Source organism: Archocentrus centrarchus, chromosome 4 (genome assembly GCF_007364275.1).
Source record: "Archocentrus centrarchus isolate MPI-CPG fArcCen1 chromosome 4, fArcCen1, whole genome shotgun sequence".
Lineage (NCBI taxonomy): Eukaryota > Metazoa > Chordata > Actinopteri > Cichliformes > Cichlidae > Archocentrus > Archocentrus centrarchus.
Window position 1 is genome coordinate 13,829,957 of NC_044349.1, and position 121,896 is coordinate 13,951,852.

Below are 121,896 nucleotides of genomic sequence, written 5' to 3' on the forward strand. Positions count from 1 at the left end.
TCTTTCACAAACTTTGGGTTTACATTGTACCTACTCATTCAGTATCCTTTAGATGAAAGCATGAATGATTGAACTAACTGAAAAAAAGGCAATCTCTATTGCAACTACATGCAACTCAACTACATACAAACATGTTTGCGCTTTGATTGTTTTTACAGCTGATATCGCAGGCTTGCATTTGCCTTTATTACAGATGACAACATCTATGAAAACCCTTTGAAAAATGTGGCCAGCACAGCAATCCCTGACACAACATACCTTATCATTACAGGTATTTTCTTGAGCATAGAAGCTGTTTTTCTCCTGCATGTGGCTAGGTGGAATTACACAGGAGTTTCGTGGGTATGGTAGTATAATTACACATGGGCACAAGATGGTAAACAGCGCATCCACTTTTCAGGTCCATGGTCTCTTGAGGCTGGCAAATGAAATTCACGAGAAGTCACGGTGCCACTCATAGGAAAATTAACCCTTTTCCATATCCTGTGTTGGATAGTTGTGAATACCTAATGAGAACACCATGTGCAAGCATCCTGGTAATTGCCAAGAAATTATTTTTCCCAATCAGCCAGTTTCTCAATATGACATCCAATGCAAAACAACAGCTTGTGCAAGCTTGTGCATTATACCGGTCTGACTCACATGAAAGATCAACATACATTTGCTCAATATTCGTAATCTACAGAGAATTAATTGTGCACGACACAAGTGGCACACCAGATTGATGGAAGGAAAATCAGCATGTTACATGTGTTTAGGGGCTATGTTTACATTATAGACATTTAAATGCTGTTTTTGTGTTACATACCTCCAAATAAGTATGAATTTTATATATGCTATTACAGAACTGCTGAATAGTTTCCAGTTAGGTGCAAGTAAAATTCACCAGAGTTGAAACCCTGCAGCTTATTCTGAGAAAAAGTACTTTAAAAGCACCAGCTACTAAGAATCGAAAAGCTTCAGAGGTGTTTGATAAAGTGCAACACATTGAAAAAAATGTTACACACCCCCACCCCACCCACCCCACCCCACCCCACCAACCCAGACATGATCATGCACCAATAAAAACCACAATACAAATATTTCAGCCATTCTATGCTATGGTGTTAGAGAAATGTTGCGCAAGGAAACACGAGCTGTGAAACTTATGTTTCCACATATGGTGAAGGAAGTGACAACTGACGGAGCAGATGTAGTAAGGCACCCGACAGATATTCAATATTGATTCATTACATTCTTTCGGGGCAACTGAGGTGCAACTGAACGCCTGCAGTTGTCAGACGGATAATAACGTCGGCACAAGCAGGATTAAAGCACCTCACTGAGCTGGATCTGGTTTGACTGAAACAACTTGTCTGTGTTGTATTTACTGCAAGTGCAAAACAATCAAGTCACAGTGGGCTACAAGAGGAAAGACACCGTGCATTTACTGAAAGCAAAACTATCCAGCAATATTGCATTAAGTGGCATAAGCAAATTCATTTCAGAACAACGCGTTCCCACACGCTGTCTAGGTAGCATGTGTACGTTTTTTTTTTTTTTTTTTTTAAATAAGGCACACATCACAGTCACACACAATTTCTGGTGTTTGCTTCACGTTTGTGCCATGAGCATTACAGCTCCGGATACACCCCCCCCCCCCCCCCCTCCTCTTTTTTTTTTTTGGTCATACATGTAATGTCAAAGACAGAAGTGATTACAACAAAGCTCGTCTGTTGACTCTTCCTGTGCAGGGGGAAGAAGAAGTGGTCTCTTTGTTTCATGCCACTGATGATCAGTAACATGATTTCCTTCATGCTACATGGTGCAAATTACATTGCACCACTACATATGTTCTCTCCACTTCCCCAATTGAGGAGATGTGTTTGATGCTTCTAAAGACTTTCTATATGACGCCGAGATAAAACTCGTGTATTGAAACAAACACACTGTTGTCTAGATATACAGTCGACGTGTTATGTGTGCGTGTATACATCATGTCTGAAAGAGAAAAACTGACTAAAGGGTGCCTGAGTGTAGTCTAGTTTTTCTCAGTTATGGCTCAATTGTGGGATTAGGATTTTTTTTTTTTAATTTGTGAAACATATAACTTCAGTTACCCTATCTGTCAAAGCTTCAAATATTTGCTGTTGATTACCACATAAGCTCAAAAAAAGCATGTGTGGGAAAACCTTAAAAATCACAAGTAATAAATGAGCAATATGTTAACACTTAGCCTTATACATCTGCGCCCTGAAAACAAATAAGCTTCTCAATTTTTGCATGAGCGTCGCTTGTTTTTGTCTGCAAGACAAATGCTTTCTGTCTGTCTTCACTAGTTTCTGCCAGCAAAAGCAACATTTTCATGCTCCCATGCAACATTTCAGACACTATTATTGTAAGAACACCTTGATTTGTTTTTGAGGTCTGACTTGTCCAGAGTGTCAAGACGACTGGCTTTCAATACTGGCCGGCAGGGGGTGGGGGGACCTTCTGGTTTATATTAGAGTCATAAAACCAGGTACTTATTAACAACAGGATTCAGAGAGTTAAGAGTGCTTGAACAAGCCGATGCACTGCCACTACTCCTTTTTAACAGCAGCAAAGTGGCAAGAGGTTGACTCTGAGTGAGTGATAAGGTATTTAATACGTAGATCACAGCTTGCTGTGAAATTAGCAGTGAAGCAGTCTGAGTGGCAAAGGGTGATTTCCCTTAAAACCCCCTTCTGGGTTTTCTTTGTACTGTAGCACACGTGAGAATCAGCACTCATGGAGAAATGTCTTGACAATACCAAAATTTAACTACATGACTGATATTAGAAAAGTTGGACCACCAGAAACTCTTGAGTGTACAAGTTCCAGTGGCAAGAAAACAAACAGGTTTCACGCCCTGTCTATCTTCCTTTTTTGCCAGTCAAAATACTCACAAACTAATTTACACCAAACAAATGATTTTGTGGTGTTGCTCCCTTCTCTGGGAAACATTTCCATATCTAAACATGTCGGGGAAAGGGCTTAACTGAGGAGATCTGAGGAATTGACAATAGCAGACAATTTCCTCTAGGTTTACTGCCACCTTTATGAGAGCTTTCCAAAGCCACTTTTACCCTGGACAAAAGCCCCACCAACATGCACCAACATCTGGCTTTTGTAGTCAGTGGGAAGAGGCACAATGGGAATTCAATCCTGCGTAAGTAGTCAGGAGTATTTATTGTGCCCAGCTCCGATCGCCAGTGATGAAAATGTGACAGCTGGGTGGGTCTAACCATACCTCTAACCTGCCTAACTAGCATTTAAACCAGAAACATGTCTCTAGTACATTTGTTATAAGGTCTGTGGGCCACACACAGCAGACTAAACTACAACAGCCTGCCTCCAAGTCAGCAACTTATTTGGGATCCTTTATTTACGATAAATGGATACATGGAGGATAATCATCTGTTTTAGTGAACGTGAGGACCAAAGTTTAGGGAAATCCGGGAGTACATAAAGTGTTCCAGTAAATGGGTATGCAGTATAACACCCCAATAAAAACATAAGTTCCTGAAGTGGAAGTCCTCTTATTTAAAAAAAATAAATAAAAATTCTGGTATTTGTGCAGACATATCTCTTGGGCTCATTAACAACTAAGCCTGAGCAGCCACCACACCTGCTGGGATAGATGGCAGGAAATAATGAGTGGGTGAGAGGAGTGAGAGAATCACTAGCACAGAAACCTAAGCAGCTGGATGAATAGAGTATAAAAAAGAACACTAGGAGCTAATGGGTTAACCCTCTTTTTTTTTTTTAACCCACATTTGAGATGTGGAAGACTGTAAGGTCTGAGCAAACAGGACAGATTGATAAGAACGAGAGGTCTAATTCCAACAAGATAAAGAGACCCACACCAGCTCAACATACATGCACATACAGACTCTTGATGAATTAAAGGAAAACCCTGAACCCTTAACCCCTACACTGAGGGGGAACCAGTGGCTCTGCTATCCTGTGTTGGCTATTCTCCTAATAGTTTTAGCTTCACCTGTCCTCTTAGAGTGGGTGGGTGGTGGTGGTGATTTTGTGGGGGGGGGGGGGGGGGGGGGGGGGGTGTCACTGCAAATCCATACAAAGTTGTTTGAAGTGATCATCTTTATCTTGTGATGAAACATTTCTGTCCTGATGTGAGTGCTCTCTTCCAGGATGATAGAGCTCCTGTCTACGAGGTTTAGTATGAAATGGTGAGACTCGTATCCTGCATGTCCTGCACCTGTGGCACTCTCCACCACCTTTATCTTTAGGATAAGTTGTGTTCATCCCTCCAGCAGAGCCCAGATTCTTGGAGAGTCACTGCAAAGGCAAACTGAAGCTTGTCTAATGGCTCTTTAAGACTTCTTAGGTTGCGTTTTTTCTTTTTAATTTGACTCCCGTCTGAATATGTTCAGGAACGGCTGCATTCACAGTGTGCAAATGAAAACCTAGAAAAGATCACGATCCATCTTTGAAGCCTTTGTTCTAAAGATGGATAGTGATCTTCAACATGCGTGTTACAATGAGCAAAAAGAAAAAAAAAAAGTTCCTGAGAGAAAGACGAGCATTAAAACTCAAAGGGTTTTTCCTCAGTGGGTACTTTGATGTGCCAGCAAGATTGCAGCTATTTATCTTGCATTTCACATTTGGAATATAAGTGTTAATTCCTTTCATGTACTGAAACAACAAACCACCTTGTGCATGATGAAGCTGTGTGGTTTAACACTCTTTGCAAGCACTGAAACTAGATATTAAAATGAATGTCTGCCTGTTCTGCTTGACTAAAAATCTGACAATTTAATTTTTTTAAAAGTTGTAATCCACTTTTAGTCCCCCCCCCCCCTCCACTTACGGTTCGTTGACAGGGGTGGGTGATACTATAAAAGTCTTCTTTGGATTGGACTATTTCGGTTTAAGGTTCTGTAGGTGGTTCCTGGTATACTGTTCTTTCTTTATGTTGGATTTCAATAGAAACAAAAACTCAACTCAAATGGACCTGCAGACAGACCGAAATGGCATTTGGGTTAACAGAAATCTTGCAAGTTGCTGTATCATTCAGCACTGCTGTCACGCATCAGTAGTTTGTACCTTAGTGTTACGTTAGTAGAGAAACAGGCTTTGCACTGATGTTATCGGCCAACATTCCCGGGCATGCATACGTCTACCTGTGGTGCCTGAATATTTCTTATTGTCTGTCATTACTTTTAATTCAAGCGGTCAACTGAAACCAGACAACTGGGTTTATCAGTTTACTACACCAAAGGGCATTTTGTGACAAAGTATGCCCACTTTTTTCAACAAATAATGTAACACAACGCTGCTCATTGGATGCCCCAAAGAAGAAGAGAAAAAAAAAAACACAACCACACCCATATTCTACTTAAAACTCTTTAAGTATACAGGTTAATATCTGTGTATGCAAATTTCCATATGATCCTTTAAAAAAAAGAAAACATATTTTGACAGGCAAATTGCTTTGCTGATACAATATTACCTGTTTAAAAGAAAAATAGCCCTGCAGAAACTAACAAATTGGCAAGAATTATTTGCGTCAATTATATAAGCTTTGCACCCCTCCTGAGGCAAAACATTAACCGCAGGGGCTGTTAAACTGAAACTGAAATGATACCATGCCTTTAATTTTAATTTCAGGTAAACAAATATTTGAGTGAGAACACGCATATTACAAAAAAACAACAACAAAAAAAACAACTTAAATAGTGGCAAAAACCAAAATACTTTTTTACTTCTTGATTCGTGTCCACTGTGTGCATTAAAATAATCAACATGCTACATGCATATTAACACGGGACAGTAGTTAAAATGACAGATATTTACAGCTATTCATGACTGCTTCTAGATCTAAGGGAAAAAAGGGAATGGGCGGGGATAACAGCAAGAAGTCGGTTAGTGGTGCTGGTCTTGATTATGCCTCACACTCACATTCCTTGCAGTATTACCTCGTAAGGCAATAACACAGGCTCCATTGAACCCCACTCGAGCAACAACAAGATCATTGAGGAAGTGTCGCACAGGCCGGTCACGTATTTTCCACTGAACTCTACCAGCAAGTCTAAGAAATACAGCAGGCCAAATCTGATTAGTGCCAGCTATGCTATAAATTAAGTGGGCATGTAGCAGCCAATGATCTAGTGATCCACTTTTCACCAGTGAAATCTGTGGCCATCAAGCAACAGGATTAAGCTGTGCACGCAAGCGAGGCCAACAGTGTTTTCCATCCTAAAACCGCTGTATGATCTACAGTGTTTCTGGCCTCACTCTAAGGAAATGTAAAAACAGTCTCCGTGTGTCATCTGGAAACAAAGGAAAGTCACTTCTATTTGCTCACATGCCTGCTACACTCTGATACAATTTAAGTAGTATGTTATTAATAAGCAACTGTAAACAATACAAAGGTGTGAAAGGAGAACTCCTGAGGTGCAATCTTCAATACTCTCAAGACTTGCTTTCTTCTGGGAAAATGGAAGAAACCCTAAAACTATAAGACTGGATATGGATATTCGTAAGTCAGGTAAAAAACAACAACAAAAAAAGCATCTGCTTACCCAGGGTCAAAGGATAACCACAGAAACAACATGTCCCCGTGTGTGTGGAAAAGTTTGCATTTCTGCATATTAGACACATGTAACTTGTGGCCAGACAACCCACAGAAAACATATTTTCTCTGTTAGATGGAAGCCCTTCTTCTAACCATATGAAAAGCCATCAGCTGAACAGTCAAATGGGGGAAAAAAGTCTCTGCTGATTCAGCTGAAACATTGCTGCCCCCACCCCCCACCCTACCAGTAGATATTAACTTTGCCACGTTACAACCCTACTGAGAGCTTCGCATGGAGACTGTATTATTACAGGAGCAGACATAAATCTCATGTGATGACAGCTCTGGTGGGGAAGCACAGGCCATTCTTAAGGAGGTCATCACAGTCTGCGCTGCAGTGAAACAACAGATGACATCAGTATTGTTATTACGGTTAACTCTCTCGAGGCCCAACAGTTTCATTTATATCAGCTGGTGCCTGTTCTTTTTTTTCTTTGTGCAGCTAAACTACAAATTATATATATATATATATATATATATATATATATATATATATAATTAGCACATAATTAGCACTTGTAATTAAGCCACCATTGCTGCTATTACTAAACTACTTTAGTACCTCTACGACAAAACTGAGAAATTCAGTGCAGTACTTACTAGAAAGCTCACTCCCAAGTCAAACTCCTGTGTTAAAACTTACTTTGCCAGGAAAAACAGAGGCTCAGGAGACAGGCTGCATGTTGCAGCTCGCAGATTTCAGTGCACTACTATTGTGACTGCAGACTGATAATATGATGGTAGTTTGTCTAGCGTGGGAGAGGTGGAGTAGGGGGTTTGCATTTTTCATTGAATGGCATGAAAACTGGATTAACCTGTTGGTTTATATGGTGACTACGTGGTCACGTCACTGCATTGTGATCTTTTACAATCCGGCCTTTTGTCTGTACATGGTTGATGGATGAGTGGAAATTTAAGATAAAGACTTCTATGCGTACCGAATACAGAAAGAAAAACAAGTGATGGGGGTCAGTTCTGTGTTAGATGTGGATTAAATATCTATCCCAAATAAATACTGGCAGCTTTATCTGCAGGGAAAGGATATGGGTCTCATTAAATTAGGTTTGATTACTTGTGTGGGTTTTTAGCGCCAGCTGACACAAATGTAAAGCTGAAATGCTCCAGGTTTGACGCACATGTCAGCATGTTGCAGCTGCGGGCTGGTATCCAGGCAGACAAGCGTGAGCCTAGGTCACACCAGCTGGTGAGGAACACACTGCATTCACAAAACTTACAACTGTTTAAGCAGGCAAGTTCAGGATCTGCAGGGCATCCCAGAACCTTAGCCCCTTCCTTTTGCCTGCGTCACAGGGATTCCCTCATGACTTCAGTCCAAGGAATGAAGTAACTTGTACAGGATTTTTTTTGTTGTTGTTGTTTCTTCCCCTGCATTTTTTGGCTAGAGTTGAAGCCCCACGTGTTGAACACCGCCTTGAGAAAAGCAGCTTTTGGCACAAGAACAGCTGAAAGGCAGCCAAGCCACGCTGTCTCCCACTACTTTAATGGCAGGAAGGCTTGTGGTGTGCAGACAGTACTCACATTCACAGTAATACAATCTCTGCTGATACAGAAACATTCAAGTAGTCATGCAATCCTCAAGCCAAAGCCTATACCACTTAAAGCAAAAAAAAAGAAAAAGCCCTTAACACAATAAAAGTTTATAGTTTGATAAGAAAACAAGCAGACCTGTCCATCCTGTCTGAGCATGTCTTCCTGTCATTAAACTCACAGACACTAACCAGTTTAGTGGCCAACTGCCAGTGTCTGCCACGCACTCAGCCGTGATGCTCAGAGGCAAACTGAACAACCTATTTGCATGTGACACTTACTGCTTCTAAATGATCTTCAGATACACTTGCGCTAAGATCAGGCAACACTAATGACAGGAAGTTGTGTGGATTTTTTGCTTGTAAATGACATGACCCCACCTCCTGCTGATGTGTGCATTTGGCAAACTGAAAAACAGTGAGGTGTGAACCTACCAGCACCACCAAGCTCTCAGACAAAAAAAGGAAAACAAACAAACAAACAACAAAAAAAAAAAAGCAGAACTCTGTCTCTACATGAAACATGCATGACTAATATATAAGGTGTTGCGTGAACCCAAGATGGTTTCAAAACAGATAATCCCGAACACCAGATTAGAGAAGAGGGCAGAAGGGACTAGTTTACACGGCAGGAGAAGGAAGGTGCAGCAAACATACTCTGGAACCAAGAACAAATGATAGCAGCAACAGAAAGCAGGCATATCAGTAGAAGCCAAAAGCAATGAGAAGACAGACGTGGCCATCGGCTAAGCCGCAATACATGTGTCAGCAGCACTGATATTGAGATGATAATGGGTTCCATCATCTGTGATATAAAGGGAGCTTCTAGCTAGACTGAAAAAAAAAAGTCTGGAAATCAATGAGTGAGAATCACATTAAGTTTTGCAACAAGTATCTCAATCAGTGACGCATGTTTTGATTATATTTCCCATTAATTTAGCTTTGAACTGTCAGACTGCCCGAAACAGGCCAAATCAGTCATTACTGATTATCTCAAAAGCCTGCATCATCTACGCACGCCTGTAACGCAGTGGTCCAGAGGTGGTTTCCTCGGCTGAATTACTCTAGAAACCAAGCCAACAATATGTGAAGTCACATGGCCACTTTAAACATTGATATATCTCTATTTGAACATGCAATGACTGACTTTTCTATGAGCAAAGGAAACAAGAAGCCTTTTTAAGACCTGAGCTTGATTGCCAATCATTTCATTTCTAATCCAGGAAGAGCCAAACCCCCCGCTGCAGCAGTGTTTCTCTACACCGCAAAGCCCGGGTGCTGGTCAGAGGATACCATATGGAGACTGGGCCAAACAGATTAGTGCTGCAGTTTTTCTAAGGTGATCGAAGAGCGGTGGGCGCGGCCCTGGAAATCTCTGTTAAGGTGAAGTTGAAGCCAAGTTCTACAACTCAGCGCCTCACACTTTCCTTGTGGTTGTCAGCATCAACTTAAGATGTAAATACCTTGCGTTCACCTTTTCACGTTTCAAAATTTCCCATCCTTGTCAATTTGTGAGCACGCCAAGAACTTTTGCAAGTCGATGACCACACAAAGAACATTTCATAACTGTTCCTGCAACCTCAAACCACACAACAGACCACTTTGTTGTATTTGTGCAACACAGATTCTTGAATCTGAATCTAAAGCTTTGATTAATGACACAAAGAAATTTGCTTTTTTACAAACAAGTTTTGATCCTGATGGGAGGGAAAAGCCTCTAAACCACATTTAGATAAGACAGTGAAAGCAGACGTGACTTTTTTCATGATGTAAACGTTTAAGGTCATCCAGACAAATGTACTCTCCACAGCACTTCCTTTGACTGTACTCCACTGTCCCCCTTAACTTGGGGAGAAACTTTTAACACTAACCACAAACCAAAAGTTAGTCAGGTCTGGTTGTGGCTGCGAGGTTTCTCATGAGACAAAGCCGACCATTGTGAGAAAAAATACCGTTTAAGGGCCTCTTGAGCTCCTTTTTGGATGAAACTTTACTGTCCCCCCTTTTCCTGTCTGCTGTGACATCATCCAAAAACAGACTGCAGGGCTCACTGCAGTGGAGTTTCCCACCACCCTGCTGTAGTACTCAAAGCGGCTCATTGTGTCCATACCACTCCCCTGATGTGACTTTTCTCGTGAATTCTTTGATTGAGCTTGATCTCAGTCACTTAAAAAGATGGTGAAAGTTTCTTATCTATCCTGCTTCAGCACTGCACTTACACAGAAGCGCCAACAGTTTAAGGGATTTTTACCTGTGAGAAACTGAAACAGCCCTCGAACTTTGGTAACAATCTTATTCAGATGATCTTGTGTGGGGTTATTTTCACATCTTTAAATATATCAACTTTTTTGCTGTTTTTTCTTTTGTTTTGTTTTTTGACCAGCCTTTGGACAAGTAGTCTGTACTTCCAAGAAGGATTTGGGTTTAGGAAACAATTTCAGGTTTAACACTGGATTTAGGCAGTGCAGTTAAGGCGTTTTACTTCTTTCGTGGGTAAACATCTTAGTTTGTGTTTGACTGACAAACGTGTATGAGAATTACCTTTGAAAGTAGTGTCACCACTGACCGAGTTGGATTTCCCTGAGGAACAGAAGTGAGAAATGCTTCTCTTACGTTTTGTGCAGGCTGCAAGCAATTTCACAGCAATTGCATTATTCTAAAGGCCTTTATATAGACATAATCCTTAGAGAGCTAGCACTAAAGCCTCGTAGACTACATGTTGATATGATCTGCAAAGTCTACTTACTTTTTGATAGCTTTTTACTTGCTCATTTATTTGCTCCTTATGCTACCAAGACTGTATAATTGTGATTACAGGTACAGTCAATGATACTGAAAGGCAGTCACACAGTCGCCATTCCTCTCTTTGCTGCAGAAACTGCTGCTTTTGCTCTGTATTCTTAAATTCCTTTAAATAATATTGGTTTCATTTCCGTCGTTAGAGGAAAAAGGCTCCGAAAGGCCTGTCCATGTTTCCTATTGGTCATCTGGGGCCGACTCCGCCTCTTTTAATGTGAAAGGACAGAGGGCTAGATTAGGAAACCTGGGCTTACGCTCACTGTCGCGTGACTGTGTTTTAAAGCCTTATGGAGCTGCAGAAATTAAACGTGTTTTGCAGCATCAACGACCTTTAAAAACCTGCTTCAAAGTAGTCAATAAAGACTGGTCCCCAGTGCCCGCACCCCCTCAACGCAGAACATGGCAGCCAAATCTCCGGCGAGGGCCTCAGCTGTACTCCCAGTCACATGCGCCGGTTTTTATATCTAACTTAAAGGGCAATGGGATGTACTTATGTTACACAATCATACAGTGGATCTGTCATGGCGGTGTAAAATAGCTGGTTTCTTGCTCCATAGGACGCGGCGCTAAACGCTGTTAAAGACTTATATAAAGCTTTAATTTGCAACTTTGGGCACCCAGTATTTAGCAGCAATAAAAGTGCTGCGTCTGTAGCGACATCAGCTTGCGTACTGTGACTGATCCTGCTGCATTGCTCACTTATGGCTGTACATTTGGGAGTGTGTCTGGGTGACAGCGTAGAATCAACGGTAACGGTCTGAACTCGACTGTTAGCCCTTACTACGGTGACACGGTTACTAGGTAACATTAAAGACGAAGCGTGCTCGTTATTAAAATGACCACTTTTAATATTTTTACTCCTCATAATCTGTAAAAAAAAAAAAAAAATGGTTGGGGGTGGGGGCCAAATAAAAAAACAAAAAACTTAATTTACGCAAAATAGTGCCCTTCCACTCAGCGTAGGTTAATATGTAATCGTTGAGTGGCTCACGGTGGTTGGGTCCATCCGCTACCTTTGCAACAGGCAATTAATCAGACATTTGATAGCATATCGATTAAAAAAAAAGACGAGTGAAAAACAAGGAGGAAGCCACACACAAATGGAAAGAAATTAAAGAACAGAGCGGAAATAAATAAAGCAAACGGGAAAATAAGGAGAGGGGTTCAAAAAATAAATATATAAATAAATAAACTTACCACATCGGCTTCCGTTCGGTTTTCACACTCTTCAGAACCGGAAGAAACATTCCTGTTTTCTCCGTCTCTGAATCCTGGCTGCTCCCTCTCCGATTAGACGCAGAGAAAAAAGCCTCTAAACGAGGTCGAAGAGAGGTGATTCGCGTGGATATCGACTACTAGAGATGAAGTGGCTTCATGTGACTGCATGATACCCACTCGTTCGGCTCTCGCATGTAATCGTGTTTTCAGAATTTGCGTGGCGCTAGACAGACACGGAGACCGAGAGAGAGAGAGAGAGAGAGGGAGAGAGAGAGAGAGAGAGAGAGAGAGGCGTGGAGAGACTCTCCGACCTGCACGGTCACATCATTGGTTGACAAACAGCAATCAGATGCAAATTCCTAACCTCTGAATCAGCAGGGGCCAGCCCCCCACCCCCATTCCCCTACCCGGACGCCCCAACCCCCGCAGCAGGGTAAGTGCAAGGGAGCGGTGTGTGAACTATAAAGTGGGAGTGGGGCAGAAAGCTGGGGATTGCAGATGTTGCAAACTTAAGGCACACTTTGCATTTGGCCTCCCTGCGGTATTTAACCGGTGCACAGTAGCGGGTGAATTAAAGTAAATAATATAAGTAGCAAAGTCAACAAACGCCAGGCACAGAAAGAGAAGGGGAAAAGTGTGATTTAATATGCTGTGTTTTATAGGCTTATTTTAGGTGCTTTAAACAAAATAATATGTAATGTAGTGTAGAAACAGACCGACTAAGTGATGTGTTAATGAAAATCTGCGACTATTTTGATAACTGATCAATCTTTTGCTGTGAGAAAACCTTTCACATTTTAGGCTGTTTTGCCAGATAAATCAATCAATCTGATCACCTGTAATAGTCACTTTTCACCGTTTTCTGGTGTACTGCAGCCAGAAAACAGGAAAGCATTAGTCATTAGAGTCAATAAGAAATTCTTATTTTAGCATCTTCAGGGCTCTAAAATGTTATTAGGCTAGATAAATATTTATTAATGCAATTCATTCAATTTTATTTATATAGTGCCAAATCACAGCAACATTCACCTCAAGGTGCTTTATATTGTAAGGTAAAGACCGTACAGTAATAGAGAGAAAACCCCAACAATCATATGACCCCCTATGAGCAAGCACTTGGTGACAGAGGGAAGGAAAAACTCCCTTTAACAGAAAAAACCTCCAGCAGAACCAGGCTCAGGGAGGGGCAGCCATCTGCTGTGAGCAGTTGGGGATGAGGGGAGAGAGAACAAAAGGCATACTGTAGAAGAGGCTAGAGATGAATAATAACTAATGATTAAATGCAGAGTGGTGTATAACAGAGAGTGAAACTGAGGGAGGGTTCAGGGTCACCTGATCCAGCCCTAACTATAAGCTTGATCATAAAGGAAGGTTTTAAGCCTAATCTTAAAATAGAGAGGGGGGGGGGGGGGATCTGTCTTCTGAATCCAAACTGGGAGCTGGTTCCACAGAAGAGGGACCTGAAGCTGAAGGCTCTGCCTCCCATTCTACTTTTAAATACCCTAGCAACTGCAAGTAAGCCAGCAGTCTGAGAGCGAAGTGCTCTATTGGGGTGATACGGTACTATGAGGTGTATGGGGCCTGATTATTGAAGACCTTGTATGTGAGAAGAAGAATTTAAATTTGATTCTGGATTTGACAGGGAATCAATGAAGAGGAGCCAATATGGGAGAAAATGACTGAATTAAATTATTAATAAAATGCTAATTAAAAAAAAACAGGCATGCACAGTAGGGATAGTCAGGATAAAAAACAGAGAAAAAGAATGTAAATCTTTCCCCAAACACATTTATAACATTTGCAATAATCGTGTTTTAAATATGTGTATCCAAATAATATTTTTGTATATAATTGTGTGCTAACCTCATCTTTGTTTTCTGATGCCTAACAGAAAGCTTTTACGTGGCTATCGCTTCATTTAAGGTTAATCAAGCTGAACTCGACTCCATCATAATCATCAATGGTTTCATCTCATTTCATGCCACAACATTCATACTGAAAATATGAAGGTGGCAAAGTGGTTCAACTTTTACTTTCACAACACGTATAGCCCTGTCATCTGAATTAATAAGTTAGACCAAGATAAAAAGCAGTTATTAACACTGAACAGGAGATTGTGCAATATTATACAGCTGCTGTTTCTTTATAATTAGAAACCTGGCCCTCTTTATCTTTAGCTGTGCTAAACTCATTTTAAATGGGCAGATGTTTTAATGCCTTGCATCCACGTGCCATCTGTATATCAGAAAAAATGTATCCATTCAAACCTCAAAACCCTGATGTTCAGTGTCACATATCAACGTCCAGTGAGTGGAAACACAGGGACAGCCACTAATGTTACAGTTGAGAATGGAAAACCGACAAACCACAAAACAAACAATGAACTAATACCTTCACACAGATTAAAACTTGTACAAACTGCATAGTTTGACTAGAAAGAAAGAAACTGATCCCTTTAGCCACAGGTAAATAATCTGCGGGTCATTTGCACCCTTTATCTCTGGCAGTTTCCAAAAGCCCCAGGCCACGTCTTTGCTTTTTTTTTAAAAACAAACAAACAAACAAACAAACAAAACAAGGGTAAATTCATGTGAGATTCAGACAGGTAAGTGCTGACTGGCTGATAGCTGGTTGCACCTGTTAACTGAAATATACAGCCTGAGATATTTAAAACAGAAAAGTGATCCCGTGTCTGCCTCATCAGGTGAAACTGGATCCAGGAAAGCAGTGTGCTCATTGCCCCGGTCCCACTGAGAGATGTAATTAAAATCAAATGGGGCCCCTGTGGTGATGACAACTCTAATTTCACACTTGATACCAAAATAATTAAAGAGCCTGATGCGTTTCAGCGCAAATGAATAACAAGGTGCAGCCAGGGTGTGGTCGACCCAAGGAGGGAGAGCGTTCGCAGCCAGAATGATACAACTGGCAAAACAGAAAAAGTCCCATTGCTTTTAGAAATAATTAAGCAGCCAGACGTAAGCTTAATGCTGTTATGAACACATGATTCTCACCTTTATATTCTTGCATAAACAGAAAATAAGTATTCCTGTTTTCATGTAAATACCTGTAAAGGCCTGTGTGTTACTCAGTGGTTGACTTGCAAATATGAGCAGCAGTTTGGGTTGTGTATTTAAAGGATGTAGCTGGGGGGGGGGGGGGGGGGGGGGCGGGTTCTTATCTCTGACCCGCGCTCAGCAAGAAATTGTGTTTCAGTGTCTTTACAGAAGAGATCTTTACATACATTAGGACTTATGATTTGTCCTCTATGTAGTGTTTTAGTTTGAAGATTTCTTTCTAAAATGTTTTTCAGTCTTCTAAAGTAGAAAGTGGAAACTCATCCAACTTGCTGAATGTATTTACACTTGTTTGCCTCCAGTAGCATGTCTCTGTGACTTCTGTGAGGAACAAAATAAAGCACGATCATGCCAAAAGTCATTAAAAAAAAAAAGCAAATCATAAAGGCAAAGGGCCAGCGCAATAAATGAATTCTCATTAACTGCGGGTTGTCTGTACGGGTTAAATTGGAGTCCTGAGGATCACGTTTGTATTATAGCGCCATCTAGTGTAAATCGAATGCAGCTTTTTAGAAACTCAAGCATTTTCCCAAAAAGTCACACTGAAAAGGAACACAATCATTCTCCCCAGATCAACAGATGTATTAGTTTTTTGTTTTTTTAATTATTATTTTCTCTGGTGATTAGCACGTGTTGTTGGCTTTCTAAAGACCAAACTCAGTGCTGTTGCTGCACTTAGTATTAGAATCCAGCTTTACTATTAAACCATTTAGTCATAAAGGGTAAATGATCACAGAATACACTAATGAAGTTTAAAATTCTCCCTCATTAGCTGAAGCTGAAGACTAAACAACACAAAATCATATGCAGTCTGTATAAATTCAAGTTATGAACATCTGACAAGGAAGCAGGCATACTGTAATAGTCTACAATCAAGAGATGCTTTATGGATGTAAATACAGAGGCTTTACAACGAGGTGCAAACCACTGTTGCCCTCAACAACAGTAAGGCCAGAATAGACTTTGTCAGAAAACATCTAAAGAACCTGCACAGTTTTGGAAAAAATCTTTGGACAGATGAAACCAGGGTGATATGTATGTGAACAACGGGAAAAGAAAAGTATGGAGAAGCAGAGAAACAGGCTCATGATCTGAAGCAAACCACGGCGGAGGCAATGTTATGAGTGTGAATTGTGAAGTGTGCAATGCTGCAGAACTGATCAGAGCTTCACAAATGGATCCAAAGCAAACTGCAAAAAGCAAAGAGTTTCTCAAGGTAAAGAAATGGATATACTTCAGTGGCCAAGTCATCTGAGCCAAACGTAATAGAGCAGTTATTAAATACAAAACTGAATGCAGACAGACCCACAAACAAGCAGCAATACCTGTGCCTGTACTGCAGCCACCTAGCAGAGCATCTGAAGGGAGTAAACAGCATTAGATGATGTGGGTTCATGACTTCAATCTTTAACTACAAAGGATTTTCAAACATTAAAAATTTTTAAAAAGTTACATTTAAAATTATTAGTTTGTCCAGTTCATTTTGAGCCTCTGAAAATGGGAGACCGTATATAAAAATGGCTGAAATTCCTTAAGTTAATGCAAAATTGCCTTGAATTAAAGCTGAAAATCTTATGGACCCAGCTGTAGTTCAATATGCTGTGCAATAATGAGGTCAGGTGTATAACATGCATGTTCACTGTACATGTTAATGCTCTGCACCAATCACATTAATAATCCTGGAATACAGAATATGCAGTATAATAGTCTGAAAGCCTGAGATTTTGAACTTTCACTTTAATAAAAGCTGTCATTAAGATACGAATAAGATCCATCATTTTTGTGACCGACTCGACTTGATAATTAGAGATGATATAGAGCCATTAAATTAATAACTGAATTCTTCACTGTATTACAAATGTGGATGAGCATTATAAATTCTATATATTTAAAGCATCATCACAGACAGTTTTCGACATTCTGGTTATCTAAAAGTCGACAACAAAATGAGAAAAATGGAAAAAGAAAACTTTAATCCTTTTAATAATTGCAGTGATACTTATAATACACACACATATATACACAAAGATGTTTCAGTTTAGTGTATAAAGCTCTCAGACTGTTTAGGCATTTTAAATCCAAACGTTGGCACAAGTCAATTAAGTGTAATATTTACAGCACAATTACATGTACAAGTACAGGAAAGTTTGGCAGGGCCCGAGGGTGAACATAATCCAAACAGGTTCATCTCAAGAGAGAACACAGTACACAGAAATGAGCACTACATGACATTCAGAGTGAAAGCCTGAGAAAGTTGGATTTCCACACGCACACTTTGGTTGTTGACAAAATGCACCAACAGGTCAAGTTTTGTTACACTGCCGACAGCATTATAAAAAAAGAAACCGGAAACAAGGTCTTTCCTTTTCCTTTAAAGAACCTGGATACACGTTTCTAAAATCCAGTCAAGTACAAAGTGGAAAATTGTACAGAGAAAACATAGAAACTGTGTTCATAAGGCAGAAGTACTTTTCCAGGGATGTAAATACTGAGATGTAACATACCTGAGAGTCAAGGCTCAGCAGGTTTTATCCCCCATCTAATGTATATAAGTATACATTTAAACTGTGCTAGCAGTTAAAAGGTGTATGTTAATGTAAACCAAGACAGCACTCTGCACGTTGATACACCAAAACACACAATAATCAGTTCATCATCTTAAATATCGGGCCATTACTGAAATAGCACTGGCAGCTTGTCTACAGCGGTGTGAAAAAGTGAAGTGAAAAGCAGCTGCCGTGTGTCAGTGTCTGCACTGGATCTGCTGTGCATTCAGAATCTTTCAGACAAAACGCTGAATCTAATGCCCACGTGTTACGCACACGTACTGGAAGCAGAACTCGGTGTTACAGGCGACAGTGGATAAAGCTGCTACTCAGCTGACAGAAAAGGTACCTTTGATTCAACTGTAAGAGTTTCTCAAATCCAGTGTAGACAGGACATCATCTCAAAGCTAACAGAAAAACAGCCCCAAAAGCTAATTTTCTTCTAGATAATAGAGAACATAGTAAGAGGATAACAAGTAGCAATGAATGAGAGAAATGCTTTATCATGACTGATGTGTCTGTGCATAAAGAGATATTAATATAAATGCTTCATACAGGTTACTCTTTCAGACAATGATGCATTTCATTTAAGAATTGCCTTAAAACCTTTACACACTCATTTGTTATCAGCACTGCAGATTCCTTACAGAAGCGCAAATCTGAGTGCTTACACAGCATGCTTTCCACTACGTTGAAGTGTTACTGCTGTAATTTACTGTGATTGCTTTGTTAAGTGTTAAGCCAGCTGTTTGTAAACTTCAGCAGCTGTTACTCTATCAGTTATTATAAGATATTCCTATAATGTCTCATTATTATATAAACTGGAACGCAAATTTTGTTATATGTTACATATAATGACAATAAAGTCTTCTTGAATCTTCTTCTTATTTGTTGCAGGTGTAGAAGATGTTTCATGTTTCCTAAGCTTGTGGTTAAAGCTCATGAATAAGTTCTGATACAACACTATCACAATCACTGTCTCTGGAGCTTGAAAAAAAAAAGGGTGACTGCACTGCTTTTTGTTTAAAAAAAAAAAAAAGTCCAGTCGCCCTTTTTTTCAAGCTCCAGAGACTACTGTGACCTGGATGACTGAGAACCTACACAGACATCAAATCACCCCATTACCTTTTGAATTCAAGCGTAATCTCTATCATGTTGGTATATTTATGTGTAGACCTAAATCTATCATTTCATTCCTAATGCTGATTCCAAATAGTGCTGGAAAACTGCTCTGTGATTCTGCACTATTATACAGCAGAAAGCACTGCTGGCTGGATGAAAAACTGTTTCCTGTTTTTGCCTGAGGATGGTGTGACAGGGGAGGTCAAGTTACCAACATCAAACAGGTATCAGTTTGTAAGCCTCAGATCGGAGTCGACCCTTTTGTGTTTGGACTCTGCTGTGCTGAGCTGCACACGCACTACATATTACATAACATACGGTTTAAAATTCAACTTTAAGTATGAACTAACCTTTTTTTTTACACGCTCCTGTGATCAGTTCTGATTTGTTTATGATCTAATTAATGGAAAATTGACCAAGTAGAGAAAAGAGAAGCAGACATCTGAGCTTGGTGGATATTACAAACAACGCGTGAAGACTGCACATCATATCTACATTTCAGAGAGCTCCTGCGTGCATCAGGAAGAAACAGAGAAAAGGGCGTGGTCCTGTCCTCAACTCATCTGCTCCAGGTAGGCAGAGAGCAGGAGCCTCGGAGGCAGGAACTCTTCTTGTTTGTTCACCACTTCAGTCTGACGTAAGCCGTTGTAGTCTCTGCCTGGAGGTTCAACAACCAAGAAACAGACTTTGATGACTGTGATGTGACAAACAAACTAAACTGGCTTTGTAGGTGCAAGCAGGATGGGTAAATAGGATTATGTAAGAGAGCAGCATATATAATTAATAAAGCTCCGCATGTTCTGTGCTTAAGTCTATACATTTTTAATGATAAGAACAGATGGTGCATGCCATTATGTTTTTTGTAAAAATAAATTCAGTTTTTTTCCTTCTTGGTTTTTTACTTGTGAAGAAGCTGTTCAAAACCCACCGACTGGATGTTTACTTTACATCTCTGGGCAAATTATATATGAAAGAATACATTTCTGCACACAAAGACACTAAATTTAAACTAGACATACTAGTTTAAATATTTGTAACTGTAACACTCCCAACAACCAGGAAATGCACAGTTTATATCCCCGTCTGTTCAGACATATGAATGTAGTGAAGACTGAAGGAATTTAACAGCTTGACACTAAAGACTTAGTATGACCAAATCTGAACACTAGTCTCCTCCTCTGTTTTTGATTTTTGGTGTTTAGTACCAATGTCAGAAACATGTTATCGGCTTTGAATCTACATGAAGGCTTGTGCCACACACGTTCCCTTGTGGTGTTCAAGACAGCAAATTCACAAACAGGAGGGCTGGACGGACCTACCACTTGAAAATCCAATGAATCTGGCCAGCTGTTACGAGGTCAGAAGCATAAAATGAGCATCTGACACCAAGACAGGATTCCTCAACATATTATAGGTAGAAAGCGCTGTGCATCGGACATATTAGTTCACAGTCACAGTAGTGAAAACAGTGGTTGGAGACCATGACACACACAAAATTACTGTGCATTGAACTTTGGGATATAATAGTCTTTAAATGGCTGCTTTGACTACAGAGACCACTCACAGTGGGCTGCCATCTTCCAAGTGTCTTTGGTGCATCAAGATGATGAGAAAACAGCAATATGATGGAGTCAGTCTGGTATCAGTCTGTGACTGAATAGGGTCAAGTGGATTGCATGAAACCTGTTTGCGATAATACGGCGATTAACTGGGACAAATCATAAAGCTGTTGTCATCTACATGCACAGAAATTTACATTAACTACTTATATTCAGAGTCCAGCCAGAGCCGTAGATCTGAAACTGAAATTCAGAACTTCCTGCAGGACGGTGATTTAACTGCAACATGACAGACGCTCTGCAATCTTACTTTTACATGGTAATATAACCAGTTAGCAACCTGTTGAGTCGAGTCCCCTATTGCAAAGAGACACAGTGCAGACAAGTTAAGCTTATTGGCACAGACTGATCCAGACTGCTAACACGTTGCAATTAATCTGTTTGCATTTATAAATTAGATGGCAATTGTTTGGAGACACGTTGTGGACCACCAGTCGACTTGTGCAACTGCCTTGTTATTCAAAGTGGTCACTGCAACTACTTGCAATTGGTGGCTGAATGCAAAAGAATTCAGTGTGGGTGTCAGATTAACTCTCTGGGTTAAGAAGGTGACCCATATGCTGTAAGGCTAATGCAGAGCCATGGACACCCCCCCCCCGCCCCCCCGTCTTCCTGGACTAAAAAAAAGCCCATAAGTATAATAGTACATATTATTTCCACTCACTTGCAGAGACGAGGTCCATATACTGGCAGATGGCGTGAAGCAGCAGCCTCTCAAAGCTGATTGACAAACACAAACAGAAACATGACAAATATTAACAATCCACTCGATTCAAACTGAGTAAACTTGTGTAGTGACCTAATTTCCCCACACAGATCAACAACGTCAGACTGTATATTTAACAAAGCATAAGCTATTTTCTCAAATTCTATTTTTGTGGTGTTCAGTTCCTGTTGCTATAGTGGCAGATGATAAAGACTTCATGTAATCTAATACAGCAGGTTTTCCAGGTTAAGCTCAGCTGTCAGCCTACATGTTTGTGAAGGGCTAAGGACATAGAAGTGAGTCAGAAACAGAGACTTCATAAGAGAAAGACTCTGCTCAAACTACGTTTTGTTGGGATCAGATACATAAAGTCAGCAGTGTAAAGCTGGAAATGTTAAATGCTTTTAATGTAATACCTTTATACCCTTTTTTGTGAACTGCACAATTAAAATTGTTGATTTTTATTTGGTACTCATTGTGTTATAACCTTCATTGACAGTTTAAATTCAACCCCATTTCCAATGCACATCCAATGAGAGAACTCTCACTGGCTTCACTAGTTGTAAATTGCTCACAATTTTATGTGACAAATGACATGTTCAGTGGCACCAAGCCGACAGGCAGTTAAGTTACAGTACAGAGTGCTACAACTTCCCACAGGTCTGACTGTACTCTCTGCAATCCATTTTATCTGTTATCAAAGTCCAGCCTATAAAAGACTGAATCCAAAGCTTTTGAAGACACACAAATATGCCGACTTAAAGGTGAGGGTTCCTACCTGCTGCTGAGGTTGGTTGTGTAAACTGAGTGAGGTTGAGCACTGAAGAAGCTCAGAAGGTTTTCCTCCAGAATTTCCAGCTTTCCCTGAGAGAAGAAGAAACCGCATATCTCACAAACAATTCTGGTTTGTGTTTTGGAAAAATGCTAAACTTCAGCAGGCAATCTCAGGGAGTCCTTCCTGCTCTCATGGAATAATTGGGAACGACTTATGATTTCAAATTTTCTTCAGTGTCTCATTGACCACATTTAGACTACAGGAGGCTTGAGCTAATGGATCTCTAAATGCCTCTGCTGGACAATCAGATGAATATTTCCTTTTTCACAAATTTTAAACATTTAATAATAAAAAAGTATGAAAAAAAATTAGCAGCTTAATCAATAAGGAAATAGCTGTTTGTGCAGCACAAAGCCAGAAGCAGACAAGTCAATTATGAGTAGGAATAAAATACTTCTCCGATGATAAAGAGGTAAGTAGAGTCAATATGACTTATCGCTTCATGACTGCTAGTCAAAACTCCTTAAAAAAAATAAATAAAAAAAATTGGCAGAAAACTAGCAAGAGATGAACTTACTGTACAGATAAAGACTTCCACCATGTATATAAAACTCCAGACATGCAATTGACGCAATCGCTGGCCAAACAGTGAGAGAAGATACTCACCATGGGGATTTGTTTTCGCCTCAGAGTCGCTCGCAACCTGCGATCGATTCTCTGGAAGCAGTCCTGAGCAGTGAAGGCAGGATTTACTGCGGAGAGAGAAGACAAAGTCAAACAAACAAGTTTGATTTAAAAGTTCACAAGGTGAGATGCTCACCATTCCTCTGGTCTTCGAGGAGCTGGTTGTTGTTTTTCTTCTTGGATCCCTCCTGCTCCAGGAGAGAGAGCAGCCTCTCCTGCTCCTCACCGGAGCAATTCATGAAGTCATTCCATGGCTAAAACGAGACAATAAATGACATTAGTCAGTGTGAAAACTAATGTCCCTGATCTTTGTAGGAGGTCTTCAAAACCCTGTGGCCTGTCAGACCCCACACAGGCCAAACCTCGCAGTTTACATTTCTTTGAAAACACAAACGGTTTTTAAAGTAGATTCTTGAGGATCAACACCAACACTAAACTTCCCGTGGGACCTCTCAACTAAATATTTGCATATGCAGTACATAAAATTTAAGAACATGGCGCCTTGAAAATATAAATCTTTTCCTAAACTGTTTGGAGTTCCCAACAAATGTCAAGGATGGCAGATGTGTACCTCTATGTAGTTTCCATTGGCGCAGACTTCAGAGAAGATGGATGGGATGGCCGGGTTACTGCAAACTTCCAGATCATCTTTGGAGCACTCATCCTTCTCAAGGAGGTTAGCAAGAAAGCGGGCTAATTTTCAAAGGAGGACAGCAGAGAGATGTATGAACAAACCAGTGACTGATTTATCACTCTGAAGTGTTTATCACTGAACATAAACTTGTAATGTAAATGTGTTTTTCATCCTTGAAGGCATCATTTGCAATTTCAACACAAAACTCAAACCAGTAACGTCAGAATAAATTGAACAAACATGGCCCAGCCTCAAAAGTCCTTATACAACAGTTTTATCTTGCAGGCAGAGACGCTTCCCGAAGCATCCTTTAAATGCTTTCCCAGCATTGCTCCGCCTGCGGTCACTGACAGCATCTTATAAATCAGATTACATGAAATGAAAGCTTACTGTTCTCCTGTCGGCGGAGGCTCTTCTTGCCTTTGGCCCTGGGAGTGAGGTCAGAGTTGCGGATGGCTTGGTTGATATAGAACTGCTTCTTTTTGGTTGGCGACACTCGCTTGGCAGGAGAGCTGTGCAATGAGGTGCATTTACGCTCCTCTATCAGGCTGGGAAAACAGAGGACAGAAGAATTTCCAGCTTTCAATCTCAAAATCTGATTCATTTGACTTGTTGTTGAGGGGATCAAGCTAACCCACTTTTCCTCAAGCTGCTCTGTATACACCACCGAGCCACTTGAATAGGTATACCAGTTCAACTGCTCATTTATGGAAATTTCTAGTCAGCAAATTACACAGCAGCAACTCAATGCATTTAGACATGTAGACATGGTCACGACAACTGCTGAAGTTCAAACAGAACATCAGAATGGGGAAGAATGGTGATTTAAGTGACTTCTAATGTGGCATGGTGGTTGGTGCCACTCAGAGTGGTCTGAGTATTTCAGAAACTGCTGATCTACTGGGAACTTCCCCACACAACCATCTCTAGGGTTTACAGAGAATGGACTAAAAAGGAAAAATATCCACTGAGTAGCAGTTCTCTTGGTAAAAATGTCTTGTTAATGCCAGAGAAGAATGGCCAGACTGCTTCTGAGCTGATAGGAAAGCAACAGTAACTCAAACAACCACTCGCTACAGCCAAGGCATGCAGAAGAACAGGAAACTGAGACTACAATTTTGGAAGGGTTCACGAAAACTGAACAACAAAAGACTGGAAAACTGTTGCTGGACCGATGATTCTCAATTTCTGATGCAACATTTGAATGAAAGAATGGATCTTTCCTGCCTTGTATCAATGGCTCAGGCTGGTGGTGGTATAATGGCATTACACTTTGAGCCCTTCAGTATCAGATGAGCATCGTTTAAACACCACAGGCAACCTGAGTATTGTTGCTGACCATGTCTATACTATTATGATCACAGCAGCATAACACACCATGTGACACAAAACTCAATCTCAAACTAGTTTCTTGAATGTGACAATAAATTCATTGTACTCAAATGGCCTCCACAGTCACCAAATCTCAGTCCAACAGAGCACCTTTGGGATGTGATGGAACTGGAGATTCTCATCATGGATGTGCAGCTGACAAATCTGCATCAACTGTGTGATGCCATCATGTCAATATGGACCAAAATCTGAGGAACTAATCCAGCTCCTTGTTGAATCAAAGCCAGGAAGAATTAAAGCAGCTGAGGACAAAAGGGGGCCCTTTTCACAGTAGATATGATAAGTAATAGCAGGATAAACACACATATAACCAATGAATTATTTAGTCCGTTACAGCCTTTCCTGCACAACCCTGGTACAGCTGCATAATAATAACAATTTTACCCTGAAATAACACGTGAAGATAGTGAAAAGGTCTATTTGAAAACGTGTATTTACGCTGATGGACGTCATTTAGCCCTATTTTCCATTACTTTCATTTTATACTCATCCATGCTGTCATTTGGAAGTCAGCAGCAGCATTAGCATCGAGCGCTGGTAATTACAACGATCACCTTGTTGATGAATAAGATGAATGCACATACCTGCCATTCATCCTAATAAAGCCTATTAGAACTGAAACTACGCCTATGACAGGTACAGCTCATTAGCTAGCTGGCGATTTTTCCTCCTCCGGTATCTGTGTAACTGGGTCAGAACAGCATCATCCTACAGCAGCTTCAGATGTAGGTCAGTGGGTGTCGTGTGAGGACCGCCTCTGCTGCTTGGTCTTCTGCCTGTGATACCATTTTTAGCCTGAGCTCTGCAGGTTATTAGCAACACAACATGATGTAATCTGTGCCTGGGTTAGTTAGCTTTGACCAAACCCTCCCCCTTTGGTGTCCAAATCTTACGTTAGTAAGTAAGATACGTCAAGTTTGTCGCCTCAAAATACGTTTCGCAGCTGCTTTAAAAAGATATATTAGCTGTTCTGCTGCGTGCTTTGATTTGCGGCGTTAAGCAGAAGCTAGGAAATCGCTTCTCACCTTCTCATGTAAAGACTCCACCTGAGGAAGGCTAGTTGGACGCTAATAGGCTAACAAGGACAAGTGTCCTTTAACACTTAAATAACCCAAACAAACTACAGAGTTTGATGAGGTTTTATGCGCAGGCAACCTTGCAGGATTTCAGCCGAACTAAAACCGGCTACAACCCCTGAAAACAAAGCTAGGTGTTTACGTTAACGTGGGTTATCTTTCCGGCTAATCGCTAACCAGTGAGCTAACGTAACAGAGTCGTAATTATTACTCACATATAATCCTGCTCCTCATTGTTATTTGTCAGAACGACCATCTTATTCCAGCAAAAATAAGCAGAAAGACACCACTATCGGTATTTTTACGGAGCGAGTAAAAAAATGAAATAAAATAAAAACAACTGATACCAAACATAAAAAAGTTAAAAACGAGCAGAGGTGAGCAGCTATCTGCTGGCTGCTAGCTAGATAGTGGGTTGAACGAAAATAGCTTCAACAAAGAGAGGAAAACACCGAGAGCACTCACTCTGACTACTCTTACATGCTTAATGTTGAAGAAAAAAAAAAGATCCTTTTTTTGGTAACGTTTAAATTACGTTTGGAGGAAAGCCCCTTGAGAAAAGTAATACTTCAGATTTAATGATAAACAACGCAAAAAACAACACTAGAAAACATATTTTGGAACATTTACTGGACCATATGGAAACTTGTTTCTGTTCCTAAGTTAACATTTCGGGTTAGTGTCTCAAAATACATAGACCATAGACCATTAATTTCTTTGGAAACATTTTATTAGGGCCCGAGCACGAACTGTGCGAAGGCCCTATTGTAATTGCTTCGTTTATTATTATTTTTTTTTTTTTTTTTTTTTTTTTTTTTTTTTTTTTTTTTATTATTATTATTCAGGCAAATGAATTGGCTTTTTGGGGGCTTTATCATATTCAAAAACTCATGAAACTTGGCACATGCGTCACACCTGGTGAAAATTTAAGTATTTTAATGGGCTCGGGCAAGGGCGCGCCCAAATGGCTCGCTAGCGCCCCCTAAACTGGAGCCCCACCGCTGTGTTTCACGTACATGAATGAAACTTCATACACATGTATATCATGTCCAGGCGCACAAAAAATCCTCTTGGAGCCATGCCCTAAACCCAACAGGAAGTCCGCCATTTTGAATTAATTATGCAAATTTGGCGATTTGCAGCCCTCACACTTTTTCTAATAACTCAGAGGTTTTAGACGTTATCATCTTCATATTTGGTTTGTCTAACCTACACCCCCAGGGGAATCTAAATCTTGAAAATGGTGAGTTTTTGCCAAGGGGGAGGGGTCCTTATGCCCCTTTGAACTTTGATCATTCGCCATGAAATTTTGATTGCCTCTCATTCATACCTACATGATCCAATGTGCATCAAACTTCTCCAGTAGGATGAGGGTGCCCCCCTGAACACATACATATGACAATATTTAATATCAGTCGCAGCGCCACCTAGTGGGAACAGGAAATGTCATATTTTACACTTGGAGGTCCAGCTCCAAGGTGGTTTAGCAGAACCATCTCAAATTTCACCTGGAAAGCCTTAAGAAGTTGGACTTACTGTGTTTTCAAAACTGTGAGTTTTTGACAAAAGGGCGTGACCCTTATGGGACGGCAAAGTTCGATGATTCGCCATGAACACAAAAATGGCTGTAACTCCAAGCCAACTTGCCCAATCTGGCTCAAACTTCTGTGGTGTGATAAGCATGCTGCCCTGAACACACTCATATGCATAAAGTCCATAAACGTTAGAGCGCCGCCTAGTGGCAGCTCGGAATATCTTAAAATAGCAAGTTTTTTGAGTAGCCCCGGAGCTACGTTTTATCTACATGTATGAAAATGTACAGGCTCATGTAACATCCTAAGACGTACAAAAAAGTCTCTTGGACCCATACCCCAAACCCTACAGGAAGTCGGCCATCTTCAATTGAAGGTGTCAATTTTTGCGATTTCCACGCCTGCTATTTGAACGAACTTGTCCTAGGGCATTTGACCCAGTGAGACCAAATTTGCTCCACATCATCTACACAAGTAGCCCATCAAATATTGTGGAAATCTTTACAAAATATTAAATGGCCTTATCACACCAGGCCATTGAAGTTGGCCTTCGTTTTTCTCCCTCACCACCAAAATTGTTTGTGCACTTGTTCGCACATGCTTTGTCTGATCAGGCTGAAAATTTAATCACTCATGTACACACCCAGGCTGAATCCATAACTACAGATTCAAGACTGTAGGCGCAATAGCGCCCCCTACAGAAGCAAATGAAAATTTGTATGACGTCCACATAATTAGTTTTGCTCTGAAATGCATGAAACTATCTTTCACCATTCCTTACGAAATCCTCATCAATTTGATAAGCCTCCTGCCCTGAACACATTGATATGCATAAAGTCCATAAATGTTACAGCGCCACCTACTGGCAGCTTGAAATATCATAAAATAGCATGTTTTTTAGCTAGCCCCAGAGCTACATTATATCTATAGCTCTGAAATTCTGCACACTCATGTAACATCCTAAGACGTACAAAAAAGTCTCTTGGAGCCATACTGGAAACCCTACAGGAAGTCCAGCATCTTCAATTGAAAGTGTCAATTTTTGTCAATTTTTGCCATTTTCAGGCCTGCTATTTGAATGAACTCCTCCTAGGGCATTTCAGCCAGTGAGACCAAATTGGCTCCAGATCATCTAGACAAACAGCCCATCAAATATTGTGGAAATCTTGACAAAATATTAAATGGTGTTGTCACACCAGGCCATTGAAGTTGGCTTTCATTTTTCTCAATGGCGACCAAAATTGTTTGGCCACGTGTTCGTACATGCTTTGCCCGATCTGCCTGAAAATGTAATCACTCATGTACACAGCCACTCTGAACCCATAACTATGGATTCAAGGCTATACGTAGCTGCAAGAGCGCCCCCTACAGAAGCAAATGAAATTTTGTATAGCATCCACAAACTTAGTTTCTCGGAAATGTATGAAAATGTGTTTCAACATTCTTGACATCATCCTGATCAAAACAGTCTATCAGACCCATGCCCTATTTTGCATGCTGGAGCCGTGACCCCACCCCCAAATATTCCATTGCGTCTATGCCGAGAGCAAAAGATATCTTTTCCTATAAAAGAATTCAACTTTCTACAGACCTTCTGTACACCATCACGATCACAAGACCTCCGAGTGCGGCACGGGTCGACGAGCGCCACGGGTCGACGCGCAGGGAGTGCGAGGGCCCGATATCACCGCTTGCGGTTTTAATTTTTTGTTTGTTTCAGTATGGTGTAGAAATGAGTAGAAAGTAGCATTGTTCACTGAGTGTCTGGGTAAAAACTGAAGCATGAATTTCAACCCAAAGGTTAGAATTTGTATATGATGAGTTAATAAATATTTTGACATACTAACCTGAAATATTTAATTACGGGTAGAAGCAAGCTTCCATATCATCTGACCCAATAAATGCCAAATTAGATACTTAGCGACCAAGTTCTCAAAATATCAACTCACTTCTGAGTAAATTGAAATTTTGAGATAACCTAAAATTTTGACTTTTGCATGGCATTTAAAAAAAATTTTTTTTTTCCTTCAGGGGAGAAGAAACAACATGAACAACAAAAAACAAACCAAAAACATGTCAGGTAGAGGTAAGTCTAAATTTTGGGCAATCATCTCAAAATTTCAACTTACAATCTTGAAATTTTGACTTACTCAGAAGTAAGCTGAAATTTTGAGATACCTAACTCAAAATTTTGAGTTATGGAGTGAAAATTTTGCGATACAAAACCTGAAATTTTGACTTACAGATGACATTTTCCCACCAGTGGCAGAAACAACAACAACAAAAAACAAACAAACAAGCAAATAAAAAACCCTCCAAAAAAAAACAACAACAAAAAGCGAAGTAGAGTTAAGTCAAAATTTTGAGTTAGCCAGTTAGGTATCTTAAAAATCCAACTTACGTCTGACTAAATAATTTGACTTTTTCCCCGGTGCTTTCATAAGCTGGCATACACTCACACCTCATACAATATCTCAAAAAGGCTCATTTCTAAGATAAGGTTTATTTAAAACTAACATACAGCCACAACCTTAGTGGGATATCTGGCTGATAGACGATCTTTGGTCCACCTCCAGCAAACAAGAATTCCTTTCATATTTTCTGTAAGCACATCCATCAGCTGTAAAAACCCTCCGTGTTGGAGTGGTTTGAGCTCAACATTTGATTCAGGTTGATTTCTTCCCACTCATGTCGAGTCACCCGACAGCAGGTTTAATAAGCCAGCCATAGAGTCCTTGAATTGTTCTCTGTGTTTCTCACTGCTGCTGGAGAGAAAGGAGCTCAGTCTGATAGATATGAAAGGGAAGCTGTTTATGTAATTATTATTATTATGTAAGTTTTCTGGAATATGTCTGAATAATATCATAGGCGATTCTCAAAAGTGGTTTTATGTACATTTTTGAGTTGAGCTGGGGAAAGAGAAGATGGGGATAGTAAAAGTAGAAAAAGAACCCATTTACCAGGATGAGAACTGTAAAGCTGAAGGAGAGGATTAAGAAGATCACATCGAACAGCAGGTCCACTACAGATGAGGATGGAGCTACATGTGAAATATCAGGGGACACAATGAGGCTTTGTGTCAACTTAATGCCTGTTTTGAGCTCAGCTAAAGAACCCGAGGAGGAGAAAGAGGAGGAAGAAGAAAATAACACCTGCATGAGTCAAACGGGAACAGAAAACAGCAGTGGAGAGCCATCTGGCAGCAAAGCACTGGAACCGAAACACAATGTAAGTGACCCTCATTTAGGATAAACCTCAGAGAGAACAACAAAAACAAAACTCTCGTTGACCTCGGTTTCTGCTGCCACCTGTAAGTGACCCAAAATCATCTCCTGAGTGGTGTGATCAGACTAAAGGATGTCTCACGCTTCTGCCTGTCATCACTGTACATCAGCACGCAACAAACAGCGCTGCAAAGCTTGGAATAAATGGCTGCAGGGGCAGCGGAGTGGAGCAGTTCCAGCACAGGTGTCAAGCAGCAGGCCCTGGATAGACAATCCCCTGTTCTCCAAGAGTTCGTTTTAGAACTATTTGCTAATAGATCTTCTTACTATTAAATCATACTAGTGTGTCATGTCCTTGCTGGAAGTGTATCAGACATTAAAGAGGCAGTCTACAGAAACTGGCTCAAGTGCAGGGATGTGTGTGTGTGTGTGTGTGTGTGTGTGTGTGTGTGTGTGGGGGGGGGGGGGGGGGGGGGGGGGCACCTCTTAGTCTGCAGGGATCTCAGTTTGTATCTCAGCTTGAGCATGGAGACAACAGAAAAACAACATGTGAGGAGTAAACAGTCTCCAAAGGAGTGAATGAAGACTCAAAAAACACCTGCAAAAATGTTTCGGTCACATTCTTATCACACAAAAGTGTAACGTAAAAATGCATGCTTCAGCTCTGGTCTTATGATAGGATAAAATATACACTGCTCAAAAAAAATAATAATAAAGGGAGAACTTGATCATCACAATATCAGAGCAAGTCAGTAAAACCTCCGGGATATCACTCTGTCTGTTTAGGAAGTATAAACCACTGTCAAGCCTGGAGGAGTAACAACATAACCCGCCAAAAAGGGAATGATTTTTCAGGTCAGGTCCTCATGCCATCCTCATGGAGTCGCTTTTGTTTGCACCGCAGCAGGACACATGGATTCACAGTGGCTTTTCCTTTCTAGCTGGACACATTGGTATCCCTGAAGTTTAACATATATACTGTGATGATCGAGTGTACCCTTAACTTTCATTTAGTATACTTTATTTACCCCCCAAAATTTGGGAAATGTTTTGGAAATTCCATTAAGTTGAATCACTTGTATCCAGTGTAGGAAAGGTAGGTCGTACCACAGTCAATAAATACTGTATATATTTATATTCATTTGGCTATAACCAAAATGATAGGCATAAACTTTGCTATGATGAAAATGTGTGGATTATTTCTTAAATAAATGGAATTGACCTGCTTATGAGCAGTAAGTTATCCACAGGGGCTACTGACATTCAGTCTCACATTGCAAATACACATGTAAAATCTTGTTTTTAAACTTAAACATATTTAGGGTTAAAATTGCAAACTGAACAAATATTATCGCAGCACCAACAAGTGAGTTTACTGATCATTCATGTTTATACATGTAAATAACTGCATCAAATGATGACTTCAGTGTGAAGTAGAAAAAATTGGGCTCTGCATTTTTTTCCCCTCTGAACAGACGACCTGTAAAAGAAACAACTTGTGGCTGCAGGGCAAACAGACAGATGAGTCTCCCTCCGCTTCATCCTGCACCCAAACCCACGCTCATCTTCTTCAGCATGATGAAGAGAAGCCACCTGATCGCCAACATGCTGCAGTGAGTCGCCAAAGAACCACGCGCGCAGTGTGTTAAAAACGTACCGCAGGTCAAATACAATTATTTTATTTCAAAACATACACAACAGACATTTTTTAAAGCTATAATACTTTCATGATATAACATATCTGATGCACAGATAAATGAATGTTCAAATAGAGCAATATATTCAGTACTACAGACATTAATTCCAAAATCAGGAATCCAGCTTCATTGGATCAGGTTGGAGCTCCTTGATTTCAGCTGTTTTCAGTTCCATCGCCACAAGTGTACAAAATCAAGCACCTAACCATGCAGTCTGCCTTTTCACAAACATTTCTTATAGAATGGGTCGTTCTAAAGAGCTCACTGAATTTCAGCGTGGTACTGCAACAGGATGCTGCCTTTGCAACAAGTCAGCTTGTGAAATTTCTTCCCTCCCAGATGTTCCACAATCAGCTGTAAGTGGTATTATTTCACGGTGGAAGTGTTTAGGAACCACAGCGACTCACCCACATAAAGTTACAGAGAGGGCTTGCTGAGCGCTAAGGTGCATAAAAATCCCCAACGTGCCGCTGACTCAATAACTGCGGCGCTCCAAACTTCCTCTGGCGTTAACATCAGCATGAAAACTGTCAGCCAGGAACTTCATGGCATGGGTTTCCATGGCTGAGCAGCTGTAATGTGTAGGTGCCCCAGTACGTTTATCCATATAATGTAAGTGTCCCAACCACTCGCCCATTAAAAAGGTGCATTTTGGAATGAAATCCTCCTGATACTTCATGTTTGTCTCATGCCTACAGTTACCATAGTAACAATCTTTTATATATGTAACAGTGCATTACAATACAGTAACATTCAGCAGCCAGCATGTCACTTGTTAGAAAGACACAAATAAATAGTTCATAATAAAAACAGCTGCTTACTAAAGGCAGTGCTTTTGTCTCATTGATTGCTCAGTTTCATTAAACATTATTTGTTTGATTGAATGTGGAATTTTTTTTTTTTTAGCATATTTTACTTGAATTTAACATGCAGCTTAAACAAGCTACAGGGACACCTCTGTGTCTGGAGCTTTTCTGATAGTTTTACTGGTTTAGTTTTTCACAAGGTTTCCAGATCTTTTAAGGAAAAGTAAACAAAATAAACAAAAGCAAAAATTGGATAAATAAAAAAACTTTCTGCTAAAAGATATAATAAAGTTTGTATTTACAAAACAATAAGAGGTAAATTCTCATAAGAGATATTGTGTATATTGTACTGAAACAAACCCCCAAATGCTGTCTGACCTATAAAATCACCTTAATTTATCTTTTCAAAGAGCTTTTTGTAAAATAAAGTTGAGGTTATAGTAGGTCTAATGATTGAATCCTGAGGTACACTGCTTAGTGGTTTAACACTGAGCTGTGTATAATATTGTTTTTATAATTTCTTTTCAGGACAAATATATCACTGATGAGTGATAACATTGATACAGAAAGAGAAAACACAATGTAAGACTTATTAACCCACATAAAGGGTTAAGAACTACAGACGCGAGAAGAACGGAACAAGGCACTGAAGACATTACCACTTCAGAACTCTCTTTTTACTCAGATAGTAACATTTGAGTCCATCTGTCCACTGTTCACGTCTTACTGATGGATTTTAAAGTGCTTGTTTGCTTCATGTCCCTGTGAACACTGTGCAGCATTCAAATGACAATATAGAGCGTATAAAAAAAGCTTTTGTTTGTCTATGGTCCACTCATGTAGCGCCGGTCCACTTCATAGTGTACTCTCCTCTGAGTTGCCGCCGACTATAAAGAGTGCAGAGGGATCTTTGCTGAAGCTCTCGGCTTTGCGTTTGGACCCACGAGATTTGCTGTGTCCTCTCTGAACACCACCATCACTGCTGTCAGATTCAATGTTGGCTCTGCAGCTCACTTTAGCTGGCTCCTGGGCCTGTTCCTGTGGCTGCGCAGAGCCAGATTTGCCATTGCTAGATTTTGCTTTTTTCGTCTTACCCACTTTTGAATTGCCGTCAGATGATTTCCCAGGCAGCTGTGGAGTTTTGCTTGACTGAGGAGGTGTGATTGGTGGTTTGACAGTGGGACGATTACCTTTGGTGGGTAAGTTTGGTTGTGCTGTCCCGTTGCCGATGACCACATCTGTGAGACAGTCGTCATCAGTCTGATCCTTAGCAAAGTTGACAAACACCTACAAAAGTTAAGGAGCTTTAGTGTCACAGGGATTTATTCTTTCATAAATTTCACTGTTATTAAGGTAATGACAGTCACCATCTTTCACAGTCTTATCTCAACACATCTTAGCATACATGCTAATGTATCCAGTAGACGCATGGACATGGCATCCATGGTGGCATATAGCTGTTTTTTTTAGGATAACTAAGCTAACTAGTTTCAAACTACAATTCAAACATTTGAATTCAAACAATTGCTCAGAAGTAACATGACAACTAAACTGGAACATTTACAGTAGATTATTTGCTAACTCCTCAATAAAAACCCTTCTTTAACATTTTCAAGTAAACTAAAACTTAAAAGGAATGTGGGTCAAGGCAGTAGTTTTCAAACTTTTTGTGCCCAAAAAGCAAGACAAAATTTCAGGACACAGCTGTGTTCAGATCAGCAGAGAAAAGCCTTTGTGTTACCTGGAATTACGTCATTGACAATTTTGACTGTATTATCAGAGGAAGGTGCTCTTGAGCATGGCATCAACATTTTTTTGCTTTGCAATAAGCTCCACTAGCTTATAATTCTCATCAGCTCATCCAGCCCCTAATCACACACTTTCACACAATGAAACAAACATTCCTGCTGCCTACATTACAGACCCTGTGCTCTTTTTCGCAATAGATGAAGTCTGGTTTCCAAATGCCTTGTTATAGTTACTTGGGACTATATAGCATCAGTTGACTCCCCCCAGTAAATGGTGCCCTTAGGCTGAAGGCCACTGACAGCCCTGATCCAGCTGAAGCATAAAATTCAACATGCATTCTGAATTTTTTTTAACTTTAGTTCTGTGTGGAGTTTTACCTCCTCATAAATATTAGTCTCTGTTCCTTTGTGTACAGTTACAATAATATTGTTTGCGTGACTTAAAATGCCAACAAACCTGGAGTTGACTGAAGGCACACAATGTTTGGGATGTGATGGGTTAGCATTGTTAACACTTCACCCCTTTATTGACCCATGTTGTTCATGTAGCTTGTGTGCTATATGAGAATATATGCTCACTCCTCTTCAGTAGCCTGCTGTGACCGATATCTGTACCATGATGTGTTGTGGGTGTAAACAGGACGTGGCATGTCATTCATCTCCATGCTGTCAACTGGAAACCCACTTTAACACCTGGTTATAACTGTCAGTTTTATCACAACATTTAAAATTACTGAACCAAACATTTTATACCATGGAGGACCAAACTGCTTAGTAGAAATATTTATGTTTAAGAACTGTTTATTGTGGTTTTGGAAACAAAAGCAACTACTGAATGTAAATCAGTAAGACTAGTAAACTTAAAAATGCAGGTCACTACCCTTTATGCAAAAATACTCACTTGTTAACACACAATCGAGGTTTGAAACCTTCATCTCAGCTACATCACAACCCTCACCTGGTCCAGTGTGGTCTGTGAAACGGAGAAGTCGACGATGCCCAGCTCCTCGTAGTTGTTTGCCAGCACTTCGAACATACGAGCCAGGTAGCAGGCGTGTGAAGGCAGCTGGTACTGCAGCACATTCTGGTGCCGCTCCTTCAGCTCAATGCTGGGAAAACATTCCTTCATGTAGGTGCTGACAGGACACGAGTCGGGATCCGATTTAGTGTCTGCCAAACGCAGGATGATGGTGTATCCATCACCAAACCTCAAAGACAGGAAGGAACAAAACACATGATTCACAACTGTTACATGAGATCAATTTAATAGAATGAGAAATAAGCTATGCTGGCAGTTCTCCCATGAAGCACTGACCACTTCCCCATCACTGTCGTGTTTCACTTCCCATGCATTTACTATATACGTATATGTGTGTTTGTGTGTGTGTCTCATATATATATATATATATATATATATATATATATATATATATATATATATATATATATATATATATTAGGGGTGGGACTCGATTAAAAAAATTAATCTAATTAATTAGGAGCTTTGTAATGAATTAATGAAATTAATCGCATTTTAATCACATTTAAATATTTAACATGATAAATATAAATTTAAGTTTGGTTGACGAATGAATCAATATACAAAAGCTTAAACTTCAAAATTTTGTTTATTTTCCCACCAGTCTACTACACAGTAGACTGGTGGGAAAATAACATTAATGTCTCACTTGTTATAGTTGGAAATTAATCATTCTCTCAGCTGTATTCCTTGATGCTGAAATGTGTCATGCTTGTTTTAACAGCTTATTTTGAATTAAAGACTTAAATTAAACCACAAAAAGGAGAAAAAGTTCGTTCTCCGTTTAACCAGCTGCTTTTACACAGCTGTGCTTCGCACTCACGGTTGCTGGCGACACGAGCTACGCAGAGGTGAGGGCAGGCGACGCTGATATGAAGGCTAGACCGTCCAATTTCACAGCCGCTCACCTCCGGCCTTTGCGGTCTTCGTGGGCTGCAAAGGACCGTGGGCCGGGTCCTTCGAAGGATGCGGCCCCTGAATTTTTGACATCGTGAGTCGATATAATCTCTATGCCTGGAACTCGTGCACTGAGAAACGTTCCACGGTGCAAAGTGCGATTAAAATGCGTTAAAATTTTTAATTCGTTATTTTCCCTGTAATTAATTAATCGAAATTAACGCGTTAAAGTCCCACCCCTAATATATATATATAGCATGTCATTAATTTTGTCACACATATGCACCTGCTTGAATACTTGAAATTACTTTGTGTAGTTACAACTAAAGTAAGTGGCCCCATATCACAGCACACCATGCTACACACCCATACCATCTATCGAGGTGAAACGATACTTATGTTCTGACTTGTAGCTGGAACATCAGCATCATTTTTAATAATTTTTAACCTGCCTTCATCACCTTGTCTCTCCACTCTCTTCTCACTCCCATCAGCCATTGCACATGGTGGCTCACCCTTAGTCTGGCTTTCTCTGAAGTTTTTCCCTCCTCACTGATGCCAAATGCTTGTGTGCAATGGTTGGGTTTCTCTCTACAATACTATGAGGTGTAAACTTACTATGTAAAGTGCTGTGATATGACATCTGCTTAATATGTTTTACTCTGTAATGTTGAAATTTTTTCACATTCTAATCCAAAAGTTCTGATATCTTTCTTTTTTTGGGGGGGGGGGTATAGTTTATAATTTTTACCTTACCTGTTCTTAAGGTGCTGGACAGATCCAAGACACCGAAACCTGCCGTTGACCATGATGGCCATCCTGGTGCACAGCGCTTCACATTCCTCCATGCTGAAAATACAAACACATAGTACCGTATTTTCCGGAGTATAAGTCGCACTTTTTTTCATAGTTTGGCTGGGGGTGCGACCTATACTCCGGAGCGACGTATATGTGACATTTACAACACATGAACCAAAATACTCCAGCCACTTGACATCTCCGTGAACTGCAGCTTTAAGGCAGTCTTGCGTAACCTGTGGGCGCAGTGGATGGAGAGCACAGCTTAACGGCAACTGGGAGAATGCGCCACCCAACTTTCCTGGAAGTCATTGGATGGATCAAGAAAACATGGGCTTCAGTGACAACCAAACCATCCTGTTGGGATTCAGAAAGGCTGGAATAATTGGAACTGCAGCTGACGACGAGTCTGACTAACTCGACACAGAAGAGGAAGCGGCGCTTCGTCTATGGAGTGTACGGAATTGTTTAGAAGTGACACCGAGGATGAAGAATTCAATGGATTGATGGTTTGGTTAACTTGTTAGTATGTTCTTTATGCTATGGTTATCTGAATAACTTAATGTTACGTTAACATACCGAACACGTGTTTGTTGTGCGTCATGTAGCTGAATGTGCTACGTTAGCATAACGTAGGCGTAACTGTGTTCGTCCTGTTCTTTAATCCATTATTATTTTAAATTGCCGTTCAAGATGGAATTTCTGCTCTGGGTCTCGGATTCTATCAAACCCCCCCCCCCCCCCCCCAAAAAAAGTGCGACTTATAGTCCAGTGCGACCTATATATGTTTTTTTCTTCTTTATTATGCATTTTTTGGCTGGTGCAACCTATACTCCGGAGCGACGTATAGTCCGAAAAATACGGTAAATACATAATACAACGATGAACACTTACATAAAAGAAACCTTAAGGTGTAAATACAGCAGTAGAGGATTTCATAATGTTTGTGTTTTAATGGTTTTAGTGCGCCAATATTGGAATAGCGAGTTGTGTATTTTTGTCTTGGCCACAGGAGCCTTGTATTCTATTACAATCAGCCCATCTCAGAAATGTAAATGATAATTTAGTGTTCTGCTAAATTACCATATTTTTTAAAGAATGTTTTCAAGCCTTTTAGCCATTATTATGACAGAATAGTTAAGAATTGACAGGAAACCTGGAAGGAGACATACAGAGCAAATTTGAACCAGGGCCTCTGCAACAGCCTTATGACATGTGGTTCACCTGCTCAACACAGGAAGCTAAACCAGCACCCCTAAAGCACCAGATTATCTGGGTTCTCTCTCTAAAATTTCAGGGTCTTTACCTTACAGTACAAAGCTCCTTGAAACAACTATCATTGTGAACTAAAGAAAGCTGAACTGAACTGAATCGTACCTGTGTGAGGTGAGTACTACTGCTCTTCCCTCTTTGGTGACACTGAGGATGCAGTTCCACAGAAATCTTTTGGCTTTTGGGTCCATTCCAGTAGTAGGCTCATCCTGACGAAAGGGGGGGTGGGGGGGTGTATAAAGGAAATAAAGTAAGATGAAAGTTAAGTAATATTTTATGGAAAGTCACTCAGTAATAATAGCATCACATTTTCTATCAAGAATCAAGCTGAAGCCTCACCAGGAATATAACAGGTGGAGACCCGATGAGGGAGATGGCTGTGGAGAGTTTCCTCTTGTTGCCCCCGCTGTAGCCTCCAGCCTCCTGGTCTGCATACTGAGTCAACCCCAGCTTCTTCACTCCCCACTGTGCCACCTACAGTACAGCAAACAAACTGCACAACTGAGACAAAATCACTGAGTGGAGCTAATCTTGATAGTTTAGCAGATGATTAAACCCACATCTTTACAATGACACCTTAAGACTGGCAAATTCCAACATCACACATTAAAGGGTAAATTAAACATACCGGTATATATATATATATATATATATATATATATATATATATATATATATATATATATATATATATATAAAATAAAATAAAACCACCTCTTCAGCATATCTCTCTTGACAAACTGTAGTTTGCAAATTTAAGTTACCTTGGAGACAAACTCCTCTGGGACCCCCCGCAGGCGGGCGTACAGCTCCAGATGTTCCCGACCTGTGAGCAGGTCACTGATGGCGTCAAACTGTGGACAGTAACCCATCAGCTGGTGGACTCGCTCCATTTCTGTCAACACACTGTGAACAGATAAACAGTTCTATGGTGTCTGTGGTTTGGTATCTTTGTAGGGGCTGAAGTCACTGCAGCTGACATGCTTTGTACCTGTGCTGGCTGAGGAAAGCCTCTCCATGTGTGACGGGTGTATCTCCAGTCAGCATGCGAAATGTAGAAGTCTTCCCTGCTCCATTCACCCCAAGCAATCCAAAACACTGGATGGCAGAGACATAACAGAATGCTACAAATATCTCTATATATACACCGATGGAGTCAACACCAGTTATTTAGTCACAATGTGACAGCTGCTATTAGCAGTCTACCTTCACAGTCACTGGTGCATTTGTCGTGTAGATCGCTCACCTCACTGCGAGGAATTCCGAGGCAAAGACGATCTACTGCTGGTTTTCTGCCGGCTTTATAAACCTGAACAACAAAAAGCTCCTTTGTTACACTGCCAACATGAAATTCACAATGATGCAGATGCTGTATGCAGTTAGTGTGGGATCACTAGGAGGAGGCTAGCTCATCAACGTGACTGAGTATATCTGAGAATATGTTAAGTTTACATTAAAATAAACTTTCCTCTACAAGAAGTCTGCTGAATGAAAACATTTAGTGTTATTTAGGTGACAATGACATAAAAAATTTCAGATTTGACTTTTTGCATGCAGGTTGTACCTTGCTCAGGTCTACCATGGTGAGGATGTCTGATTGAGCTTTGCCACTTTTGACCCTCTCTCTCTCCCTGGCAACATCCTCATCCTCTGGACCAAGAGGAGGCAACTCAGGTTTGGCCCACCATGGCCTAAACAGAGCGACATCACAAACTATGACCTTTGTCACATTTCTATGAGGACACATATTTTTATTTGCTTTTAGAATTTTTATCCATTAATCTGACACAGAGGCAATAACCATAGCAAAAAATAACAGTACTCAGGGCTTAACCTTCTACAGGACATCCAAGTGAAGAAAATGCAACCATAGCCTACAAGAGAAACTAGAGAGTACAGAAGGTTAAAGAGAGATATTTTTACCTGAAGCGAATGAAGAATTTGTACTGAAGGAGTATGGTAAAGATGAAGAAAAAAACACCTTCAACTGCCATTGCGAAAAGGTTCTTCCCTACAAAGTCCCACTGAAGTGGGTCCAGGGTGTGTTTGGTACCTGCAGGAGAGGCATTCATTACATGCATATATATTTATATACATTTAGTATATGTGTTTGCCACATATATGGAAACAAGATGCAATAATCTTCTTAACAGCATCTCTTTTGAGGCGGATGAATAGATACCCAGTCTCTGGAAGGCGTCCACCATGGCCTGGTTTTTGGCCATGTCGATAAGCCCTCGTCCCAAGCAGAAATGAGGAAAGATTAAAAACACCTTCTTCAGGATTCTGTTCACCTCGTTCAGATGCTGGAAAGACAAAATCACCCACATATGACAAATTAGTTAAAGGAGCCTTAAACAAAATAAGGTTATTATTGTAGAGAAGAATTCAAGGATTTTGTAACATTTCCTTAATAAAAAAAATCAAAACCAGAGGCTTAGAAACACTGAATTGAATCACTGACTGATAAGGTTGGTGTTTCTGCTGTGTATAACTGTATAGTTACTGTTAGTTACACATACTTATGTCCTATGTCTTACTTCTATTTCTATAACACAGGTGAAGAAATAATCAAATTTCATGTCTGTGAAAAATCTGTACCTCATCTACAAATAGCTCCAGGACGAAGGTGGCGATGCTGCCATTGATTCCAATGAAGAGGTTGATGGAGGTCAAGAACACATAAGCTGTGCTTGGGACGGTGAACACAAAGGATGCTGGGTACATTAGAGGGGTTATGGACCACCTAAAAAGTACAATAAGGTTATCTGATAATTAAGCCAGACAAATCTGTGACAATATGGAGAAAGATCAGTGGAGTCTGCTCAAACGGACCCATAGAACAGAAGAAGCAGGACAAGAGCAGGCAGGTTGGTCTCAGAGACGTATGACTGCTGCTGGAAACTGATGAAGATCAGCACTACCATGATAGCCGGAACGGTGTAGTTTACCTGAGAACAGAGAAAAAAAGAAAATGATTCTGTTGTTTTATCTAAGCCAGAATTTTACCTAGTTATTAATTATGTGTTACAGTTGAGAACCAGCACAGTCCTTAGTGGAGCAGTAAATGATTAAACTTAATATAGACTTTATCAAAGTAAATGAGGTAAAATCAAATCATATTTTCTGATTTATATTGATGCATAATTTAGTTTCAGCTTGAGTGGCTGACTGAATAAGAACAATTAACGTCTCCTATCTCTTGCTGTACTGACCATGTCCCAGGCAAAATTGGCCAGCCAGTAGAGAATCGGTTTGACCCCGCTGACAAACTGCAGGTGTTTGGCTTTGCTGACTCGCTCCTCAATCAGAAAAAGTACAAAACTGGCTGGCACAAAGGACATGGCAAAAATCACACAGATGGAAACCAGAACATCCACCGATGTAGTCATCCTGAGGAGGAAGAGGAAGCAGCAAAACACATCAGCACACTGTGGACCTATTTCATTTATTTGAAAAACTGCAAACTGGTCCTTTTTTAAAACTTGGTTTTGAACAGTAGAGATTTTACACCCATATTGGTATAAACAACAGTGCACAGAGTTTAAATTCACTCTTATCTTCCTCTTGACATAAGCACAGGAAACAAAATCCATCAGCTTCAACTTCAACTTCAACTAACATGGCTACTTCAGTGAGCTGCTTCTTGGTGAGGTTGAGTGGGTGATTGTAGGCAGTGATGCCGTGCTTTCTCCTCTCTGGACCTGGTGGCAGGCTCGCTCTTAGCAGGCCATTATTCATCACATTGACAAAGGACACCATAGCGTGCCAGCCTTTGTTGTTGTACCACACCTGAGTACAGCAAAGAAAGAACATTTAAGCAGCCGCAAATATCTGGACCCATCACCTACATCCCTTGAAAGAGGGCCTTTCTTTAAAGGTTGAGGATAATAAACAGAAGACAGATAAAGAGACACTCATTTACCTTCACATTGTTTTCACGGTTCAGCCCTCCTAAGACCTCTGGTAGTCTGTGCAGCAGATGATCCAGAGAACTGTTCTGTGATTAACCAGAGAACATTTAGGCACAGAAATGTTGACTGCTTTATTGGTGGATGGTGTTGGGGGTGTGTGTGTGTGTGTATGTCAATGTAAGGGTAAACACCGAAGAGACATTAAAAAAAAACATTAGTGTTATTAAATAACCTTGAAAGCCCACTGTACCTGTGGGACTCGGAAACGAGTCCTGATGGCCATGACCGAGTCTTGGAGATATTGGGTCTGAGATACCGTTGTGCCTCCGAGGGAGAAGCCGCCATATCTGTGACGCATTTTTGAAATAATATAATGGTAAATTTTGGAGTAAATTTTAAACAAGTACAAAGGATTTAAAGAGCTATCACACTAAATTAAAGCAGATATTTTCCTCTAAATCTAATTTAATAGCTTACCTGAATTCATTCACCCACTTCTTGGTTTTTAGGCTGTTAACGGCACAGAGAGACAAGAGTTAGAAGATTTAAAATCTAAAAGCTTCCAATCATGGTGGAAAAATGTAAAAATTTTCATTGCCAAATGAAACACAATTATGAATACCATGAAGAATTTTGTCAACTGGGATCGAAATAAATGATAGCCCTATGTAAATTATTATCATATTGAGTTAATGAGGTACCTTTTCTTGAGAATTGGAGAGTAGGTCTTCACCAGGTAATCTGAGATGTTATAACTTGTCAGATTTTGCAAGATGTCTCCAGTTGCCCTCTTTATCTGAAAAATAAAAAATTTTAATGGTTCAGGTAAAAGCAGTAGGGTCCAATACTGTAACGTTGTAAACACACTTCCACAGTCGGCGATGTTCACAACAAAGGTCGTCTTTATTAGCAGAAAACGGCTGCTGTAGGCCACAGCCACGCCAACCACAACTACAACAACAGAACAGCAACACACACACACAGGCAAGCTCTCGGTCTTTTCTCTCTCTCCATGCTGCCTTCACGAACCTCCCGAACAGTCCGAAATCCCACAACATCAACACGCTCTCTAACTAAGAGAATCGCTACAATACATTATAGACATACAGTTTAAAGTATTTTCAATATTTAACAACATGCTATCATTAAAAAACCAAACATTTCATGAAAATGTTACAAGGTTTCAGATAATGTTGGCTTTGCTTTCTTTTTTATATTATATTATTATTTCTTTTTATATTATCAGTTAACTGAAAGTTGACTGGTGATACTTTTCATCCCTTATGCAACTGCTGTTGCAGAAATCAGATCACCCGTCACTGAATTACAGTAAATCTGTCCAGATGGGACACCGTGCTGACCTGTGGAGGTGGAAGCCCTCCAGCACCAACAGGACACTCAGGGAGCATTCGGTAGACGTCCTCTGTGCTGCACTGACATTCAGGTGACGATCTCTCTCTGCTCAAGTTGCCTTTGCTAAACATCTGCCAGGTGGAGTAGGATAACTGTGGCCTCATGAACAAGCCAGCCCGCCCACCTTCACACTGAGGATCCCTGCAGGGAGAAGACAGTTTTGGTGTAGTAGCTATCAAACACTTGCCTGCATGCCCAGTATCACACTGATGTGCATTAAACTAATAAAAATATTTTTAAATGTTGCAGATTTCCTTAAATCTATACATTTACTTATAGCAGATGCAATTTCTGCTGATTGCCACTGAAGGCTGTATATTATAATGTTTTATAACCACTTTGTAGCAAAACAAAAACTGGCACTTTCTGAAGAACTCAAGAAAAGGTGCACACATTTTAGCCACAGCAGTATTATCTGTGTAAGGAAAACAAATATTTTCTGGGTGAATAATGATTTTCAAGCTTTTCTTTACACTGTAGTCAACATTATAATGTCTCAGCAGTATGAATTCCTCTACCTTTACTACTTTCTTCACAAATACCACTAAGACAAGTTTAATGAGATGGTCTTACATCTTGCTGTCCTCCTTTTCCATGCACTTGGTACCGAATCCAGGCTGGTCCAGGAGAGCTTCAAGCAGATTCTCCGTGGCTGGGTTTCCAGGGTCATCATTGCTGTGAATATTAAACCAGAAATGAAGGAATTCCTCAACAATATGAACAACAACAATAACTAGAAAAAAAGCATTTCCTAGAGAAAATGCAATGTGAATGCTGAAAGCTAAAAAGATTTGAGCTGTAATGCCTAGAAATGCTTAAATAAACTTAATTTGCTGAATCAGCTTAAATGCAGAAAAAGAAAATTAAAATTAGCACTAACTGCCTATTTTGAACCACCTGCCTCATGCGTCTGAATTTGAATCCACCAGTCAGAAACAAGCTGCTTCAATCTGTGTCTTTCCCTTCAAAAATCCTGCTGACCTACCCATAAACAACAGGTTAACACACAAAAAGTGTAGGTCCCGGTAAAAAATCTTTTAGACTATGAGCACAAGGAGATGTTACTGAAGCAGGACATGTATTTTTATGTCTATACCACTAAAACTGAGTGCCTCAATTTTGGTTTTTGCCCCAAAGAGAGGAGAAAAGTTAACACTGGAGTGAAAGTCAAATGTGAAAGGTACTCTTGAAACTCTCAGGCTCCTAATTTAAATTCTGTAAATGGTTTTGAAAAGATCATTTTCTTAAAGAGCACAACCATAGATACAATTTGAATTATAAATTGTGAGGATAGACCAAAATTTGTGGGGTAAACAGAGCTGAAATATAAAGAAATTTGAAAGGTAAAACAGCTCAAGTTCTTCAGTGGGTGATGATGTCACCACCCTAAAGGGCCTCCATAGAAAACTATTCAAATTTCTGAAAATTTCATGAAACGTAAACTGTCACTGTTTAAAAACTATAAACGATATCAACAAACCGAGTAATACCTGAATAGTTCAAGGTCTTGAGACCCTCTTAAAGTTTGAATTTCTTTTCTTACTCAAAATATGCTGAACTAGTTAACTGTCAAATAGGGTTGGTTTGAAGAGAATTTCAAACCTTCTTTTTTCATTTCAAATGGCAAAAACAAAATTCATAAAAATTTAAATATTTTACAAAGTAAAATAAAAGTTACAAAAAAAGTAAAAGCATAATTCTCTGGAAAAAGGTGAAAGTTTTGATATTAATACAGTTTCTGTAGCACAAAGCATACGGAAGGAGTTAAAGACTGAAAAACGTGCCGAAGGATAACAATAATGTGAATGTTCAACAGCATTCACATTAACAAGACATGAGGAAAACAGAAGGAAGTTTGTAGGTGGTTACCACTCATTGAGTGACTGACAGGATTTATTGCAGCAGAAGATATGGATTAAATCAAATGGGTGGAGAAAGGAAAATAATGGGGTGCACTCCTACCTGAAGAAGGTGTACTGTTCGCCGTACATCCAGGGCTGCAACTGCAGGGCAGGGTACCTCCCAAAAGGAGGAACAATGAGGCTGAAGAGCAGGGCGATCAGCACAAACAGAGCAGGCAGAACAATCTGAGGCAAAAATCAAGATCTACTTAAGGACATTTTCTATCATTCTTCAACACATATCTAATGACAAACAGCTAATTTAATAGAAAAGAAGTAGCGGTAGAGCTGAGTGGACATTTTAAAAAGTTGCTGACAGATTGTCTAACCTGAGCAAAGATTCCCCGGCGGCTCCTCCGAGCATAAAGCCAACGTTTCATGAAGAGTGCTCTCAGCTGCTGCCATGTCAGCCACCAGCCGGTCACAGGCACCCCACTGTGGCCATCTCCATTCAGCAGGTCTGTCTCCCGAGGTTCTGCTAGCAAGAAGAACAGTGTGAGAACTGGACTGATAATGTACACTTAGCTGATAAATACTTATATCCAGACACGACTGTGGATACAGAGACAAAACAATCTAAAGTTAAAAACTGACATAACAGCTGACTGTTATGTCAGTTTTATTATATTTTACGTCTATTTTCTTTGCATTTTCCCACTTTCTGTGAATAGGTGTGGTGTGTGGTGGTTTTAAAAGTGACTAAAACTTGAAAATCTTCATCTGATTTTAGTTTGTATCATTTTTCATAATCTTGTCATTTCCATAGAGAAACACTTAAAAATAGTAATTCAAAATTAAGTTATGTACACAAACTTTTCACCATCTTAGGGAAAAATAATCTAATCTAATAATTATTTTCAGCCGTTTATGAGCTGAGAGTACCTTGTTTACGAAGCTTTTTCCTTCCTGGCAGCATCATGGAAACAAACAGTCACAATGGGATACAAACCAGAAGAGTGGTTGTGCATGAAATGAGGTATGCACACAAATCTATGTATTTGAGTGTGTGTACACACACCTGCCTCTGGTTCTTCAAGAGGATGCCCATCAGCTCCCTGCTCTGACAGCTGCTGGCTGTGGGGTGATTCAGACTGCAGCTCTGGGCCAGTGTCCACAGCAGTCTCCTCTGCCACTCGCAGAAAGATCTGGAAATTACTTTAAATTTAAATCATCTGTACACGCACAACAAGGCACTCTTTGAAGGAGTGTGAAAATAAAAAAAACATAAAATTTTACTGGAAACAGCATAAATTTACAACGTCTTAATGGAAATTTGATACTTATACTGTGTTGCAGGATCAAGATGGAGGAAGTTCTCAACCAAAGCAACTTTAAGTTCAAACCAAGGCATTTTCTTTACAGCTTAAGCTGCAGACAGCAGATGGCAGTGAAGGGAGCATGCAGAAGGCTTGCAGGATATCATGCGAGCAGAGTAAGTGGCCACTTCATCCAAAGGTGAGTTATCAGGCTCCGCAAGTCTGCTATCAGTGCTAATCGAATGCTAATGTTAAGCCCATTATGGGCACGGCTGCTCCACAAATATCCGGCCTGCCTATAGACAGGATGATACGTGGTTCTAACAAGCTGTTTACTGTTACCTTCACGCTTGTGGACTGTTTATTTACTGAATCAAATACACAGTGTTGTGTTTTTTACAGGATTTAATGCTGCTCTTTCTCTGATGGTGACATATAAACCCATGACATTTTTATACCAGTTTTAGTCACAACCAAGCACCCACTGATTGAGTCTCATATTTTCCAATGATGTTATGTTTATTCCTGTTTTGTTAGCTGTACAGCATTTACATGTAACTGTAACTTTGTCTCACCTCCTCGAGTGTGCTGTCTGACAGGCCGTAGCTGCTGATTCCCAGTTCAGTCAGTCTCTGATCCAGTGCGGATAGTAAGATGGCCAGGCTGCTGTCTTTGGCGGCTGTCTGTGGCAGGTTGATCACTGCCTCGCGTCTAGACTCCTGCACCAGCTTCGCAGCAGGGATGTGGTGTTGCACCAGTGAGAGCAAAGCTGCCAAGTGTCACATGGAGATGGTGATGAATCTGACTTTAAATTTTTTGCAACAACAATAATGTACCAAACAATTTATTTGAGATGTTTTCAAACATTTACTGAAACCTTGAACTTTTCTGTACATTTCCAGGTGGACCTATACATGAAAACAGTTAATTTGGATGGAATCATAAATGATCTTTGAAGCTGCAAGCTCCTTACCACAAAGTCTCTATGATTTCTGCTGTCATGCACGTAACTGTCCTGATAATTCACAGCAAGCAGGGACAAAGAATTTTCATCAGTGAAAATGGATATGAAGTGGACCCTCTTCTGCTGTAAGCTACGTATGCAAAACTACAATTTCAGACATGTAACGAAAGACAATCAATACAGTCGTGTGAAAAGGAAAGTTTTCATGAGACTCAAGCCTCAGAGTGATTCTGGCAGACTGTCAGGCGACTCAGGACGGGAAAGCGGCACTCTACTTACATGATATATATACTCCTCCAGGTAGAGGAGTTTAAGTATCTTGGGTTCTTGTTCACAAGTGACGGGAGAAGGGAGTGGGAGATTGACAGACAGATTGGGTCTGCGTCTGCAGTGATGCAGACGCTGCACTGGTCTGTCGTGGTAAAGAGGGAGCTTAGTGTGAAAGTGAAACTGTCGATTTACTGGTCAATCTATGTCCCTACCCTTACCTATGGTCATGAGCTTTGGGTAGTGACCGAAAAAATGAGATTGCAAATACAAGTGGCAGAAATGAGTTTCTTCTGAAGGGGTGGTTGGCCTCTCTCTTAGAGATAGGGTGAGGAGTGTAGCCAGTTGGGACGGGCTCATAGTCGAGCCACTGTTCCTCCACATCACAGAAGAGCCAGCTGAGGTGGTTTGGGCATCTGACTAGGATGCCTCCTGGGCGCCTCTTGGGTGAGGTGTTTCGGGCATGTCCTACTGGGAGAAGGCCCCAGAGCAGACCCAGGACATGCTAGAGAGATTATATCTCTAGGCTGGCTTGGGAATGCCTCAGTGTCCCTCAGATGAGCTGGGGAAGGTGGCTGGGGAGATGGAGGTCTGGGCTCTTAGGCTGCTGCCCCTGTGACCTGGCCCCAGATAAGCAGAAGAAAATGGATGGATGGATGGATATTTGGTATACAGAGGAGTTCATGGTTGACTCAGTGACTGCAAGGATCACATATCCTATGGGTGCAAAACAATCCCAAATCATCAACCCTCCAGTGTTGACAGTCGGTATAAGGTGTTTGTGCTGATATACTGTGTTTGATAATCACCACACGTGACGCTGTGCATTATGGCCAAACATCTCAACTTTGGCCTTGTCTGTCCAAAAGGACATTGTTCCAGAAATCTTGTGGTTTGTTCAGATGCAACTTTGCAAGCCGTGCTGCTTTCCCCTTCCAAACAATTAATTTGGCAATTGTCATGAACTTTAACATTTAACATGCTAACTGAAATCTGTAGAGTCTGAGCTGTAGCTCTCTGGGGTTTTATGCAGTTTCTGTGAGCATTACAGGTTCTGACCTTGGGATGAATTTGCTGGGACATCCACTTCTGAGAAGATTGTGGCACTCTGTTAACACACAGCTGAATGCTCCAGACAAGCAAAACTTCTGCTTTAATAGACATGCTCACGCTTGTCGATGATCAATTAATCTCATGTGGGGAGAACCCATATTGATTCTGACAATGAGTAAAAATTGACTTAACACTGAACCACATCGATACACTGGGGAACTCATATGACAGTTAAATACTCACATGAACTGCTATCCTCACTTCCCAGCCCGGTGTCTTCACTCAGCGATGAGTCGCTGTCCTGAAACACAGAGTAGAGTTTGCAACAGCTGCAAATAGACAAACACGAAGGCCAAAATGTCAGCAACTAAACTATCCTTTCAGGACTCTGGATTTCTGTGCTTTCTTTAAATTCATGTATCAATAATAATAATAATAACAAATATATATAAGAACAAGGTAATAAAAAACAACTAGCAATTCACCTAAAAATTTGTCTTTTTAAAAAAACAAACAAACAAACAAGCAAACCAAAAGCTTTAATTTCTATAATGAAAGTGAGTGAAAGCAAACCTTGACAAGAGGAGGCAGCTTGTTGGTGCTGATGCTGGTGCCGGTGCAGATACTGGAAGTACTGGGAGTGCTGGTGTCCAGTCCTTCCCTCTTCACCACAGTGAGGTAGAAGCCAGATCCCAGCTGGGATTTAAGGAAGAGTGGTGAGCCACAGCAGCACAGCTTCCCCTGAGAAATGATGGCGATCCGGTCACCTAACAACTCCGCTTCATCCATGTAGTGGGTGGACAGGATGATGGTCCGGTCTGATGAGGAAAGAGCACGGAAACACACAAATGAATCTTAATTTTCCCTGTCATTTGGTATCATGTTTGTCATTTGTTTCAGATGTTAGTAGGATTTTTTCCCTATTAGTCTGAAAATAAGCATCTCTGAAAAGAAAAGCATCTCCAGGTTTTACAGCGATGTAGCTCAAGGAAACTAGTGTATTTTGTAATACTTTATGTAGGCCCCACTTTTGTGTAATTATGTAATCTTTTAGTTCAAATAAAACTAAATTTACAAACTTGTCATCCCTAAATAGGAAACTAACCAACAAGTGCCTTTTAGGCTGCTGGCCCTCTAAAATGTGCTTTCTTCTCACCCTTAAACACCCACTCAGAAAACCCTGCCTCACGGCACCTTTGCGGTATTTGAGCAGCAGGTCCCAGATCCCTCTGCGGGAGTAAGGGTCAACACCAGCTGTAGGTTCATCCAAGACAACTACCTTCGAGCCTCCAACAAACGCTATTGCCACAGACAGCTTTCTCTGCATGCCGCCTGACAGACAGAAAGTTTCAAGTTTGAAAACAAAACAGATTTAAAAACAAAACGGAATCTTTGGTATGCATAAAGTTTCACACACTGAAGTGAAAATAGTAACTTTACCTGAGAGGTTTTTGATCTGTTCATGACGTTTGTGCAGGAGGCCAACATCCTCCAGTAAAGTGTCCACCTCAGCCTTCACCTCTGCTTCAGACAAACCCTTCATACACCCATAAAACCACACATGCTCCTCCACTGTTAGTCTGAAAAAAAATGAAAATATTTAATAGAAATCTGTTCTTTTATATGTATTTGCTTCAGAAGGTATTCAGAACTCTTTGAGAACACTTATGGTACTGTAAATATACTGTTTTCCAAACAATCTATACTATAAAAAATACTGACTGAAGTTCTTAGAAATTATAAAAGTATTCAGAACCTTAATTCAGCACTTTGGAGAATATTGTCAGTCATAACAGCTTGCTAATCTCGATAAAGGCAGTTTATTCTTCTTCCTGGCAGATCTCTTCAAGCATCTGTTTACTGCCACCTTCTGGTCTCTCCATAGATGTTGTCTAGGGATTAAGTCTTTGGCTGGGCTACCCAAGGACAGTCAGAAGCCACTTCAGCATTATGTTAGCTATTTAATTTGGTTTACAATCATGACGTGACAAAAGGTGACGCATGTCCCCAAATAGAGCTTCTGCCCAAATAGTTCAGTTATTTAAAAATGATCAAGTAAGACAATTTTTTTCCCGCATGCTCTCAAAGTTCTTTAAAGGCAGTTTGACAAGGAAGCATGTTGTCACATGCCTTTTACAGTGGCTGCTGTATAATAAATGATATGATATTATTATGGTGATATGATATTATCACCATAATAATATGTCCTTATTTATAGTGATGTCCTTACAGTAGTCATTCATCAGACTGACCAAGGACCTACTGACTCATTCACTCATGTTGGGCAAAAATCCAACTCTGGGACTTTATCCATTTTACAATTACTGGGAACACTCAAATCTTTAGAAATGGTGTCATACCCGTGCCCTTATTTTTACTTGACCAGTTTCATGTACATCTACAGCGAGCTGTGAGGATTCTCACAGTTCAGTTTTGTTGACTGTTTCCATACACGCGTTTGCCCTTCTAATTTCTGTTCAATCAGAAGTGAAAAAACACGTTTTTAAAGATAATTAAAGCATGATAAACCTGACTACAATTTGTGTAAAAACAATGCATCAGTCTTTTGATTTTTAACAAACATGAAGCAATTAATAATCTAAACAATTAGCTGAAAAGATAATCAAACTGTTTTTTTTTTTTTATGAAGTTGTCTCATTTCATTAAACAATCAATGATTTATTTGAGGTATGAACCAAAGTGAACAACTGTGTTAACCACAGAAGAGGCTATCAAACAAAACCAGAGTAAGTTATAAAAACAATGTGCAACAGAGCTTGTGTGCAGGCCTTACATGTCAAACAGGATATTGTGCTGTGGACAAACTCCCAGTGTCCTTCTGATGGTGTACATTTCATGGCGGATGTCCATCCCTTTGATGTACACAGTCCCAGAGGTGGGTGGGAACAGACCGGTCAGGACAGATCTAACCAACATCAGACATAGAAACATACTGATCCAACACACCTTCTACATTAAATTATAATCACAACCTAATTCCTATTTATTAAAATTAGAAGTCATACAGCAACAGTGGAACTGTATGAGATTTGTTTGTAAAACTACATTTTAGTAAATGAAGCTCCAAAAATTCTACATGTAAATTATGTGTATGATCCCACAAATGGTGAGAGTATTTTTCATTCAACCAGTGAGATTATTATTATTATCTGTAAACTTAAAAGGATTGGTGCTGATAACTTTCATGGTGCTCTTACATGGTGGTGGTTTTGCCGGCTCCATTGTGGCCCAGAAAAGAGGTGATCTGCCCCTCATAGAACTTCAGGTTCAGATGGTTTACAGCCAGTTTCCCCCCCTTCTTGTAGATTTTCACCAGATTTCTGATGCTCACACCCAGAATCAAATTACTGGGTTCTGGTTCAATGTGTTCTGATTGCAGACATAAAGAGACAACATTAAATCTATGAATTTACTTGAGGAAAACAACACATTATCATTTAAGTGTAGCAAGTCACAGAAATGCTTCCACTCTAGTTGTACAAACAACAGAAAGAAGAGAAAAAACTAAATGAAAAGGATTTTGGATAGCTTGAATCACAATCCCTTAGTCAACAGAACAACGTGAAGTCTAGACCAAACTTCAGTCTCCTCGTTTTCTCAAACCTTGTAATTAATTGGCTTATAGTCTCAGCTCATTACCTTGATTTGTACTTAATGGGCTTAAGACTACGAAATTGCCAGGACTGTCTTTAAAATGGTATGACGAACTGAGCTGAAGATATTTCAGGCAACCTCCAAAAATCATCACTGAGCAGGATGACAGATGACTAAAACGCTTTCCAATAAACAAACAACTGATATAAATGATAAGTTATAGTAATGAGCCTTCCATTAGAAACCTGCAGACAAAAATATTATAACTCAAAAGAGAAACTGTACCTTCATTCTGCTCTGTAGGTGCAGGGGGGATTGGCATGCCTGCTTCAAGAGGAACACCTCCCCAGTAGTTGAGCTGAAAGATGAAGTACCATGGCCTGGGGATCCCATACTCACCTGACGCATAAAACACAAACTTATGCACACATTTATCTGAAGGAAAAATTGCAGTGTTAAAAATAGCTGCCACAAAGACAAAGTAGCATCTCTCTTGTAACTGGTAAAATTTTAAGAACATTTTTAAAAAAGCAATAGCAACTCAACAAAAAGGTTTAATTTGACCACTTTAATGAGATGTAAAACCAGGACTGTAATTAACTTTCATTGCTACACAAATTAACTGCCTTCCCACTGAACCACTTAAGTTTGACTCTGAACTAAAACCAAGTCTTCCATATACAGGAAAATACAAATGAAAAATTTATAGTTTGCAACACAGACAGAAGACTGTGATCATCTTACAACTCTTCACAGATATACAAAATATTCACAGTATAGCTAAGAATCAAGCTAGAATCATCATACCAGGAAACACTGCTTCGATGTACCAGGCCGCAACGGCGTAGATGAAGGCATCCACATAAAGCATAACTATAGAGATAGTGAAGCTGTATCCATCTCCTTCCACAGCACTGGCGTTCAGGTTGTACCACTGAATGCCCACACCTTGCTCCTCATACTGTGAGAAATACTCACAGCCAAAGCCAAAGGCCACAGGAGAAAGGAAACTCTGAGAGAAACCAACAATGACGTTACATCCTATTTTACTTACATTCATAAATTAAGTTTACATTAAATATTAATTACTCTCATACAGTACCAGTCCACAAGTTTGGACAAACTCATTCAGTGAGTGTGTTCAAACTTTTGACTGGTACTGTATAATGGTTGAACATGACCGCTCCAAAAGGGCCATGTTCATTATTAAGAACTAAGGGATTTTTTCCCCCTATAAACTTTCCCTTGTCCTTAATTATTTTACTTACAGCTAAGACTCTGTGTGTGGTGTTAAGGTGGTCTCTCCAAGCAACGCACAGTACGTAGGGCAGGTAGAGTCCAAAGTAGATGAGTCCCCCGCAGGCAGCTGACAGGTTGGCCTTTGAAAAGAAGGTACTGATGAGGAAACACTGCATGATAGTGGCAGTGGCAAAAGCTGTGAGGAAGAAAAAAATAACAGCTGGGTTGCTGTATGGCAAGATGTCCCCCCACTGCAAAAAAAAAAGAAAAAAAAGAGAGGAGCACCATCAGTGATCAGTTAAAGCTGCTATCACAAGAAACTATAAAACACTTTAATACGTAAATAATTTCTGCTAACACGCTCTCTCATTACATTAAAAAAAATACGACTACAGTCTTTGTGATGTTCACATATTCTTGTTCGTGTCCAGCCTACAGGGTTGCAGTCTAGTGTGCGTTTGTCCTATAATACAGTTGTGCAGATGATGGGTCATCATCTTGCCTTGAGCAGGGCAATGAGAAGTGCTGCAGAAAACAGGAATGGCACAATGCTGCTGATGAACCAGCTGAGCCAAAGTGTCCCAGTTCCCAGACCCATGATCCTCATGGTTTCCTTCAGCCTCGCCTCCTTCTCATACACCACACCTTTGATAATCATGGCCACAGAGTAGATCCACGCCAGGGTCATGAAGAGCGGCAGGGAGCGGTTCAGCACTCGAAGAAAACTGTTGGAAAGGTAATCAAAGAAGAAATACACGTGTTGATGTTAAACCAGTGATACAAGAAAGATTATAGCAGCAAGTTTTAAACATAAAACATGATAATTATGAATCTTTTTCTGAGCTGCACTCCAACAATCCTGTCACATGAACTCAAGCACTCCCCGACACTTACGTCTTTGACAAATGCATTAAACTGTGTAATATATAACTGCATTAGTAGAAAAAGTACTCTGATATAATGCTCATACATAACTGCTCCAAAAGGGACACGTTTATTATTAACTACTGCTATTAGTACTACTAAAGTACTAATGCAAGATCTGGACATTTTTAACACTTTTCCCCAATACTCTTAGTGATAGCTTTTACGTTCTGTGCTAACATACTAACTGCAGAAGGTTGATCTAAATCACTCAGGTTGTAACACCATAAAGTAAAAGGGACTATACTCGTGTGAAAAAGAAAGTTTTTACAAGACTATATGTAGTGCTTACTGCTTCCATAGGAAGTAAGAGGGTAAACAGCAGCCAGTTGCTGATAATCAAATGGACTTGACTGACTTACTATTAACAAGTGTGAGCACCTCTATAAAAGTTGAGGTTTTGGCAGTTTACAGGTCTGAAGCATTCATGGCTTGTCTCAAAAGTATTACCAGGAGAGACCATCAGCTGTCTAAAAAGAACATGGTAGTACAGCTTAGGCTTTGTAACCTGAACAAACCACAAGACTTCTGGAGTAATGTCCTTTGGACAGACCAGACCAGAGGGGAGATGTTTGGCCATAATGCACAGCACTATGATGGGAAAAAACCAAACAGAACATATCAATACAAACATGCAATAGCAACTGTCAAGCACAGTGGTGGAGGGGTGATGATTTGGGCTTGTTTTGCAGCCATATGATGTGGGGTCCTTGTAGTTGTTGAATTAACCATGGACTCCTCTGTATACCACAGTAATCTAGAGTCAAATGTGAGGCTAAAGCTTGGCCCAAATTAGATCATGGAACTGAACAATTCTACCAAGCACAGCAGCAAATCTACAGCAGCATGGGTGAAAAAGAAAAGAATCAAGGTTTTGCAATGGCCCAGTCAAAGTCCAGACCTCAACCTGACAAAAATGCTTTGGTAGCACCTTAAACACCGAATGTGTCCCATGTGACACGACATACTTAAAAAGTGCCGCCGTTCGCGGACTTCCGGCAACAAATACCGTAATACCCCTATATGGCTGTGACGCGCAATTTCTGGGCTTTCAGGAACCGTTTGCATTGTTTCGATAGGACAAACGGTTGCGGAGTTACGGTAATACGCCAGCTGATCAACGTTCCTTTGATCAGCCAACTCTGAGCTGATACGCCATGTCTCAATCAGCTGTTCGCCACTATTGAGGGCAAGAAACGGGCACTTCAGCAGCGATCGCCCGGCGTTAAAGGGCTACAAGAGCTGTGCACAAGCAAATGTCTGCAAACCTCAATGAACTGAAGCAACATTGTAAAGAATAGTGGGCCAAAATTCCTCAGCAACAATGTGAGAGACTGATGAAGTCACACAGAAAACAACTACTTCAAATTTCTTTAAGTTATGGGTGCTAAAAGTGATCCTGTGAAAACTTTCTTTGTCAAAGGACTATAAATACACTAAAGACCAGCCCTTACATTAATTCATAATCCTATATATTAATTTTTATTTTTCTTGTATACAGTGTGCAAATAAATAATATGTTTATGTTTTTTATATCCAAATCTTTTAAACTGATTAGCTGAGCTATTCAACAATTTTTTTCACATTGTCCCCTAATAATTTCAGAGGGTGCAACAGCTACTGCTAACATTTACAGTAATTCAATTTAAAAAAGAGAGATTTTCCTCATTTTCATGACGTCTCAATGATTCCCCTCAAGGACAGCAGATTAAGTTTTCCCAGAACCACAGGGCCAGGGGCTGAGAGATTAAACAGAGATCTCTCAGTTCTGTTCAGATTCAGAGTAACTCTTTCCTCACCTACAGCTGGTCTACATGAAATGCTCAACAACAGATCAAAGCTGTGTGGAAATTTTACACCCATATCCGTTTATGATTAAATGTCACTCACACATCGTCCACATAGCAGGGGTAGGGCATCTGTTGGATGTAGATGCCGGTAGTCTGTCGAACTCCAGTAAGCACTCTGCTCACCGCTCTCTCCACCAGGTCCTGCACATACACGAAACCACCCCAAATATAGCGCATATCACTGAAGGGGTCAGCAGCTGGACCTGGATCCCAAAACCTGAAATTAAAACAACAAATGGTTTAGAAGAAATCAGAGGTTTTGTTGCTCGAATTCAAGCGCTAGAAAAACCCAAAATGTCCTTGCTAGTGTTTTGTTTTTCTGATTAGTTTGCATCTCAATATGATTAGTTCAATTACCCCAAATGTTCTCCATTTATAAAACAAAGTTAAGCATTATCAACAGCAGGTGCAGCCCTATGTTTAACTTCTGGAAAAGAGCAGATGGTTAAAAAGAATATGCTATTAGTGATAGTAATGAGCTGTAACAGTAACGGTAATTCTCAGTACCGGTCCTTGATCTTGTTGGTTCGAGTCACATCATCAATGTCCATTCGGATTTTGTAGGTGACATGTGGGGGCAGCTCAGATGAGGAGGTGTTGGGCAGCAGGAAAACCACACCTGCCCAGAACTGCCTATCCTCCAGGAGCTCCAGTGCTCTTTCAATCAGCTGACCCTCAGTTTCCAGTCCCTCCAGTTTGTTCAGAGAGAAGCACTGCAGAAGCCAATGGAAAACTTTTAGAAAATATGAAAAGAAAATTAAAAGGAATTTCCCTACGTTATCACTCCACCACTCTGCAAAACTACAACAATAGCAGTTGTTAAATTTTTAAATATAAAAAATAACTCATTCTGTTGCACATATTACAACTGCAAGGCAGAAATTTCAGATTTTCTTACATGTCTTTAAAACACTAATGAATAAAAAAATGAGGGAGAACCTCTGTGACTTGCGCAAGAGTGGAGATAGTTTGGTTGATGTCATTGTAGATGTCCAGCCAGGTTGGTGGTGATCTGGGGCTCCGCGGAATATCTGGCGAGGGAGTCGACAGGAAACGTGCAATGCTTGAAGCTGTCCAGGGTGTGTTTTCCAAACGCAAGTTAACCAGTAGAGCAATCTCTGGCTGCCTCAACAAATTCTGTCTCAAATACACACACACACACACACACGCACACGCACACAGACATTATTGTGCAACTGAAAAGGATGTGCAGCATCAAACACTGCATATTACACTTCTCCCTACTGTAAGTTAGAGAGTCTGACCTGCAGCATGTGAACCTCCACACTGGTCTCCATGTAATTTTTGATTTGCGGTCCCACCTCAATCCAGGCTAAATTTAGCTCCTGGATAATCTGCAGGTCTTCGAATGTTTTGTTCACCTTAAGCAGACCAAACAAGTTAGCTTAAGCAGTCCTACAAGTGCAAATACAGAAATATGTCTTTTGATTTACAAGTTTTAAAGTATGTGGTGGTGATGTCAATCAAGGAAACATCTAGTTTCTTTTGTAGATAATATAATTTCCTTGTTTGACTACATCTTTTGTTTATAAAACAAGAGACAATCCTTGTGAGTTTTAGATTGTTGTACCTCTTTCATAACTTGCTGCACTGGAGGAGTGTTGGGTGTGTACAGCAGTTTTCCGATGAACAGAGGTTTGATTCCTCGCCACACAATGCGAGACAGAGGGTTCGACTCCAGAGCCTGGATCAAATTTTTACAGAAGGGAGCTGCAGGGAGCAAAGAATCCGCCAAACAGGACATATGTTAAACAATCCTAAAATAGTTCACAGAACACAACAGAGCTGTTTTTCAGTGGGGTTGTACTGATTTACAGTGATACAAAATTTATTTTATTTAAGGTGATTGCAACCTGAAGTACAGAAGGGTCAAGGCACACAGAATCTGCACAGCATCTTACTTGTATTGTTGTGTTCCAGATCCACATCCTCTGTGCCATTTTTGCCCAAAAAGGACTTGATGTCATTGTCTTCATACCAGTTAAGGGACGGGATGCGTTCGCCTCCAAGTTCAGGGTGACCACACATGATCTTCGAAAAAGCTCTGAAACTTTCCCTGGGCATCGCCGTGCGATTTTCTGGAGACAGAACACGAAGAGCTGCGCTCATCTCTGCAAAACTGGAGAGGGAGGAGATCTGAACGAAGTCAAGGAGGAGTGAGGAAACAGAAAAAGGCAAAAACCTGTTATGTCCGGTGTCTCATCTGATTAAAATACAGGCAAAGGCTGAATCTGGTGCACTCTTACATTATCCATGACAGCCGCAAGCTCCTGGGAAACTGAGGTGACAGCCTTACTGATGACCCTGAGGTCTCTGGCATTGGCCATTAAACGGTCTCCCTGGGAAAAGAGAAAAGAGATGGACAGTTATAATGACGGTATTTTGAATTCACTGACTTTTGCACTGGGTTCTCCATCAACTGATACCTACCGTGAAGAACTTGCTCAACTCAAGCTGAGAGAGGAAAAGGCGCTCACTCTTTTGCAGCACATCTGCTGGTAAGTCACACAGCTGGGTCTGAAGATCAGTCATGGCAGCTTCTCCTCCATCCACTGTCAGCACCTGTTCTAGGATGCTCACATTACACACTAGGTCCTTTATCTGCATCTGAGTTACAGCCAATATAGTCTGAAATGAACAAAGTCAATTAGACATGTTTACTTTTATGAATGTTTGGTTATGAGACAAAAATAACGTAAAGGAAAGAGGCTTGCTAGATTAAAATATGATCACAAATTGCCAGACTTTCCTGTAACAAGTGATAGTCACTGAAATCTTCTTAACTTTGATTATCTTCTGCTTTTTCTATGCTACTCATTTCTGTTTTATAGTTATCTCATTCAAAGGGAGTTTTGTTGAACCACTGAGTAAAATAACTGAGAATAATTCATTCATTTTTTTTAATGTTATTTGTGAATCAAGACAGTAAATCTGATTTGTTTCCTCTGATTCACTAAAACAGATTTATTCTGTTTCAAATATTCAAATTGAATTGGTTTGTATCTTAAGCAGAGATTAACCACTTAGGCCAAATATTCTGGGCTTTAGCAGGTTGTTATTCTACATAGCAGATAATGGTTATTTTTGGGACTAAGGCTGGTACCCAACCTGAAAATTAAGTTTAGAATTCAGTAGTGTGTCCACAGTCACAGGCTTCATGCTGGCATTGGTCAGGAGGAAGGTGGAGAATGTCTGATTGGGTCTCAAGTAATCTTTTACTGGGAGATCTACAGTGGAAATACACAGAGTGATTAAGATTAAACTCAGTGCACTCACCACATTGCATGACAAATCAAAGTCCAAGCTAGACTTGCTACTTAACAACTACAACAAATTATGCAAAACAAAACATTTTGCAGGTTAGTCCACAGTATAAGGTCTTAAAGTTAATACAGTTAATTTGCAACTTTTCAGGTAATGCATAACATCCAACAGTTTCTTCCTTTTCATATTAACATGAAAACAACAGATTTATCATTTTGAAAAGCTTCTTCCTTCTTGTGAGAGTAATACACTCGACTGCAAATTCATAAAGCTGAACTGCGTGCAGCTACAAAGAGGCAGAATCAGTCCCGTTCCAGTAACTGATAACTGCATTGTTCATTATTAATGACTCTTGACATTCATCTAGTGGGCCAGTGCAGCAGCTAAAGTGCATTAACCCTGTAAAACCTGACCCATGAAATAATTGCCAGAAAATAAAATCTTTTGAAAATGGAGTGTTTTTGAACCTTCTGAAAAATAAAAAAAAGAAAATGAATATTAATTTGCATGTATGAGTTTTAAATTGGGTCACATTTGCTACATCTTTTTTCAATTTATTGTTTAAAAATGTGCAATTTATTTTTGTTTTTTGGGGAAGAAAATTTAATTAACGATTTAGACGTCTCAGAAACTCAAAAAAAAGCATGTATTAAATATGATGCACTTGCTATAAAAAGGGTTAAACACGAAAGCCTGCTTAGGTAGACTGTTCACATAACCCAGAGACACAGGATTCATAATTTTACTTCCTTCTCTCTTTTTAAATAGACATTTACCAAAAATAACTTTCTCTTTCACTCATCTCCTGAGAGGTTTAATTAAATAATAATTTCCTCCTTCCAAACAAGACATCCTGCAGAAAATGAAATGAAATGAAACAGTGTACCAGGTTCTTTAAAGTGTCGATGGATGAGGATTTTTAGTCAGCTGATGGTAATATTTGCCTTGCAGAAAAAGAAAACACTGAAAACCTGCTTTCACTCAGTCTGTTCTTCAACAGGGGAAGTCCATGTAACTCAATATGACCAAGGTGAGATGAAGCCAAGCATTCACTATGTGCTGCTTTCACAACAGCAGTAACAAACAATCAGCAGGTTATTCAACGTCTGCTTAAACCATGCATACAGATCGCCTGCTGTATGCATGGTTTCATCAAATTAAATGTGATATTTCTTTGTGTAAATGCTTGTTTATAAAATGTCTTTTAAAAAGAGAGGAGGTTTTGCAGTTCTGTGACAAACAGAAATTAAGCTCAGCTACTTGGCAACAAAACTGTGCCATCAGTGGTGCTCAAATGTTCAACTTTTCCACAATCAACAAACAAACAAACAAACAAAACTAAAAGCCAGAGGTGCTGCTGTGTGGGATAATCCCAACACTTTAAAAAACCCTGAGCCCCGCTGTATGCTGCAAGTCATGCTCCGGAGATGCGCTGCTGCTGCTGCTGTTTCGACAGCCTGACAGGAACCATCCATTCAGGAAAAACAAAACAAAAACATATAAAACACAAATAAAAAGGAGGCCGGCCCTGATTTGACCGTGACAAAACTTTGATATTTTTAAAAAGCCAGTTGAACATTGATTTTATGTAAAGCTGCATGTTCTGCCACAATGGCTGAACATATTCAATAGTCATTCTGATTAACAGTGCCCACTTCTATTTTGTATCACATTAAAAAAATTCTCAAGTGCCACTCTTCAAAGTTTGCCCCCAGTTGAACACATTTTCCTGTGGATCAGTGCTAGAACAGATTCAAACAAGCTGCATTACTTGGCAAAGCTCTACTTTCTCTCAGCTTCCGGACACTCTCCATCAGGTTCTGAAAGCCAACAAAGCTCCGATTTCCACTGTAGGAAAGAACAGCCTGGACATCCATGAGAAGACGAGACAGTCTAGAGGAAAAGGACAGTGAGAATGGGAATGTGATACTTAATGACAGTAAACATCAACTTCATGTTTGCATACAGAGTAATTTCCTGCTAATCCTAAATTTGTCCCCAAAAATTCTATTTGCTTCTGTTTTGAATTCTAATGATTTCTGTTGTGACTCTGATGTTTAGAACTGAAAACAAGAAACTCATCATCACAGAGTATTACCAAAATGAAACAAATAACGAATGTGGTGGATAGTTTAAGCTGATTTATGGCATGAAATAAAAGTATGAAAAAATGCTGTCTGGAAAGTAGAGAAAAATCTGTATTTGCTAAAACTTATAGAAGATTTAAAAAATCCATAAAGACCCTATGCCCAGCCAAGGAACAGTTCAGTACATAACAACTGTGAAACCTCAAGAAATAAAACTGCAAGCTGACTGGTATTGGTCTTCTGATTTAATTCTGAAATTATGGTATTTTCAAACAACAAACTATTCTTATAAGATGTGTTTATGTAAACTCATGCAACATATGCAATTTCCCCAAATGAGCTGAAAGATGCAGGAACATAGGTATGGTCTTTCCATCTACTGATTTCTGCTTTAATTCCAAAATATACTCTTACTTATGGCTTTTCTTTTAATCAGAATGCTACTACTGTGCCCTTTAAGCAATGATCCTACTCTAAACTGCACCACTCTAAATGGCTGACCATGTTTTTAATCTCTGGTCTACTTACATGGAGTTGTTAAAGTTGCCAATCTGGCCGGGTATCTCCCCTGGTGTCAGGCTGTGGAAGCAAGGGTTGTTGATGTTGCAGATAATTCCCTGAATCCAGGGCAATGTCCCTGCTGATGGCAAGGCTTTGTTTGGAAAGTGACCTACAAGGAAAGGAAAGGAGATCAACCTGAGTCACAAAACAATGAAAATACTGTGGAAGTGACCTGAAATACAATCTATAGCTACTAGACTGAGCAATAATCCTAACCCAAGCTTTTCAGCTTGCATTTGTTATGAGCAGTCTTAGCATGCAATACGAATTTTAACAATTTTATAAAAGCAGAGGTTTTGGCAGTTTGGTTCGGTTGTGTGTTAACATAATGCTTCAGTCTTCTCCGGAGTGGACATAAGAAATTCACCCCAAGGTCAGACCATGCAATGCTCAGAGAAACTGCAAAAAAACAAAGAGCTACATCTCTGAGTCTAAAGACCTCAATTAGTATGTTCAATGTTAAAGTTCATAAGAGTATAATTACAAAAAAAAAAAAAAAAAAAAAAGAACAAGTATGGCTTGTTTGGAAAAGCTTTTCTATCTTTAAAGAACATGGCAGTGTGGCTTAGGTTTACAAAGTTGCATCTGAACAAACCACAAGACTCATGGAACAATGTCCTTTATCCCCACAATCAAGCACAAAGGTGGAAACACAATGTTTTGGGGCTGTTTTTCTGCTAAGGGTACAGTACAGTTTCACCACACTGAGGGGCCAATGGACAGAGCCATGCACTGTAAAACTTTGGATGAGAACCTCCTTCCCATAGCCAAAACACAGAAGATGGGTTGTGGATGTGCAAACCTGGTGACCAACTACAAGAAACATCACTGCTGTGCTTGCCAACAAGGGTTTCTCCATCAATTCATATTTTGCTTGGGGAACAAAAACTTCTTTCACAAATCAATTTAAAACTTTTTTGTAATGTGTTTTTTTTTCCCCTGGATTTTTAGTTGATATTCTGTCTTTCTCCATTAAAATGAAACTACCATAAAAACTAGAGACTGTTCATTTCTTTGGAAGTGAGCAAATTTACAAATTCAGCAGGGGATCAAATAATTATTCCCCCAACTTAAATGTTCAATCTAATTCCTATTGACTGTGGTTCAGTGGAGGCCCTTAGATGCGTTTTGTGTAAAAACTAAGCCCATCTGATACTCCTGAAAAATTCAATTTGGTAATTTGCAAGCTTATTCCCCACTGTTTTCTTGTCTCTAGAATGTTTATATCTTCTGCAAAAACAAAGTTAGCAAGATGTAACTTTATAATGCACAGACTAACTGGCCTCAACAGTTATGTCACCCCATGTTAATGCAACACTTCTCAAAGAAGGTCAAGAACACAGCAGGTTAGGAACACAAATGTGCGTGTGTGGCACAAGACTCACTCCAAGTGAGTTAATCCTCTTTAACCAGTTGGCTGAAGGCCATTTTTAAGACCTGTAAGCATGTTTGTGAAGAAATACAAATATCACAATATCACTCACATTGGCTCTGTTTGTAAGGAGGGTGCGAATGACGGACAGAGATGAGGATGACGAAGAGGAAGAGCGGCCAAAGGATCTCGATAATCAGCTGGATCTGCACAAGAGAAGAGCAGGAAAGAAACTGTCAAATAAGTGCTATGATACTTCAGATGGTGGTGTATTTACAGTAAAAACTAAAAAGAATGATATGTTTTGTTGTCCAAGCTTTGTCTCATTCATAGTCTTTCTTAGAATCAACAAACTCTTGCTTTTCTTTCTGGGTAGTGAACATGTGGTCACCTTGTTCCTTCTGCGGTATGTGGTGTTCTTCCAGAGCAGGAGTAAAAGTGGTGTAAAAAGCCCCATTGCTCCCACCAGCTACGTGGACATGATGTGATCCTGGAAAAACAGTGGTGAGAAAAAGACAGCAGAAAAAGTTGGCTGAGCCCTCTCTTCAATTACAATTTATCATCTCTGCCTCCATAATGTCTCTCAAACATAGGCAAAGGGGAAAAAGACAGAGCCAGCTAACTGTGCAAAAGAAGTGTTATTTTTAATGTTGACTGTGATAAATGTTATTAGTGAAGACAGTAGTTAGGAACTGCACACGCCCCTTAATCCTTACAGAAAACATCTTTATTAAATTTTTGTACTCCACTGCGTTTTCTTTGACAAACATATGTTGAAAAAACTTGTGTGTGTGTGTGTGTGTGTGTGTGTGTGTGTGTGTGTGCGTGTTTTGAGTAAAGGTTTTCTTTTCCGCCCACTGTGATCTGCTCAAGTCAGACAATCCCCTGCTTTATCCTGAAATCCTCCTGATCCAAACAGCTTACCTGTTTCACTCTAAGACATTCACTTTTGCTCTGCCATTCCTCCAGAATACGGTCTCTTTTAGTTGTAGAAAACAACAAAAGGCTGTAGAAGTAAGACGGGAAATGCTCTGACTAATTTCCTTGGCAAACCTAACAAGCGTCTGCAGTCATTCTGCGCATGTCCGTGCAGGTGCAGGATGGTTTTTATAACCACTGAAACGCGTGCTAACGTTTCAGATTTTAATATTTTTCTATATTTTGACCACAACGTTTCCTACAGGGTTGTTATTTCCTGTTTGATAGCAGGAAAACATTAGCAGGGATCTAATGTGATCTAATGCAATGTCAGGTAATATAACAAGCTGAAGTAATAATGATTCATGCTCTCATAACACAGAAACTACGCATTTAAATAAGTTACAACTTTGTAGTGCTTGAATGAAACTAAGGCATTTCATCATATATTATTAAAAAAAAGATATGTTTAGAAAACAAAGTAAAAAAAAATACTGTAACTACACGTTTATTAACAACAATATTTTGCGGCTAAGATTACACTAAAAAGGGAAATAGCTTAAAAGGACTTGAAGTAACATTAGCTTCCTTTTCATAGCATCTTTTCAATTGTGCTCTTGAGTACACCGGGTCCGAAAACAGTAAATGAACAAACTGAGCAACCAATCGTAAAACAGATGTTAATACTTGCCTCTGTGTAATGAAGCTGATATAAAAGCTTCTCTCCGCGTTTCCAACACACCAGCGGCCGACAGCTTGACATTGACTTCCCTGTGTTTATGACAGCGGCTGTAAGCTTCGTAAATGCCCGCCCACACCTAAAGCGGATTGGCCAAAGTACTTGAAAAGGGGCGTGGCTGTAGAAGCCGGTTAGGAATCTGATTGGCTAGGGTTATAATTTCGTAACTGAAGAAAAGTGGATGGGCTCAAAGAACTGACAGGTGCTGTAGGTAATGTGAACTTCTTATATTTAAGGAGTAATGCCATCTCTTAAGATACTTTTATCAATACAATCAGCACCATTATATCAGAATGAGGAACATTTTTTTTTTTTAATAGGCCATTAGACTTGTGAACAGCCACCTCTGACATGTGGACTGAAACACAGGTACACAGTGCTCCTGCTGTGTATTTTGGACTGGTACTTTCACTATACGCATAGACTGCTTACAATAAATCCCTGTCGTACACACTTCTTTTAATGCAAGATAAGATAAAACTTGAATGATCCCACGACGGGGAAATTTGCGCATTACAGCAGCTCAGTACAGAGAAGAATGAGAGGATGAATAAAACAAATGAAATAAAATAGAATAGAAAACACTACATACATAAAATATTTATCAATACACATATACATATACACACATATACATCAAAACACTATATACAGGTATCAAAACACTATATACATTTGTAGCTGGTTAAAGTACAGAGCATACATAGTATGCATTATATGTGTGAGATTGTAATAAATAAAATGTATTGTGCTGTATGGAAAAAGTGATGGCAGTGGAGGTAAAGTGTCCAAGTGACTCATGACATCATGATGTATTGTACAGTCTAACTGCTGTTGGGATGAATGACCTGCGAAAACGCTCCTTCCTGCAGCGAGGATGTTTCAGTCTCTGACTGAAGGAGCTGCTCAGCGCACCCACGGTCTCATGCAGAGGATGATGGGGGTTGTCCATGATGGATGTCAACTTTGCTAATGTCATGGATCGGCTAAGCGGCAGGCAGGAAGGAGGACCCCAACAAAGGATATGCCAGACAGAGGTAAGATATGAACTCAGCTTTATTTGGCAGAGCTAACAAAAGGCAGGACTGGGCAGGACCAGTGGAAAAGAATGCAGAACAAAAATAAACTCCACTAGAGCTCCAGAAACCAGGGAAAACTGACAGAGGCGCACACAGCATGGGCAAACAAAGAAGACGACAACGCAACAACAGGCACTGAAAACACTGGACTTAAATACACAGGAGGACTGATGAGGGAAGAGGAAACAGGTGGGAACACAGGTGATGCTGATTACCAAGACAAGACCAGGGGAAACAAAAGTGAACACAACAGAGAGACCAGACGACTATCAAAATAAAACAGGAAGACAGAAGGGGGAAACAAAGACACGGACCAGACACAAAATACAGGGAGAACACCAGGAACTAGAAATAACAATTAAACCCCACAACCAAAAGAAACCCAGAACAGAACACACAGGGTCAAAAGGACCCTGGACCATGACAGCTAACACCGTCCTCTCACCCACCACCATCACAGACTCCAGAGGACATCCCAGCACAGAGCTAGACCTTCGCACCAGTTTGTCAATCCTGCTCCAGTTCCTTTTGGTGCATCCCCTGCCCACCCCCAGCAGACCACGGCATAGAAAAGGGCAAATGCTACCACTGAGTCATAAAAAGTCTTTAGCAGAGTCTCCTCAGCAGGTGGAGTCCACTCTGGCCCTTCTTATACAGGACAACTGTGTTTGTAGTCCAGTCCAGTCCAGTTTGTTGTTGAGGTGAACACACAGGTACTTGTAAGAAACCACTGTCTTGTTGTCCTTTCCCTGGATGGTGCTGTAGGGAGTGACATCCTCCTGAAGTCTATGACCATCTCCTTCATCTTGCTGGTGCTGATTTGGAGAGTGTTGGTCTCACACCAACCAACAAAGTCACAGATGAACCCCCCTGTATTCCATGTCGTTCCCATCTGATACGCATCTGTTGATGGCCGTATCACCTGAGAACTTCTGTAGGTGGCAATGGTCTGAGTTGTACCTGAAGTCTGAAGTGTACAGACTGAACAGAAAGGGTGAGAGGACCCTGCCCTGTGGCGCCCCCATGCTGCAGACTACCACATCAGACACACAGTCATGGCACCTCACATGCTGTGATCTGTTGGTGAGGTAGTCAGTGGTCCATGCAGTCAGCTGCCAGTCCACTCCGGTTCCCTCTTGCTTCCCTCTCAACAGTGCAGGCTGGATGGTGCTGAAAGCACTGGAGAAGTCAAAGAACATGACCCTCACAGTGTTCCCCGTCTGCTCTGAGCGAGGGATCTGTGCAGCAGGTAGATAAAGGCAGGGCCGTATTACCGACCGGGCGAGTGGGGCTGGCGCCCCGGGGCCCATGGATCCAGGGGGCCCAGGGGGGGGCCCAACAACAATCCAGATACCGATGTTGATGCTGATTGCGATAGAGCCCTCTATTCTAGGATCTTCTTTAGTTGTACTTCTTTAGTCTATAAGGGTTAACTGAAATGGGCTGGGGGGAGTGACAGCAGTCAGAGGGCCCTCGGCCACAGGACATAGGAACCAGAGGGCCCCTGGGCCATGTCGTACAGCAACCAGAGGGCCCCTAGGCCACGGAGGACGGCAATCAGAGGGCCCCTGGGCCACGGGGGATGGCAAAGGGCCCCTGAACCACAGGATATGGCAACCAGAGGGCCCCTGGGCCACGGGGGACGGGGGACGGCAATCAGAGGGCCCCTGGGCCACGGGGGACGGCTATCAAAGGGTTCCTGAGCCACGGGATATGGCAACCATAGGGCCCCTGTGCCACAGGAAACGGCAATCAAAGGGCCCCTGGGCTATGCGGTACGGCGACTAGAGCGCCTAGGGGGACAGCAATCAAAGGGCCCCTGGGCTACAGGATATGGCAACTTCGACTGTTCTTGACTCTGCCAATTACGAACTGTGAAGGGGAACGGTCATTCTCCAGAAAAAAATGAGCTCAGGATGAAAATGACCCAAAATCGTCTGAACTCCCTCTCACTTCTTGCAATTGAATCACAGTTTGTGCAACAGCTGAACTTTGATGAGTTGGTAGATGATTTTGCACGAAGGAAGAGCAGAAAGAGACTTTTGTAGGGGAGTGTGTGTCGGGGGGGTGGGGGGGGGTGGTATGGGCTCGGAGCGGGAGGGGGGGAGGGGGGGCCCTTGCAATCTCCTTGCCCCGGGGCCCAGACCCACCTTAATCCGGGCCTGGATAAAGGCGTCCCCTACCCCGATACTGGGCTGGTAGGCGAACTGCACGGGGTCCAGCGCTGAGCTCATCAGTGGGCGAAGGTGGTGCAGGATGAGCCTCTCCATGGTCTTCATCAGGTGAGAAGTCAGAGCCACAGGTCAGTAGTTCCCTGGGATGTGCGATCTCTGGCACCGGTCTCTGGCACTTCCACAGTTCAGGAACCCTCTCCAGATTCAGGCTCAAGTTGAAGATATGCAACTGCATCTACAGAGTCTGCCTTGTGTATATGTCTATTTTGTGTTGTTCCTTTATTTATTTTTTCCTGCCTTTCTCTGCTCTTCTTCTTAGAGTATGTATATTTTCTTATTATCATTATTGAGCTGAAAAAGAAATGCAGAATAATAATTTCATTGTTCAGTGTAACCTACTGTTAATTGTGCACATGACAATAAAACACTCTTGAATTGCTTGAAAATCTCATACAGGCAACTAGTCTTAAAAAATATATCAATTAAAAAAAAATCATTACACATGGCAGTGCAAACATTTCTAATGTAGTTCAGTAGTATTGAAGTATATAAGAAGTCTAGCATCTGAAACATACACAGTTGTGGGCAGAAGTTTTCATATACTCGTGATGATTTGGGGCTTTTACTGATTTCTTTGAACTGTTGTTTTTTTGCAGTGTGGAGTGACTATACAGCCTGCATCCTTAATAACTTTAAACAACAAGAATTGGGCGCACACATTTGAGTTTGTTTTCTCTAATTCACACAGGGTCAAAAGTATACATAGAAGCTCAAATGTATACATACACCCCCACTAATATTTGGTTAAATGTCCCTTACTAAGTTGCACCTCAACCACATGCTTTTGGTAGGCATCGAAAAGCTTCGAGCTGCTGATGAAGTGAAGTTGAACAATTTGGAGGTAAGTCCTCCTTCATTATTCCATTCACTTTGTGCAGTGTACCAGTGCCACTGGCAGCAAAACAGCCCCAGAGCATAATGCTACCATCACCATGCTTCACAGCTGCTACAGCACTCTTAGGCTTGGAAGACTCCCTTTTACAAACATACCTCTTGTCATCATGGCCAAACAGCTCAATCTTTATCTCGTGTGACCATAAAAACTGTCTCCAGAAGGCATTTGGCTCCTCCATGTCCATCCATTGAGCTGCAAATTTCTGTCAAGCTTGAAAGTGCTGATTTTAGAGCAGGGGTCCTTTCTTGGTTGGTGCCCTCTCAGCCCATGGTGATGTAAAACTCACTTCACTGTGGACAGTGACGCTGGTGTTGCAGTAGTTTCCACTTCAGGGCAGGCTTGCGTCTCAGTGATTCCTGGGTTGTTTACAAATATCCTAACCAATTTCCTCTCATATGAAGATGACAATTTGGGTCTTTCTCCAGACCTTGGCAAAGTGGTGACACAGCTGAATAACTAGTTGTTTGAACTGATGATCTTGGAATCTGCAGCTATTTAGAAATGGCTCCAAGAGACTTTCCCAACTTATGTAAATTACAATTCTGCTTGGATCTTCACCAAGTTCCTTGGACATTCCCATTGGTCGGTCCAATGAGTGCTGTCAAACATTAAGATAAACTACCAGTTGCAATTAATCATCACCACTAATGAGGATAGGCCTTGGGCTTGTCAAATTAAGACACTGTAGAACTTTAAAAGATTCAAGTGTATGTATGACAAGTGTATGCATATTTGTTATCGAGTCTATATGTATACTTCTGCCCCTGTGTGGATTAGAGAAAATCCAAAATAATTTAAACTTGTACACCCAGTTCTTGTCTTTTTAAGGGCATTAAAGATGTATGCTGTACAATCATTCCACTCTGGAAAAAGAAGTTCAAAGAAATAATTAAAAGCCCAAAATAACTATAATATTCATGCCCATGATGGATGGATGTAAACATCTGATCACAACTGTACCACAAATGACTAAATAAATACCATCAAGCCATTTCCTTACAGATAATTTTAATGAACATCCAGAACAGTAAATTCTTAAAAATATATGCATCTCTCTATCAAATAAGGCAGTCTCTTTTAATTTTGCATGATATCTGCTTCATGTTTGACACAGTCAGCGAAGCTAATATTTGTGCATATGAGGGGGTGGAAGTACATGACAGTGAAAGACACAGACCCTTAGTCCTGATTCAGTGAGCCCCCCCCCCCTAAGCAAATTTACCTCAGGCACAGTGGTAGCACACAACAGGCTGGAAGACTAATGAAGTGCAGCATACATGACCCTGTTCACCACTACATAAGTAAGCAAACAGTCAAAAGATATCACACTTATGCATTACTACATCTCAGCTACTGCCTGAAATGTAAATATTTGATAAATACAAATGAAAAACTACCATCTATACTTGTCACTTGAAAAAAATCACACTTTCATATTAAAAATATGCAAAACTAGTCTAGTTTGTGGTTTTCGTTGGTGTGAGAACAGCATGTAACACACTTGCATAATATTTTCTGAGTTTGGCAAAAGCTCATGTAGTTTGAACACTGAAGTATTTTGTCCTTGTGAAGCAGGAAGGGCTCAGAGAAACACTGGCTGCTCTTGTCCTGTTAAGAGTCGGTATGTTGAGGCTGGCATCGTCTTCAAGTGAATCTGCCAAGAAAGAGAGAAGTCTCGTTTTAACCTTAAACCATATTGTGTTATGACGACATACAAAAGTGTAATTAATTTGATTCTGTATTGATACTGACGTTGTATGTAATTGCACATGTAAGCATTAGATTATATCTCACCTCGCCGACGGCGTTCGTCAGAATCTGGATGATCTTGTCATGCGGAGTTGCAACAACACTCTGCCCGTTGATTTCAATGATGCGGTGCCCAACACGGATCCCTCCCCTCTCTGCTATACCACCCCGCATCAGACTGCAAATCTGCAACCCAGTGAGAGAAAACTGAATGTTTAATTCAGATTAAGTTACCTGGATGTGCTTATTTGTAAGGTTACCTGAGTGTTAAAGACTTTTTAAATCGAAACACATTCCTTTCTCAAAGATAGTTGGTAAAAAGCACTGCTGTTGCATCGCTGGTCACTGAGGGCTCAGTGCCACGCTGAACAGGCAAGTTTTATAGTGACAGATGGAAAAAATGAATACTGACGTACAATGCCATCTTCCACACTGAAGCCCAGCTGAAATTTGGGATCTGGTCTCCTGATAATTGCCATAGTGACAGGAGGACAGTGGACGATGCTTAGCCTCACATACTTCTTGCTTTTCTGATCCTGAGTGGGGTGGGTTGGGGGGGGGGAGAGATGAAAATCAAAAAGCACTTTCAATATACAGTTAGAGCAGCGTTCCTTTCATGTATCATCAGTTTTTAGTGGAGTAAATTTTTATAGAGCAAAGGCATGAAAAAAAATTTCCTTGCAAACTGTTCAAGTAATTGTACAATTTCTGCCTGTAGCAGTTTATAACGTTTGCGAATCTGTTAATAGAGTTGAGATAATTAGCACATTTGTAGCATGTTTTTGTGGGTACAAGTCTAACAAATAAATAATGGGGTGACATTAAAGTGGACAAAGCAGGGGAGTGGTTCATTTCATTGATCAAAAACTTATTAATAATTTAAAACCTGAGGTTCAGTCTTTCTACTGAGTGCAGTTATAGGGTGAAGATAACATCAAGGCCACAGGAGCAGCATAAAAAAGTGCAATGCCTTCTTACATTCACCTCTTTTTAATCATGAGATCAACAATGAAATTAATTATGCAGCCTAACAGCATCCATGTACAGAAGATATGAATAACAAGTGGTTAAAAAAAAATGGCAGATGTTTACGGTCACATATGATAAATGTGAAAAAATGAAAATGTTTGAAAAACTGACTATCAGTTTAAGTTGATAAATGTTAATGTTTGCTAATGTTGCTCCTGAAAACTCAACACTGTGTGTGGACCCACAGTGCCACCTAGTGCATCCTAACAAGGACACACTGGCAGTAAAAGAGCAAGCTTACCTGCATATGCAGTACACTAAGAACCTTCACAAGAAAGGCATTTTAACTGGAGCATATGACTTTTTTGTTGATACTTCTTTTTTTCTTTTCAATTATCATCATTTGGATTTGAAGTTTGTGCCTACTTACCCGGATGATGTTCTGGCAGGTGGTGATGGGCAGACCCACCAGGCTGGTGCCATTGATGGACATGACGCGGTCACCGATGCTGAGCTCGCCACAGCGTTCGGCTGGGCCTCCGTGGAGAAGATTCGCCACCACCACTGTTGGAAGGATGGAGCCCCAGCCCGACTCCACCACCGCCAGTCCCAAGATCTCCCCAGGAGCCTTGGTGATGATTACCTGATCCACAGACACACAGAGATTTGAAACATTTTCACTACAATTATCTACACTGCAAGTGTATCAGTATTAATTTTATTTTGAGCGTGTGGCTTTTTTTCCTTCTGCATTAATAATTAGAAGCACTAAAGTAAAGCCCCTGACACTATTCTAAATAAAAGGACTAGACAAGGTAATAATATATAAGATATATATTAATGTGTGCAAATACAAAAAAATTTTTTATTTACACTTCGTCTAATTTTTTGTTATGTACAGATCTGTTCATTTTAACTCTAACGCAAACTGCAGACCATCTTGCAACAGAATCACACCTGCTGCACCAGCTCTCAGCTGTAAGACCACAACCACTGACAAACCCAGGCTTCGCTTTCAAACTCTGCTACACACCTTTAAAATTTTGTGAATACATCTTGCAGGGTTGTGACTGATGCGTTGACAATATCTGTCCACAAACACACCGGCAGACACACAAAGAACTGCCAAATTTGAGAAAACCATCTTAGTGACACAAAAGATCACATGATGACACAAAAACACCCTGTGAGAATCTACCTCACAGAGTGGAAACTACACAATCTGTGTCATGCAGGCTGGTACAGGATCACAACAAGGAAACTGATGAACAATGTGGAGGGACAAGTTATGCTGCAGGAGTGGTTTGCAAAGCTTATTTGGACCTTTTCTCTTGCTTATAGATTATCTATATTTACATGCAGATATCCATTCATAGAGGTTACAGTAAAAACAAACTGATAACTGCCACACCCTGAAAGAAGTAAACTACACACTTTTTAAAGCTGCTTTTAAAGAGGAGTCTTCGATTTTTAAAGTTATATTATGGTCACCATTGCAGTAAAGACAGCAGTTTCATCAAATTTGGCATGAATGATACAAAAGAAGAACACAAGATGAGCACACAATCCTTCTTTATGTCTAACAAATATGTACAGAGCTGAAGTCCTGCTGGATTAGAGACTGATTAGAAGCTCCTTTGTGAGTTGTAGTAAAGAACATTTTAAGGAAATTACTTTTAAAGATATTTTGTTACTATTCTAAGATTAATATAAATTATGTTCTTGCATTCAACAGCTCTACCTGCCATCAGCAACAACAACTTCTTCTTCTCCTCCTCTTTAGGGGCTCTAGAATCCTCCTCTGTCACACTAACCATCCGCATGTCCTCCTTCACTACAACCATGAATTTTCTTTGTGGTCTTCCTCTTTGTCAGGCAGCTCCATCTTCAACATCTTTTGTCCAGTAAATCCACTATCCCTCATCTGCACCTGTCCAAACCATCTTAGCCTTGTCTCTCTAACTTTGTCTCAAAACCGCTCAACCTGTGCTGTCCCTCTGATCTACTTATTTGTAATCCTGTCCATTCTGGTCACTCCCAATGAAAATCTTACCATCTTCAGCCCTGTGACCTCCAGCTCATCCTCCTGTCTTTTTGTCAGTGCCACTGTCTCCAAAACATGCATCATAGCAGATTATCATCTTGTAAACCTTCCCTTTCACTCTTGCTGGTATCCTTGTGCCACAGATCACCCCTGACATTCATCTCCACCTGCTCCACCCTGCCTGCACGCTCTTCTTCACCTCTCTTGTGCACTGTCCATAACATTGAATAGTCTTTTAACTACACAAGCCTATATTACTAGGAAACTAATACATATTCTATACAAAAATTACATGTCGGCTGTATATTGTGTGTGTGGACCTGCGCCCGCAATTACTCCTACTTACTTCCCTAAGGTTTTGAGAGTCAGAGAAGTGGGCCAGGTCTCCATTGTAGAGCTCCTGACTTTCCAGGTAGTCACTATACTCGCCGGGCCTTAGATCGCTGGCCTTGATGCCATTGGTCTGGAGGAACTGCTGGTAAGCCACGCCAAACGCTTGCCCAATAGCCTGGGCGATAGTCTGAGCCTGCAAACAGGAGAAAACACAGGAGGAAGGAGACAGAACTGAATCAGGGTTCTGCACTGTTGTTACAGTCATGTCTGCTGGAATACTTTACATTTAAATACTCAGAGCATTTGTTAAAGAAGTTTTCCTTCCTACACTTTTCCTCAATCCTCCATTTAAATACTAACAAATCAAAGCAAATAGGTTCATTTGCAAAGGCAAACAGCCAAGGCAGTATACAGCTTGAAACTAGAGCATCAACACAAACACACTGAAAAGGTTCATCTTTTATGAATTTTGTCTGCAATTTCTTACATACACACATATTAGCACCTGCAGTAAACATGAGTTTATCAAAGTGTTTTGAAATGATCTTAAACACACTAAATGAGTTCACTTTGAAAAAGCTCTTAGCAGAGGCAGTCACCTTATAGCCTTCAGTATCCCAGAACTAATTAGCTTCTAAAAGAAACTCTTCCTCCCATTCATTGTTGCCAACTGTGGAAAACTGGGACGACAGCCAGACGGTTTTGACATTCAGGAGAACTCACTGGCTGTCTGGAGGAAGGAAACCAGGCCAGGCTGAAACTGTTGTCCAGCAATCAACATTACAGTTTAATACGAGATGCAAGAGTGTGCAGGGCAAAAGACGCCATGATACTGTTGTAAACTCTATATCTGTTTGCATTATGTTGCACTGCTGTTTGAGTCAGGGTGTTCCACAAAGACATGGGGTAACCAGTCAGTGGGCACGAAGTAGGTACCAAGGACATCTGGGAGAGTTCAGAGGGGCTGTGGAAGAATCTAATGTCAATTTTAGTGACCTTAGGCACACTCTAACACCAAAGATCCACCACAGTTTAATCTTATTTACTATATGTTTATTGCGTTTTCCTACCCAACTGTAACCATCTAGCAAAACTATTTAATTAGACAAAATAGAACAAATATAATGATGGCGCCTGGCTGGACTTAAATGGGCTGTTTGGCCACCATTCGAGCTTCTTGAAAACCTCTGGTTGGAATCAAGTATTCAAAATATGAGTGAAAAGAAGGAAAACATGCTGATTGTGCACTGCTAGTATGTAAACACCACATAAAATCCTCCAGGTTGACTGACTCACATCCTCAGAGGAGAAGACATGGCAAATCATTAAGCACTTCTTCGCAGATGATGACGAAGAGTTTGAAGCAGTGTCAGCATCCTGCCCTTTACGTTTCCTTCGTGCCATCATGACCACGATGTTGCCGATGTCAGCGATGTAAGAGATCATCTGCAGAGCGTGATCCATCATGGCTTCCTGAGTGCAAACGGACACAAGGGGGTTAAGATTAGAAACAGAGAGAGAGAGAAAGAGCAGGAAAGTCTGGTTTGCAACGTGTGAAGACTTGAAAACCTCCTGGAAACAAATAGGTAATACAATGAATACAATAAGTATTGCACCACCTCCCTTTTTTTTTTTTTTTTTTTTTTCTTAGTAGCGCCAAGCAAATCCCTTCTTAAAGATATTTTTACAGAACAACTTCAGGAATTATACTAGAAATATTAAGATGCACTGTGTATTTGAGAGACCCTATCCCAAATGGAAGAACAGGCCTTTATCAATGTCTGCTGTCTCTCTGTTTGACAAATCGTCAAACAAATCAGGATGGTTTGTGCACCTTCAGTTCATCAACATTCTTTTTTCTGAGGCCTTCCACGTCAAAAGATGGTTTGAAGCAAGTGAATGTACCAAACTTCTGACCTAGTAGACAAATAAATGGATGAAAGGCAAACCACAAACCAGACAAATAAGATTTCATTCAGAACTGAAACTAGCTTGTACAAGAATTCTGGAGAAGTGGAAGTCATGAGTTTTGTTTGCTGACAAAGACGCTGACAGCTGAATCTAAGAGGCTGGAGGGTCCTTTAAATGACAGAGGGGAAATTTTCAGAAATATTTGTCTTTCCTTTTATAACAAAGTAATCTATAAAAGCAATTACCACTTTAATTGTTCTTTTTTATGCCTTATTTTTGTCCAAAGTTATAATTTAGGACATCAAAGTATGTATATTGCTTGTAGGTTAAAAATATCCATCACTGCAGAAAGTTTCAGCAAGGACCAGGCTGGCATGCAAAGAGAGCAAAGACAGTAGATGACCCACTTTTACTCTCCTAACAATTCAGGAGGAAAAAAATAGCTCCTACTGGAGACCTCATATTAAATCTCCACCCAGTTCTATATTAAGGATTCCTGCAGTGATAGCTCAGCTTGAATGTGAACATTGAGATGTGCAATGCTGCAAAAAGTCACCAACTACATTTGTATGTTTTTATATGTTTACAGATCTTAATCTGACTGATGACTTTTCACACATTTAGCTCATGTTAATTCTCCCAGAGTCTAACATGGACATTTGGAAACATATCAAATGCTCAGTTAGGACCATGGTCATGTTCCACGAAGCCAAAAACACCAAAGAAGCCTGAGATCACACTGAAATTCATGATCAGATTTGAATGCTACTTCAGCTAGTAACAAAATGATACCAGTGACATTTCTTACATGGCATGACACTATATAATACTATTACTTAAGTACTGTGTAATACTTATGTGAGACCATTTCTAAGAAAAGGGAAAGGATCTTACACTCAAAAGTAGACAAAATACAGTTCAGTTAAATATATTTATATAGCCCCAATTCCCAAATGCAGTCACTTCAAGGTGCTTTATACTATAAGTTAAAATATTAGAGAGAAAAGCCCAACAATCTGACAACCCCCTATGAGCATGCACGTGATGACAGTGGGAAGGAAGAACTCCCTTTTAACTGGAAGAAGGCTCAGGAAGAGGCAGCCAAACACAAAAACTATAGGGGAGAGAGAGAAGACAAAACTAATGGCATGATGTAACGATGGATAAATAGGGGTGACAAGGGGTGAGTGGAGGAGAAATATTCAGTGCATCATAGGAAGTCCCCCAGCAGTCTGAGGCTGAAGCAGCATCACTAAGAGATTGTTCAGAGTTACCTGATCCAGTCCTACCTATAAGCTTTATCAAAAAGGAAAAGGGTGTCTGTTTCCCAAATCCAAACTGGGAGCTGGTTCTACAAAAGAGGGGCATTAGAGCTGAAGGTCCTGCTTCTCATTCTACCTTTAGAGGAACCACAAGTAAGCCTGCAGTCTGAGAGTAAAGTGACAGCTAGGATAATATGTTATTATGTGGTCTTTAAGACCATCTATGAGGAGAGGAAAACAAATGTATGTGGTCAGATGTGTGTAGTACCTGTGTGTCAGTAGTGAGCACTTTGATTCGTTGAGTAGAAATGAACAAATCCACTTCTGTCATTGGTTGGGACTCTCCCTCTGGAGCCTAAAAAGAACCACATATCCAAGAATGAGTTAATCTCATATTTAATCTTAGAGGACTGAGTACATGACACGTCTATCATAATCTAATAATGACATCCTAAAAGAAAAACAAAACAAAACAAAAAAAACAAACGAGAAAAAACAGAAAAAAAATCCTTTACTGCAACAATACTACTATGAAACATCATCAACCATGTGTTTCTTTTATTTTTAAAGCACCTTTATTCGGTCGACAGCCTCCTGAGCTTGAACCATACGAGCGTTTGTAGATGGGTTCCTCTCTGATTTGATCTGAGTGGAGCCCAGATATTTGGCACCAAAAATCACTCCATCCAAAAGGTCTTCAGGGTCGCAAGGACCAGGCACTAAAATAAAAGTCAAATTATTTTTATTCACATTATTTTTATCAATAAGTAATTCCAATTTTCAGTGAAAAAAATAAAAAAAACAAAAACAAAGTGCAGTGAAGTGACTCACCATCTTTATATGAAGGTTGGTCATCAGCACCCTGAAATGACAGCATGAACAGCAAATTAATAAATTTAAGTCCAGATTCAATTTTATGTCAACCTTAAACAACCCTGTTACTGCTTAATTCAGTAACAGCGTTGTTGATGCACAGAAATTTAAAAGCTTGATTCTAATTATCATTTCAGTGTAGCTAAGAGCCCGAAGAAAGCTGAAGTGAAGACAGATGTGTAGTAGCTCTGAAAACTAGTGATGATTTTATTATTTGACATTTTATAGCTTTATTAATCAACTGTTGAAACACTACAAAGCAAATATTGGATTAATTAACTTAACACAAATTACAGATGGCAGACATTATGGCACTGGTCAAACTTCATCATTAGTTTTAGTAACAGCACCAACCTGCTCGCTCTCTGCAGTAGCTTCCTCCTCTGGAGGATGCTCTCCCAGTTTCATCCACACAGGCTCAGGATATTCATCATCAGGCAGTGAGGTGAGGGAGTCATCCCTGTGCCGTTGTTGTTGACCATTCCCATAATGCCCCCAGAACCTCTGGGCATCCTCCTGGCTGTAGGAAACTGACACCACAGCGTCCACGTCCCCTCTGTTAGGCAGAGAAGTGGGACAGGGTGTAGCGCCTATCTCTGTACACTGCAGCATCCCCAGCAAGTCTCTCTGGTGGCTTTCAGAAAACAGCAGCCCTGTGGTTTCAGTTGTGTCCTCTGTTAACAGAGATGGAGAACATGCTTCCAGATCAGACTGCCTGGAGTAGTGATGATGAGATGGTGTCTGATGACTGGGACACGGCTCTTCCCCCATTAGCTGAAGCTGGCTGAGCAGGGTGTGGATATGCCTGTGGTCTTCATCGTTTGATCTCCTTCTAGCAGCCTCAGCCTCCTCTTCACCTCCCTTGTTCTCAACATCCTGAAATGGCATTACTGCTTGATCTTCCTCTACACCCTTGCAGCCCTCAGCCCTCACTTCCCCCTCAAATGCTTCAGCCTTGTCTTCTGATTTCACCTCAAAATCCTGGACTGGCTGTGTAACAACATTTCCCACAAGATCCACCTGGTTCGTGTTGAGTGGAGTCAAAATGTCTCTCTTGTCCAAAGACAGTAATACTGACTCACCCAGACTTGCCTTGTCTAGACAGTCAGCTGAAGAGGAAAGGCTGGGGTCATCCAGATCATCTCCTGAACCAGCTTCACTGGAGGAGTCTGACCTCCAGTCTAAGGGAGGAGGTTCGATCAGGTTGTATGAATCCAGATCCTCTGCCTCTGAACCTGGCACAGCTACTGCAGTTGGACTGCTGACCTTGACCCCCAAGGCTCCATTAACAGGAACCGGGTCAAACAGGAGGGAGTCTGTGGGCGCAGAGGTTGACTGATCAACAGGGAGGCAGTCTGAGTCCATTCTGTAAGAAAGAGGAAAAACTGCCATTATTGTGCTGAAAAAACTGATGAAGTTGGAGATTTTACAGCAAACTGAGCATGTGCTCAACCCCATGCAGTTTGCTTATATACCACATAGAAGAGTGAAAAATGTCACAGTAACCAGACTGCTGGCTGAAGAATGGGATGCCATCCTACAGCAGTGGATGGCTAGGAGGTTCGCATGCTGTTGTGGCCGTGTACAGTTCTTCCACATGCTATGGAGGCCCCTGTTTGTTAAATTAATAAATTGCCAATATGTATTTTCTTCAGACTTCAATCATCCAGTCCCACAAAAGACATCAAACACGAGTCAACAGGAGAATGAGCTGTTTGGAATTGGCAGAAAAGATTTGGCAGGTTTGTCAAGGGTCCAACCCACATACTCAACTCTGCTGCTCAGCCCACAAATGCATTTTCCTTACAAATGTGGCACCATTTATTTCAAATAAGGGGAACGTTTTTTATCCTGTGCACAAATGCGTATCAGAGCAGGTCTGAAAACAGAGCCGTTTTAAAGTATGGAGACGAAACGGTTATTGTCACTCTGCTCCAAGATAATGAGACCGTGATGAGTCCTACCTTCAGTTAAACATGTCTAAGACAAAAGATACATTATATTGCCAAAAGTATTCATGGAATGGGTTTACATGGCTGAGCAGCTGCATCCAAGCCTTACATCACCAAACACAATGCCAAGTGTCAGATGCAGTGGTGTAAAGTGTTTTAATGCTTCAGCGTACCAAGACATTTTGGACAATTTCATGCTCCCAACTTTCTGGGAACATTTTACGGATGGCCCCTCTCCTTTTCCAACATGATCACGCACCAGTGCACAAAGCAATGTCCATAAAGCCATGGATGAGCAAGTTTGGTGTGGAAGAACTTGACTGGCCTGCAGAGTCCTGACCTCAATCCGATAGAACAACTTTGGGATAAATTAGAGAGAAGAGCCAGGCCTTCTTGCTCAACATCAGTGTCTGACCTCAAAAATGCGCTTCTGGAAGAATGGTCCAAAATTCCCATAAACAAACTCCTAAACCTTGTGGAAAGCCTTTCCAGAAGCTGTTACAGCTGCAAAGGGTGGGCTCACATCATATTACACCCTATGGATTAAGAATGGGATGCTACTCAAGTTCATGTGTGTGCGAAGGCAGACGAGCGAATGCTTTTGGCAATAGAGTGTATGATCCCTGACTTTAGAACATGTACTGATATAAAAGAGGTCATATCCATTAAGAGTCAGATGTTGGAATGTGTGCAGTGCTATAAATATCCTGGTACAATTATTGATTCAAAGCTGAAATTCAAAGCAAATTGTGAAGCTGTGCTGCCAAAAAAAGCAACTCCAGTGACTCTCATGTTTGAAAAGGCTTTCTCATGTCCAACTTGAGAAAAATCATTATGTTTTTTATTTTACCATGCCTTTACTGAATCTCCTTTTCCTTGGTGTTGTATTTTGGATATTTACCTGTAAAGAACAGAAACTCAGTCAAATTGTTAAGTGGTCTAACAGGGTAACTGGTGCTGAATCCAGCATCCCAGCACACCAGACGATTACAGAGGTTGGCTGGTTCAATTTTTCTTGCCTCCTCACAGGCTTTGCACAGCGAGTTTCAGCTTCTTCCTTCTGGATGAAGGTTTGTGGTCCCAAAGTGTAGAACAAGGTTTAAAAACAGCTTTGGTTCAGCAGTCATTACTCAGATGAACAAATCATAGCTTTGTTACTTTGTCGGTTACATGATGCTCAAAATTATTATTAGTTTTTGTTTTCAGTATTTTGTACTATGCTTATCTGTTGTGTCTGTATTGAAAATCTGCATGCAGACTAAATCTACCAACAGATATAAATAATGTAAGCTGAACCTGACTCCTTGGTAAAGTCATAATTCAGGTGAATTTTCAGGGATTTGATGTCCAACTACCTATGAAGCGCTGTTATTAAAAATCAGACTAACATGGTGTGTTTATAGTTTGAAGGCTGCACCAGCTAAAAGTAGCAAGATCTGAAGGACATCATGCCTGTCCTCACTGAGCCATGAATATTTAGACAGAAAAAAGCAGCCTCAAGCCTGTAATGTGCTATAAATTAGCCTCAGAGCACAAAAGAGCCCTGGTTATCCTGAGACACACAAACTTAATTTAAAAAATGTTAAATTTAAGTATACGGTCCTTATTAGTAAACACGGATTTAACAAACCTGACTCGGGAATCATCAGCTACTATATTTAAGTATTTTAGTTAATTCGACATATCCATGATCCACCTGGCAGCGCAGTTTAGTAAAGAAAAGCTTTTAATGCCGTCTTCATCTCTTCTTTTTCTTTCACAGATAAGCACACTCCAAAGGTCTGTTCCGAAGACGTATCTTTAACAGCGTTCACCATCAGATCAGACAATTACGAGTACTTATTTAAAAGACAGAAAGCTAACGGCTGTGTAAAACACACCAAGAAAAAGAAACGACAACGATTTCCAAGGTCCGAGAAAGGCTTGAGTTTGGCTAACCGAAGTTAGCAGTTTAAGTAGCCTGAAGCTAACGACAAAGCCACCGTTTAGTTAACAGCAGCAGCACTAACAAAGCGCGGGGACGCAAAACATTATAGTACAAGCGGCGAAAACAGAAGTTTTTACCTGATATTTTAAATCTCTGTCGCTGTCTTTGTGTGCAGAGTCAGACTCCTGTGGGTGCCACGACAAATAAGGCGACGTGGTTTGGAATTTGAACCTTTTCCAAAACTCTGGCTTCGTTTTATTCTTCATACTAATAATACCAGGACCGTTAAATGCAATAATGTCACATACTGCAAAGAAAAACTGCAGTCCGAGTGTAAAACACAGTTTCCCCGCTCATTGTAGCTGCTGTCGCAGAATGACAGGTTTTATTTATCGGCTGACTCTGTAGTTATGCTGCCTTCACGTGCTATCGTAGCTTCCCAAATCTCCACTGCTCTCTTATTTTCTATTCCTCTTCTGCAAATCCGTACAAGCCTACACACTTTGCGACTGGGCCACAAAGTGCTTCAATCATTTCTAAATTCTTATTACAGACAAACGGTGTATTTTAGCAAAATTAGATGCATGGCCCATACAAAAACGTAACAACGTAGAAATAATGTCGCTATTATATTACTGTGTTCATAAATACAGTTTATGGAGATGAAATGGCAGCGGTAGGATCTAAGAGTCTGTTGCAGAAGAAGAAAGGGATATAGGAGAGTATTACCGCTCATGAACTCCTTAATTTCCTTAATTGCTTTCATAGCACTTGAACGCAGTCACCTACGTTACCACCAAGTCCTGCTCAATCAAACGCCGATTGTTTGAACCCACCGATTCTCTTATTTACCCACCTTAAAATTATCTAAGTTTATCAGAATTCATATTTCAAGCTGATTTTATTCAGAACTCTGACATTTTATTTTAGGATCTATTCCTTATGGAGCCATGTTGAAAAAAATATTAAATGGCATTACAGTTTTTTTTTAAACAAATTAATGATATATATATCTATAATTTAAATTTTACAGGAATGTCTGGGCTTCTCTGCTGAGGCTGCTCACCCTGCCACGTGAACCTGGGCAAAAAAATGGATGGATAGATGGATATATGGAAACTACCCCTAGACTAGAAATTGTGTCCTTGATTAAATGATCTGAGATGACAAACAATTCAACAGTTTATTTTTAAAATTAGTTAATTTTTTACATAATATAAAATTATTTTACACTTAAATCAACATACATTTCATACACATTCTGTTTCATCTCACCAGTCATACAGACATCATCATTAATAGGCCAAACCACATTTAAAAATCTGGAATTTGACTGGTAACTGTTCGGTAATGTTTGTTTCTTCTTTTTGTAATGCAAATGGGATGTTTCTTCAGTTACATGACAGCTGGCTGGGAGTGGCTCCAGCTTCCTTGTGAAACTGAGCTGGATAAGCAGTTGATAAACTGGGTGAATATATTCCAGAGGGTTGCTTTCCAGAGTAAATCCAACTGCTAAAAAGTAACTTTAAGGCTGTGTTACTACCAGTGCTTTTTCAAACCCTGTGACCTGCCTGACTTTTCTTTTCTTTTGCTCTTCAGACAAAAACTAAAACAAAAATGATTTGCAGCAGAGCTTGAATTTACTGTAGAACCTGAATCTTACTCAACATCTTTAGTGTACTGAAATGATACAAGACGTAAACAATAGAGCTTTTGAATGATTATATCATCTTCCAAGTCATTGTCTGATGACTAAAATGTCCAAATGTAAATCAAATGCAGTAATAGGCCAACATTATTTTGATTTTAGGACTGCAGTTAATCTCCACAGACAGTCTGACTGGAGTCTAATCAGATCTGCTCACTCAGCATTTTCCACCAATATCCATCAATCGCTCCATCTCTTCCTCACTGTGGTGAAGACTGTGTAGTGTCTGACTGTTCACCGTCGCCAGCGTTTATCTGGATCAAACCAATCAGAGAAGACGTGGTGCCTAGCAGACCTACCAGCCAGTTAGGGAAACGTCCTGCCCACAGGAAACCAGGTGGCATCCAGTGAATGGCGTTACTGAGGTCAGCCATGCTGCTGAGAATGGACAGCAGCTCCCCTCGCATCTGCCGGCGAAGCTGAATGCGACTGCAGGAGACAATATGTGGCTTAACTGACCTTTTATAACAGAACAATCCCTCTCTACATTACTGTAACTGCATAGAAATATAAGAGAAGATAGAAAGAAATCTAACTAACATACCTCTTCCTTCCTTCATCCCTATTCTTCAGCTTCTTCTTTAGCAGTAGCAGAACTCGGAGTGATCTAAAAAACAAATGAGTCACATTGTACATCAACTCAAAGTGGGGTGGGGTAGGGTGTTGATGGCTGATTTAGTGCTCAGCCTTATAACATGCTTCGCAGGTTTCTCTAAAAATTTCACGAAAGAAGAGAAGAGATCAAAAAAGAGGGAAAACAAAGCTCTAAGAGGAATAAAAGAAAAATCAGATAATGAAATTAATCTGGTTTTATTATTGATTTTTCTTGCTGTCATTCAATTTCATTAAAAAAAAAACAAAAAAAACATTAAGAGTGCTTCACTTCATCTCTTTCTGACTATTCTCCCTCATTCCCCAACCCCTTCAGCTCCCACTGAAGATTCAGGGTCACTGGGCTGGAACCCAATCCCACCTGTCACAGCCAAGAGGTGGGACACAGCTGGGACAGGTCGCCTTTCTATCGTAGGGCTAACACACAGAGACGGACAACTATTTACGCTCACCATCACATGCACGGCCAATTTAGAATCACAGCTTAACCTTACAAGCATTTCTCTGCAGTGTGGGAGGAAGCCAGATTATCCCGAGAGAACCCACGGAGACACAGGGAGAACATGCAAACTCAGGAACTCATCTAAACTTGTCTAAAACCCCCGCTGTGAGGGAACAGTGCTAACCATTGAACCACTCTTCTGCCCTAAGGCAAAGCCATTAAGGCAAAAATCATGGTCAGAACAAAGGCCAATCTGTGAACACGAAGATGAGCCTTTAAAGATGAAATTTTCCCCATTTTTTTCCTTTAGTCGTTGGCATTTCAGTAAATGTTTATATTGGCTGTTTATAAAAGCATGTCATTAATGCAGCATTAATAAATTATGTGTAAGGATAATGTTGCATGTATATTTAAATCCTCATATAATTATATATTTTGCAGTTTTTCTCATTTGCTATGATTTGATGTTGTGAACAGATGATCCCACCTGAGGATTCCCAGCAGCAGAGAAGTTCCCCACAGCACTGTGCTGAACAGCCACCACTTATCAGACTTCACTTTGATGAGCTCGGTGTCAGCGGCCCAGGCGATGTGCTCACAGGGGTAGTAGAGCTGGTCTGCCACATTGTTCAGCACAGATATCCAGCGAACGGCCCCATCCTCCTCCTTGGAAAGACATGCAACATGTGTTACAGCAGGATTTTTACAGGATAATTACGGAGCGATGGTGTGTGTTCGGTGTGTGAATCACCCTATTTCCGAGCCCATAGCTGTGGGAGTAGGCCAGCATGGAGAGGTCATCGAACAGCCTCAGCACCGTCCTGCAGTGGCTGAGCTGAGCTGAGAACAGCAGCAGACTTTTCCCAAGCTGCTGGGACCGAACGTCCGTCTCTGCCTTCCGGGAAAGGACTCCTCCAACCAGCTGAGACCCATAACACACGGTCCTGATCTGCGGAGACAAGCAGAGAAAGACTTGGTGAAACTCAGAGCACTTAGGGGTGACTATTTGATCACAAAGGCTATTTTACTCACTTAGAGATTCAGTGAATCTATGAATTTTTGGGCTGACATACATTTCTAGGGTGTTGCTTTATTTTTCCATTTCCCATAATTATATTTTAATTAATGCACAGCATGTTCTACTCATACAAATACAAGCAATTTCTGCAGAACTAATATCTAATACTTACATTTCAGTTTCTAATAAGCTGATCATTCCTAAGGGTTTATAAGGTGTAACCAGTGTTTTCATTAATGGTTAATCCTGAATAAGACCGTTTAAACAGATGTAACATGACCGAGTGAATACTCACAACTTTATCTCTACCTCTGTAGGACTCCAGCAGTTGGACCAGAGACTCCAGAGACTGCTGCATGCCTGCTCACACTCTCTCAACGCTGGTAAACTAATAATAAAGTCTATTTGGTGAGCAGCACTGCCGTCCCTGCACCACCTCTCTCCTCTCAGCGGGACTTTGAAACAGGAAGCACTGAAGCAGACCGACGAGCTTCTTCTTCGTTGCCCGCTAATTCAGTGCAGCATTGTTTCCTGCTGCCCTCATCAGGCAACGTGACGCATCAACAATCTTGTCTTGACCAGGTGCGGGCATTTCATTTAACTTATTTGTCTAACAAATAACAATACGATTTTTTAAACAAGTTTTAAAAAAAAAAAAATACAACAGATTTCTAAAATATTTGTGTTTTCTTGTTTTTATGACAGGTATATAATAATTGTTTATAAATAATTGGAGAATAATAACAGTTTCAGTTTAAATCTTTGCCAAATTGGTCAAATTTGCCAACGCAACGAACGCGAGGAGGAATTTGCTTGTATGTCTACGTGACTTAAACAACAACAACGACAACAACAACAATAACAATTTTACATTTAATTGTATCTGAACTTATGGTACATGAAATATGTGATGGAAGTAAAAAATAAAGGTAAAGGTAAAAGTATTTGAATACATAAAATAATGCCCAGACTGTGAGAATTTGGACAGTCTGGATATCATTTTATGTCTGTGTCTGTGTCTGTGTTTTCAACCCTCTGGTTGAAACAAAGACAGTGTCTTGCTGTGCAGGATGTAGGTGAAAAGTTTCACCACAAGATGGAAACAGAAGCAAAATCAAGGTTACAGTTTACAATAGAAAAGAAGAAACTAGTGGAGTTGCGCAACAAGGTTTGATGGGCTGAACCCAGCCTCTATCACAATGATTAACAGGAGAAAGAGAAGTAGATCATGACCCACAGTGTGAGGGAAGAATACTGCCTCTGTTAAACCTTGTGCTGCATGTATATAAAATTTTCTTCCAACAGAACTGTAGCACTGACATTTTGTGTGCTCATATGCATCAGAACTAAGGGCACAATATTTTAGGATCCAGAACTGTTGTGAAGGAGCCATAAATTTGTTTCCCATGTTTTTAAGGCCCAAATAAACTCACAGTATTGTTTCAGCTTTGATGTAAACCTGCCCAGACAGATAATGTGTAACTGTCCTCACTCTGGTGATGGCAAACTGCTCAGTGACCTTTATAAAAAATGAACTTTGTCACAGTGGCAGGGCTCTTTACCTCCCATTTAACTAAACACAATGAAACATTTTCTCTGGTTATTAAAAAAATAATAATACTTGGACTCAATCATCAGATAAAAATGATTTTATTTAAATTATCTCAGAGGGTCAAAAATACACACATCAGCAGTAATAGTGTATTTATTTTCTATACATGCAGTTTGACAAACAATGAAATAATGGGTTTGTTAACCCTCAGCAAATGGCACATCTGTATATACTTACACTCACTGGCCACTTTATTAGGTACACCGCTAATATTGAGTTGCTCCCCTTGTTTCCTTCAGAAATGTCTTAACTCTTCACGGCACAGATTCAACAAGGTACTGGAAACATTCCTCAGAGATTTTAGTCCATTTTGACATGACAGCATCCCACAGTTGCAACAGATTTGTCGGCTGCGCATCCATAAAGTGGGAAACACTCATCAAAGTAGGTAACAATATTGCCCAGTTTTAGTCAGCTCATGCTAATTCTAGCATCAGTTCTTAGCTGATAGGAGTAGCAACCAGTGTGGTCTTCTGCTGCTGTAGCCCATCTGCTTCAAGGTTCAACATGTTGTGTATTCAGAGACACTCTTCTGCATTCGCTGTTTGTAACAAGTGATTATTTGAGTTACTGTTGCCTTCAGCTCAAAGCAGTCTGGCCATTTTCCTCTGAGCTTTGGAATCAACAAGCCATTTTTGCTCGGAGAACTGCTGCTCATTGGATAGTTTCTCTTTTACACCTTAGAGCGGAACCCTAGAGATGGGTGTGTGAGAAAATAGATCAGCAGTTTCTGAATGCCACTTTGAAATTCTCTTAAATCCCCTTTCTTCCCCATTCTGGTTCTCAGTTTGAACTTCAGCAGGTTGGCTGGATCATCTCTACGTGCCCTAAATGCAATGAGCATTTAGTGATCATGTGATCAGATATTAACGACCAGCTGAATGGGTGATAAAGTAGCCGGTGAGTGTAGGCTTTCAAAACAAGTTTGTTTACACAGTCCTATTGTGTGTGACCTTTTCTGGATGAAAAACAAGTAATTATAAATTATTATATTCATATGTAAAATAGTTGATTTTGTCAGTTTGCATAGTTACACAGTTGAACTCAGTTTGAACTTTTACAAAGCTTAGTTTGTTTGAGAGCTGGAAAGAAATGCACATCTTCACATCTGTAAAGCACGAAAAAGCTGCAAAAACTCCACAAATCTGTGAATTTTCAACACATTTCTGCAGTTCGTGAAATTGAATAAAGCATCTGTATCCACAAGGATTCTGTCTTTACTTGATTTTCAAAGTTTGAAAGAGCTCAAAAAATGTAGCCGTTTGTTTCTTTTTCTCTCTTGTATGTTTAGTTTGACCTGTTTTAATAATCATTTTGCAGAGAATCGTTGTCGTAGACATCTGAAACAAAGCCAAAAAAGAGTAAAAAAGTTAAAAACAGACCATGAATGAGCATTTCAAGTTGTTTAGTCTGATCGTATTTTATTAGAGAAACTGAAACTCACCATCTGCATAGTCAACATCATCATAAATATCTTGCTCCCTGCAAAAGAAAATTTATTTTTTTAAAACCAGGACACCAAGTTTCTTATATTGGATTTCATGACCGACCAGCACTTCAGGGGCCAGTGCTGTGACATGCATATTTTTATCTGAGTCCACCATTTCTGTTTAAGAATACATTATCGTTATATTCATGTTCTTCCAAGACCCAGAAAAAAACAAGGTTTTGATATTTAGAGCATTTTTTTATTTTTTGATAAATCAAATGTTGAAGAAACATGTTACATCAGATTGTCTTTTTCTTCAAAATTGTCATTTTTAAAAAATCTTCTGTCCCTTATAATGTATATTGGGTCTTGCTTAATAACAGAATGATGTGATTTAGTATAATGATATCGTTTTAATTTTCATGTGAATTTCTGGTAAAACAAACAAAACAAAACAAAACAAAACAAAACAAAAAACAATTAAATGAAGGGAACACATTTGAACACTAAAACATTGTTTTAACAAATAATTTTGGTTAAAAAAACCAAAAACTGTAAGTTGTGAAAAGAGTGCAAGAAATGTAATTAAATGAATGCTATTTAAAACTCTAAAACTGTCTTAGCTTAAATTAAAAGATGTTGGTTTATAAAATAAACTCCTACAAGTCATGAATTGAATGAATTATTTTAAACTGATTTTTGTGTTATGCACCCGGACACAAAAATATGCAAATTAGTGACCCATATACTGCAAACTTTTCATGCACAATGCTTTATATTTACAATCTTAAGATAACACACATTTAAAAAAGGCCTGATTCATTTCTTCGTCACAGGGTAAAGGCAGTAAATTTAAGTCGTTCTATTGGTTGCATGAGTCACATGAAATAAGAAGCTTTCACTTACATTTGAAGAAGAAGAGATCTGGACACGTAGCCATCTGTGAAACAGGAGACAGCACAGATTAAAATTCTCCCTATTTTATTACATCATCATCTGAAACAACAAAATATTCATATAATTTTTGTCTGATAAATATCAATCATTGCAATTGAAAAAAATATCTGTTAAGGTCTGTAGGTTTTCAGTTTTGTTATTTGCTTCCATGATTATTTGTTTTGAGGTCATTCATATTTTGGCATTTATTTGTTCAGCCTCCTTAGTGTCTGAACACCTGAACAAAGGTGTGAATGGGGGTTACCTCAATAGTTCACTTGATACAATGGCCCCAAATTGGTTTCACTCAAAACCATTGATTGTAACGACCCACTCCTCCTTTCACACCTTGGGGCATGTGATTATGCACATGAACAATAGTGGGTCACATCAGGGGACTATGCCCACTGGGGTTTAAATACCTGGGTCTCTCCACCTTTTGGCTTAAGAACTGAAGAAGCCTTTGGATAAGAGGTGAAATGTCTTCAAGAAACAAAAAGCAGTTGTTTCTTGAAGACTGGCCCTTTTTTCAAGCTCCAGAGATCGCTGGATATTGTATTGTGGGTCTCTCTGCATCTCTCAGTTTTGTATTTATTAATAGGAAACCTGCTCTGTTGGGTTGAGATCATGTGACTGCCTTTTTTTTTTTTGGCCACAAAAACCTTTCTATTAGTGGATAGACAGGAAACAGGGGAAGACACGTGGACAAACAGACAGACAGGCTGGGACTTGAACCTGTGCCACCTGCACCGCAGTGCAACATATGTATGTGCTCGCCTGCTCCACTACTGAGCCACCCAGGTGCCATGTGACTGGCTTGGCCACTGAGGAATACTGCATTTCATATTGGCTTGAGAAACTCTTGGGTTGCTTCTGAAGTTTGCTTTGGGTCATTATCTATTTGCACTGTGAAGCTCTGATCAGTTGTGCAACATTTGTCTGAGTCTGAGCAGAGTATAGCCCTGCACACTTCACAATTCATTCTGCTACTTCTATCAGCAGTCACATCAATAAACACTAGTGGCCCAGTTCTACTGGCAGTCATATATGCCCATATCATAACACTGTCTCCATCATGTTTGACAGGTGATGTGGTATGCTTTGGCTCACTAGCTATTTCTCTCCTTCTCCATACTTTTCTTTTCCCATCATTTTGGTACAAGTTAACCTTGGTTCCATCTGTCCAAAGACTTTTTTACAGAACTGTACTTGGTTAGATGTTGTGAAGCTGGTTTTATTAACCATGGAAATAATTCTGTAGTATGCACTTTAGTTGTCTCCTGTGGTGTTTCAGGCCTTTTGGTGTTGCTGGGCTGTTCAGTGCATTTCTTCTGAATCAGAATGAATCAGATTGTTGATTTGGCCACTCCTAACTTTTTTGTTATCTCTCTGATAAGTTTAGTTGAGTTTTCAGCCTAACGATGATGAAACTATTTTTCAGTCAGTTGTGCCATTAATTTTGAACATCTGAAAATGGGGGCACTATTTATAAAAATGGCTGCAATCCTTAAGCAGTTCATGCTAAATTTTTGAAAAACCCCTCAAATTAAAGCTGAAAGTCTGAACTTTAATCACATATTGATTGATTTACAGTCCACTGAGGTGGTGTCCAGAGGCAAAACTGCAAAAAATGTGTCTTTGTCCCAATGGAGGATATATACACAAACTGACATTGGAGCCATGAATTGGAGATTGGATGACAGAAACAAAGGAATTAAAAAGGCCCCCCTGTTATCAAAGCTTAATAAAACACAAAGCTCATCTACTATTGAAAAAGAATAAGAAAGGAAAATGCAATTCCCTGCTAAAATAAAAATTATACTGTCACACTGTGCAGGTCTCACTTGGCCATGAAACTGTACAATTATCGAAATGCCATCTGTGACCCTAGTGGTTTACATATGTAATTATGACAGATTTCAGTTTATTTACTATTTGTTTACATTTTCTATTATTAGTTGCTTTAGTTGTATTAGCATTTTGTGTACCTGCTCATAGACAGCAAATGGAAATTGGCTTTTAAAGTTAAATCTGGTACATCTCTTCAATTTTGAGATGAAAAGGTTTTACACTGTGCCTGACAAAGGTTTCAAAAGGCTTATAACGGAGTAAATTCTTGTTACTTTGATCCCTTGACTTTTTTCTGTGTCACAATGAGGTTTTGTGTTTTACTGAAATTTCTCAAGTTTTACAGTACATGAAAGTATGTACGTCATAAACTGGAATAACATCAATTGCCTGATTTTTCATCAAGCACTGGCAGGTCAGAAATTTTAGGCTGATCAATACTCTGCTTTTACCAAACAAGGTGTAATTCCAGAATAATTACAAACAATAAACTAATAAACTGAAACACTGATACATTAATGACACCCTCTCTCTACTTTTACAAGAAATAAAGGAATAGTTTATGTGGGGTGGATTTGAACCCCAACCTTCTAACTGTGAGGGAACAGTTGATAATCATTGCAATATTTTGTTTTGAGGTTGTAATGCAACAAATATGAGGACAAAAACAAAAGCTTATGACTCCTATATTTAAAAACAAATTCCCACAGTACTTTCTATTTTCTAAAATGAACAAACTGCTGACAAATTAAATGCTGCAGATCAAGTAACATGAATGAATGGGATGCTGGTTTTTACGTACATTTCCCAAATCTGTTGCGACACAGAGCTTTCTTGTTGTTGGTGAGTTGGATGACATCCAAGAGCTCTCCTTGTGTCACAGGCAGATCTTTTGCTCCTGGTTTCTTTATGATGGAGTTAGGATTCACCATCATGGTGTGTAGCACTTTGATTGGTCCATCATACTGGAAAACAGCCACATTAAAATAAAAAATCTTACATGGAAAGGATGAATCTCATTATATGAATAAAACAGTGTAAATAACTGATTTCAGTGCTATGCAGATGACACTCTGCTTTATCCATTGACCTAAATATTCAGATGTGAGGTATTTTAAAAAGGTTTACCTTAAATTTTTTTTTTAGATCCTTCTCCACTTTGGGGTCTATGCTGAAAAGTATATTATGGTATCACATTTATTCACAAATACATTTATTACATTTATATTTATTATCACAAATTATCACATTATGATGATAATGCACATGTATTTAGTTGTCAATATCTCGACCTTTCTTCAAGCTAATTGGATGTTAACTGATACCTGATTTCAGGTGGCGGGGGTGGGAACTCTTCAGTTATTGGTTGAACATCATCATAGTCATCTAAGGACCAAATAAAAACTATCATAAAACAAAAACTAAAATGATCTTTTTCTGCATTGTAAGTAACAAGCATTAATATTATTATATTATAAGCTTATGAAGAAAATAAAATAGTACAATATCACAAAGCATACTTTAAGCATGCCAAGTAGCTCAAATCATGCAATGTTCTGGAAAATAAAAATTAGACAACTAATGCATCCTTGTATTTGTCTCTATAGCAATAGTAGGTGGTGTATGGCTACAAATCCTTGGTCATATTGTATTTTTATATTATTTTAATTTGGTATAGATCATTACTTGCATTTCATTGTGGTGTGTTACCACTTACCATCATCTTCAAGCATGCTGCAGGTTAGAGGAAACACATAAATAAGGGGTTAGTTGGAAGAGATATGTGTAAAACTGAAAATGAAATTCAACCAAACAGATGTGAAGTTACAGCAGAATTAGCAATCTTTTATCCTGCACCTGTCTCTGTTGTTGGACTCCATATTTGAGAGCTGTGGTGGGTCTGGGGGTGGTGGGGGTAACCCTGATGGGTTTGATCTTTTGTACCCGTGTTTAATCTTCACTGCTTCATAGTCAATATCCACACATGAGTTGCTGATGTATCCATCTGCAAGAAAGTGCAACAACAAAATTAAAAGACTGTGACTTTATTGTGACACAACACATGATCATGTGTTGCATATTAACAACATACAATCATCTAATACTCAGAACAACAATCTACAAAGTACATTAATATTAAATAGCCATAGCACATAATCTTAATGACTTTGAATGTGATATCAATATTGGAGCCAGATGGACTGGTCTGAGTATTTCAGAAACTGATGATCTACTAGGATTTTCCCACACAAACATCTCTGAATTACATTACAGAAAACAAAACAAAACAAAAAAATAAATAAAAACAAACAAACAAACAAAAGATATCCAATGAATAGCAGTTCTCTGAGCAACAATGTTGTTTCCAGAGGTCAGTGGAGAATGGCCAGACTGCTTCAAACTGAAGGCAACAGTAATTCACATACCCACATGTTACAAGCAGTGTATGTAGAAGAGCATCTCTGAACACACAACACATCAAACCTTGAAGCAGATGGGCTACAGCAGCAGAAGACCACACTATTTGCCTGTCAACTAAGAACAGGAAACTGAGGCTACAATTCACATGGGCTCATCAAAATTAGATAAAAGAAGACTGGAAAAATGTCCAGTCTGATGCTGAATCTCGCTTTCTGCTGCCACATTCTTAAACAACATGAAACCATGGATCCATCCTGCCTTGTGTCAATTATTCAGGTTGCTGAAGGTTGTGTGTTAGTGTGGGGCACACTTTAGGCCCTTCAGTACCAACTGAACATCGTTTAAACACCACTGTCTACCTGAGTATTGTTGCTAAACATGTCCATCCATTTATGACCACAGTGAACCCATTTTCTACTGTCTGCTTCTAGTAGGATAACATGTCATGTGACAAAGCTCCGATCATCACAAACTGGCTTCTTGAACATGACAGTGAATTCACTGCACTCAAATGGCCTCCAGAGTCAACAGTTTTCAGAGGCCATTTGGGATGTGGTGGAATGGGAAACATCATGGATGCACAGCTGACAAATCTGCATCAGCTGTGTGATGCAGTTGCTATCAGATCAACCAAATGGTCTAAATGGACCAAAATTTCTGAATTTATACAAATGTATACAAAGAATTTATACAATTTATACAAAGAATTTATACAAAGAATTAAGGCAGTTCTGATGGCAAAAGGGGATCCAGTGATCTAATAAAGTGACCAATTAGTGTATATTTATACTACAATGTGCATTTCTAACATTAGAACAGGAAGCAGTTTCTCAGTTCGGTATGAGAGTTTAACCACTGTTAAATAACTCAGTGCAGAGGTAATGACAAAAATCTCTTTTAAGTTGCCTACACAACAATGTTCTAAAGTGCTGTCACACTAACAAGAGTCAAAATACTTCTCAGTGAAACAATTTTGTATTAAGCCTTTTTGTCTACATTGTAGCTGTGTTTTCAGTGGAACTTTTCCCTTTATTCTTGCTATGACATGCTAGACCGAGGCTAAGAGTCTCAAATGCGCAGATGCATCACAAGTTATTCTATTTCTCAAATTATTCTATTTATTTGTATCTTTTAATATATATAAAAAAAGGCAACTTACAGTGGAGGGACCTCAGAATCTAAGTTTTGTTTTTGTATGGATATTTATAGCAGGTTAAGCTGCACAGACCTCACAGACAGGCAGAATGGTAAATATATAACGTTCTTCGACTCACTCATTACTGAAAGTGCTCTCTACAAGGCTTATTCACCCAGTCACACAGATACATTCTTGCAGCGCTTTACTCTATGCCTATTATGTTCACATACACACTCACACTCCAGTGAATGCATCAGGGTTCAGTATCTTGCACCAAGATGCATTGCTGTGCAGACTGGAGGAGCTGGTGATCAAACCACCAGCCTGACGACGCCCTACACTATCTCCTGAACCGCAGCCACTCAGAATATCACCACAATGACAGCAACCAGTGTTTCAGGTGGAAAACTTTGACTTGTCTCTGTATTAAAGAAGTTTCTACTTTGTTTATTTTGCTTTTATTTTGATATCGGTACAAATGAATTTACAGGAAGGTTTTCTATACACGATTGAAATGCAAACTTACAGTTTCCATTCATAGAGCGGGCCAGCCATTTGCCTCCTGGGGTATCCGTCACACGGAGGATCTCCACACTGTCTCCCTGGTGCACGCTCAGGTCCAGTGTCCCTTCCCCATTCCAGTCGCGGCGGACTTTGGCTGTGTGAATAACCTCTATCTCGCCTAGCAACTGCAGACGCACACATAATGTTTACACAAATGAGGCGATGAGGCAGTACCTGCAAAGAAACTCATTCAGGATAACCTAAAAGTCATGTTTTCTTCTTCGCGTAGTTACCTGAAATTTCTTCCTCAGCTCATTCATTTTTTTCTTCTCCTGTTGCTTCCATGCTTCTTTCATGTTCGCTTCTCCCTGGTCCCTATAAGAGAAGAATCACCCTTTAATAGAGTTCCTCACTCAGATTTGTGTTTAAATGTCATTAATTTTGGTGTGTATTTACTGGTAGACAAGAATTTTATGTAAGTTGGTTTTTTTTTTTTGCGTAAATGCTGCCTTTCAGTTATTTCAGTCTTCCCACATTTCAACACCTCTTGCCTGAATTCTGTCAAAATGTTTTGCTGTAACTGGAAGTTCTGTACACTGAATCACAGGAAATGATTCTTACCATTTATCGTAAATGATAAATATTGGTGTAGATATTTTAGTGTACACTTTGAACTGCCACTTGCTGCACCGTACCATAGATACTGCACCGCTCAGTACTTAGGATGTCCAAAAATAACAGAAGCAGTAACAGAAACATTATTCAGCCTTCTATTCATGCAGCTGCAGCTACACTCTTATTAAATACAGACAGGGTGGTATGATGGTGAAGGGAGAAGGTCTGTACTTACTCATCAATCATCTCATATACCTCCTCATCATCATCCTGCAAGAGAAAAGCTTTTATTTGTACTTGAAAAGAGCAAAGACAAGTCATCATATGCGGGATTATTAGATGAAAGTGACGTGCCACCCAGTGTGATAATTTATTTCTGATAAATTAATGTCCTATTATAGACTGCCAAAGATTAAATCAAAGAATATAAGAGAGCAGTTTCGTTTTTTTGTTTTTTTGACTTACCGGTGTTGTCTAACAGCGAAACCTAATCTATTAACAGATTTAGGGAAATGTGCAACATGTTCTTGCAAAATGAGACACCTGGTTCTGACTTCTCAATACTGTGTGACATCCATGCTGTTAAATTTCCAGTTTTGTGTTTATTTACTCACCCCATCGACACACTGTGAATTGTGATCGCTGCAGTTCTCTGTAAAGTTTACAACATACAGGTTAATGTGAAAACAAGGCATGTCTTTGCATGGAAAACACAATATTGAAAATAATGAGCATTTAGTCAAATTCAGAAAATATAATGCGCCAGAGAAGAGAAGGAAAAATGTTTTTTGTTTATTTTTACCATTTTTGTCAATGCCAATATCATCGTAGGGATCCTGTTCCTCTTCGTCCAGGTCCCTGCGATCAACAAACAGGTTTTCCTCAACATTGGCCTGCAGCAGCTTGGTTTCACTAAAATGTGTCATTACATCGCTTTATAGGCAAAAGTTTAACTGTGCCTCTTAAATGTTGCTAAAACATCATCTGGTCAGCATATTTCTCCTTTAAAAAATATTCAGGTTTATATAAAATGTGTATTTGGAGACACACGAAACAAAGCAACAACTGAATCCTCTGCTTTTTACTCAGTCATAAATATTTTCTAATCTCTCTGCAGCAGCGGTAATACCCCTACAGTACTTCTTAATTCATCAGCATCACTCACTTTGTATTTCATGTCATTTACACAGAAATTGAGTCATTTGACAGCTGAAAATAAGGTGTCCCGCCATTCTAATTATGTGATATGATCACACATTTCTGACGGTATCCTTCTTTTAAAAAAACAAACTTGGAGTTACGCACTGTTTCCTTTGTGGTATCATTGCAACACCAGCATTGGGCCTCTTACATAAGGAGTTAAAAAAAAAAAAAAAAAGGTTGCAGTGCTTAACGTCATTACGTTAACTCAAATACTCACGCAGAGGCAATCTGTCGCTGCAGTCTGTTGGGTTTGTCAGACCGTTGTGGAGGTTTTGGAGGATTGACCACTGTGGGTAAAGACAGCCTTCTGTTCGCTGAGGCTACCAGGAGAACCAGAGAGAAAGTCTTTGTATGAAGAAGTTATGGCAAAATGAAATAGATATCCCACAAAAAAACAGTCATATGAACAGCAGAAACATTCTTCTTTTCTTCATTTGCCTGTTTTACAGAGACTAGAGGCTCTGTTTGAATTTACCATTTGAGTATTCTGCTTTTTCCTGAACACTTTCTTAAAAGGGGTTAAATAAGTAAAGTTTTTAAAAATATATATATATATAATAATTAGCACATTTTGGGGCAACGATGAAGCACAATGAGGTCCGTCAGTGTTAGGATTTGTCTTATTCTGAGATTGAGAGCGTGACAGCGAGGCAGTATGAAGAACACCGGATCCACATAAACTCAACAGCTTAAAGGAAGTTATCCATTGTTATTTTTATTTACATTTTCTCTCTTTCTTCCTCGCCACTGTCAAGGTCCAATAGACACCAAAAGTTCAGACGGTCTTCACTTACTGCGTCTTTTCAACTTATCATGGTATCCTACCTTATTAAAAGACTTACGGTCACTCTTCCTTTGAGGAGGAGGAGGTTTCTTGTGCTTCCGAAATGGCTCCAAGTTGACACTGGGAGGTCTTTTGGGTTTCACAGGCATCGGCCCTTCAGGGGGCAGAGGCCTCCTCAGTGGGGTCACTTCCCCCGCGCTCCTCTGTCGTGGCTGCTGTCTGAGTGGAAGAGGAGTAGAGACAGGTGATGGAACAGGAGCTGGGCTTCCAGCTCCTGGCCGGGGTACCTGGGGGACCGGGGGTCTCTGATGCCTCAGCATCATGCTCTGTAGCATCTCCCCCGTCTGCTTGACTTTGGTGGGATCTGCTGGCTGAATGGGCGCTCTGAGTCCAGCATAGGGAGGCGGTCGAGGGAAAGAACCAGGTCTCGGGGGGATGGAAGCAGCCATTGGCTCTATTCTAGGGAGCCTCACTAAGCCTGGGCCAGCCAGATGAGTAGGAACTGTTGGTGACAGTCTCTGTGGCAGTTCGCTCTCTGTCACTGGAAGAATGGATCTCCCAAATCCAGGTCGAGGAGATTTTGGTGAGCCACTGTCCCGGCTGCTGGTGTCCGAGGTGCTGGATTTGCTGTTGAATTTGGCCCTCAGAGCCTTGACATCAACGCTGTCCCCCTGAAAACATGAGAACAGAAGCTCAACTGCAGCAGCTCTGCTTGTGAAGCAGGAAGTTAGCAGCACAGCGCAGAGCAAGGCATGCCCCCACGCTCACAAACACACACACATATCAAAACCCCTACGCTATCTTTACAAAGTGAGAATGCAGCGTGCAACAACACTGTTTCCTGGTTTGTTTTGATGTTCACAGAACTGATTATTCTCTTTGCAGCACATGAAACTTCTCAGTGAACCCTGAACATGAAAAAAATCAAAAGATGTGAGAAGTAATTATTAATAGATGCTGGTCAATAAAAAACTAATTAGATCACCACAAATGTGTTAAAAACTTCCTTTCTATAAAAGTGTGATTTACAGTTTTGCTTTGTCAAAATTTTTGATGAAAGTCATAAACACAGGCTTGAGCCAAAAGTCTTTTCTCACCCAAGAAATATGCAAAATCAAAGTGTCTTCTAATGACAGTAATAAGTCACTAAAGATTTGCACTGAAGGCTCAAACCTGGGACCAGTTCTGTTTACCCTGTTCCCCTCAGGCCATCTCAGCAGGATTATTATTGGCTGATAATATAATGCTGAAGATGAACAGCAATGCTTTTCTGCTAAGCCTAACAGCCTACCTCAGAGCTTTACTACTATTATTAACATGCTGTCTCAACCCTGGCAAAACTGAACCTCTTGTGTTTGCTTCTTTTTGGGGACATCAAATCGCCCTCTAGAAATCTTGGTGTCATTTCCAGCAAGCATTTCAATTTTGAACTTCACATCTCTAAGCTCACACAGTCTTGTTTTGTTCCATCTAAGAAACATTGCATGAATCAACCCTCCAGTGTCATCCAATAACTTGGAACTTTTAGTACACACTCTAATAGTCTCCCATCTTGATTATTTGAATGGTCCTAAGTCCTTAGTAACCCACCTTCAGCTGGTCCAGATGCAGCAGCTCTTAACAAAAACCATCACATCACCCCTATTCCTGCGTCCCTTCATGGGCTTCCAGTGAAATTCAGAATTCATTTTAAAATGTAGTTCATTACACAAAAAGCCCTGAATCGCCAAGTTCTTGTTTAGATCGCAGACCTGCTGATGCCTTATTCCAGCAGTTCATCGGATCAGGACATTTGGATTGTTTCTGTTATTTTAAATCCAGCGTTTGAGGTTGTAGAGCCTCAACTTTGGAGCAACCTTCCTCAGCCAATCAGGTCGGCTGAACGCGTGGTTGGTGCTGAAAGCTCATTTTTATTGGCCAGATTTTCCGTAATCTTTCACATGCTATATCCTTGGCTTTAGTTCACACCAGATGTTTGTATGGATGAACAAATGTAGGACTGTATACTGTACACTTCTTCAATTTATGTTTTCATCAGAACTGTGAAGCATTTTGTAACTGTGTGTTTTAAAAAGCGCTATACAAATAAAGTTATTTAAAGCTATCAATGCCAAGGATCAGGCTGATATCGGCATCCTGTTTTTTTTCCTTATTTATAGTCACTTTAATGGTGGTTTAATTGTCTTGTAGCTATTTTAAGTAAGTAAGTAAAGGAAAATTTTATTTATATGGCACCTTTCAAGATAAACATCACAAAATGCTTCACAACACTAAACAAAAGCAAGTTTAAAAGATGAATTTTCAGCTGCTTTTTAAAAGAGACCACCGAGTCTACAGATCTCAGGCTCAGTGGGAGAGAGCATCCGAGTTTGGGGGGGCCACTGTTGCAAAAGCTCTGTCTCCTTTACTTCTCAGTCTTGTATGACGCACAGCCAGCAGGGCACATGGCCTCACATGACCTGCTGAGGATGTATGGATGTAAAAGTTCACTCTTGTCCATTTTCTGAGGAAAGTGCACTCACTTTTCTGAATCACTTCATTCAGCTCAGTCCAGGATAGAACATATTTCACGTTCTCTGGCAAGCTGGATGTAGACTGTTTATGAAAAGTAAAGCTAAGACATATTGATCACTCCTATGTGGCTAACTGCAGTGAAGGTCATAAACGTATGTTAATGGTTTAAAAAGTAAGCTTTCAAATAATTTTCATTGAAGTTGTTTTTATGTTATTTTGGGCAGTTCTTATTACACTGACGTACTAGCAAGTATTAATCAGTCATTTAGGGCTACAAACACAGGATGTGATGTCCTGAATGACACCTTCACTAAGTAAGGGAGTGTAGAAGGCAGCTGCTGACTTCTACTTGGAAACTGTATCTCAAGATCTGCAGAACAGACAACTATGAATGTCTGTTTTGGAGATCTGAGAGATTACAGACATGTAACTTTTCAAGTTAATTGTGTGCTTTGTGAACTAATCATTAAATCAATTTTGTTAATTGGCTAAGACAACAAAAATAAAATAAAAAGTGGACGATTCATACTCAGGAATATGCTTGGTTAGATGTTGTGAAGTTGTTTTTCCTAATTGTGGAAATAATTCTGTCATCATGCACTTTAATTGTCTTCTGTGGTCTTTTGGGCTGTTTAATGTTGCTGAGCTGACCAGTTCTAACTTCAGCTGACTTTTGGTTGTCTTTAATTCAGTTTCAGTTTCAGATCAATTCAGTTTTAATTATATAGCACCAAATCACAACAATGGACACCTCAAGATGCGTTGTATTGTAGGGTATGGATCCTACAATATTAGAGAGAATCCCCAACAATCAGATGATCCCCTATGAGCAAGCACTTGGCGACAGTGAGAAGGAAAAACACCCTTTTAAGAGGAAGGAACCTCTGGCAGAACCAGGCTCAGGGAGGCAGACAGGACAAGAGACACACTATAAATAGCCAGAGTTTAAAATGAATTACAAATAATTAATGTGACAGTAAATACATGGAGAATGATAAAGAGGTGAGTGAAGAAGAAACACTTAGTGCATCATGGGACGCCCCCAGCAGTTTTCTCATTGCAGTATAACAAAAGGGATAGTTCAGGGTCACCTGATCCAGCTAGCAGCAGTGCATTTCTATCACACTGTGGGCAAAGAGTGAACTTTGACTATAGTTCATGCAAGTACACCCTGGGCAGCGGGCTTGTGCTGTGCAAAGCAGTGTGAAACCACTATTTTGCGATGCAAGCCATAGAAAAGAATGGGTTTCAGAGAAGAGCGCAGTTCATTTTGCATGGCTCGTTTCTTATCTTGAGAAGTGCTATATGGATACATTTTATGAGGTATTTCAGGCTGTTTCCTTATTTTAAGGGATGCCCACAGAAGATGTAGCTAGCCCTCCCATTTATTCAGTCTTGCGACCAGCACTAGGAGCACACTAGTTCACAACTTCTGAGGCTGGGTTTCTGTCTCTCTCTGGTCTTGAACTTGGAATCGTCTGTGTATAAGGCAAATGTGTTACCCTCTACACCACAGAGCCGCTTACTTCCTTGCTTACATGCCATTTTCTATGCGAAAGGGCCCTTATAGAACAATCCCACCCACTCAGGCTGCCTTCAGCATTTTTGATGCTTTTGTTTGCCTTTTTGTGCAAGATGTTCATGTTTCAAGTAGAGGTGCAGCATGGCTTAAGTCAAGTTATGGAAGAGCCAAGGGGTTAAAGTATGGGCAGCCTTTTCAAAGGGTTGCCATGCCTCCAAATGTTTTCTTTTATATATTGGTGATTCAAAGCAAATTATGGCAACACTAGGCAAGTCAGAGCTCATAAAAACAGTCACATGACTTGTAGGAAAGCACTTTAATGACAGAGATGTTTGCACCTGTGATCCTCCAGGTTTCTGTGTTACTAGCATTCATCTGTGCATCAGAGTGTTTTGCTTTCTGTTGGTGATTGAGCACCATTGAGATCTCTTAACTTTTTAGACATTTCCTGACTGATCAGTGAACACAGCACACTGCTGCTAGGCTGCTTGCTATCTTATTGGATGTCATGAATTGCATGTAATTTTTAACTAACCATCCATTGCATTTGAATATTTCTAAAGGACTGCAGATGAAAATGGACAGAATAATACATTTATATGCATTATTTAAGCAAACACATAAGCAAATTCGAATCACAAGAGACCAGCATTCTTATATTTAGTCATGTTATTTCAAAAACAAAACAAAAACAAAAACATGTCTGTGAAGATATTTTTATACATTTACTTGTACATTATTTAGGGTTTGAATGCCTCATCTTGCTAAGTAAATCAAGAGAACAAACAAAGGTTGAGCAGTGCTGGATACTAGAACTGGAAATAATGGCAGTGGTTTAGTTGAAATTTATCAGGCAGTGTCAGCAAAATGTTTCTGAGACCTGGCTGGCTGATCATCAAAAGAACCGTGAGGGAGATGCAATCAAAAGGGAAGCTGTGAAACATGACGAATGAATATCTCAGCTGCTGACAAAATAAAAACAATAAACAAATTCCACCATCTCTTAGTGGCACTTAGCTGCGAAAAAGTCAAAAAGTAGCCAAAGAGCAGGAAGTGCGTACAACCACAAACCTCCTTACCACAGCCAGCATCTTGTGCTGGTTACCATAGAAACGCATCCTTCCGTCACCCCTGCACCAATAAGATGCAAGCTCTGCTCGCAGCTCGGGGGTGGCGGCGGTGCTGTCATTACAGGGAACAAAGGAAGCAGGCAAAAAATTTCCCTCCACACCACAACAACACTCACGCATTCACGCTCGCACAGTTTCAGTCAGCGAGTGCCTGCTGCAGACCAGCAGTGAGACATCATGCTGACACAGTTAACTCAGATGATTCTAAAACCACAGACTGTATGTGCAGGTGTGCTACACTGAAGGCCATATAAAAAACATTACTGCTGTAACACAGAACTGAGTTACAAACAGAGTTAAAAAAAAATATGACTGCAAATCTTATTTTTATGGATAACTTTGCTTAGTATTAAAGACATTTTTTCTTTTTTATGAATACTGCCTTCTCTAATGATGTCCACCAGTCTTAGGGCCACACCATTAATCAGTGAAACTCATTATTTATCTATCACAGTTCAGCTTGTCAGTCACCCAAAAAAACACTAACCTGCAGAATCAGAGCCTCAAAGGTTAATACACCCTACTTAAGATTAAAAAAACAAACAGGGACTCTGGAGGAAAAATAGGATCCTTTCCTAAAACAGTTCAGATAACCTTTTCTGCAACCTTTTTCTGCATCGCAAAAGCCTTTAAACACCTAACATTTGGATAACTTATGAAACAGGTAGAAATGAGTCACACTGTGAATCATTAACCGGCAATAGCCATGTAATAAAACTTGCTTTCATCAACTTGACCATGAATATTTCTTTTTCCCTCTTCCAGCTTCCATTTTCTCCCCTTTTAAACTGATCCCAAAACACTGAATTTAGAACAGATGCACCTGACCGTACTGATCAGGATTTGTGAATGCTTTCTTTCAAAATGTGAGTTGGCGCACAAACCAGGTCGAAAGTTTTAAAAGATGGTCCAATTATAAAATTACATCTATTATAGTGAGAGGACAGAAGGAAACTGAGGTTAGACCTGCAGTGTAACAATAAAACCTCCTGAGGTTCCTTCTACAAAAAAAATCAAGTTATTCACAGAGCCCTTGGTGGTCAGGAGGAAATGGCCAAAGCTAAACACACAGCACATGAAGAGAAAGGTGCAAGGTTCAGCTGAAGACTTCCTAATTATTCCATTTATCGATACATTCAAAGAAATAATAAACAGTAATGTCACAAGCAGGAATGTCTTACCATGATTTCCTTCAGTGATAGTTTACTGATGGTCAAAGTGCTCCATGTCCAACATTAACTCAGTATCCAGGCTGATGTAGCTGTGCGTGCTGCTGCACTCACATCTACACTGAACTTACTGCAAATGAGGAAATGCTCTGAACTTCAGTGTGGGCAAGAGGGTGACTTATAGTGACACAACATGTGAATAAGTACAGAAATATTAGGCGCACCACTTTGTTTCATTTCTTCCTGAAAGGTCATCTTTTTCGTAATGTGTATGATAATATGCATGCACGCACGCATGCACGCAAAACATGCAAGAGTTAATCTCACTGTCTGCTTTTAATAATTTACTCTTTGGACTTTATTATGCGTGTGAGTGCATGCAATAAAGATAAGCTAATTAATATATAATAACTTAATTTAGACAAAATGAGGCAAAGTTAAAAAGGACAAAAGAAGTGAAATAAGAATAGGGGTTTTCGTCATATGTTATGCAATTTATTCATCTTGTACACCTGATGCAGTCAGCTGTTGTCTCATAGTCAAAATCTGAGCAGGTCACAAGTTTCCTATAAAGATTTTACATTTAGTAGAATTAGACTTCCCACCAAAAACTCAGCATTGCGTGAGCCAGCCAGAAAAAAAAAACAAAGTAAACAAAGTTAAGTTGTAGTTCACTGGATATAAACAAAATTCAGAAACCAAAAGTTGAAACAGTTCTGTTCAAACAGTCCTGCTTGTAAAAATAGGACAAAGTAAATGATTAACATCGGCTTCTTTGCTACTTTGCAATTTATGGACTGCTGACTGACTGAATGAATGAACTGACAGAATTCACTGTTTAAATTTTCCAGTTTCCTTTGAAAGCAGCACAATTATATGTTTAGACATGTCAGTCTGGTCTCGCACAAATTTAAAGGTTACTGTAATATTAAAATTGTATAGTTTATTTTCTGTTTACGATATTGTTATTGTTATTATTTTTTGCTGTTGCCATGTTGAACTCCAAGAGCATGAACTCAGTCTTGATGCTACTGTCATTACCTCTATATAGTTATGGTAAGAAGTTTATATACACTCATAATGGACATGAATATCAGGGTGATTTTGGGCTCTTTGAACTCTTCTTTTTCCAGGGTGGATGATTGTACAGCATACATCTTTAATGACTTTAAAAAACAAGAATTGGGTGTAGCGGTTTGAATTTATCTTGGCTTTTCTCTAATCCAGACAGGGTCAAATGTATACACACTCCCCTAATATTTGGTTAAATGTTCCTTAGCATGTTGCACCCCCACCAGACACTTTTGATACCATTAACAAGCTTCTGGGATAATTCTGGCTGAATATTTGCCCACTCTTCTTGGCAGAATTGGTAGAGTTCATTTAAATTGGTTGGTTTCCTGGTTTCTTTTTAAACACAAAAGAGCAAATTTTAAACTTGATTCAAGTCAGGTTTTTGGTAAGTTCATTTCAGAAGCTTAAAAGAAGCCTCTGCTCGAAAATCAACACCTTCAAGCTCATCTGAAATTGGCAGCTGCCCACATGGATGAGCCAAATGCCTTCTGGAGATAGTTTTTATGGTCAGATGAGATAAAAAATTGAGCTATTTGGACACAATGACAAGAGGTATGTTTGGAGGAGTAAAGGTGAGGCTTTGAAACCTAAGAACATTGTACCAAATGTCAAGCATGGTGGTGGTAGCATCATATTCTGGGGATGCTTTGCTGCCAATGGTACTGGTACTGTACGATGCATAAAGTGGATGGAAAAAATGGACTTCCTCCAAATTCTTCAACTTCACCTCAACTCAACAGCTAAATGGTTGAATGATTGTTTCTGTGTGTTAGCCCCTGTGATAGACTGAAGAACTGTCCAGAGTGTACCCCACCTCTCATCCTATGGCAGCAGAGTTAGGCTGCAGCCCCCTATGACCCAGAACTGGTTAAGTATTTAAGAAAATGTGTGAATAGAATATTTGTGCAACAATTTAGAGCCTCATCATCGGTGTGTGCTAGTGTTTTCTTTTCCTAAAAGTTCTAAAAATAAAACAAGAACTCAATAAATTCAGAATCACAACCCCTTCAAAGGAGGGAGGGGTTCTCCAAGGGGGAGGACACTGATAGTGGTGTTGCTGTTGTTCCTGTAGGGGCAGAGAAGGAGTTTAAAGGTGTGGAGTAGCTGTTAACAGCAGGAGGTGCATTTCCTCCCACAATGAAACTGGGCTGAGGGTTCACCATGCTGGGAGTCTGAATCTGGCTTCCTGCAGGGGATACTGTGACACCTTGTGGTGCCCATGCAGAAATGCTACCAGGGGTGGTAGGCCAAGGACCCACCCACTGGTTTCCAGGAAGTGCCTGTTGGCCCCAAGGCATGGTGGCTGGAGGGTATGTGGGAGATGAGTATGGAGAGCCACCTGCAGGATGTGTGGGGAACATGGAGAGAATCTGTGAAGTGGAGAGCACTTGCTGTTGCTGTAGAGACTCTGACAGAGGAGAAAAAGATATATATATATAAAAAGGCATCAGTGCATTTTGATGGATCCAAAATGTGAGACAGTAGTTTATTGCTACTACACTAGGAGCAAGTGTTAAGTGTTATTATTACAAATAAACAGTTTTTAAGCAGAAAGCATTACAAAAACAAACATCTATGTTTCCACTTACCTGGCTTACATGGGATTTGAGTGGGTGTCAAAGGTTCCTCCGATGGGGTGGAGAACACTTCCATCAGCTCATTAGTGGAAGAGGCCTGCAGACAGAAACAAGATGAGAATAAATTTTAAATTCTCACCTGCATTTTAACTAAAAGTAAAAAGACACAATGTAAATTGTACTTGTGACTGCACTGTGGGATTTATATATATATATATATATATATATATATATATATATATATATATGTAATAAATATAATTTTTCAAATTATATTTGGGCCACAAGATAATTTCATATGCTAATATTAATGGCCTCCCACTATAAATCCCACTATGCACTGCAACAGCTGCCACGCCGGTCAAGACCTGTGCACTAACCCATTTTCCTGCATTGCCAATGACGCATTGATCAGTGGTCAGCGGATATAAACACTGGTCAGCACTTTTTACAGTGACATTTAAGCTAGCAGGGATTGGTGGGACGGATGCTTGAGACCTGCACAGGTGAGCTGACAGTGCATCACTGCGTCACACACCAGGAAACGCCGCGCAGCAAAGTCCTGAAGACAGAACATGCCATAAGCACTGTAACACAGACAGGGAACTTTATAAGAGGCAAAGGTTTAAATCACCAGCAGTTTCAGTCTTTTTTGGAGGAAATGGCTTCTGAATTTGGTGATGTGCCTTATCACACAGGTGCTGACCTTCCTGCGGAAATCTGTCAGTTCATGGAAAGTAAGAAAGCAATTAAATAAGGAAGAAAACTAAATAGCTTGTTGTTTCTTGTTTTCTGTTTTATTTAATGTGTTGCTGTATTATGGCCATTCAAATTCATATTGTTTATTAAAATATTTTCAGTTTCAATGTTAATCCTGTTTGGCCCAACACTGCCTGACTTAGACTGTGTTCAATTTCATCTTCTCTCTCTCCTACCTGTTGTTATCTAAGATGTAAACTCGATGTTTTGTGGTTTTATACCTGGTTTGATTGCTGGGATGAAACATCTGACCGTGGGCTGAACACTTCCTCAAGAACTTGTCCCTAAAAAAAAAATAAGACAGTGTATAAAAACACCTGTGTTTTGTTTAAATTTGCAATTTACCTTAATTTAGAAAAAGCAAAGATGATATAAAATAATGAATCAACCTTGGCTGCTGAACTCTCATTTAGAACCAGTAAAGAAGAGCTCTGAAACAAACAACAAAAGAGCATTAGCAGTGAGTGCGAGCTAACAATTAAAACAAACCAAAAACACAGTGACAAATAAAGGCTTTCTCTGACTTGTGTCGGTGTCTCTGCAGGCTGCTGTGGGCTCTCTTGGTACACGGACTGACAAACTTCCTTGATGTCAAGAAACACTGGATGTGCCTGACAGACACAGATAAAACATATTACTGCTATGCACACTCTTAACAGGCTGGTGCAGTGACAGCCCAAATGAGCTACAGTGAAGTGCAGTGACAATCATTCAGTTTCACAATGAAGTGGCTGGACTAAGTTTGCTTTGCTCACCGTTGACTACATTCTCCATGTCTGTGGTGAAGGGAATGTAAGCAAACTGTAACAGTATTTATGCAGGGCTAATTTTAGTCCCACACAGACAAACACACTGCATAGCAACTTAGGATCCTCAATCCTGTCCACATTGATTAACTACAGAATTTTTATCTGCCATCCAAAGCCAGTTAAAATTCTCCAAAAACCACAGTGATTGTTTCATTTTAGCCAAACTACAAGCAATGACAGTATCAAAGAGAATGCAAAAACATTATATCAAATTAGCTGGTAGACGTTGAAAAGCCCCAAGAGCAAAATACACAATCGGAAGATCCCAGCTTTGATTGAAAGTGGTGACGTTCTATTCAGAAATGTTAGCTTTGTTTCTACTTTCATTCTGCTTTCAATCATCACTGAGCATTAGCATTTTTTTTTTTTTAGCATTTTGTATCTAGCGCATTTCATCACCTTTTACAAAGGTGACCCTTTTTCAACCTTATATTTAATTGATTGATAATACATTTTTACATAAATATGAAAAAAGGGGCCACTTTCATGAGTAAATCATTACATAACAAATATAAGGCTCAACAAACATATAATACATATACAGTAATGTGCAAAAGTCTTGAGACACTTCTTATTCTTTATATTTAGCTTCCAAGCAGCCAGACTTTCTTGTAATTTTTAACCTATCTTTGAGCAACAGTTCTCCAGGCTTTCTAAAGGTCTTTCAAAGTTTTTCTTTGGACATTGGCTGCTTTATCACCCATTTTCAGTCCAGTCCTTGTACCTAACCATTTTTAGAGGAACATTTTATTTGTTGAATCACTTGACGTGTGAATCATTCAAGCATAAAAAAGGCATCTAACTCAAGGAATGAACTAGTCTTGTACCTGACTATTTTCAGGGGAACGTTTTTGTATTTGTTGAAACACTTAACACTGACCTATGAATCATTTAAGTATAAGAAAGGCACCTAACTCAATGGATGAACCAGTGTTGTGTCTACACATTACAGGCAACTTAACAACAAAAGAATTTTAAACTGTATCCATTGGCACTTTTTTACTAACAGCCTGTTTCAAAAACACATAATCCCCCCAATTTCTTTCTCTAAATCTCTGAAAATGCCAAAGATAACAATTTGAAAGGCGTAAAACAGTATTTTTGGACTAACAAAGAAATTACAAAAAAGCTTCTCTAAGAGAGTTCAGACTCAAGCACGCAGCACTGTATTAACACTAATTAGCAAGCATTTGTGGTTGTGCGATACACCCATACAACAGACGCACGTGATTAACGAAAGTGTTTGTTGATTATGTGATTATGCACTCCCCCACTCATCCCAATAATGCTCTAAAAAACTCACTTTTCGCTTGTAATGCTAAAATCAAGGCTTCAACAAACCACTGGGTGATGTCACAGTGTCTACAGCCGTCTTTTATATACAGTCTATTTGATAGTATAGAAAGACACCACTTGGTTCTGCTTTAGGGTTAGTTAAGCAAAGGGTTAGGGTTAATGTGTGTTGTTACCAGGTTAGCCGTCTTGATGTAGAAGAGGACGTAGGTGTCCTGATGCTGGTAGATGTAGGCTAGAGCTCTGGGGTCAGTCTCATCTTTGGTTAAAGAGCTAATCCTGTTCCTCTCATGGTCATGAAGAATAACCTGAAATGAGCTTTTACTTATCTTACATGATACTGTAACCACCAAGAAAAGAGCAGCTTTATGGGACTGATCCTGAACAGCTGTCTAAATATCATCTCCACCTCCTGAAGAAATTTTTATCATTTTCTGGTTCTAGAGAAAATTCAGTGTAATAAAATACAATATAGAAGCATTCTGGCATTGGTGATGTAATCCAAGCATGAACTATCCTCTGAAAAATCACAGTTGTTTTAAGATTAACTATCAAACTGAAGCCTACAACTTCAGGACTACAGAATGCGTGAGAGAGAAAGTTGGGACATCTTAAGGTTTACTCACCCCGGTCCTTTCATCCAGAATTTTCAAGCCACTGGAGGAAATTTTCAACCAAATTCTCTTCTTGTGCACTCCCTGTTTCCTTAATGCTACCTCAAAGCCCTTCAGTACATGCACACACACACAGACACACACAGACAACAAAGCACAGGTGAACTGAAGAAGTAAATATGAAATTAAAGACATACATTCCAATGAGATGCATCAGAGCAGACGTATAAAAAAATGAAATAATCTATTGATGATTGATTTGTTTACTGGATTTTCAATAACCCACAAAGTATTTCAGACATATTTCACAGTCACTGTGTCAACATTTGTGACCCTGGCCAAATGTGACCTTGTTCAATGCCAAAATCTGAATGGTGTTGATGCCCAAAGGGAAGATGTTTCCATATCCAGAAGTGGTCCAGTAAAATCACCTCTTACAAACCAGGGTATGCTGATTATTATTGCTTCCAAAAAAGCAAGTGCATGTGCCTTCTTTGACAGTTCACTTCTTTGTGAAATCGTCTTGATTTAAAAAGGTACCTCTGAACCAGTGTTGTGTCTACACATGACAGGTAACTTAGCAAAGAACCAATTTTAAACTGTATCTTTAGGCACTTTGTTACTAGCAGCCTGTTGCAAAAGCACATCACATTTCTTTAGCTGAATTTACAAAAAATACCAGATAACACAGTTTGACAGGCAGAAATTTTGGCACCAACAAAGTGATTCTCAAAGAGCTATTAGCTGAAAACTTGGCATATCTTAGCATGCCGTGTGTCTTTAAGAAATATGAGGAAACTGGACAGGTAGAGGATAAAAGATGAAGTGGCAGGCCTAAAAAGCTGTCTACAGCAGATGACCATATCTGAAAGTCATGTGCTAAAGAGATCCATCTAGACCTTTGGTTGATTAATTTGCTGTTCACTGAAGCCTCATTAGAAATGGTCTCAGTGGAAAGGTGGCTGCCAAGAAGCCTTTCTTAAAAAGGGAAAGGGAGAAAGGCTGATGTATGCCAATTACACAAGAACTGGAATGAAAATCAGTGGAAACAGGTCTGACGTGGTAACAAATTAGGAATTTTGGGTTCAATGGTGCAGAGGAGGTCGTGAGAGAAGTCCAAGAGTGAGTGTCGCAAGCTCTATGAAAAACATGGTGGAGGCTGTGTTATGTGGAGGACGGGATCTTACCAAAATTTATGAAGTTACAAATGCAGAAAAGTTCTAAGAAAAGCTGTTTCACAATTGAGTTCCAGCTGTCCTCACACATTGGCACAGAAAAACTAAATTGGCCTTTATGTCAGCCATATCTGTACTAACATCCTGAGGTATACTCCTTGGGTGGTTTGTGTTTAGCAGCCGTTTTTATTTTTATAGACCCATTACTGTGATGTCCTTCCTGTGACTATGATCAGTGACTCACAACTGCTGTAGTGTGTTGTTTCTAATTGTGTTGTATGATAGTGTGCATGGTATAAATGTTTATATAAAGTGCAGGGCTTGTAATCGCTGTCAGTGAGTTCATCGTCCAGTAGGCCAAAGGGTCATTCTGTCTCAAATCAGCAAATATTTCCTGCTCAGCCATCTTTGGTTTGCATCAAAATATTATTGTCCAAAGTTTGAACATATACTATGTGTTTTGTGACATTTTAGCTTCATATATCAAATACTTTTTAAGATATTTTCTTTTTTTTTTGTATAAAGTAGGTCTGTCCAACACATTTTTATGCCTTTTTTCTGCACATTGAAATTTGAAGCCATGTTTGAACATGAATATCTCAAAAACGATTAAAGATAAAAGCCTGAATTTTTCACTGGTGTTTGTTTCCATCAAAATTAATCAGCATCTGGAATTGAGTACACACCGATAAAAAAGATTTCACACTACAAAAGACAACTAGTGACAGCTTCTGAATGGTATATAATTAGATTTCACAAAAATGAAAAAGAAAACATGTAGACTATTTCAAAAACGAAATTCTGTCACAAAAATGAAGAAAATGCTATTTTAATTCAACTTTCAAACTTTCAACAACTGTTAACCTGAATTATACGACTGCTTGAGTCTTAAAACAAAATTATTTTGTGAATTATAATTAGAGTGCCATCTGGAAACTCCAGAATTTTGCTCTATTTGGATGAAATAGTCTACTTGTATTTTTGTGTACAACTTAAAAGTTGAATGAAAATGACATTTTTTTCATTTCTGTGACTAAGAATGTCATTTTAAAAAGGATTCTACGCGCTTCGTTGCAAAATTCAAGGGTCAAGCAGAATACCTGCATTGACTGAATGATCTTTAAGTTTTTCAGTTTAAATTAACATCAGCATGCAGAATATTCATGCAATTATGGCATGTTTAAAATTATTCACACTAAAATCTGGCACAATAGCAGCATGTGTGAACACATGCTGATACTGACAATGCGGAAAGTTTACACAACTGTGACTACAGTTTCAGTGTCAGTGCTCTTGCTCCTGTTTGTCTGTTCCCTGTGGATGGTGTCTATCATTTGTTATTGTTTTTCTTTTTTGATTTTTTTTTTTAAGCTGTTGCGCACTCTGAGCTCTCACTGGATCATGCAAAGTCCCGTGAGATTAGAAGAACACGTCAGGAGTCAGCATGATGTCAGTGGGATTAGAAGCCATTTTTCCACAGCAGGAATTTCCCACAGCTCCCTTTTCCAGTTCATTCATCAAAGATAATCTAATTATGGTTGAGATGTGGCCTTTATTTGTATTAAGCAAGAGCCATATTTCACTGCTATGGTTTTTTTCTTAAAATACATTTATCCAAGCTTGAAAATGAGTCTGTGATTTATATAATTTGATAACACTTTGGTAAACTTTAGATCAGCAGAAATGTACAAAGATCCAACAAACCACACTTATAATTTTTTTTTCTAACAGCTCTCAGTCTGCAGTCTGTACACATTTTAAACCTTATAGGTTGCAAATAAACCTAAAAACACACTGAATAATTTGAAGGTAATGACTGCAGATCTGGCAGTGGACTGCCTGGCATTGTTGCAAGCTCTTGCACCAGAACAAACAAGGATGGCAATCAGGAACTTTTCATATCATAGACTGTATATAAAAGACAGACGTATCTTCTGGGTCTGAAAAGAGGAGCAAAGGCAGACTTTTCTTAAAGCTGTATTCTATATAATGACCAGAAGAGGGCGACATCTTGTACAGAGGTCTATAGAAAATTTCTGACTTTTTCTGACATTTTCTTGAATGTTGTTTTGCATTACTTGCTAGCTGTGAGCCTTATTTAATACAAGTTAATGGTCCCCCATTTTAGATACCAAAGCAGGGTATTTTCTATGACACTGTATGTCAGTGCAATATTCTCATTTTCTCTGTCAGATCTACCATGTGCTTGTGATATCTGCGTTCAAAACAAAATGGTAATCACCAAAATGTTTGAGCCAAAATGGGAGTCAGTAAACCAGTCAGTGATGTTGCGGTGGCTTCGTCCTTCTTTTATAAACAGCCTGGGGTTTTTACGCAGCAAAATGCGCCTTAAAAACTAAAACAGAAGAAAATAAGTGCAGAATTTATTTAAATAGAGGTTTAAAAAAACATATTAGATATTACGCTAAGTTATACCAATCAACATTACTGGATATAAATACCTAAGATTGGAATCGTTACATATAGCACTTTTTTTTCCTGCTGATTGTCAGTTAGCTGTGGGAATAACCACTTCAAAGAATCTTTTTTTCTTTGTGGAGGGAATCACAAGAAAACAAGGACTTCCTTATCCTTTATTTTGTGCCATCCATTAAATGTTGAGACATTTCAGTCTTCAGCAAAATGGACAGACATATTTATCCACCTAGATCTTAACATGACTTTAAAATAATTTTGCTGCAACGCTTAAAAATAAATATTAGTCTCTGAAATACAAGTCGATTGAAATCATAACATTCACTTAGTTTAATCTCAGCAATCATGAAATATTAAATGTCTGGTGTTTATTTTTGACTATGGTTCTGATAACATGAATGCTGAGCACATGATGGATCTCAGTTTTAATCAAGACCAGCAGAGAAGTCCATGTATTTTGGCAGTGGACTACCTTTAGTTTCATCATGGAGTCTCGGCACATTTTTTCTCCCAGGGCATCAGGTACCGGATCCATGCCAATCAGCTTGGCTTTGTAGCGAACTCCTTCCCCATGGAAACGAGACATAGTGTACATGGATGCGCCGGAAGTTTCTGGGATGCATAAAGAGAAGAGATAAAGGGTCAAATTATGAGGATGAATTTGTGTGAGAGCATGGAAATTCATGCCTTTGTATATTTTGTTTAATTATTTGGCTCTTAATAACATTTGTGTGCCACAATTTCATGAAAGCCTATGTGTATTTGTACTTTTAATATGTTTGCATGCCTTTTATTGTGTGTTGACCCAGAGCACAGTACGTGTGTATTTGTGGGTTAATACGTGTAAATATTTGTGTGTATATTTCTAAATGTCTGAGTGTGTTTATACAGGATGTTCTATGTGTGTAAGCAAAATGCAGAACAAGCATCTTGCTGTTCAGTCAGTGTTTCCTCAAGTGAAAACAGGTAATTTAGCCATTATGCAAATGGCAGCATGTGCAGCTGTAGCAAAGGTCGACTCTTAAACAGCTTCATTTGCGTCACAAAACAGTTTTACGGGATTTTAGTTACTGTTTCGTTCAAAGGTGAGCACAAATAGTTGTGATCAGTTGGTGTTGCACAAAAATGTACAGCAGCAAGCTACAGACTAGTGACAAATTAAAGGAAAACCAACATAACTTCCTCTTAGCAAGATGCTAGACTGCCATGTACCTGCAGAATATATAAAATATTTCCTTTGGAGCACATCGGTACAAAAACCTGCCATAAATGTTCAGTTGGGTTGAGATTGGGTGACAATGAAGGCCATCGCACACGATTCACTCTAGTCTCATCCTATTCAGTCACCAAACACATATTACAGCTACAGTGCTGTGAAAAAGTCTTGTAAAAAATGAAAAAGTATTGTTAAATTGTGATTTATCTGGGATTAACCACATTTTTTTGGAAAGCTGAATTTAATTTCATCAGCCACACCGAGGCCTGATTACTGCAAGACCTGTGAATCAAGAAATCACTTCAATGGAACCTGTCTGACAAAGTGAAGCAGGCTGAAAGATCTCAGAAAGCTAACACACCATGCCATGATCTAAGGACACTCTTAAAAAAAAGTTGGGAAACAAAGACTTTGACATTTATCAGTCTGGAAAAGGTTACAAAGCCATTTCTAAGGCTTTGGGACTCCAGTGAACCACTGTGTGAGTCATTATCCACAAATTGAGAAAACTTGGAATGGTGGTGAACCTTCCCAGGAGTAAAAGTACTCCAAGAGTACACTGACGACTCATCCAGGAGGTCACAAAAGAACCCAGTACAACACTTGTCTCAGTTAAGGTCAGAGTTCATAATTCAACAATAAGAAAGAGACTGGGAAAAAATGGTATCCATGGGAGAGATCCAAACCATTGCAGACTATGAGAACACAAAGGCTCAAAAAACATCTCGATGATCCCCAAGACTTTTGAGAAACTGATGAGGCAAAGTTGAACTTTTTGGAAGGCTTGAGTCCCGTTACATCTGGAACAAAACTAACACAGCATTTCATAAAAAGAACATCATGCCAACACTCAAACATGCTGGTGGTAGTGTGATGGTCTGGGGCTGCTTTGCTGCTTCTGGGCCTGGACGACTTGCTGTAATTGATGGAAACTTGAATTCTGCTCTCTACCAGAAAATCCTGAAGGAGAGTGTCCAGCATATTTGGGTTATGCAGCAGGACAATGATCCAGAATACATCAGCAGGTCCACCTCTGAATAGTTTTGGAGTGGCCTAGTCAAAGTCAGAACTCAAATCTGATTGAGTTGCTTTGGCTTGACCTTAAACAGGCTGTTAATGCTGAATTAAAACTATTCTGCAATGAAGAGTTGGTCAGAATTCCTTCACAGTGATGTGAAAGACTGCCAGTTATCACAAAAGTCTGAATACAGTTCTTGCTAAGGGTGTCGCAACTAGGAATTAGGCTTAGGGTGCAGTAACTTTTTTACACGGAGCCTAGTAAATTAGTTTTTTTTTCCCCCTTAATAAATGAAATCAGCATTTAAAAACTTGGGTTATCTTTGTTGGATATTAAAATTTGTTTGATCTGAAACATGTAAATGTGACAAAAATGCAACAAAAAGAAGGAATGGGATAAGTTCAGAAGTTATAATATGTTTGCTTGTTTTGGTTCAGACAGCAGACATCTGTGGATTCCCGACTGTTTCATAAATTCTTTACTCTACATCGAGTTAAATCTCACATTCATGTCATGATCCAACAGCTTTTTTTTTTTAATTTTTTTTTTTTAATCACACTTATGAAACACTGGCCATCTCTGCTCTTAGTCACTTCTGACTTAATTAGAATTTGATAATGTGAACCAGAATCTTTTCCCAAGAGCTCTGAATCATGCTTTGTTTTCTGAATAAGTGAAAGCATCACAGAGGAGGACACCTTTTATTAATATATTTTGCAACTTTCCAGATACTTTCACTTATGAAATTGTTTTGTTTTTTTAATTAAAAATCATAATCCAGGAAATATTGCATTTCTCAAAAACTTCTGTTACCAATGTATTCAGAACTTCTTGTTGCAGATTAGATGTGACTCACTTTGGCTGTAAAAACCTTCTTTTTTGTGGTTTTCACTCTGATTTTCTGTGCCTTGCATTTTATCTAAAACTATTAAGCAGTTTGTCTAGAAAAGGTCTAGAAAATGCAGAGCTGAATGAATGAAGAACCACCGATTCTACACTCACTGGACACTTATGAGGTGTATTAGGTACACTTTGCTAGTACTGGGTTGGACCCCCTTGTGCCTTCAGAACTTGTTAATTTGTCATGGTGTCGATTCAACGAGGTGCTGGAGATTTTTTTTGGTATGATAGCGTCACACAGCTGCTGCAGATTTGTCAGCTGCTCATCCATAATATGAATCTTTCACCACATCCCAAAGGTGCTGTATTAGATTGAGATCTGGTGACTGTGGAGGCCATTTGAGTGCAGCGAACTCACTGTCATGTTCAAGAAACCAGTTTGAGATGATTTGACCTTTGTGGCATGATGCGTTATCCTGCATCAGACGATGGGTGCACTGCAGTCATAAAGGGATGAACATGGTCAGCAACAACACTCAGGTAGGCTGTGGTGTTGCAACAATGCTCAGTTGGTACTAAGGGACCCAAAGTGCACCAAGAAAATATTTCCCACACCATTAGACCACCAGCCTGAACTGCTGATACAAGGCATGTTCTGACCCTACCATCTGAATGTTGCAGCATAAATTGAAAGTCATCCGCCCAGGCAACATTTCTCCAATCTTCTATCGTCAAATTTCTGTAAACTGTACCCTCAGGTTTCTGTTCTTAGCTGACAGGAGTGGCACCCTTTGATGTCTTCCACTGCTGTAGCCTATCTAGTGAGTTCAGAGATGCGCTTCTGGATAGCTTGGCTGAAAAAAGTGGCAGTGACGCAGTGGGTAGGTGCTCGCCTTGCAGCCAGATGGTTACAGGTTTGAGCCCCTGTCCCTGCGCTTCGTTTTGTCCTTGGGCAAGACACTTAAACCTTATTGCCTAACGGTAGCGCTGGTCTCTGGCTGTATGACCGCAGATGAGTGATCTGGAACGATCATATTATTGTGTGCACAATGAGCTGAAAAATGTTTTTGGAGTTAGTTTTGTTTAGTATTTGAGGTTTTGGATTTTGTAATTATTTAGAAGCTTTCCTTATTTTTTTTCATGCTCTTAGTTTTTTTTGTTTTTTTTAAATAAGTTTCTTGTATAAATTTCCAAGCTTTACATGTGTTTAGTGTGAAGTTGTTTTGTGTATGTGTGTGTCTAACCTCTGTATTTGTTAGTTTCTTTCATTTTGTTCCCTTGTGTACCACTGGGTATTTTCTCTCTTTCAGACCATTCTCTATTAATCCTACAAATGGTGATGTTGGGGGAAAAATCCCAGTAGATCAGCAATGGCTGATTAGATATTTGTGTTAATGAGCAGTTGAGCAGCTGTACCCAGTGGGGTGGCCATTGAGTATAGGTTTCATTAGATTGTGCAGTGCTTGTGTAAGTATTTCTCATAGCAGTGTGCATGGGCACTTTTTTTTTTTTAACAGGCAGAGAACTACAGTCTACAATGATCATATTCTCATAAAATCATCACTGCTCATGAAAGCGGTTAATGTGTCTGAGATGTCCATAAAAAGGATTATGTCACCACCACTTTGCTGACCACACAGCTGCTTTCATAAATTGAAATGCTTAAACAGCTGAAATTTACACCTCATAAACAGTCATTAATCCACTTATCATGAAAGCTTCTCACAGTTGGAAATGTGCCACCGTGTAACCGGACATGTTTCTCATACAGCTGGAACAGAACAGACAGACAAAACAAACTCTTACCTGAAAATGCTTTCACTTCCCATCAAATCTCAACAAACTCACTGTCCCAGACCAAACGGCCACACATACTGTTTGTATCATCAGAGCTGTTTATAATATGCATGGAAAGCACCATTTATCCTCACAAAGTTACAGTAAATTGTGGCTCTTTTGCAGAACTATGAATCTGATTTTAAAAGCACAGATTGTTTCATGTTATTTACCCCTCGCCTTTAGTTTTAAAACCTCACAAAGCTTTGAGACTCAAAGGAGACAAATTAAATTACTGTAAATGAACTGTGCAATACCAGCAGAAAAATAAGCAAGCAGATGGGGAACTGGCTCAAAAACCTGAAAAACTGAGTTAGTTTTACTCTCTGAGGCTTCATTTGTCTATGGCAAATGTGTGGTGGTGAGAAGAAATAGTGTAGCGACAGGAGGAAAATAATTCAAAGAGCCACAGTTTTTGATGAGTTCAGTGAGAAGCATTTAGGTGACACAAGGCAACAAAAACTGCCTTTGCTTTCTGTCTAAACACATCCCTATTTGCATTCTTAGCCCTTCCCGAGGCTTTGCTTCATTCCGGAGGGAACTCTCTTCACTGACATATTAACTTTACATGTTTTGTTTACAGAGACCAAGCATTTGTACCTGTTGTGCTGGTTGTGACAGCAGTTTGGCATGGTGCAGGACAACTTCCAGTCTTTTGCTGTGTCTCCATCATGATGACGTCTGTTTAGAAAATCAAGGCAAGGAGGACAAAGGATCCCGTGAAAACAGTGAGGCTCTCACATTTGCTGGCTGCAAAAGGAAATATGAAATCAGTTGAGGAGGTTCAGAAAATCAAAAGATATTTTTTAGCTTTGTCTTGCACTTAAAAGAAAAACCGTGATAGGAGTTTGGATTTTTGTTGCCTAAAAAGCAGAAGCCAAAAACTTGTGATCCACCTCACCTGCTGGGAGTGTGTTTCTGCTCTTTTCCTGCTGCTTAGCTTGTCTGCAATATCTCAGAGTCAAAGGTCAGCTGCAGATTTACTGGTGACATATTAACATCCGCTGGGAGGCCCAATTACATGGGAATTCTTGCAGACTGAAGAGGCTCTAAAAGGAAGGTTAGACAGTATAAAGTAATTTCCCTCTCAGGGGATGAACGTGAGGTCATGCTTTTCCCTGAAGGACAGATTTGGGTGGTATTTTCTTAAAATAACAGCTGAGGTTTTCTGAAAACCTCGCCAGGAAAAAATGGTTGAGAGAAGCCAGAAAAGAGTAAATGCTGAAATTAAAAAAAGCTTAAAAAC

The 121,896-nt window shown here is 39.9% G+C and overlaps 7 protein-coding genes across 8 annotated transcripts in view; all 7 read right to left on the minus strand.

The window, feature by feature from the left end:
- arid3a (AT-rich interactive domain 3A) overlaps window positions 1-12,502 on the minus strand; it is a 50,525-nt gene extending 38,023 nt beyond the window's left edge. Inside the window, exon 1 of the mRNA XM_030727527.1 lies at window positions 12,148-12,502. The gene's annotated coding sequence lies outside the window, so the exon portion shown is untranslated. The remainder of the gene's footprint in view (window positions 1-12,147) is intronic.
- Window positions 12,503-17,197: 4,695 nt separating this feature from the next.
- Window positions 17,198-26,219, minus strand: r3hdm4 (R3H domain containing 4). Its single transcript, XM_030728060.1, has 9 exons — window positions 26,015-26,219; window positions 23,722-23,879; window positions 23,269-23,390; window positions 22,834-22,951; window positions 22,680-22,765; window positions 22,017-22,102; window positions 21,197-21,252; window positions 18,873-19,571; window positions 17,198-18,772 (listed from the first exon to the last, which is right to left on the minus strand). Exons 1-8 carry the CDS (start codon window positions 26,053-26,055, stop codon window positions 19,468-19,470), a joined length of 771 nt encoding a protein of 256 aa, XP_030583920.1. The 5' UTR covers window positions 26,056-26,219; the 3' UTR covers window positions 17,198-18,772; window positions 18,873-19,467.
- Window positions 26,220-32,218: 5,999 nt separating this feature from the next.
- Window positions 32,219-66,213, minus strand: abca7 (ATP-binding cassette, sub-family A (ABC1), member 7). Its single transcript, XM_030726610.1, has 50 exons — window positions 66,123-66,213; window positions 64,905-65,003; window positions 64,626-64,719; window positions 63,109-63,250; window positions 62,265-62,386; window positions 60,338-60,456; window positions 59,660-59,857; window positions 59,476-59,568; window positions 59,131-59,365; window positions 58,800-58,939; window positions 58,474-58,590; window positions 58,148-58,345; window positions 57,716-57,921; window positions 57,249-57,425; window positions 54,937-55,159; window positions 54,464-54,685; window positions 54,003-54,207; window positions 53,481-53,594; window positions 52,799-52,970; window positions 52,375-52,506; window positions 51,021-51,160; window positions 50,775-50,912; window positions 50,154-50,398; window positions 49,824-49,881; window positions 47,872-48,065; window positions 47,059-47,185; window positions 46,923-46,946; window positions 46,370-46,518; window positions 46,102-46,226; window positions 44,713-44,814; window positions 44,088-44,280; window positions 43,428-43,522; window positions 43,204-43,236; window positions 42,977-43,073; window positions 42,738-42,812; window positions 42,435-42,604; window positions 42,028-42,205; window positions 41,648-41,763; window positions 41,414-41,558; window positions 40,995-41,118; window positions 40,736-40,865; window positions 40,377-40,503; window positions 40,059-40,121; window positions 39,804-39,910; window positions 39,577-39,718; window positions 39,152-39,286; window positions 38,918-39,021; window positions 37,499-37,591; window positions 35,765-36,014; window positions 32,219-34,345 (listed from the first exon to the last, which is right to left on the minus strand). The coding sequence occupies exons 2-50, from the start codon at window positions 64,968-64,970 to the stop codon at window positions 33,914-33,916; spliced, it is 7,086 nt and encodes a 2,361-aa protein (XP_030582470.1). The 5' UTR covers window positions 64,971-65,003; window positions 66,123-66,213; the 3' UTR covers window positions 32,219-33,913.
- Window positions 66,214-71,381: 5,168 nt separating this feature from the next.
- Window positions 71,382-83,804, minus strand: LOC115778486 (amyloid-beta A4 precursor protein-binding family A member 3). The gene is made up of 11 exons (XM_030726525.1): window positions 83,536-83,804; window positions 79,874-80,885; window positions 79,478-79,508; window positions 79,220-79,365; window positions 78,915-79,001; window positions 76,770-76,946; window positions 75,487-75,666; window positions 73,527-73,739; window positions 72,544-72,663; window positions 72,173-72,313; window positions 71,382-72,032 (listed from the first exon to the last, which is right to left on the minus strand). The coding sequence occupies exons 2-11, from the start codon at window positions 80,882-80,884 to the stop codon at window positions 71,961-71,963; spliced, it is 2,178 nt and encodes a 725-aa protein (XP_030582385.1). The 5' UTR covers window position 80,885; window positions 83,536-83,804; the 3' UTR covers window positions 71,382-71,960.
- Window positions 83,805-84,567: 763 nt separating this feature from the next.
- pex11g (peroxisomal biogenesis factor 11 gamma) lies at window positions 84,568-87,618 on the minus strand. 2 transcript variants are annotated; one of them, XM_030727815.1, is made up of 5 exons: window positions 87,474-87,618; window positions 86,912-87,109; window positions 86,648-86,826; window positions 85,651-85,713; window positions 84,568-85,535 (listed from the first exon to the last, which is right to left on the minus strand). In XM_030727815.1, exons 1-5 carry the CDS (start codon window positions 87,534-87,536, stop codon window positions 85,307-85,309), a joined length of 732 nt encoding a protein of 243 aa, XP_030583675.1. In that variant the 5' UTR covers window positions 87,537-87,618; the 3' UTR covers window positions 84,568-85,306. The 2 variants fall into 2 exon arrangements, with proteins under 2 accessions (XP_030583675.1, XP_030583676.1); XM_030727816.1 differs by having other exon boundaries at window positions 87,488-87,613.
- A 1,228-nt stretch (window positions 87,619-88,846) lies between these two features.
- Window positions 88,847-106,125, minus strand: LOC115779117 (FYN-binding protein 1). Its single transcript, XM_030727605.1, has 16 exons — window positions 106,016-106,125; window positions 99,727-100,339; window positions 99,102-99,204; window positions 98,484-98,539; window positions 98,296-98,333; window positions 97,917-97,951; window positions 97,360-97,441; window positions 97,089-97,251; window positions 94,861-95,008; window positions 94,721-94,737; window positions 94,329-94,389; window positions 94,132-94,174; window positions 93,806-93,968; window positions 91,126-91,159; window positions 90,235-90,272; window positions 88,847-90,130 (listed from the first exon to the last, which is right to left on the minus strand). Exons 1-16 carry the CDS (start codon window positions 106,016-106,018, stop codon window positions 90,093-90,095), a joined length of 1,635 nt encoding a protein of 544 aa, XP_030583465.1. The 5' UTR covers window positions 106,019-106,125; the 3' UTR covers window positions 88,847-90,092.
- A 1,555-nt stretch (window positions 106,126-107,680) lies between these two features.
- On the minus strand, window positions 107,681-121,595 carry LOC115779535 (disabled homolog 1-like). The gene is made up of 10 exons (XM_030728248.1): window positions 121,552-121,595; window positions 121,251-121,331; window positions 116,213-116,352; window positions 112,142-112,240; window positions 111,692-111,823; window positions 109,938-110,024; window positions 109,803-109,844; window positions 109,635-109,697; window positions 108,667-108,751; window positions 107,681-108,485 (listed from the first exon to the last, which is right to left on the minus strand). Exons 2-10 carry the CDS (start codon window positions 121,321-121,323, stop codon window positions 108,085-108,087), a joined length of 1,122 nt encoding a protein of 373 aa, XP_030584108.1. The 5' UTR covers window positions 121,324-121,331; window positions 121,552-121,595; the 3' UTR covers window positions 107,681-108,084.
- Window positions 121,596-121,896: the final 301 nt, after the last annotated feature.

What these genes read in the sequence shown, in the direction of transcription:
- r3hdm4 (XM_030728060.1), bottom strand. Translation starts at nt 26,055, where the DNA reads ATGGTCGTTCTGACAAATAACAATGAGGAGCAGGATTATAT. An exon ending in CCTCGAAGACCAGAGGAATG is followed by an intron (nt 22,766 to 22,833) that starts GTGAGCATCTCA and finishes CTCTCTCCGCAG; the next exon opens with TAAATCCTGCCTTCACTGCT. An exon ending in ACAACCAACCTCAGCAGCAG is followed by an intron (nt 21,253 to 22,016) that starts GTAGGAACCCTC and finishes TTTGTCAATCAG; the next exon opens with CTTTGAGAGGCTGCTGCTTC.
- abca7 (XM_030726610.1), bottom strand. Translation starts at nt 64,970, where the DNA reads ATGGGGCTTTTTACACCACTTTTACTCCTGCTCTGGAAGAACACCACA. An exon ending in ACAGATCAAAAACCTCTCAG is followed by an intron (nt 50,913 to 51,020) that starts GTAAAGTTACTA and finishes TCTGTCTGTCAG; the next exon opens with GCGGCATGCAGAGAAAGCTG. An exon ending in CCATGGTAGACCTGAGCAAG is followed by an intron (nt 40,122 to 40,376) that starts GTACAACCTGCA and finishes TTTGTTGTTCAG; the next exon opens with GTTTATAAAGCCGGCAGAAA.
- LOC115778486 (XM_030726525.1), bottom strand. Translation starts at nt 80,884, where the DNA reads ATGGACTCAGACTGCCTCCCTGTTGATCAGTCAACCTCTGCGCCCACA. An exon ending in CTACTGCAGAGAGCGAGCAG is followed by an intron (nt 79,509 to 79,873) that starts GTTGGTGCTGTT and finishes CTGTCATTTCAG; the next exon opens with GGTGCTGATGACCAACCTTC. An exon ending in CCTGCCAGAACATCATCCGG is followed by an intron (nt 72,664 to 73,526) that starts GTAAGTAGGCAC and finishes CACCCCACTCAG; the next exon opens with GATCAGAAAAGCAAGAAGTA.
- pex11g (XM_030727815.1), bottom strand. Translation starts at nt 87,536, where the DNA reads ATGCAGCAGTCTCTGGAGTCTCTGGTCCAACTGCTGGAGTCCTACAGA. An exon ending in ACAGAGGTAGAGATAAAGTT is followed by an intron (nt 87,110 to 87,473) that starts GTGAGTATTCAC and finishes TTGTCTCCGCAG; the next exon opens with ATCAGGACCGTGTGTTATGG. An exon ending in CTGCTGCTGGGAATCCTCAG is followed by an intron (nt 85,714 to 86,647) that starts GTGGGATCATCT and finishes TTTGTTTTTTAG; the next exon opens with ATCACTCCGAGTTCTGCTAC.
- LOC115779117 (XM_030727605.1), bottom strand. An exon ending in TATTGGCATTGACAAAAATG is followed by an intron (nt 98,334 to 98,483) that starts GTAAAAATAAAC and finishes TAAACTTTACAG; the next exon opens with AGAACTGCAGCGATCACAAT. An exon ending in AGCTGAGGAAGAAATTTCAG is followed by an intron (nt 97,252 to 97,359) that starts GTAACTACGCGA and finishes GTGCGTCTGCAG; the next exon opens with TTGCTAGGCGAGATAGAGGT.
- LOC115779535 (XM_030728248.1), bottom strand. Translation starts at nt 121,323, where the DNA reads ATGATGGAGACACAGCAAAAGACTGGAAGTTGTCCTGCACCATGCCAA. An exon ending in CTGCAGAGACACCGACACAA is followed by an intron (nt 109,845 to 109,937) that starts GTCAGAGAAAGC and finishes TGTTTGTTTCAG; the next exon opens with AGCTCTTCTTTACTGGTTCT. An exon ending in TCAAATCCCATGTAAGCCAG is followed by an intron (nt 108,486 to 108,666) that starts GTAAGTGGAAAC and finishes CTCCTCTGTCAG; the next exon opens with AGTCTCTACAGCAACAGCAA.